Here is a 144179-nt window from a genome sequence, read left to right on the forward strand (position 1 = left end):
CCCTTTTTTCCCGATCATGACAAGGAGCACACGGTGGATGTGTCTGGTCGGCAGGGGATGCTCACTACTACATGACTCCTGATCCCACCTCTGATGTTTTTGAGGTCCGTGTTTGTCTTGCTCCTATTTTATTTTGATTTATGGACTTTTGATACTGAATACTGTTCGATATCTCCATATGTTTCATTACATTTAAAAACGTGGCAACAACATTAGCTGGGATATGCAGAAGATTAAAATGAAATAACCAGGCATTCTTTAAAGAGAATATGTATAAAGTAATAGACAAGGCATTCTATTTCCCTTCTTCAAGAACAAGAAAACATTATTTCGGAAAATAATGGAAAATTGAGACAATCTGCACCAGCTCCATAGATCTATCACTGTACATTCAGGCCAGGTATGTATGCGCATGTATGTACAATATGTAGACATGCTTTTGTTAACAACAAAGAAAAACATGAATGTGTGCATGTTCATTAAGATGTGTTTTCACATTCGGTAAAAACTGTAATACAGTGCCTTGCATGTACACTCCCTTCCATCCGCATACAAAGTTGCACACTTTTTAGATTAAAACAAAAATTCAATTGCACTAAATATATACATATTTCTTGTCAATTAGTTCATTTTCTTTGAGACAATAAATATAGTAATGGAGATCAGCAGAAATACAAATTTAAACTAAATTAGATTTATTGTTTTCATTGTTCTAGTCAATGATTCACTAAACATGTAATGATATTGTCTTTTGGCACACAAACATACTACGCAATATAAAATTTTTATCTGTATCATGATGTTGAAAATATAGAACCTTCTGACAAAATATTTATTTCTTGTCCAGTCCTTTCTTGTCCAGTCAAGGACAGATCATTATTTTCAACATTTTTGAGGACAAACTATTTATTTCCAAGATCTGTCTATCCTCAGAATAAAATGGTCGCCCCCTTATTAAATACAGTACTATACTCCCATCCTTTCCATTTAGTTCCTTAAACTGTAACTTGTTTTAAATCCCTTAACAGTAGAAGGCTTGATTTAAAAAATGGTAGAATCTCGTATGCGAGAAATTAAAAAAAATTTAATTACACAAGTGTTTGTGAGAGACGGGTATAGCTATCTAATTAATTATTGATTGAGGTTATGGATTGAATATCAATAATGATTGAATATTTCCATTTTGATAAACCATCGGCGTTTTACATGATAAATCCTGCGACAAACGGTAGACCTACATGTGTGTATGCACATCCTTCAGGAAAGCGATGGACATACTCTTCAAGATCACATAAAGCTATAATACTAAAGTGTCTTACCTATAAATATAGAATGGTTAAACATTAAATGTTTCGTATTCCGTGATTGTTTATAGAAGATGACGCCTTAACTTAATTGGGTATTGTGAATTTTTATTTTACTTTTCGGGTTTCTCATACTAAAATATGGACACTGCCGTTCTTTAAAGGATACCAATCTGCAAATCCAATGACTAAAATCTAATACTTTTACAGATTCTTTATAACATTGTGCATCTTTCATTTATTTGAATTGATCTGACACTTATTTCGGCCCTACTAGAGTATAAAATAAACTTTAACTAAACTTTACCATTACAACCAAATAGAAAGCAGGTGTATCATTAAGTGAGGTCAGTGCTCACGGTACCTCTATTTTTAAAGTTGATTTAAAAAAAAACTATAGTTATTACACTAGATTATCAAAACTTCCTCCTATCTCTGACGGAAGAGTTCTATAAAAACTATATTACCCTATATTAAGTTGATAGACCTTAGGAATGGCTGTAAGCATGGGTCGAAAACTGTTTCCGTAATCTATTCAAACAAAATGAATTTACAAGTACAAGGAAGATGTGAAAAACAAAGCTTAATATTGTGAAACTTTTATTTATTTTAATGTTCACGTCCCTAAAAAAATGATAAGTAAAGTAATAGTATTTCATCTGTTGTTGGAGACATTTCTTGTAATAATTCACATGTGCTTTGGCGTTCCAATGTGTGAAAGGTAAGTCGCTTTACACAATACTATTAATGTAACAAAAAAATTGTTAGTGAACAATGAATTCATATTACTCTTCCATTTTTTTTTTATTATGTACATGGTTCTCCATCATTTTGCATAACCATGATAACTATGGCACAAGACTTGCGCAAAGTAAAAATATTTATTCGTAACCAAATTTGCGAAGGAATCCCGAAATAAATTTTAAAAAAAACACACAACCACGCGGCATCGATAGTTTTAAACACAAATGACTTTTATAAATTGGCATAATTAAGAAATGAATTTAATTTTTGAAGATTCATGAGGTACTGAACTACGACGCTTTACGCCAGCATATTTCATGATAAATATGCCGGCGTGAAGCGTTGTAGTTCATATACCTCATGAATCTTCAAAACATTTAATTCATTTCTTATATTTACATAATTTCTCGGTTAACTTGCCTTAAATTTACGCCGTACAACTGTCATTTTTAAAACAAAAGCACTATCTTTTTGGACGTCAAGAGCGGTTTTATGACTTAACAATGGAGATATTCATGCTCATTTGTGATACATACCTAATGTAGTTCATGAGAAAATATACAGCATTTTATTTCGTAAAGAATCATACGGGAAATTTATTGGAAATGTAAATATTAATTGATGAATTTCATAATTAAACCTGTTTATCAATATCGAATAAACATAGTGTAAAACTAGATGAGGGTGTTTCCAACATATGTTCATACCTTGAACAAGACCCATCCCCGTCCTCCGGAATAAATTACAAACGAACTTCTGAATAAACAAATATTATGGATCTCATAAGGTCTGCAAATTAAAGTACCCGTGGCAACAAGATTTAAGCATTTAAACCCATTTACAAAATCGATTTGTTTACAAAATGTGCTCATTAAAAGTTTCAAGGGAACATTGTTTTTGTCTTGTCAGTCTATTTGTCCTGTCTGTTTGTCCGAAAAAAAAAAAACATTTAACCTTGCTCATAACTATTGAGTGGGTGGGACAATTATTTTCATATTTCAGAGGTGTATTTCTTGGGACAAACCATTCTTTGAGTACCACTATACTGGTATTTGACTTCTAGAACTTGGATTTTGACCTACTTTTACAAATATCTCACATTTTAACCACGGACATACCTTTTGAACTGTTAAAGCTAGGGATTGCATACTTCACTAGGCCTTGATAAAACCTTTCAGCGGACATTTTTGACCTTTTAATTTTTACTTTTGAGTAGGGTGAGTTCACCATGCATCGGACACATACCTTGCTTCGGACAACTTTAGGCAATAACCTCTCTTTCAACTGAAGAGTTTCGTGTATTTATTTGTTTCTGTCATAAAGACGAAGATTTAAATTTTTTAATGATACCGATTGTGTTTATCATGTTGTGATAAAAATACCCCGCAAATGGCCTTGAAGTTACGTCATATTTTACATCATCAAAGGGGAATAACCCGAAATTTATGATTTTGCAATTTTTAGAGTTATCGTTCCTTTAAATTCGGCTTCCACGGAACGAGTCGGACTTTGGTGAATTTTGTCAGGGATTGGTAATTTTACATAAATTATAATTAAATTTCACTTCAATGTTTGTTTAATTCTTATTAGAGCTGGTTTTTACTAGTATGCTATTTTCACCGTACATCGGACACAAATTAACCATGCATCGGACACTTCTCGATGCAAAGGTAAGCACTACCATTTTCATACAGAACCCAGCTGACAGCTGTTTTTTGCGGAAAAAGAAAAAAAAACCTCTATATTTTCAGTCAAAATACAAGTTATCGATATATGACGTCTGGAATTTTAATCAATTTATTTCTACAAACCAGAGTATGATAAACCATGAGAAAAAGGCGCAAATTACGGCATTATAAGCATTTTAAAGCATTTCTAAGGCAGAGTGAGGTCTCGAGAATCGTTCTACATTTGTGCAATAATATCGTCGATTAAATTAAAGTTGAGGGTTATTTCTTAGATAAAAGATGAAAATATATCCATATTAAGGATTTTAAAGCACTGTATAAAGGTATGATATTTTCCCGGTCTCCATACCGTCTGTCCGATGCATGGTGAACAATGTCCGATCCATGGTGAATTTTCAGTTTTTTCTAAAAACTCGATTTTTGGGGATATTTTCTCAATAAACGGCATATAATTGTGTCCAAAATTGTTATTTTAATCACAAACTAAATGATAAACTCCATTTTGATAATTTTCCGTCGGTAGCGATATCGCTAGAACTTGTTGAAGTACAAGGGTATCCGATGCATGGTGAATTCACCCTATGACCATCTTTTTGAAGACTGAACAGTTTTGCTTGTTGGAACCAAAAAATGAACCTTTATAAGCATAATACATTGTAAGACTAAATTAATTGTTTATCATTAGAAACTGATAAAAACGGACATAATTTGGAAGTTTATTTGCGTATGGTTTATATAATTACATACAATTAACCGTATTAATCTTACTGATGATAAAATGCTTACTGAGGCGCTAGTATTTTAGTTGTGGCAGATCTATGGCGCTGTTTTGTTTTCAAAATGTTAAAGAGCCCAACAAGAGCCCTGATGCCAATGTAGTTTACTTGATATTTATATTTTTTATACGAAACTTAATATCAGTCATAAAAAATTGAATTTAAAATACCTTTATTATCCTTAGGCATAGCAACGTAAGATTCTATTGTTGTAAATTTCTACATCAATGTTATATATATTTTTGAACTTAAATCTACCTTGTACGTTCTTTGAAAATACATGTAGTATTTGTTACATACGTTTGTAATTTTTTTTTTAATTAAGTACATATTTTGTCATTTTCAAAAGCAATTTGTTTCAATTTATTTCCAGGGGATACAAAGGATGTTGTTCAGGATACGTTTGGGACGAAAAGTCAAAAACATGCAAAGGTTGTATCATGTACATACGGAAAAACGAAATTGCAAATATGGAATAAACGCACCAAACAAATTTTTACAATGGTTTATCTTCATTTCTAATATAGTAGGCAATCATTAAAATCTACTTATTGTAACTACTTTGACTTCTCAAACCCTCTGCTCAAAAGGTCTAACGATCAGCAAATAATGAATATGGACAGGAAACATTAAAGAGATTATCCGAATAAATGTTCCAAAAATATTTAAGATAAACGTGAATGTTAAGATTCAGTTGTTTACAAAATGTACGGTTGAATCTTTTTTAACATTTAGGAAATTCCCATGGCTTATACAATTATCGCACAAAACATGCATTAGAAAATGTTGCAAAATAATACGTTTCCGTTCGGACTTTGTGCGTTTATTTGACATTAAAAAAAATGTTCAAAGAGAACAAGTACAAACACTTAAAAAATTTAGTTTTCCTTTATTTTAAGATTTCGTTTTTTCTTTACTTATTTTTGGTTTGCACAAGTGGCTTCCGCAGTTTTGAAATGTGGAGTGGTGTTTTCTTTTCAGCGATATTGCTGAGTACTAAAACCACTGTGTCATTGATAATATCTGATTTCGGCATTTGGTTCGGTTTGCAAGTATCGAAAATCAGTTCCTGTTAGAGAGGGCCGAATTTCCAATTTTCGTAATGCCGGGACGTAAAATATTGAAATAATTGAAAAAAAGCCAGGAAAATTACGAATATTTCGGACTTTGAACATTACTTATATTTAGGGGTGAAACGATACGCATCCTTCGCGATTCGATACGTATCGTAAAATTTGGTCTCGGTTTGGTTACATTTTGATAGAAGAAAACAAATTCAACTCTTGTTTTATGCTTCATTTTACTTAATCTAGTCAAATGATTTATGTGCAAAATGAATAAAATAAATCAATTCAATTGATTTGACTGTTAAATATTATTTTACAAACTTCAAGTCCACAAAAATTTACGTTTTTGAACCAATTATACAGAGGAGAATGTTAAGACCTTATGCCAAACCCGACTGAATGACGATCCGGACAGAAAAAACCAACCGAACCAAAAGTAGATATTTTGTACCATGTATCGAACCGTGAAAAAATACCGCGGTGAACCGTTTCACTTCTTTAATAATATTGTTGATTTACAAAGTAGATACAGAACTAAAACTACCAGTATATATTAATTCTACTTCTTTCGCTCTTCCTTTTAGTAAATCTTGCAAATCTTGCAAACTTTAACCGAATCAGAATGTCAATTGGCTTTACATGCTGAAATCTTGTATGCAGACACACTTAACACAAATATATGATTTCAACATACACTACGAGGGCCGTTCAAAAAATACGCCGACTCTGCTATTATTTACTCTTACAGACGTCATGTAGTTATGAAAATTCACAGAAATATGTATATATCTTAAAGATTCCAATAAATTTTGGGCAAAATTTCTGTATTTTAAAAAAAATTACGAAAATTGTCGGAATGTTGATAGAGCTGATGGAGAGGTACGGAGCACGACAAAAAATCTGAAACAAAAGCATAGAGAATCCGAAATTTAACTTATTCATTTTCTATATTTCGCGATATTTATCGACAATTTTCTCAAATGTATCTTTAAATTGTTCTGTTATTATGTATTTAGATTTCTGACATGATATTTGAAGTACTAACAGAAATATAAAGTTTTTCTCCGATGCGATTCCCGTGAAAACGACTGTGAAATTGACGTTTCCTGAATTGACGGCGCACCACACTTTTGTTAAATTATGTGTTGTGCTCGATACAACGCCAATATATATCCAAAATATGCATAATAAAACACGTAATGAACTGGGGTATTTGAGACATTCGTCCACAAATAGCAAATTGAAATTTTAGACAATTAGACCTCTATATAAAGACTATACGATTATCGACGAAAACTTTATCCGGACTGTAAAGAACGTGATTGAAAATCCCCAATATCACACAATATCTCATAAATACCTTCACGTTTTGGTTTACAACGAAAAAAAGAATATTCTTTACCTGTTTAATAGATTTTAAGCTTGACAAGAAATGGTGTTTGGATGTTTGGATGAGTTGATAAGGTAACTCAAACTGTACAGAAACTCTTGGGAAAATGTTGAGAAAATGAAAGCTCAATCATATATTTTTTTTATTATGCCTGTGACGTCGAAGATTTTGCTGCTCCGTGACTTGAAGATATGTCCTGATAAATCACTCAAAATTGATACCAACTTACAACATTTTAATATAAAATTTTGAAGACCATATAAGTAAAGATTCTTTTATATTATGTGTGACATTTTACCCGATTATGTCGTTAAATATTTTTTCTGTGCAAGAAGTCCGCGTTAATGTTGCAACCACTATTGAAATAACGACCACTATAGAAATAATTATATCAATAGTGGTTGAGAGTGCATTTCAATAGCAAACATAGTTAGTTACCACTATTTATATAATTTTTTCAATAGTGGTAGTATTTCAATAGTGGTAACTAACTATGTTTGCTATTGCAATGCACTCTCAACCACTATTGATATAATTATTTCAATAGTGGTTGTATATCAATAGTGGTAACTAACTATGTTTGCTATTGAAATGCCCTCTCAACCACTATTGATATAATTATTTCAATAGTGGTTGTATATCAATAGTGGTAACTAACTGTTTGCTATTGAAATGCACTCTCAACCACTATTGATATAATTATTTCAATAGTGGTCGTTATTTCAATAGTGGTTGCAACAACGCGTAATTTTTGAACGGCCCTCGTAGATGCACTTACCGGTATTTTTACAATCCAATTCTTTAAACTCAGATCTAACTTTCATGAGGTTTTCTCAATGAATGGCTTCACTTTGATTTTGTTCTCATCTCTTCTTGATAATTTTGAAAGGGGGAGAGGGAGGCAGGATTTGAATGTCTTTCATCTTACATCTCTGCATTATACTTTAGTTCAATTTCTCTATTCATTCTTTATAATATGAAAACTAGACATGTACAGCAATTTCTGGTCTGGATATATTTCATCATCACACTCTGTACAATATTTAGGATATCGTTCTCATAATGAAAGAAGTTTACAACAAATTTTTGTTGCAAATTTTACTTCATTTTGGAGCAGCTGAAATTATGACTTCCCTGATTATAACACCAGTTACTTCAGGGTATATATTAGTTTTTACTTTGCAATATCATAATTTTAGATCAATAGTGTTAGTGTTTTGGTATTTAGATATCATGCTCGATATTCAGATTACACCCTTTTAGACGTGTGACATATATTGTGAAACACTCTATAATGTAAACAAGGCTTGTGCCTTATATATAGAAAAAAAAATTATATTTACATGTATGACAAAACGAGATAACACATATCACAAGAAACTGTCTAAGCGTATATGGAATAACTTCTTTATTAAAAATTAATCTTCTTTGAACGAACATGTATTACTATATTTGATCTACGTTAACAAATACACAGCCTTTGTCTACATATCGAATGTTTGAAGCTATAAATCTGTCTTTAGAAACTCAACAACTGAATTCAATTTTTTAATGATCATCAGATGTACCCTAGTTGAGTATTTGTAAATTTAAAAAATGCCACCTGACGGAATTTAGTATTTACAAAGCTACCTGAAGAAAGATTTACATGATGAATTATAATAGGCAACATGTCACAGCCTTTGGTTACAACAGAGAGAGGAAGTGTAAGATTAAGCAGTTTTTTTTTCTCTTTTAAACCACGAGTGCATGTTTGTCTTTGAATTTTTTAATAAAAAAACTACTGTCTACTATTTCAAATATTTAACTTGTGTTTAATGAAAAACAATAGAAAAACATGCACTTACTAATGTATAAAGTTAGTAAAGAAGTAGGCGACCTCATTATCGTACGGAGATTGAAGAAAATTGTGATGACCCTCGTCCTAGAAAACAGAATTGTAGATAAATACATACTTTTATGTATTGTAATTACGCAGAGTTGTAAAAGAGATGTCGATCATTAAGTGCAGCCATTCTTTCCTATTTTATTTATTTCACAATGATTGACACATGGCACATTCGCATTGTCGGAATCTTTGGGAAACATAAGAAGATCGGAAAAACGCATTTTCTAACATACAGCCTTGATTTTTTTTTATTTGAACATCCATTTCCCGCTCTCAACTATTCCGCTCACAAATTTAAATATCAACTGACTTTGTATTTTTCTTCAGTGATTTATGACCATTTTCCAATATCAAATCCCACGTTGTTTCAAGCGAGTTTCTGTTGTTGCTTCATGAAGTTACACGTTACTGGAATAATTCCTTCGCAATCTGCGCACAATATTAAAAATATAAAAAGTTAGAAACGCATGCATAATATGCACAATCAAAATGTGGCAATGCGGCTAAATAGGTCAAAGTTAATGTTTATACTTAAGGAATCACTGCCTAGTTTTGAGATTATGCCAGGGCATCAACAATAGTGGGAAACATGGGATAATTTGCATAACGGGCGATTATGCTAAAATTATCCCATGTTTCCCACTATTGTTGATGTCCCTGGCATACTCTCAAAAATAGACAGTGATTCCTTATATTTCCATTCCATTGTGAAATAGAATTGTAGATTTAGACTTTAAAAATGTAGACATAGCCTTAAATCACACGAGGACTTCCATGCCAATTTCAATAGTCCTCGCCCACTGACGTCAAACACATAGGCAGCCGCACGAGATTTACATGCAGATTTGGCCTCCTTAGCGTCAGACACAGAGACAGATGCGCACGAGATTTGCATGCGTATTAGACCTTCTTAGCTCCTGACCTATCGACCTGCCTAATTTACATTCCGGCAGAATTATCAAGAAATAAACTCCGACAACTTTTAAAGAGTTATCACAGAGAAAAAAAATTAGAAATGGAAATATTTAACAATATGAAACATTGCTCGTTGATTTCTTCTAATGAAAAGGTAAACAAGAGGCCCATGGGCCACATCGCTCACCTGAGCACTAAGGGTGAAAATGTAGAAAATGGATTTTTAATGTAAAGTTTAAATCCAAAAGTAGTCCCATGACCAATCATGGATTTGCTATTTTTTAAAAAAAGATTTTTAAAGAATTTTCCTATATATTTCTATGTTAAACTTTGGTCGGCCATTTTGGCCCCGCCCTACCCCCGGGGGTCATGATTTGAACAAACTTGAATCTACACTACCTGAGCATGCTTCCATATAAATAGGATGAGTTATGGCTTTGTCATTCTTGAGAAGAAGATTTTTAAAGAATTTTCCTATATATTTCTATGTTAAACTTTGGTCGGCCATTTTGGCCCCGCCCTACCCCGGGGGTCATGATTTGAACAAACTTGAATCTACACTACCTGAACATGCTTCCATATAAATAGGATGAATTATGACTTTGTCATTCTTGAGAAGAAGATTTTTAAAGAATTTTCCTATAATATTTCTATGCTAAACTTTGGTCGGCCATTTTGGCCCCGCCCTACCCCCGGGGGTCATGATTTGAACAAACTTGAATCTACACTACCTGAGCATGCTTCCATATAAATAGGATGAGTTATGGCTTTGTCATTCTTGAGAAGAAGATTTTTAAAGAATTTTCCTCTATATTTCTATGTTAAATTTTGGTCGGCCATTTTGGCCCCGCCCTACCCCCGGGGTTCATGATTTGAACAAACTTGAATCTACACTACCTGAGCATGCTTCCATATAAATAGGATGAGTTATGGCTTTGTCATTCTTGAGAAGAAGATTTTTAAAGAATTTTCCTATATATTTCTTTGTTAAACTTTGGTCGGCCATTTTGGCCCCGCCCTACCCCCGGGGGTCATGATTTGAACAAACTTGAATCTACACTACCTGAGCATGCTTCCATATAAATAGGATGAATTATGGCTTTGTCATTCTTGAGAAGAAGATTTTTAAAGAATTTTCCTATATTTTTCTATGTCAAAGTTTGGTCGGCCATTTTGGCCCCGCCCTACCCCCGGGGGTCATGATTTGAACAAATTTGAATCTACACTACCTGAGCATGCTTCCATATAAATAGGATGAATTATGGCTTTGTCATTCTTGAGAAGAAGATTTTTAAAGAATTTTCCTATATATTTCTATGTTAAACTTTGGTCGGCCATTTTGGCCCCGCCCTACCCCCGGGGGTCATGATTTGAACAAATTTGAATATACACTACCTGAGCATGCTTCCATATAAATAGGATGAGTTATGGCTTTGTCATTCTTGAGAAGAAGATTTTTAAAGAATTTTCCTATATATTTCTATGTTAAACTTTGGTCGGCCATTTTGGCCCCGCCCTACCCCCGGGGGTCATGATTTGAACAAACTTGAATCTACACTACCTGAGCATGCTTCCATATAAATAGGATGAATTATGGCTTTGTCATTCTTGAGAAGAAGATTTTTAAAGAATTTTCCTACATATTTCTATGTAAAACTTTGGTCGGCCATTTTGGCCCCGCCCTACCCCCGGGGGTCATGATTTGAACAAACTTGAATCTACACTACCTGAGGATATTTCCCCATAAGTTTCATCTTTCCTGGCACAGTGGTTCTTTAGAAGAAGATTTTTTAAATATGCCACCAAATTTTCATTAATTCCCAATTATCTCCCCTTGAATTAGGGCGTGGCCCTTCATTTGAACAAACCTGAATCCCCTTCACCCAAGGATACTTTGTTGCAAGTTTGGTTGAAATTGGCCCAGCGGTTCTTGAGAAGAAGTCGAAAATGTGAAAAGTTTACAGACAGACGGACAGACAGACGGACGCCGGACAAAATGTGATCAGAAAAGCTCACTTGAGCTTTCAGCTCAGGTGAGCTAAAAAGCAAACTAGTTATCTTCTGCCAAACTTCATCCAGAGTGCAAGCTTGGTAAATATAATATCTGACATAATGAGAGTTTTCGGCTTATTACCATTATATACAAATGAATTTGATAATTATAGATCCCATAAGACAATTTCAGAAAAGAGTGCGTTTATCAAATATTATAACAATTGCTAAATAATTATAAGATATTTTGACTTCTTTTTTACAGAATGTATTAAGGGATTTACTGGTGAAAATTGTAGTTTTACTTGTCCATATCCTTTGTACGGAAGGAAGTGTAAGGAAATCTGTCAATGTGATAATAGCATGTGTACTCCAACATCAGGATGTACAGAAAACGGTAATAAAACTTATCTTTACATAAGCTCATTTAACTTTCCTAAATTCAATGAAGTTAGCTACATAGCTGTGTTTTCTTTAAATTTATTTCTTCCCTTTGTAGATAAAAAAATTGAATGTTTTCTTACGTAGATGGTTGTTAAACATTGCACCTTATACTAAATCTGTAGTATCGGCATCAACAAACGCAACTTTTTGAAAAAAAAATTATCGAAGGTTAAAGTTTCTCAAAAGGACATTAAGGTCAAAGTACAAAGTCAAAAAACTCGAAATGCCTTACCGTATAAGCAGAACTTTTAGTGAGGATTTAATTTTGGCATTATAGGCGATGGTGCCACGATCGCTAAAATTTAATATCGCTAAAAATAAATAGCGCTTTATTTGTAATAGCTTCTTCAGTGAGCTTTTTAAAATCGCTAAAATTACGTCTCGCTAAAAATAAAACACCAATTTTTAAGGACAAATCGCTAAATTTGCGTCTTGCTAAAATTTCCACTTATACGGTATTTGACCAAATTAAAGTTATAAAGCATCATTAAAGGAATTCATTTCTTAAGTTTTAAATATCTGCAGGCATATTTAACTAAATTTTTAAAGGAACATTAACCTTGAAAATGACTTTAAAACAATTTGTACTAGGGCTTTCATATGTCACAGGTATATTCCATGCATCATGTTCCAAGTCTCTCTTTCGGATACAAACAAATTTGGCCTTGGAGTATGACTAGCATTTGCGAAATCTTCGCTATATGCTGCCATACGATGCATCAGTTGCACTTTCACCTTTTGTTTTAAAAGTTAAAATATGTTCAAGTTTCATAAATGTCCATCTCTTGAGTTGCTACTCTTTAAAAAGTGCACTTCATGCAAAAAAATGTTTTTGTCGAATGGTTCCCAACGCTTGTATAGGTACCGGACCTTACCTCGTCCCGGCACGCATTTTTAGATAAGTGTACAATACGTTCCTAGCAAATTCTATCAATTGTTTGGAAAGGAATTATTTCTTTCAAACAACTATATTCCTTACCTTTGACAAAGTGTGCAACAATATTGCTTTATAATTTTTACATTTGCGAATAGTGGAAGAGTGCATTCAGAGGTCATGTTACTAGTATTTTAAAATGCGTTTTCACACTAACGATGTAGTACATGATCTTATTGATATATAGAAACATAAAATCATAAAGAATATAATACCCGGGTATATTTTGATAAAACAAAGCATACATGCTATATTTCAGATCTAACACAGTCAACAGTACATCCTGGATTTGAAACGTCGACATACACATACCAAATTACAACCAAATCTACAAAGTTCTCAAAAGAAATCAAAATCAATAATATACTGAAGATTTTAAGTGCTATTGTTGGATCAATTACTGCCATAGTGTTCTTTGCATACCTTGTCGTTACTAAGAAGACAAAATCACTAGACTCTGTACTCACAACAAATGGAACAGGAGATGAGGACTTTTTGCACAATGGAAATCATTATGAGAATATTGATGTGGATAGAAACAGAAGACAGTCAATCAACTCTACGGAAAATGTTGAAATCATCATAATACAATAACATATTCTCATCGATATTTGTTTTCACCACTGCTTTTTTTTTCAGTGTATAATTCCATTTTCATTATTAAAAATTAATTATTATTTAAATTTATTCAATTTTTCAGTTTTTAAGCACGCGAATTTCAAAAATGGAAAGCTTAATTCTCATGAATCTTTAAGAATTGATAAAGCATAAAAAATCTTCTTTTTTTTCAAATTAAAAAAAAAAATTCGTTGTTGTTTAATGCGAATAAAAGCACCGGCTACGGTATTTCTTACTGACAAGCGACGAAAAAAATATTTTATATCCAGACTACGTATACATGTAAAGGTATTCAGGTATTTAGAAAAAAAGCATATTAAGCGCACTTACATGTAATTACATGTAATTTAAAGATACAAATACATGTTCCAACTTTTTACAGTTTTATTTAAGATGCATAAAATGGAAAAACTGTTGCAAGAAAATATTTTTGATTCGGAGTCGGCATGCAGCTCTCCCCTACCCATGGTTGTTTGATCAAAGAAGAAGAGTCGTTATGGTTTATAATCGGCCCTGTGATTGAATCTGATGAGGGATTTTTCAAAAGGTGTCTTTAATGCATATTTTCCAAAACAGTTTAAATTTCTCCAATACCACTTTTAGTTTTTAGTCAGGAGCCTCTTAAAAATGGCATGATATTCTGCAAAAGTCGTGCTTGACGGCATGACGTCGCAATGTAAACATAACGTTATCAATTTTTATCGCCAACTTTCAAAATTTAAATGTTTCAAAATATATATTGTAAATTTTCAAATATGTTAAATTTTTTTCTATATTTCTTTTCTTGTATGTGTTAACTCAATAACCCAATCTTTTATTTAGTTCCTGTATTTTTAAAATAGCGATTTTGATTTTTTTTTTTTTACGATACACAAGTCTTTGCTAAATCGTTAACTGCATAAAGCGTTTTGGAGATAATACCTGTGAAGAGTTTATTTTCTTGAATTATATTAATATATTTATGAATTAAAATTCTGTAACAGTAACAAACACAAAAAATATATTCTTAATATACATGTGCGGTATTAGTTAACGCTAAATAATTTTATCTTTAACAAATTATAATCATTTCAATAAGATAACAATTTCACGCAAAAAAGGTACACAGATATTCGTAAACAATACCATAAACAATACCAGTAAAGCAAAAACAATCACATCTTCTCAAGTCTCCTCAGAAGGCTCGGGCACATACTTGTATAACTCTTTTATTGAATATTACATGTACATACTCGTAGTTAGATTCATATCTTTCAAATATATCCAAGATATAAGATTTGAAAGAATTTGTAATGAACGCATTAAGCAAAATGAAATTAAGGCGATAGAATAATGATTTGTACATATAATATACATTGTATGAATTCTGTCAGTGATATCAATCTTAGAATATCTACTATGACAGTATGGTCTCATTGTCGTTAAGTTAGACCCGAGAAGTTACCATGTGCATGTAGTATGGGTATTCAAATTTTATTGTAAATATTTTTGAACAATTAAGAATCTCCGGAATCATTATTTTTAGTGACGTCGCTGTCGTTTACAACCACAGAGATTTCCCAGTTCTGTACCTGTCCGAGGAACAGTCTCGTGGCACAAAAATGCCGAAAACCAAACCATACTCGTGTCATGCGCACACATACCCACTACCCTGCTGCCGTTTATAAGATGAAGTAAACTAAGAACCATTCGGGCGTCAAAATATTCCTAGGAGAATTCAACAGAGACCCTCCCCCTGTCCCCGGAAGCCCTGTTGCAACCGCTACAAATATCATTTAGCATTGTAATGAAACGCTTTATGTCACAAATCATTGCAATTATAAAGTGTACATGCTAATCCGCTCAATATTATATAAAATCTTTCATTAATCTGCGATTTAGCATTTGCGATTTCTACAGACCCCTCCATCTCAAAGCACCCCCCACAATATATATTAAACTTATAAATCTTTGAACTATATCTATATCACTCAAAAGTATTCAACTGCAGGCACGTAACATCAGGGTAAGTTAAGGGAGGGGGTCCCCAACCTTTCCCAGACAGTAGTATGTGTGAGTAAAAAAAAATTACCGAAGAATATAGACACCCCCCAAACGAAAAGAATTTTTTCGAGTTTGAACATTTTCTCTTTTTTGACTTTTCAAGATTATTGAGGTGAGTTGATTTTTTTTCTCTGACCGCCCCTCCCCCTTTCAGAAACGATTCTACATGTACTTCCTTGAATGAAAAGTAATTTTAAATAGAACATAAATAACGAATCAATCTAATAATCTCAAACATGTCTGTTATGGGCTCTAAATTAGAAATAAAATGTATTGTTCTGTAACAATAGGTGAAAGATATCTTGTTTTTTTTTATTGAAATGATTCGTATCTACCTGGACCTATATATGTTACGTAAGTGCAAACTGCACAACTTTCAGTGACCGTGCGAACAAACGATTTTACTAAAGATAAATAAGACCTCAACTAAGAGAGTAAACATCAAAACAAAGGATTTATTGTTTACAAAATTTAATACTTTTATGTATATTTCCACATTTCTTGTATTTCTTCAATCGAAAGAAGTTCGTTTGAAAGATTAGCAAGCAATAAAGGCACTTAGGGCCATCGAGCAGTGAGGGATCTTTTTCGTGCCAGCAGTGCACCTACTGCGGCATGAGACCCCTCATCATACTTGATCTTTGGACATCGTTTTTAAAAATTGTATGATTTCAATGGTAGGATATTTTAATGAGAGTCACTTTAATTAATACACTGTGGGACGTGGAGACCGGTCCTTCGGATGAGACCTATAAATCGATGTCCTGTGTTTTAGTAGGTGCACTGCTGGCACGAAAAAGGTCTCGCATTGCTCAATGGCCCTAAGTGCCGAGTGATTAAAGGACAGAATTTGCAGCTCTCTATCGGCAAGTGTAGGCGTTTCAATATATCACTGAAAAATTCTCGAGGGGAATTTTAAACAATAGTCTACACAATCAATCTTTAATTGATAACTCAGATGCACCATAGGAATTAATTTTACGATGAATTCATAATTGTCCGGAACCTTCTGTACTATGCAATTGTGAACACTTTTAAAAAACGAAAAATAAAATTAGGTAATAAAACAAATTTTTAATGCCTGATCAGTCAATAGACCAGAAAAAGGCATTGAATAATCTTATTTTATAAAATCTCTAATAAAATAACAGAATTCATTTGAATAAGCAGTAATATTTAATCAATCATATATTTGGCCTTACGATGCTCAATTGTACTGCGTGTGTGTGAATATTTCCAAAAAATATTATATGCATATGAGATACTATAGTATTCCTTCTTGACTATTATAATACATCTATAACAGAGTAGAATGCATAGATGAAAATACCACAGTCTTACAACATGTTCATATATATTTATTTCTTATCCAGGAATAAAATCACAGATCAAGAATCATTTTTCGGCATAAACATGCTCTCTCTCTCTCTCGACTAATCGACCAAAAAGACTGTTCAAACAAATCTTTTCTCTTCTGTTTACACCCATCAATTTACTTTTTTATATGAACAATTTTAGTCATTGTAGTATTTTCTTGAAGAAAATAGTCATTAGATATTTGTGAAATAAGCATGATGATGAAAAACGTCAATATTGTCATGATTTATCTTTATCTGCGAAAAAAATTTATTAAATTTTTTCTTGTCCGCATCTTTGTAAGGTCAAAATTAAATGTTAAAATAAATGATTATGATATGATTTTGCAATCGACAAAGTTTGGAATACATACTCGAATGCGGACACATTAAAAATTGCGTTTATATACCTTGAATATGCCAAAAAATGTAGATTTCCGGAATACTTTCCCGGTTTCGACTTTCACTGTTACCAATCGCGCGCGCTTTTTCCCAAACTAATACTTAAATCTTAAAGTTAATGCCCTAAACATATGTTATTGACCATAAATTTAAAAATTGTTCCACTTTATTTTTTCATATCTTTACAGGGCCAATTATGATAAATAACGACTTGTCGTAATATTAAATATTTACCCCTCTTTGTTGTGGTGTGATGTTCAGCCAATGACAATATTTGTTTCCATCACATTTGAAATTAGTATTGACATCATCAGTAAATTTAAAAAAAATATTTCGTTAAGTGTGATTGGCTCTTGAAAGGTCGCGACAAAGTTCACCTTCTGACTATGCTTTACTCGCATTGGTCCATATTCTAATAAAGTACAAAACATTCTCCTCTTTATCAAAAAAGGCCTGAGGGGGAGAGGACCGTCAAAGGCAGTGGTTTGTAACGATGAATTTTTACTAGCTTGACTTGAATTGCATCTAAGGGGGAGGGGGGATCAAAATGATAGTTTTAGGTGAAAATGAATACATATTTTCTGTTTAACATTCTTTTATATTCAGCCTTCTGGCAAATTTATTTAATTGTTCGTTGTTTTTAAATGTATATATACAATTATAAAGCATATCTCTAATGATGTGCGTTGACACGTTGATATATCATGTAGGGAGAGGGCGAGGTTTATAGAAACTGTACACAATTCATTGTATATATATATATATATATATATATATATATATATATATATATATATATATATATATATATATATATATATATATATATATATATATTGCAATAAAATGATTTTAAAAAGAAATTTCGTTTGGTTCTTTGAAAAACATCCATACCCATTTCTTAAAAAAGGCATTAATTTTTCATTTCTAAAAGTTCATGAATTTTGTTATGCACAAGACTGAAAGCATTGATCACTACATAACGGAGAATACCTGTCCTTAATGTGTGTCAGTATACAGTTAAAGTATATCATTGAAGGAGTAAAGGAAAGTATTGCAAGGGTCCGTGAAAAATTCCGCCCAATGAATTTTTCTCAATTTTACATATTATGTGCCTTATATCAATGATACCATCATATCAAAGTATCACCTATGATTATCAGGGTGATAAGGAAGTTTTTGTTGCCATGGTAACAACCATTGTTTTTTTAATTTTTTGATATTTATGAGGTGAATGTTTTATTATGCCATAAACGCAACAAAATTGATTTAAATTAAATAATTTCCTGCAGATATTTAATAATAAGCTATTGAAAATAAAAATTGTTTCGGAAACTATTGATAGATGTACAGTGAAGTAATGCCATTGTTTTCTGGGGAAGTATTAATTGTAAATTTGCAGTAATATTTTCACCCAATAGCAGTTTTTAAAGTCTAGACAAAAAATTACCAAATTTATTTTTCCAAAATTAATATGTGCTGTACTAGTCATTTTAAGTGACTTATGTTTAAAATATGAAGCAAGGTAATCAGATTCATTTTAAAGCTACACGCATTTCAGTACCCCCCCCCCCTCCTAGAATATTAAAAGATTTTACAGATTTTCATATGATGGTTTGTTGTTGGACCTTATATATGCATAATCTATTTAAAGACAATAAAGGCCATATGTATAGATAAAAAAATACTTTTTCCCGGAAAATCTTGCAGCTGATGCTCATGTTATATGTGAAGCATAATGATTTACTTATCACCAACAGTGGTCACGAAAATAACTTTCATTTTGATTTTCAGACTCAGTTCCTCATCTCCGAAACATTCATTTTGTTACTATATTATCAGTATAAAGACATAATATATTCTAAACCAGTGCACAGCCCTCAAAGGTTGAATCCCTCATGCTTTGAACACTCAGCGATGTGTCTTCTTAGTGTCCTGGGGCCCATTTCACAAAAGAACTTACGACTAAGACCAAAAACTTCAGACGATTGTAAAATTCTGCAAAATTAATGATCCTGTTTAAAACTGCTAGTGTAAATATGTCTTAATACATTCCTTTTAGAAAGATTGAAATCATTTTCAATATATTGTTAGTTAGAAAGTTATATAACACAACGACTTTGGATACGGTTATATATATATTTATTATGTCACTGTTGCACAATATATAGACGTTCATGCATATAAAGTTAGAACAATATTGTCAGCACTGGTACAGTTAAAATATTATCAGAGTTAGTATTTTGAATATCCACTGGAAGCCAAACTAGTAACTAGTACAGGGGGGCACAAAGTTCGTATAGTGGTACGTGTGAAACGTTTGTCTCAAGTTCTTGTTCTCTCTAGATCTCTCTTCCGCCTGTCCAGTATTAGAATATATATATCATCCTAATATTAATTATTGATTGTGGTCAGTTAATATTATTAAGCCATTTCCGATTCAATTAACTATTAAATATCAATAATGGATACTGACCACGTAAATGTACAGATATTGATCTTTGATTTAATTATGATAATTCATCAACGCTGACCAATAATAATTAACATTAATATTTACAACAATATTAACTACATCAAACACATAATTAGTAAATGATAAATAAAGTGCAAATAAGTGCGTAAGAACCTAAATGGCTCTCAAGGACATATAAGGTTTATTATGCCTTATACACATATGTCCTTATTAAACAAATATACGAAACACAATATATATATTAAAAAGTTAATATGTAATTTATTTATATGTACGGTATGGTCCAATTGTGTTACAGTTAGATCAAGAACTAAATTTGGACTAAAGTCGTAAGTTCTTTTGTAAAACAAGCCCCTGAATCGGAGGGTTGGGGGAGGGGAGTAAGGGGGAGTCAGACATTTGTTCACGTTGAATGAAAAGAAGTTATTTAACAGAACTTGTATCTGCATTATATTTTTTGAAACAAATATCTTCATCCATGAATAATCTTAATTGGCATGTTATAGTAATTAACTTTAGATATTTACATTTACAAATATTTTCCTTCCGATTCTTTGCAAGTGAAAAATAAACACTTCATTTTCTCCTGTACACGGATGAGCGCTTTCTCCATTGTGACATCATAATGATACACTTGACGTCAAAACTACAGATCTAGTACTGTTTTGATTAAAAAATTAACGTTGACTGAAATAACTTTTGCGTCGCTTCATGATATATGCCTGAGTGAAACATCTACATGTATGTTCATGTCCTTCTGATTTTTCAAAAATTAAATTGCATTTTGTTCAAATATTCCCATTAGCATGATGAGTTCAAATGTTTTTATATCAACATATCTTCCCTCTCTGGAAGGGTGTTGTGTTTCAATATACAATGCATATTTTCATTTTACAATAATCATTTACGCTATATATGCGACGATGATTTAATGATTAAATGGTCGATGTCTCTGCTGAAAATGCTCCGAAAAAAGATCTAATAAAACAAAATTCTATGCAGTATTTTTTTTTTTTTAATTTGTCTTCGAGCTAGGCATAAGTGGTCTTCATCGTAATGCGTATATCAAAATCGCTTTCGTTCATCAATATTTATACATGAATCTAGTAAATCACGCCGTCTGAATATCTTGTTGGATATTATCTACACGTAGATTTAGCTCCTATTGTAAATACAATCTAACAAACAAAATTTTAATTTTAAAATGAAGACATAAACCTCAAGAAATAAATCAAATTTATTTTTCAATAAATAGGTTTCGATGTTTGAAGAGATACACAATAGCTAGACGTGTCACATCGTAAAACAAATTCACGTAGATAAACAAGAGGCCTACGGGCCTTTTAGGTCACCTGAGTATCATGTAACAACTTTCCAGCAATTGCATTTGGTTCGTGTTTTAAGCCAAAAGCCATGAAATTTACAAATTTTGAAAGAGGCACCATTGCTTATCAACGGGCAGATTTCAAAGCATTAATTTATTTTTAGTCAAAGTACCCCCCCTGGTACCCCTGACCCAGCGGCCCTGAAATTATCTATTTTGAAAGAGGCCCCTTTCTTCACTATAAGGCCAGCATTTTTGTTTCGGTTTAGTTATGAACATGAGAATAAAAAAGTCCCGAAAGAGAAGGACATAAAAAAAAATGATAAATCAATAATTAACATTTGTACATTTTTTTATGCTGTCCTAATAAGCTCCTTACCACTGGGCACATAATGCTTACAAATAGGAATATAGAACATTTATAGTAATTGCTTATTTCATCATCTGCCAGTTTGGGCCAGTTATATAACTTTTGTGATGTTGATCAAAATATATTTCAAAAAATCAATTCTTTAAAAGTATTTCAATATATCTTCATTTTTTTAATATGTGTTAGGTGAATGTGTAGACATTGTTCTAAAATTTACTTGATGCCTAAAATTATAATTCCTATCATAAAACAGACAGGGAGTATTGTGGAGAAGGGTGAACATTTTTTCAATTAAATGTAATAAATATTTTCTGGCTGATACAAATGATACTACATGCCTGTATATATTTGTATATTCTTGCCTTTTAATAGTTGAATTTTTTTTATTTCTTCAGGTTATTGTTTATTTCTTCCTCAAATGGACTTAACTTCTCCCATAGTTTTATTCATTACATCTGATGCATATGCAACCCTTTTCTAAAGAATGATGCTTAGACTGTAAGCTATAACAGAGACCTAAACAATGTCGCTGGCAATATGCAATAGCTACCACGGGCAGTTTAAAACCTGGGGGAGGAAAATAATTTACAGACAGTTACTTTTGAAACGAATACATGATTATCTCACCAGCATGTCAACAAAGTCGTCAGCATTTTATTTGTCCTTTGAACGGGTGAAACGTTTTGAATGGCACTCTTATCGATGAATTTTACACTAAACCAACCAACCAAATCTTCTTAGATCTAGCTTTATTTACCCGCCATTTCATCGATACACCGGAAGTGCGAGTTCGGAAATTTGAAATCTCGATCCCGACTCAAATTTGACATCAGAAAAAATTTTTTTAAATTTTTTTCTGAAAATTCAAAACCTTCAGTGGAGGGTTTGTAAAACTGAGAATAAAATAAATCCTGGTCTTAAATATGTAATTAGATCATTAGCATATTAACCAAGAGCAAAGGATAAGGTGTTCAAAGAATTCATGCATTTCACTATGTAATCATTAGAGCCCCACCCTAAAACAAGAACCCCTGACCCTGGGACCACAAAATTCAGAATTTTGGTAGAGGCACTCTTGCTCATCATAACTATGTACTTAGTTAGTTTATTTAATACCCAGGAGCAGAGAAAAAGATTTTCAAAGAATTCATGTATTTTCACTATATAATCAATAGAGCCCCGCCCTAACACCAGAACCCCTGACCCTGGGGCCATAAAATTCACAATTTTGGTAGAGGCACTCTTGCTCATCAGAACTATGTACTTAGTTGGTTTGTTTAATACCCAGGAGCAGAAAAGAAGATTTTCAAAGAAATAATGCATTTTCACTACCTACTTATTTAGCCCCGCCCTAGCACTAGAACCCCTGACCCCAGGGCCATGAATTTCACAATTTTGGCAGAGGACTCATTGCTGATTACAATCATGCAAACAGTTTGACTGCTTGATGTCCAGGAGTAAAGAAGAAGATTTTTAAGATTGCATTAATTTTAGTGGTTTTGGCCCCACCCCTCAGGCCCCAGGGGGGCAGGGATCATGAAATTCACAATTTTTGTTCCCCTTCACCCATAGATGCTTTGTGCCAAATTTGGTTGAAATTGGTTCAGTGGTTGCAGAGAAGAAGCTGAAAATGTTCAAATGTTAACGCACAACGCACGACGCCGGACGAAAACAGATAGCAATAGGTCACCTGAGTTTACTCAGGTGACCTAAAAATATGGTCAACGCTAAACACCACTCTCAGTTTCTCTTATTCTTTCTTTACTTTAGAAAATCAAATCCCTTTTGTCATGAGCGCAAATATATCACGCTCCTCATTCCGGAAATAGTTACAGCAAACATTCTTTTTTTAATCACCACATGACGTGATCCCGTGACGCCGTGCAATCGCGTCTTTAAGGTCAAGATCTAGTAAATGAAAGGTGCCTACAGATTTATCAAACTTGAGAAATAAATTCCTTTATTGATGCATGCTTTACAACTTTAGCTTGTTCAAATAAGGTGTTTCGGGGCATAACTTGTAGGTAAACAAGATGAAAAAATCTTGTATTATTAATTTGATATTGATTTAAAGAAGAGGCAATGAACACACTAATTACCGTTTTCTGAGAGACTGTAGGCAATCTGGATACATTTCCTTTGTCGATTATAAAAAAAACATATTCATGACTGGTTTCTTAATTTTTCATAGAAAGTGACAGTATAAAATACAGTTTTTCATCTTGTTTACCTAAAAATCATGTCCCGAAACACCTTTAAGTTATTTGACCAAGCTAAAGTTGTAAAGCATAAAGGAATTCATTTCTCAACTTTGATAAATCTGTAGGCACTTTTCATTTACTAGATCTTGACCTTAACAAGATTCCAGTTCCCCTCGACCAGGACTATTTCCCGAGGCGCAGCACTGAGGGAGTTAGCAAGTTCTAGTTCCCCAAGATCACGACAATTTCCCGAGGCGCAAAGCGCCGAATGATATAGTCCTTGTCCAGGGGAACTGGAAACTTGCTTACTCCCTCAATGATATACTACAACTGCTTTATTATACCGATTCAAACTTAAATTTTAAAGATCACCTCAAAAAAATATTCATTTACAGATTAACTAATCATTATTCATCGCGAATACCAAATTAGAGGACAGTTATTCCCTAATTCTAATGCAATCATTGCATCCCGTTTGTTGTTTACGTCTTATTTTGTTGAGTTTGATTATAATATGAAATACGTCACGAAGCGTTGTGTTTTTTTCATCGTTCTATTATGACGTCCCAATGAAAAGGTATAACCACGATTTAGCATGACAAGCTTTCGACCGAGGTATTAGCTCAAAAAACTAACGCACCACGATTAGCAGATTCATAACTTAATTTCTAGGGAATTGTTCAGATATAATCACTTAATTTAATAAAGGGAAAATCAGTAGAGATATAATATGATTTAAATAAACAATTTCCTTGCAGGGTCTTTTTAAAAGAAAAGGTCAATTTTCAAATGGGTCTAAAGCTCATTTTTGAAGACAGGAAATTAAAATTTACAATTACTTTAACCGTCATTTCAACGTTAATGAAGAATGGAGTGGAAGCTCTAATAAACCCATTTTCCACAGAATGAGCTAAACTGTTAACTTTAAATACAGGTTATCAATTTAATAGGGTCGTTCAATAAAATAAAGGTGTTAACTGTGTTAAAGATGACATATGTGAAAACATAATTGTAGTTGAATACAACTTTCTCGTGAAGATTGAAAAATACATTGTCTCAGAGTGGAGTTTATCCTTGTATCTCTTTCTTACATAACATTGCACCTTTCAGTTACAGGCCAAACTTAGTCATATTTCTTTTTTAAAAAAGACAAACAACACTTGTTCGCTAATACTATTTAATCAAGGAAAGGGTAAAACAAAAAAAAATATCAAAAATATAGTGTAACGTAAAGCATTAGCCATACAGTAAATTAAGGTCCAGTGTCTCTTGACTGAAGATAGACATTCGTGTATAATACCAATTTAATTCCATTTTATAATGCATAGTCAGGATTGATTAGGGACAAGATCTGAATATTCTTTGATTTGATTTGAACATATTTTATTGTAATATAATTACAAAGGGATTGAACACAAGTACTGAATACTTATAACGCCCTCTCCCTATACATGTAAATTACACATTTATACTGTCACAGTTAAAATCTTCTTTCTTCAACGTGCTATATCTTCTTTTTTAAAGGATGACAAACTTATTTGAATTTGGCACTAAGGGGGGCCGGCTGTGGTTTTCATTGTGCAATATTTCGCGCATCATAGTAAAATGAAACTTATTTACTGTTTTTATGCACCTTTTTCAAACTTAACAAAATTTAGATATAACGGGTCGAAAAATTTTAATATAATTTTAAATAACTGATTTTTAAAATGATTCTTAAACTGACAGATAGAATGGCGTTGTAATAGTGTGTTTTTGACGTTAAATAACGCGGCACTCATAAAGATGGGGTAATAAAAAATGGTATAAAAGAAAAAGTAATGAACATATTCTCTTGAAATTTGAAAACTCTCCGTCATATTTTTAATTTTCTGTATAAATCCTTTGTATGCGTCATCTTTTGTAGTACTATATAAAACAGAAACAAAAAATTCTTTATTTTTGGGCATTTTGAGATGCCCCCCCCCCCCTTTGAAACAAGGCAGTAGAATTTTGTAGCTCTTACATATAATTTACAGTATAATATAACTCATCATATATTATAGTTTGAGCAAAAAATCTATTGTAGTATTTGTATAATTTGCTTTAAAGTGCGAAAAATTGGCACTTTCCCATATAATCCAAAAGTAAATGTACCTGTATTTTGAGACGGTCTCTTAAAAATACCTGGGCGGCAGATTTTCCCCAAACTTTGCATGTACACTACAGTTAATGTAATTTATGTATGGTATAAAAATGAATAGTTTCCCTATTGTAGTTTTCACACAATAAAACCTCAGTCGGCCCCCCTTAAGAGGAAAAAATAATTAAAACAAGAGGCCCATAGCCACACTGTCACCTGAGTAGCCTTGACCATGCCGTTCTCTACCATGCAGATAACCCCTTTATAATACCTATTGTGACCCCCTTCGTCCCAACAGGTCAATGACCTCTGGCCCAATAGTTCCTTAGAAGGAGATTCATAAAAGAATTTTACTATATTTCTATATAAAACGTTCATTCCCTATTGTGGCTCCGCCCAACTCCATGGGGTCATGATTTGAACAATTTAGAATCTACACTACCCCAGGATGCTTCCACATAAGTTGTTTTTCTGGCTGAGTGGTTCTTGAGAAGATTTTTTAAAAGTATTTTCCTTATATTTCTTATAAAACTTTGATTTCCTATTGTGGCTCCGCCCAACTCCCCCGGGGTCTTGCTTTGAACTATTTAGAATCTACACTACCCCAGGATGCTTCCACGTAAGCTTCAGCTTTTCTGGCCGAGTGGTTCTTGAGAAGATTTTTTAAAAGAATTTTCCCTATATTTCTATATAAAACTTTGATTCCCTATTGTAGCTCCGCCCAACCCCCCAGGTTTATAATTTGAACAATTTAGAATATACACTCCCTCATAATGCTTTCACATACATGTAAGTTCCAGCTTTTCTGGCCAAGTGGTTCTTGAGGAGATTTTTCCGATATATTTCTATGTAAAACTTAGATTCCTTTTTGTGTTCCCGCCCAACCCCTGGGATTATGATTTGAACAATTTAGAATCTACTTGACCCCAGGATACTTTAAGATAAGTTTCAGCTTTTCTGGCAAAGTGTTTCTTGAGAAGATGTTTTTAAAGACCTCACCCTATTTTTGTCTTTTCTTAATTATCTCCCCCTGTGACATGACTTGTGGCCCTTCATTTTTACAATTTAAATTATTCTTCACCCAAGAATGCTTTGTATCAAGTATGGTTAAATTGGTCCAGTGGTTCTTGAGAAGAAATCTAAAATGTGAAAGGTTTACAGACGGACGAACAAAATGTCCTCACAGAAGCTCACTTGAGCTTTCAGGTCAGGTGAGCTAAAATAGTGATAAGTAAGTTTATTGTCAGAAGCAATACCTACAATTAAAACCGAACTCAAGGTCTATAATCGGAAAACTATATTTACAGGTGCTATTGCTGTTCTGTGCAGAATTTCGAGAGAATATTTTCTTATACAGTCCAAAGTAAAAATTTCGCTCTAGGTAATAACCACATCCTACTTTGAAAGACAATTTTAAAAAATGAAAATCCAATGTACTTATATATCAGAAATATTTCTACGAATTTCTCTTTTTACATGTTCAGTGATTTTTAAGATTTTATTCATTCTAATGTAAAACTCTGATTCTTAAACCTACCCGTGAGGTCATAGTTTAATTAATTTAGAATCTTCACCATTTTTTTTGGAACAGTTGCCCTTGAGAAGTCTGTTTAATTAACCTTCTATATTTTTGCATTTCTTGATCATCTCCCCTTTGAAAAGGTCAAGCCTTCTTTGAAAAATATTAATTTGTCTGAAGAATTCTCTGTGCCAAATGTTGTAAGAACTAGTCAAAATTGAGCTTACTAGAAAACTGACCAGTCAGCAAGGGCCCCGCTGAGGGGTAGAAATATAAAGATGCAGCTCATTGAATGAGAATTTTACTTGATTACATTTCTTTTTAAATATTTACATTTGCAAATGTTTTCCTTTATATAACACTACTGAAAGCAAGCGTTTTTATAACTGTATAAATACAGGTACGGGGTCAAGAGGTCATAGATGTTCGTATGGATTAACGTTCGACGTATTATCTCATTGACGTCATAAAGGGTCGACGCGCAGATTACATACATGCCATTGGGTTTGAAAAATAATGTATTTCACACGTTAAAAGTCACAATCAGGCAAATTTAAAGTATGAATAAGTCACAAATGTAAATATAAGTAATAAGGTATCATTTTTTGAGTTTTATTGGGATGTTAAACGGGTTGGCACATGATCAAATCAAAATGACCAACCCGTTTTACATCCCAATAAAACTAAAAAAAAATGATGCCTTATTTCTCTAATATATGAAGATTATAAGTAAAACTGTATTTTTAAATATTCAAGAAAATTTCTGAATGTCCAAAAAACCTGTAAATAGTTACCTTGTGTTTAAATAAAACAGGGAAAACCTCATGTCTTATTAAAAAAACTAAGTTAATGTGTATTTAAAAAGATATAAGCAGGTGTTTTAAAAAATGCAAGCCTTCAGTGAATGCAAATATCACCCAACTTCAAATCAAACATCAGTTGCAGACAAAGGTGTTCATTAATCTTCATGTGACAGATAAAGTTAATTCTCTAAATTTTCTGCAGCAGGCTAGATAATTAATCCCAAGGGATTAAATGTACTGCTCTCTCGTCCTAAATTAACCATAAGAACTTATTTTTAACTCTGACAGAATGGGGTTATAATCTGATTACCGGTTAAAACTAGAAAACTGACCAGACAGCAAGGGCCCCGCTGAGGGGCAGAAATATAAGGGTCCAGCTCATTGAATGAGTTTTACTTGCTTACATTTTGATAAATAATATATGGAGATTATAAGTAACAACTGTATTTTTAAATTTCCAAGATAATTCCTGAATGTCCAAAAAACCTGTAAATAGTAACCTTGTTTTTACATAAAACAGTAAAAACCTCATGTCTTGTTAAAAAAAACTAAATTAAATGTGTATTTTAAAAAAAATTAAGCAGGTGTTTTACAAAAAGCAAGCCTTCAGTGAATACAAATATCTCCAAGGGTTGACCTCAACATCAAAACAAACATCAGTTGCAGACAAAGGTGTTCATTAATCTTCATGTGACAGATAAAGATAAGCCTAAAAATAAATTTTATGAAGCAGGCTAGATAATTAATCCCAAGGGATTAAATGTACTGCTCTCTCATCCTTTTCTTCTAAATTTACAACAAGAACTTTTTTTAGCTCTGACAGAATGGTTTTATTATCTCATTACCTGTTAGAATTAACAACATTAAGGCAGCAAAAAAAATTTTAAGAATGATATATATATTTCTTGGAATTCAATAAAATTATTATAAATCATTGTGTACAGTATTTTAACCAAAATAAAGTACGAACATTATTTTAAATCTAAATACCAGAGACTGTATACATCATTCAAAATTGACCTTAACTTCAAAACAACGTTCATTTGCAGACAGAGGCGGTACAGTTGTAAATCTCAATGTGACAGATAAAGATAGTGCTTAGGATTTTCTTCATGTGGAGGGTTAATTAATCCCAAAGGACAAATTGCACAGCCTTCCCAGTTTACAATGGTAACATTCTTAGCAGTTATCTCTCTTTGTCCATCCATTCTTATGCATAGTAAGGAACTACCCCACCATCCCAGCTCCAAACCAAAAGACATAGAGAACCAAATTACTTAGCATCAAAATATGTATTTCTGCCTACTGAACTACCATACCAAATTTGAACTTGATTGGGCAATCATAAAAAAGTTATTAGAAAAAAAACATAAAATTTGTGGACGGAAGAATGACAGACGGACAGACAGACAGACAGACGGACGGACAGACCGAGTGATTACTGTAGGGCACCCACAAATCCTTGCGGAGCCCTAATTAGAAATAAAATCCAGAGTGAAAAAATAAAACAGAAAAAATGTAAATATTGATAAGCAATATACAAACTCTGAGCCGTAAAGTCAAAACAAATTTAAGCTGATGTGAAATTAAGATCTTGATTGCACTTGAAAATATAGCACAACATCATTCTGTAACTTTTATATAACATGAACATTATTTACAATATTTACGATTTAAAAACAATTTGTTGCAAAGTTGCATGAAAAAATATTGTTACATGGTATAGCTTTATAAGTGAATACATTATTTGAAATAAATGCAATACAAAGAAAATACGCAATTAAATTGAATTTCATTTTCATTCAAGTTTTGTAAAGACAAACACTGTTTGTATTTCTAATTTTTTCCAATGACACAATATTTCTCAAACTAAAATAAAAATGTATTAGAATTTCTCATTTTTTTTTTACATTCTTTAATATGTTCAGTTTGACTGCGTAAATAGTGTTTACCTACATATCACATTAAAATAACCTTAAAAACCACATGTATTTAGAAACATTTATCCATTCATCTAGTTGATCAACCATTTGAGAATCTTGCTTCTTTGCAACTTTGCCAAATAATTTAATAAATTCTGCTTTCACTTAATTTGGTAACTGCATTCAAGTCTCTTCAACAAAATATCTCCTTTTTAAGAAGGAAAAAACCTTGGAACCCTATGTACATTGCAACCCCTTTATAATTGCTAAGACAGAGAAAGGGTGTCAGTAATATACAGGGTTCGAAATTGATTCATCATGAAAGAAGACTTATTATCCCGCTTCAGACAAATTTGTCGATTACTGATTGAATAAAAGCTAATCACATGACGCCCTGAAATTTTCCGTATTACGTCTCCGTTTCTATATTACGTCTCCGTCGAGCCGTAATATGAAAATCGGGCACGCGATTCCGTTCGCAGCGTTGTTATTGTAAATAAAAATGGCGGCTAAGAAACGGTTTACGTAGGTAGTTTAGTTAAATTTTTTGTTACCGTAACGATATTTTATGTTGATTGTTATAAGATTAAAACTGAATATTTTCATAATATGCATAAATATTCTGTTAATATTATATTAAAGGTCTTCAGCGGGATAAATTCGTAACACAGTCAGTTAGTGACCTAATACGAATTCATACAGGGTGTGAAATGGAAATCCGTATTGGGCGAGGCGAATATAAATGGAATTCAGCAAACTGTGCAGTTGTATTAAGGGGCGTAGCCATGTTGTGTATAAAGAAGTTTTAGTTCAATTGTGGTTTACATTATAAAGTCAATGTTAGATCAGACGTCGCTTGCCCAATGTAAATGTATGATATTATACACTTTCGAATGTACCGAGAAAGAGAATCAACATCCAAGTAATAAAGTGACAATGAACGGCATCATGCAGACATTTCCAGTAGCAGAAATTAATGCGCTAAAATATGACACTATAAAAGGACTGGACTGTACATTGCCCCCCCCCCTTTTTTTATTAAATATCTCATATGGGTTTAATGTGTTTTGATTTATGTTTTCCTTTGTCAAAATAATTCTTAACCGTTACCACTTCTTGAATACAGCTCTGAATTAATGGAATATGCTCATCAGAAACTTCAAAAGTGTTGTAAATGTCCTGTACATTTTGGGAAAGATCCCAGGCATCAGCATCACAAAGATGACTTGAGGCAACAGATTGGTCTTCAGTTGTCTTGGCTTCCATAAGCTTTATTACATTTTCATCCAAATATTCCAGTAAATCTTTGTAATTCTTAGTAAGTAAAGACAAAAATATTATCTGAAGAAGTTCTGATTTATGTATACAAGAAATATAGACAGTTTTGAAGATTTTTGGTGCAAAATAATTGCAAAAAATAAGACAGAAAAGGCTTGTATAATAACTTGTTAAAGGTGCATAAACACAGATTGGAGATTCATATTTTCTGTATAACATTACGACGTGTATGTTTTAATAGCATTTTACACAAAAACAAATTAAAAATCTTATTTCATGTAAAAGTTATTAACACTTTTGGAATTTTTGAATGGGTTTGATTTTCACATCCTTGCACTCTCACAAAATTTACTTTTATTCTTAATATTGAGGAAAAGTGGCGATTTTGAGAGTAGAAATGTTAGAAGGCAAAGCTCATTTACAAGTATCGTCATTCCCCGGTAAGTGTTGTGTACAGAATTTAGCAAATTGATCACACCCGTGTTTTTGTAAACAGGGCATGAGCTCTATTATAGTTGATGTTTACGATTCACTGAGTGCGTTCAATCGTTAAAGTCTGCTCACCACGACTGCATGGGCTAACAATATATTGCATGTGTGTTTGACTTTCGAACACATCTACTCTGATTTTTCTGGATAATAGTTTTAATGTTTTTCATTTATACACAACAAAATTGCCTTTTTCTGAGGTATTACGAATAAAATTAAAATTTGTGAAAGTGCAAGGATGTGTCAATCAAACCTGTCTAAATAAAGTTTTAAAAACTTTAAGATGAAATAAGATTTTTAATTTATTTTTGTGTAAAATGTTATGACAATATATATGTGATAATATAATACAGAAAATATTAAGTTAAAATCTGTGTCCATGCACCTTTAAATAGTAAATGGATTACCTTTGATTGTGTATCATGAAGAAGCACTGTAAATAAACGATGGATAAAATAAATGAATTTAGTCTGACAGACGTTTACAACTAAAATTAATAAGAAAATCACAAGGTATATTAATCTTTAGTGAATAGTTTTATTTAATTCATATGTGAATTCAGTACCCAGCAAGATTCCTTCATTTTTTTTAACAGATACAAAATGAAGTACATGTTATTTATAAATGAATGTTGATTGTTTTAAAGAACTAGGCACGCTAACTGGAGATTCGGCTTACATTTTGCACATATTTACTTTAAAAATAACTGCGATTTAGTCTTAAAATCTTTGTGTACTACAAAGAACAATTCAATGCTAATAAATAAATGATTTTGATACCAAAGCTCAACAATAAATATTATCCCGTATTCTATCTCTTGAAATAAGGGGAGGGGGGGGGGGGGGGGGGGGGGGGGGGGTAAACGATATTTACCATGAGCATCGGACTTTCAAGCATCACCTTATTTTGAAATGGTCTTGAATGTGATTTTATGTTTCTTATTTTTTTTTCTTGTGTTTTATGCAAATAAATTTTATATATAAATATATAAAGAAATACAATTCATAAGTTGTAAATTGTTTTGAAAAATAAGCATTATTATCAGTTTTTGTATAAAAACATATCCCCCCCCCCCCCCCTTGGAACACAAAAAAATTTTATATGAATTTGTAAAATGACAGTCCATATTATCAATAAAAGTAGTTTCTCCTCACATTGGGAAAGATGTTTTGAAAATTTTTTTTCTTCTTTCTATTGACTTAAGCGAAAAAACACGAGTTTTAACAAAATTTTAAAGTTATCTCTCGTTATTTTCAAAAGAAGTAATGTTTTATGAAAATCCATATAAATATCAATATAATTATTAAAAAATCATTTTAATATCTATCTTAAATTTTGAAAATTGGCTTGGAAGTAGGAGGGTGATCACATGTAATGATATCGTTTACAGTTCTTTGAATTGAAGTTCTTTGAGTTCATTTTTTAATGAAGCAAAACCTCAGCTTCTATTTCATTTCCAACCCCCTCTTCCCCCTCCAAAAATTCCTTTATTAAATATGAATGATTAAATGAATGATAATTTTTCAGGTACAAAATTTTTTGTAAGAATTTGCATTCAACACTGAATGTTCAAAAAATAAAACTCATGCATTCGCCAGTCCAATATTAAACTTTCAATCTAGATGACAAAATTAAGAAATTTTGATCTGAAGGGATTTATATTTACATGGTAATATGGACTTATTCAAAATCTTCATTCACCAAGAACATGTAATTCAAGTCCAGCATCTTAAGCAAGTTTAAGAGTGTTATAATCTTGATGCATTCTTAAAATTTTGGTTAAGATGAAATATATGGAAATAACGAAATGTTTTCAAGCTAAAAAGCTCATGAAATGATACAAAATAGGAGCAGAGCAAACAAAAACATGTAAGGAATGAAACTTTTTTATGTATCTACTTATATTATACGATATATAACATATCTTGCGGCAGTTTGCACATCATACGTCACAAAGGTTTGAAAAAAGCGTAAACTGCCCCAGGTTATGTTATATTGTATAACATATGTTGAAATAAGCTAAATTCCCTGTACCTTAATTTCAGTGTAGACAATGACTCATTTTTTCCTCCAATAAATGGCTTTAAATTGATCATAATTTCAAAGTAACGTCTTGCGGACTTACGTTTTGACGCAACTCATTGTGACATAGGCAACATGTGTGATACGAAATGGATTAAATCCTTTATTTAATCAAGTTACAACTAAAATTAAATTAACAGAGGTGGGATCAGGTGCCATGAAGGAATGTGCATCTCCTGCCAGCCGGTCACACCCACCATGTGCTCTTTATCATGATCGGGAAATAATAAAAAAAAATGTCAATTCAGTGTGTAATTAAAATGACTAAACAATTAGTATGGGGAATCATCAGTTAGCATTTGACTCAATGATAAATTGTTCTTGCTGAAAAGGTCATTGAATGGACCATAGAACTTTTAAAATGATGACTTTAAATGAGACTGCTGAAATTTTTGTTTCATCAACTTGTTAGTCAATAATTAACCTCATTTAAGATTGTAAATATTTAGATAAGACTTGTGGCTTTTTAGTAGTGAACCGATAACTTTTACTTGGTTCATTTTCTGAAAAATGTAATTCGGATCCAGCATATAAACAAGTCATTTAAAGTGCATCCTTAGATGTATAATTAATGCAAGATTGTTCAACATAGGGCATATGCCAACTTAAGAATAAACCTGCTCAAAAAACTTTAACCTGTTCACTCATCTCATCTGGAAAATGTGAATCAGCATGCAAAGCAAGCACAATAGTGTGCGTCCTTACATGTACCATCTCTGCAAGTTTGGTGAACATATTCCTTATAGTTAAGCAAGAAATGGGTGTCAACTGAAATTCCGCACTCAAAACATGCCTGGTAGTATGTATCCATAGATCTGTCATCCATGCAGGTTTGGACAACAAAGTGCTTATAGTTACATGTACCTAATAATGAAACTTGCATGGAACACATAAATCTAATCTGATCACTAATCTGTAAAAAAGTAAGTTGGATCCAGCCTACAAAGTAAGCCTTCTACACATGTGGTGTGCATCTTTAGATACCGTCTATTTAAGTTTAGTCACCATAGGTTTCATAGTAACTTGGAAATGAAGCCTGCACCAAAGCATTAAACTGTTAACTCATCTAAAGAATATAGGTGAGATTCAACAGCTGATGCAAGCCTGGTAGCGTACATCCCTAAATGCCTCATACATAAAGTTAGGGCTTATAGTTACTAAGAAACACAACATGCATAAATAACTTTAACCGGCACTAAAAACGTAAATCTGCTCTCAAATTGTCATTTTGACTAGCCAAGGAATTCTGACACCACCGTGTATAGGGGCACACGTTGGGGTTCGGTTTAGTAACATATGGGGTTTCAACTCCGAAGCGGTGATTTTTTGAATTTGGAAAATATATTTGTAAAAGTCCTTTGCTAATGAATTCTTTGCGTCCAAATGACATGCGCACGGGATGTAAGAATGTATTGCCTTCCAATTTAGTGCAATAGGCTAATTGAAAGCCTTACGGATTTTGCAAACACTTCTGGACAGGTCAGTCGACTGGGAAAAGTTGTGGTGTCGCTGACATTCTCTGCTTTATAATTTTCAAAAGCAGTCCTTTAAAGCTTAATTTAGGGATGATATGTAAAGATTAATATATATACCATCCATGAAAACTTTTTTCACCTTATTGCACTAAATTGGAAGGTAATACATTCTTACAACTTGTGCGCATGTCATTTGGCCGCAAAGAATTTATTAGCGAAGGATTTTTACAAATACATATTCCAAATGCAAAAAAAATCACCGCTTTGTAACCCCATATGTTACTTAACCGAAACCCCATGTGTGCCCCTATACACGGCGGATACGCTCTTCTCTTCATGAACCCAAAAGACGGGATTGTTTTCGTCATGTGATCTCGAATCAATCAGGTACGCGCATATTATCATCAACAGTAATAAAGACGCGTGATTAAAAAGATAAACCAAAGTTTTTTTTCAAGAATATTTAAAAAGCAATAATTGAGTTATGTTTATTTATTATTAATAGAACAAATCGGAAGCTTTAATATAGATTCTTAATCGCATTATTATGACAAATGCTGACTGACGTTTTTCATACCAATTGTTAGTCCATTATTTATACACTGAATTGACGATGATTTTTTTCCGTTATTTTCTGATCATGACAACGAGCACACGGCTGGTGTGACCCGTTGGCAGGGGATGCTCACCCCTCCATGGCACCTGATCCCACCTCTGATGTTTCGGAGGTCCGTGTTTGCTCTGCTCTGATTTTGTATATTGTTTAATTGACCTTGAGATTGAATACTGATCGTTATCTCCATATCCTTCTTAGAATATATTGGATGATATAGAATCGTTTGTTATCTTACGGATAGTTGTTTACTTGCGTTTTTCAATTCCAATAAAGAGTCAAGAAGTATTCCGAACGCAAATATCGTCATTTGAAAGAAACAATTGCTGATTGGTCGACCGATCGAGAAAAAAACCCAACTTTATAAACACGTATGCCAAGGGTTCTTGAGGAGAGTAGCGTATCAGAAACCCTTGGCTAGCAAAGATGTCAAATTGTTAACCTGGTCATTCTTTTGTTTGCTGAAATAAGAGTATCTGGAACCTTGCCTGTTACAATAAAGCACACTAGAACCATCCTCCTTACATGTTTTATTAAGGTAGTGCATACATGTAGAAGTACTTAAAAAGAAAATTACACCAAAATCCTTAACCTGGGATGCCGATGTCAAGGTATCACACAAGTTCCTCCTACTTTGTAGAGGTGAGCTAAAAATGTTGGTTAGCGCTCTCCTGACCAACTCCTTAAAATAAGCCTACGCAAAACTTTTTTTTCAGAGGAAAGGAATTTTTTTTATTACTTTTTCGCCCCAAACCTTAAAATTTTTACGTTAAAAAATTCTAAATGAGTAAATAGATAGCCTCATATCCATTATTTTGATGCATCTGACAAATCTAAATGCTAAAGCTCGATAATTTTTACATCAACTACATGGCACTGTTTACCAACATGTACTACATGTAAACTATAAACTCTACATAATACAAAATTCCTCAGTTCATATGAATTTTTTTACCTTGAGTCTCCCCTGCTTCATGCTCTTGTACATGTATCTCTATGAAAAGAAATTGACAAACACATTGTTATATTGCATGTACATGATTATTTAATCATTATTACATATGTTATGACATTACATACAAATGTATGCATATTTTTTTAAATGATTAGGAATAATTCTACAAAGATCTCATTTTCATATAAGCATTAAGACATTACCTTTCAAAGGGTTTGTATCTGTGCGTTATGAGATGAAAAGAGGGAGATTGTAGTCCAATTATTTTTTTTTTAAAATATTTGATATCTGATCAGTTACATTAACAAATATTAATGCCTGGGATTTAAAATTAAAGCTCTTTTCTAGATAAATCATAAACAAACCTTTAGTATGATTCATAAGATGTCCTCCAGATGGATACAAGGATGATTCATTTCCATCTGCAAGGAAAAATTAGTTAAATATTTCAAAACCACTTGTATCACTTGTGCCTGATAAGTGTGAAAGAACTTCGTTTAGTTTTATTGGCATTCTGATATTATTATCTGAACCTAGTGTACAAATGAAAGCATGTGTCCACTGTGATTTGCAACCAATATTAAAGCAATATAAAACTAGAACTGTCCAATATGGACAAATACCCACGCTGTGTTTTTCTGAGTAAGTGCCATTTCACAAATATTTTATGGATCTATTAAGAGGTGTTCACCATTGTCTTAAAACAAATCGGGTGAAATATAATTGCATGCTCAATAATTTTTTTCAATTTATGAATCTAAGGTGCAACCAAATAAAACATCAATACTAATACACTGTAACAGTTTTTGTTCTTTTTTTTCCATTAAAAAAAGAAATTGCAATTATTTGTCATGCTACTCTGCAAATTAATTGTTGAAAAAAGAAATATAACACAGAATCAAATTAATCTTTATAACTTTATATCAAATTCATTTTAAAAATAATAAAGTGTCCGACCACAGCATGATACTCCCGTCAAATATTGTTCATTCAATTAATATAAACAATTTAAAGTGCGAGGATATCATGGCAACCTTTAAAAGGATTTCCATAATTTTTTCCACTTTTTATATTTGTTTAAACATCTCCTGTGGTATAAGGATTAATCATACCAAATAATCATCAAATGGTTGCATTATAGCTTGACAAATGCCCCTCACCCACAAACACACATATATGCATGAATCTTTCATGTGGGACATGGTGCTTTAAAATATATAGCTTGACATTTTAATTTTTTTTAAATATATCAATTTACCTAATTAGTATTAAAAACTAAATCTATACCAAATTGATTTTAGAAATTAAAGGCTGGCTATCAAATAACATATATGCTATTTAAACTGACCAGCAGTTCTTCTGTCTAATTCCCAAAGGACCTATCACAGATAACAGCTAACAGAAATGATAGAGACAGCTAGCTTTCCTACATTGATCTTAAACTAATAAATCTTTGACTGGTTGCATGTCCACTGATTAATGCCAAGGGATGCAATTTTCTGATTTCAAAATTCTTCTTGACCAGTGCTTGATAATTATACCCTTGGGAGAGGTAGATTATCTCTTATAAAATAACATTTGATATGGATTGCTGTAAAGTATATAATGAAAAAATATTATTTTCTTAATTTAACATTTTTTAAACAGGGATACAGAAACACTCTTACATTTTTGGGATTGTGTAATTCAATAGTAAAAGACACGTTTCTTTTTAAAGTTTCACTTATATTAAAGGTCACGGTGACCTTAAAATAGGTTGTAACACACCTTCTACCCAAGATGCATTAATTGTCCAAGTTTGATGATTGTCAGTCTTATAGATTTCTAGTTATGGGCCAAACTAAACCATAAAAGAAAAAAAAAGACACCTGTAAAATGCAGAAAAATCATCCAATCATGATGAAAATACCAGGTGCACACCTTCATATAGTGAATAATAAGTAAAATGCAGAAAAATCATCCAATCAAGATGAAAATACCAGGTGCACAACTTCATATAGTCTATAATAAGTGTACAAATTTTCAGACAAATCCATCCAATAGTTTCTGAGAAACGGTCCGTACAAAATCTTGTCTACAGACGGATGGACAGCTAGACAGACAGACAGACGGACATGTTGATTCCAATATACGCCCCTAAACTTCGTATGCGGGGGTATAATAATCCACCAAGTAATACCAATAGTATAATATTTATCATGAAAAATCAAATAAAATATACATTTAAGTCACCAATTTCAAAATTGATCAGAATACTGTAATGGAAAGTTTTAAAATTATCATTTTAGTTTTATTGATATATGTTTATCAAATTGATATCATTCCCATTATTTCAAATTGTTTGTTTTCTGACATTGTTTGTTTAATATATATATTCAAATATACAATATGTATTTTTAGTGAAGGAGAATGTACGATGACTGTTAAAAAAATAATTTCCTTGGTGCCCTAAAAGAAACAAAAAAGCTTTTCAATTAATGATTTAGTCTTAATTATTTCTGTTTAGCAATAATTGTTTTTAGAATTCGATTTTGAGTATTTTGAGTATGACCTTTCGTATACTGGATTATGCAAGATTTCTATGATTTCTTGGACTTGTTTCTGGCATATAAATCTGTCTTTGTGCTCACACTTTTGCTTTTTTAAGCAACATTTATTCTAATTTTTATTCTTAGCTTTCACTTCAAAAAAGATAATGCACAAGTTTGCCTTTCTGAGTTATTTATACATATAAAGATTCATCTAATTAGAACATAAAAATGAAAAAAAAAATCAGACATTGACAAAGTTTCTGGACCATCCTTTGACCTCTGTGTATCTCATATATTAGAACTGGATACTCTTTTGTAGCATGGGGTTACAACAATTTTTTTAAACAAAGATTTACTTTCATACATTCTAAAAGCATCCAAAACCAGGGGCCAAAAAGGGGCCGTAGTCTACCTTGTCAATTTAGTTTTTGTATAGGATCAGACAAGTGCTCATATTAAATGCGATTTGTATGCTATCAATTATCTCAAATCAACAAGAGGCCCATGGGCCTCATCGGTCAACTGAGCTCCTTAGCTTGGAAAAAGCAGAAATTAGTAATTGTTATTTTTAATTATAAAAATAAAAGTGGTGTATGGAATCGAAGGGAGTGGTCATTACATGTATTTAAACGTCACTTGAAACAACACCAGAGGATGTTCCATATCACCAATACCCATTGCTTATGTAAATTTAACCTTTATTTTTATCTGCTATTCTGTTGTAAAACTTTGAATGCTAATTATGATCCCAGCTATCCATTAATTGTGGTTAAAACATGAACAAATTAAAATCTACACTGACTGAGGAAACTTCAAAATAAGTATTAGTCACTAATCAATACTTTTAATTACTGATATTAAGAAGAAAGCTTTTAAAGACTTTTCCTTGTATATAACTTTGTTTCCCTACCATGGCCCACCCTTTACATTTTGTACAATTTAGTGTGTACCTAAGGCAAGGTCAACAAAAGTTTCACCTGTTCTGGCCTAATGGTTCTTGAGCCCACATTACCTTGTTATCACAGGTTTGAGAAATAGGAAGTGTCTAATCAATAAACAGCTGAGATAGAGAGAATGACAGAGAAAAACTATGTAAAGTGATCTTTAAATGATGCTTAGTCACACAGAAATATTTGTAATTTGATTACCTGTTACATTAAATGGTTTCACCATATGTTTAGAAGCCTTGCTCAAAAGATCATTTTCAAACATTTCTAGATCCAATTCACATTCTAAAAGAAAAAGCATAAATATCAGCATATTTTTTCGGGTTTGCTAAATTAACAAAACTCTATGTTATATTTTCCTTTTTATAAACATCTACCACACAGCACTTTGAACAGTTCTGTTTTCTGTTGCAGCACAGTTAAGGTTACATTAAGGAGGTGTTTACAGCATGTATGACATCACACACAATACATATAAGGTCTTCAAAATACCATAAAATGAAATCAATTGATATCTCAAACTGCTGGGTAGCTGTTGACTACATGAAAACTTGGTATTACATGCAGTTTTGTCGATTATTAAAACTCACTCAACAATATATAAACGATTCATCAAATGCAATGTACTTGTCAATGTGACGTCATCTCGCACAAATTGACGCAGTTTGTACTTAGTGAGAGACTGATCAAGTCACATTTTGTTCAATGCAAAATGTTTTTTTTTTTCTCAAACAAAATATTATTTGCAGTTATATTAAAAGGCCGTTAACTTGGATGCGATGTCTGTTTTACTATTTTATTGATATACAGTCTGTATATTCTCCAGATAAGTGATACTGTCATGTGTTTGTATAGATACTCCTTAAAAAAAATACGAAATCGCACAATGTATATGTCATATGTAGTAGAAGGACCCTAATCAATCCTTTTATTGCAAGGGCATAACCTCAATGCATCTTTCCAAGTTTTAACATGTAAAACCTAGAAGATATTTGAAAAGTGCTGCGAACCTCATGAATTTTGCAAATGAATTATTTATACTTTATTTAATGATTTATTTATTTGGAAAAATATTCTGTCTTTTCAAGCATCTATGACAACTCTGGTACCTTCCATCATTTAAAAACAAAATATGGGGTCAAAAGGAAATATTATACTTATACAAACACGTTTAAAACTTTATTATCATTATTTTTTTCAATAAACATCATTGATCATCTCAATCTTTGCATTTGAGAGAGGGTGTGGTCCTTCATTTGAACAAACTTGAATCCCTTTACTTAAGGATCATTTCTGGCAGGTTTGTTGAATTTGGTCTCGTGGTTCGGGAAAAGTCAAAAAATTAAAAAGCTGACAGAAGGATAACAGACTAAATGTGATTAGAAAAGCTCACTTGAGGTTAAGCTTAGGAAGCTAAAACATTAAAACACTTTATTATCAATAAAATCTTAGTAAGAAAAGTACGGAAGCCCATTTAGGACCTATCGAAAAATATTTTTGAATCCGATATAACGAGTTGTCGAATTTGTAATAACGAATTTAATTTGTTAAAACAATTTCTTTGAATTCGTTATAATAAACTTAATCTGTTATAACAAATTTGTAGATGAAATGATTATATGTCAATGAATATTTGATTGTTCGACATCAAATCATATACCTTTTGATGTGTCCCTTTCTCTTGGTTTATGCCTTCTGTTCCATATATATATCAAAGCAGCCACAATAAGAAGTATAATAAGTGCAATTATCACAGTAGCCCAAGCAGTAGTATCCTTATTATCTGATCTGCAAAAAAAATGTATTTTTATAGAATAAAACTGTCTTTAATAGAACTGATCAAAATGGACTAACACAACAACTTGGTTTTTCAGAGATTTAAAATGCAGCATTTAATGGATCTAAGAGATGTTTACATTTTGAGTAAAAAGTTAAATTTAATTGTATATTATATTTCTGATTAATTTAACTAAGTCATAAGACCTACTCTGATAAAAAAAAAACAGCATACAAATAATTACCTTGTGTTTTTTTATCACATTGACATTAAGAAAATAAATTGCAATTATCTGCCATAACTATGTAACATAACACTCTGCTAATGCATTGTTTAAAAACTTAACAAAAACAAGAGGCCCATGGACCACATCGCTCACCTGAGCACTGCGGCTAGGAAAAAGTAGAAATTGGTTAATTATTGAAAAGTTTAAATACAAAAGTAGTCTCATGACAAATCATGGCTTTGCTATTCTTGAGAAGATGACTTATAAAGAATTTTCCTACATATGACTATGTAAACTTTTGATCAGCCATTGTGGCCCCGTCCTGCCCCGGGGAGTCATGATTTGAACAAACTTTAATCTACACTACCTGAGGATGTTGCCATATAAGTTTCATCTTTCCTGGCACAGTGGTTCTTGATAAGGAGATTTTTAAAGAATTTTCCTTGTATACTTGTACGTCTATCCTGGTGTTACAGGAAAAATTGAATGAATGTTATCAATTAAATGCATGTACATACATGTATGTGCAATTAACTGATTGCAAACATTTGAATACCTGAAAGATGATTGATTGATTGTATACTGTTTAACGTCCCTCTCCAGAATATTTCACTGATATGGAGATGTCACCATTGCCGGTGAAGGGCTGCAAATTTAGGCCTATGCTCGGCACTAAAGGCCTTTGAGCAGGGAGGGATCTTTATCGTGCCACACCTGCTGTGACACGGGGCCTCGGTTTATACGGCCTCATCCGAAGGACCGCCCCGTTTAGTCGCCATTTACGACAAGCAAGGGTTACTGAGGACCTATTCTAACCCGGATCCCCACGGGGTTGAATACCTGAAAGAAAATTGAATCTATATATGTTGGAAATTACAAACAAATGGGCATAATTAAGCTAAAATATTATACAAATTGGCATTTGGGAATTTGTGATGGGCGTTGTGATGGACATTTTCACAGTGGCATATTGATATTGTTTCTATACACATTTTTATTGGCCCGGATCGATAGATCGGTGGCTTTGTTTTTGTCCTGTCTATCTGTAAACTTTAACCATGATCGAGAGATGGAGACTACATATATAATCTACAAAATAGATTCTACACAATCCAAATTGCTTTCACAAAAGTTTCATCTTTTCTAGTGGTCCATGGATTCTCGAGGATTGATTGATTGATTGTATATTGTTTAACGTCCCTCTTGAGAATTTTTCACGGTATGCCGGTGAAGGGCTTCAAATTAAGACCTTTACTCGTCACTCAGGGCCATTGAGCAGTGAGGGTTCTTTATCATGCCAACGCCTACCGTGACACGGGACCTACGTTTTTAAGGTCATATCCGAAAGACCCGTGATTTCACTTCTAGTGCCGAGCGCTTGGCGAAGGAACAGTCACTACCTTTGTTTACGTCTTAGGTATGACGCGGCGCCGCGATCGAGAATCGAACCCGGGCCTCCCGATCACGTGGATTCTCGAGGAAAAGATTTTTTTAAAAAATCACCTATATATTTCAATGTAAAACTTGCTTTCCGAAAAGTGGAGCTACCCTACCTATGGGGCCTGTTTCATCAAAGGTCATACGCCCAGTCGTAGCGCTACGCCGGTGTAAAGTCAGGACTAGCACGAAGAGTTGCTTTTCATTAAAGAGCGTATCATTACACCTGCCTAAATTTAGGCCAAACTTTTCAGTCTACTCATGGGTAGGCGTAAGTTCGGGCGTAAAGTTAAAATAAAGCAATTTTACTGATTTTAAAACATGTTAGCGAGTTCTAAAAAAAAAGTATGGTTCTAAGGAGTTTTTTAAATAAAAATAATGCATTATTTAATTATACATACTATGAAGAGGGGAAGGGGGGGGGTGCTACATTTGGGGGCGTATTTGAATGGAGTAATAATATACTTAATATTTTAATAATTTTTTTTCTGAGAAGAAAAGATTGTCTTATTAGAGATTTCTTCGACCACCATTTCTTACGTATTGGCAATGCATTCTTATGCATTTGATTGTTGTATTGCATGACGTATAAGGTATTGTAAATCGACTATTCATATACATTGTATTGCTATTTTGGTATATAGTAATCGGGATGTCCGTCCGTCCGTCTGTTACGCTCTAAGGTACCCATCTCTTATTCGCTTTTCCTCTCATACTTTTGAATAAAATTTAATGAGACTTTCACAGAATCATTATACATATTGCCATTGTGGCTTATTTTACTTTTAGAACCGACACATATTTTGAATTAATCTTCAACTTGATGAAGGAGGCCAGACAGAGGAAAAATTTCCCATTATTAGCAAAACATGGACACTGCCATTATATTCATGTGGGAGGTGGGGTGTATCATTTAGTAATGTCATTGCTCACAGTACCTCTAGTTAAATATTCTGTTTCATTCACTGAAATGAGACCCATTAAAATTGTCTATTTGAAAGACTAGAACTGTCCAATAGGGACAAATACCCCCCGCTGGGTTTTTCAGAGAATGTGCCAATTCAAAAATACTTTATGGATCTAGAGGTGTTCACTATTTACTTATAAAAATTTACAGTAAAATATAAGTGCTCATTATGTTTCTTAATGAGTGAAACAAAAGTGCAACCAAATGAAACATCAATACTAATACATTGTAATTCAATCGTAACATTTTTTTATTTCTGCATTAAAGAAATATATTGCAACTAGTGCTAATTGTAACGGGGACCGTTACAGATGTTCCCCAAACGCTCCCCAACTTCCTTTTGGTGCCACATTCCCTGTAAGCTTCATTAAATAAGACAAACTCTATGCATTTGAGGCTTTAACAACATTTACCCAGGAGAAAGTACCAAGTTCATTCAAATTTTAGAGTTCCACGCGTGCGCTTGTGAATGCATGTGCGTAATGACCATATCATCTTGTCTATACAATCTTTATATTTGAATATACTAAATATTAAAGTAATTAATCCAAAATTATTAAAAAAATACTCTCATTAAACTGTATTTTTGATTATACTCATTTCACGTGGAAGCACGTGCATACATGAGCATAATGACGATACCTTCTTGTAGAAGTCCATTACATTTATCTATGCTCTAAATCCCACCCCGTTTGGTTGAAAACCAAGGGAGTTATAGCTGTTTAAAGTTTCAGCCAATCAGATTGCAGTGCACGTACACGCACGTGTATGCATATGCATGATGACCATACCATCTTGTAGAAGTCTATTATATCTATCTATGTTCCAAATCCCATCCTGTTTGGTTGAAAACCAAGGGAGTTATAGCTATTTAAAGCATAAGCCAATCAGATTGCAACGCATGTGCATGCACGTGTTTTCATGATAATTGCTATATATTTTATTGTAGGATATCCTAATACATGCCTATGTTAAAAATTTCAAAGGATTTCGTCAAAAAACAAGAAAGATATTGAGACTTTAGTTTCAGCCAATCAGAGCAAAGCGAACGTGCATGCGCGTGAGATCTTGCTTTTTTGACCATGTCATCTTGTCTATGCTTCTAATATTTACTTTTAATATGAGTTTCAAAGCATTTCATCAATAATTTAAATAGTTACGTCTGTATCAATTATGTTGGACATTTCTCATGTTGCACATGCGAGCTCTTGCAAGCACACGTGCATGCACATGCTTTCATGACAAATCTTATATTACAGGCTGTAGATCTCCCTAATGTTAAACTATGTTCAAAATTTCAAATGATTTTATCAAAAAACAAGAAAGATATAGAGACTTTAGTTTCAGCCAATCAGAGCAAAGCGCACGTGCAAGCGCGTGCAATCTTGCTATTTTGACCATGTCATCTTGTGCATACTACTAATATATCCTTACATTATGAGTTTCAAAACATTTTGTTAAAAAATAGAAAAGTTACTGTTTTATCCATTATATATTGGTCATTTCATGTTTTGCACGTGCGCGCTCTTGCACGCACGTGCGCGCAAAATGACCTTCGTTCCGCAAATCTACATAACATGTCTACTGACCCTAAAAACATTTCACCTAAATCGGATGTGTTGTTTGCAAGATCATTCGCGGACAAAATTTTCCCGAGAAGAAAAATAATAATAATAATAATAATAAGAAACAGAGTAAAAACAATATGTTCCCCAACTTCGTTTGGGGAACATAATTATGTGTCATGACACTCTGCAAACTAATTGTTGAAAAAAAAATTATTATACAAAATCAAATTAATCTTGACATATCAAATTCATTTTGAAAATAAAAGCTGGTCATCCAGTAATGAAGTGCTTTGACAGACAATAAATTACAATTAAGAGAATAAGAGAAGAGAGATCTTTAATTCTTGTGCCTTATTCCCTGGAGATTTGATCACACACACACGCTTGATAAGAGATATGCCTTAACAACCCCCAACACCAAACTCATTAATTTTTCTTTGACTGGATGCGTGTCCAGTCATTATTCCCAAGAGACAAATGAATTTACATTATTTTCTATGTAATGTAAAAACTGTTTTAAACACTTGATGATGTCTCTTTTTTTTAGTTTTAATGAGTTGTTTTAAGCTGTACTAGTTCACATTTTTGTACAGATATTCTAGATTCTATCTCTCAAACCTTTAAATGAGCCCAAAATGAACAAGTCAATTTAAATAAAAAGTAAAACCTGTAAAATGCAGAAAAATAAACAAATAAAGTTGAAAATTCCAGATTCACACCTTCATATGGTGTATAATAAGTGTGCAAATTTTCAGATAAATCCTTGCAATAGTTTGTGAGAAACGGTCTGCACAAGACCACAAAATAAAAATGAAAAAACTCCTGTAAAATTCAAAATAATCATCCAATCAAGATGAAAATAGCAGGTGCACACCTTCATATGGTGAATAATATGTGTATAAATTAAATTTTCAGACAAATCCTTCCAATACTTTTTGAGAAATCGTCCGGACAAAATCTCGTCTACAGACAGACAGACAGACGGACAGACGGACATGGTGATTCCAATATACCCCCCCTAAACTTTGTTTGCGGGGGGTATAAAAAATTTCCAAAAATATATTTTTAAAAAATCGGTTTCAAAAGCACAGTAATCCTCTTTCTGGTTATTTTCTACATTTAAGGGGAAAAAACTCATCTTGAAACCAAATAATTTTTTTATCATGTTTTATGGGTCTATTTCTTATTTACTCCTCCACGTGCGTGAATCTACAGGGATTCGTAGAGAGGGTCCAAAACCTCCAAATTTGCAGATTAATGAAAATTAAATTACAGAGTGGGGAGCGAAGGTATTTACATGTATTTGTTCTAGGTATTTGGGACAAGTGAAGTCCCCAGGGAATCAAGACGGAACCCGGGGAGGGGGGTCTCATAGACAATAAAGATTTTTTATGGGGAAAATATCAATTTTATTACTTTTTTATTACATCGATGAAAGACGGAGATATTTACGCACTAAATTCAAAAAATGATTTACATGTATTTCTATAAATATTTTTTTCCTGCAGTTCTAAGACATCTTTATTTTTCATGATTTCGTCCAAAAGAGGAGTATTAGATAATCTGAGCCCATATAAAGCATATATAAGATAAAAATACAGATGTTTTTGATTTCCCGCATAACTTAAATTTTTTTATGAAACACAAAATAAAGAGTGACTATAACTTTATTTTTTTAAAGACAGAGAACACACAAGCAGATAATTTCTTTAAGAATATCGTTGTATCAATTTTTCCGAATCTTTCTCTCCCCTTACGTGTAAAACGGTAGATTAATTTTTTTTTTCTATGACAGCATGTAAAGAGTCTAGTATTTCTAAATTATTTTATGAACCTTTGTGCCATTTTTATTAACAATAACAACTAATACTATAATGAATCATTTGATTGAATTGACAAATATTTAATAGACTTAGAGAGGATTGTACCTTGTACCATGATTTGTACCTTTAGTTAGTAGTAAACATGTAAAAATTATTTCTTGATTAAAATGTAAACATATGTAAACCGTTTGCATTTTTATATAATATTTTTGATTTCAAGTATTTACAAGTTTTTAAATCTTATTCTTTCTCAAACTTAATTATTAGTATTTATCAGTAAAATCAGTATGTATCGAATCATGAAATTGATTATCAAAGGCGAAGTCAATAACCTGTATCAATTTCGGGAAGAGAGGGGGAGGCTCCAAAATAAATAGTTTAGCTTAATTCTGAAAAAACATGTATGGTCCCTTTCGTCCTTTCGATAAATAAGACTTTTATTAACTAGAACTGTCCAAACAGGACAAAATACCCCCGCTGGGTTTTTCAGAAGTACGTTTTTCCATAATAAAGATATGTATCAAACACGAATTATGAAATTTTAATTCCAGTGACCTTGATCTTCCCCAAATAACCTTGGGTCAAGGTCATGACACACCCTTGGGTCATGGGCAATCTTTGTGTGAAAAGAGAACCTACCAAGTTTATCCATAAGAAAGATATGGACCGGACTTGAATTATGAAATTTTTCTTCCAGTAACCTTGAACTTCCCCAAATGACCTTGGGTCAAGGTCATGACACACCCTTTGGTCATGGGCAATCTTTGTGTGAAATGAGAACCTACCAAGTTTATCCATAAGAAAGATATGGACCGGACTTGAATTATGACATTTTTCTTCCAGTGACCTTGAACTTCCCCAAATGACCTTAGGTTAAGGTCATGACACACCCTTGGGTCATGGGCAATCTTTGTGTGAAATGAGAACCTACCAAGTTTATCCATAAGAAAGATATGGACCGGACTTGAATAATGACATTTTTCTTCCAGTGACCTTGAACTTCCCCAAATGACCTTGGGTCAAGATCATGACACACCCTTGGGTCATGGGCAATCTTTGTGTGAAATGAGAACCTACCAAGTGTATCCATAAGAAAGATATGGACCAGACACAAATTATGATATTTTTCTTCCAGTGACCTTGAACTTTCCCAAATGACCTTGGGTCAAGGTCATGACACACCCTTGGATCATGGGCAATCTTTGTGTGAAATAAAAACCTACCAAGTTAATCCATAAGAAAGATATGGACCGGACAGAATTATGAAAATTTTCTTCTAGTGACCTTGAACGTTCCCAAATGACCTTGGGTCAAGGTCATGACACATCCAATCTTTGTGTGAAATGAGAACCTACCAAGTCCATAAAATATATGTATCAAACATGATTTTTGAAAATTTTCTTCCAGTGACCTTGAACATAATGACATTTTTCTTCCAGTGACCTTGAACTTTCCCAAATGACCTTGGTTCAAGGTCATGACACACCCTTGGGTCATGGGCAATCTTTGTGTGAAATGAGAACCTACCAAGTTTATCCATAAGAAAGATATGGACCAGACAAGAATTATGAAATTTTTTACAGTGACCTTGAACTTCCCCAAATGACCTTGGGTCAAGGTCATGACACACCCTTAGGTCATGAGCAATCTTAGTGTGGAGTAGTAGATTCTAATGTCCCTCTTTAAGAAAGATATGGACCGGACACGATTGCACAGACAGACGGACAGACAGACGGATGTACAGACGGACAGAAATACCGATTACTATATACCCTCCCGCTTTTCAAGCCGGGGGTATAAATATATTTAAAATTTTATTTTATATTAAACTTATTGAAATTTCAAATTTTTGAATGGATTTTTTGACATGTCTTTGCACTCTCACAAAATTTCCTTTTTTAAATACTTAGAAAAAGTGAAAATCTTGTTATGTATTAATGAAAAATATTAAAACTTTAATCCAGAAAAAAAATTCGGAAAAAAATGTTAGAAAGCAAAACTCCTTCAAAAGTATCATCACACCACGCTAAATGTTGCGTACAGAGTTTGGCAAATTGATCACATCCATGAAAGGTACAGTTTTTGTAAACAGGGCACCAGCTTTGTTATTGTTGCAAGATGTTTATGATTCACCGGGTGTGTTCAGTTGTTATTTCCTGCTCACCATAACTGTATGAACTGACTTTATACTGTGTGAATGTTCTGCTTTCGAACTTTTCTACTGTGAATTTTCTGGATTATAGTTTTAATATTTTTCATTTATACACAATAAGACCTTCACTTTTCCTAAGTACAGGGTGATCCAAAATATCTGATACTAGTTTGACTTTCAATAGCTTTAATTGTCAATAATCATTCTACATATTTCATTTATACATCATTTTAAATTGCTTGTCCTATCATTTTAATAAATATAAAAAAAAACGGAAAAAAGTTGACGTTGCCATGATGTTATGACGTCATAAATCTGTTATTGTTTATTTTACATGTACATGTATATGTCAAATCAGAGAGCTAGCGCTGCAGAAATTGTCCAATTATATTTTGAGACACATTCATCCGAAACAGTGATTCGTATCATGAGAAAAAGTTATCCACTGGGCACTAAGCTTACAAAAATGCAGGTTAATAGGTTAGTGAAGAAATTTCAAAAGACTGGTTTACGAGAAGATGCTCATTTGAAAGACATTTGAAGGCCCAGTACAATGAAAACTGTTGAATCAGTTGCAGTTGTTAAAGACCTGATAACGGAAACACCACAAAAATCAGTGAGAAGTGTTATGAAAAATTCAGGAAACAGGCCCAGTTATGGAAGTGTGTACATAACTTTACTGTATTACATAAAACTTTTATCCTTGTACAGTGCCTATGATTTATTGCCTACAAGATGTAGGAACCCCGGACACATCATCAGAAAAGTTCCTGTGGTTGCAAAAAATCATTCAGTAACCAACTGATTTCGTTCAGGACCGACTGTGTTTGGCAACCACATTCTTCTGATTTAAGTCCATAGAATATTTTTCTGTGGGGATTTTCAAAGGACAAGGTGTATACTTTAACTAGAAAAGCTGAAACTCGTGTTTCAACTCGCATCGTGGGCTATTGTAGAATCTAAATTATATTCAAATTATAAACTGCAGGGGACCCGTTTCATCAAAAGTCGTAGATTTGAACCTTAAAGCTGAACACTACTTGTAAATAGGCATAGTCCGCCATATTTCCCGTTCTTCAATGCTCTCCCTACAACTCGTATATAAGGAGCAGATCGCTAGTCAGTTCAATGTATTTTACAATAGAGATCCGACGAGTGCAGACGTACATCTAACAAAGCGTGCTACTCAATATCGATGAAATTATCAAATTTTACGTATTTTTTTCAAAACACGACAAAAGTATCATGGAAAATACAGGTCAATACATTATTTACAAACAGAAAATACACATGAAAACAAGAAATAAACGCAAAAAATCTAAGACCACGATAGGAGTACTACATGTCGGCCACAAGTTTCGAGTGTGCAATCGGGTGTAACGAAAGCGAAGGGTTTATATACCCATTTGACAGTGCCTATTTATGAGAAGTGTTCAGCTTTAACTTAGGCGTACTTCCGGGGCTTACGCCAAAATTTAGTCGGGCGTAATTTGCGTTTCACCAAGTGACATAAGTCTAGTCGTAAATGATACGCTTAGTCGCAGGACTAAGTCCTTTACAACGTTGCATTGCGCAGGCGCAAAAACATAAACATTGTCCAGTGTGTACTGTAAACATGTATAAATTGTAGCACGTCAAAGTACAGTATAACACAATTTACAGATAAATTAATACTTGCACTGATTGAAACATGCGTGGATTTATAGGATCATGTAGGAGACATGTATCTTATAAGAAATCGGTTTTATTTTTTTTAATCATTTTTTTTTACATTTCATTACACCCCCCGCAAACGAAGTTTGGGGGGGTATATAGGAATCACCTTGTCCATCTGTCCGTCTGTCCGTCCGTCCGTCTGTCTGTCCGTCCATCCGTATGTTACGCTTTGGGGTACCCATCTCTTATCTGCAACCATTTTAATGAAACTTTCACAGAATCTTTATTACATATTGCCATTGTGCACCTCCTATTTTACTTTTTGATCTGACATATTTTTTCGATTTTCCAGAGCAAAACATGGATACTGCCCATATATTCATATGGGAAGCGGGGGGTATCATTTAGTGAGGTCATTGCTCACAATACCTCTAGTTTTGTGTGAAATGCTGTTAAAATATACAAGTCGTGTTATAACTTCAAATCTGTGTCCATGCACCTTTAATTAGATTTTTTAATGACCCATCCTATTTTTGCCTGTTCTCAATTAAATCCCATTGTAAAAAGTCTTTTGTTTTAACAATTTAAACGCCATTTCGTCCAGGGATACATTCTGCCTTATCTGTTTGAAATTGCTTAAGTGGTCCTCGCGAAGAAGTAGAAAATGTAAAAATTTACAGACGGATGGCAGCGGGAAATGGAGAATGAGAACAAGAAGCCTATGGGCCACATCGCTCTAACCTGAGAAACTTTAGATATGTTGTTTTTTTTTTTTTTTAACTAGGTGTTCCCTCTCGTAGTATCTATTGTGAAACCAACCTGCTCAAACAGGTCATGATTTAAATAATTCAAAATCAAAACGACCCCATGATGCTTCAACACAAGTTTCAGCTTTATTGGTTATTTAGTTTTTGCTTGAGAGGAAGATTTTATAAATAAAAAAGATTGTTCCTACGTATTTAAGTGTAAAACTTGCATTCCATATTTTGGCCAACCTGTTCCCTAGGGCCATGATGTAAAAAATTAAGAATCTACCCTAATCCAGGATGCTTCCACTTAAGTGTCAGCTTTTTGGGCCCAGCGGTTCTTAAGAATATTTTTTAATTGACCTTCCCTATTTTTGTCTTTTCTTGATTATATCCATTTGCAAGGTGATTTGGCCCTTCATTTTCACAATTTAAACTTTCCTTCATTCAAGGATGCTATATTATTAAGTTTGGTAAAACTTTGTCCATTTGTTCTTGAGAGGAAGTTGAAAATGTGAAAAGTTTACGTACAGATGCTCAACGGGTGATCAGAAGAGCTTACTTGAGTTTTCAGCTAAGATGGGTTATACAGCAAACTTATTTGAGCTTTCAGTTCTGGTAAGCTAAAAGGTCCCCCAACTTTATTGAGTTTATGAAGGTTTATGTTTGTTTCAAGCACTTCTCTTGCATCACCACATACCTTTCTGGAATGAATTCTGAAATGGTAAAATTTTCAGGCATTATTGAGCTCACTGTCAATTTGTTATTGACTGTTGTTGAATGGACTTGGAGCTTAGTTGTGGGTTGGCTTGTTATTGGTCTAGGAACTAATTTGTAACAATCTTGATCTACAGAGAGAAAAATATACAATTTTTTATCTTACTGTTAAAAACAATAATAATTAGAGGACTTATCAAGATTTTTTTGAAATGTTTTCTTTATGAAATACTGTAAATGTTTTACGTTTAGCATGTATGATAAATTATATATTAGGTGGGAATTGACTTAAGAACAAGTAAGCATAAATTTGAATCAGTGCAGTTCCTAATGTTCTTTTTTATGCTTATGCAAGACATTTAGCATTGTATTGGAATTAGTGGAATTTTTTCTGCCAAGAGGACTTAATAAAAACAAAAGACCCAATGACTTTTACAGTCATTTGAATATAATACGACAGAAACATTTAACGAGGTTGGCTCCTGATGTTTCAAATCTTTAACTCTTTGTCAAGTATATTATTTGTAACTTTCTACACACATAGCTTATTAAAAAATCAAATCAAAATATGGGGGGTCAATATGCTTCTTTTGGTGCTACAGTTCTTTAAATATGACATTTTTGCACTGAAGTCTGTGTCTTAATCAAAATTATATATTCAAAGTCCCCAACCCTCAATATGTTTATCCAAATAAAGCGTGGAACAGAATAAAACTATAAATCTATTTAAAAAAAAGACACTTTAAAATTGTGACTTAGAAAAGGTTTCAAATTGCGTCGCATAATAAATTATTTGACCTTTCTGCACTAACAAAAAGCTATTTTTCCGAAATTGAAAATTTAATAAGCACGAAAATAATTTTAAATTCTTAAACTTTTGCAAAATTTAATTTCATAGGTCAAAGTTATCTTCAATATTCAGAAAAGAACGTCAAAATTGGGGATATACTAGTTAATATTAATTTTTATATATATCTAAAAATGTGTCAATTTTGTGTTAAAACTGGCTCAATTTTTTTCATTTTCAGGATATATTTACTGTATTTGTCATAATTCGTCGAAAGAATTCAAAAGAAATAATTCAATAGATATTCCAAAACAAACATAAAACATTTCGCTGCAATAAACAGCTTTGTGTGCAACCAGCGTTGAAAAAATGGGAATGTAAAATTAACAGTACTGTGTATAGTTCAAAAGGGAAAGATTGAAAAATTTCTTCGAAAAAACCTTCGCCATAAAATATAGTTTCTAGCTTAATCCTACTTGGATGAAATTAAATTGCGGTTTTTGCAATGGATGCCGTTTAATTTGCATCGTAGAATCTAATTCTATGTTAAAAGATAAAGGTCCAGACCAATATCGACTCCAAAGCACAGAGATTCCACCTATAGGAGATAAAACTTATTCTTGTTTGAAATCAAAAAAAACATACTAAATTTGTCCAAAGAGTTCGTGGAAGATGGCGTTTTTTTCGTTTTTTTTTTTTTTTTTTTTTTTTTGTCAAAATGAATGAATATAATTAATGTATACCAAAATATTAGATATGAAATCCAGGTCAGAATATTTGGTCTTTTGTCCAAAGAGTTCGTGAACGATGGCGGTTTTTTTTTTTGTCAAATGAATGTATATAATATAATTAATGTATACCAAAATATGAGATATGAAATCCAGGTCAGAATATTTTGGTTTTATTGTTTAAACTTATTATTTTTGTAAAAGTTGCGGTCATTGAAGGCGCCGATAGTGCGCAAAGACAAGGATTAAAATGTCATAAACCTTTAAATGAAGTGTTGCAATTAAAATAATTATTTCTTCATAAAACGGGTCAGAGCTTAATAAAATTGAAATGTATCGCAAATATAACAGTATCTTCATTTTCTGATACTTTTAGTAAAAGCACAAATGCTCATGGGGGATTGCATTCTGTTAAATTTGTTGAAAACAAGAGTAACAATAAGTTATATTATGACAATACATTGAATAAGTTTACTTTCAAAACAACGACATAAAAATCCCACAAAACTACTTTAAACGACAAATTAACAAAACATTATCCCCACAAAAAGTTGCTTCTACAGTATGTACACCACCAGATAATTCAGTTGAAAGTAAACATTGCCTCGATTGCTTATAGATCTGTTAATAATATGGCCCTATCGAAACATCATGGAAAATCTGAAAAATTGTTGGTACACCCTGTCTCCAAACTGCATACAGTAGATTTTAATAGACGGGCTCTACAATATATTTGATCACGATCCGATGTCATATCCCAATGATACTCTAATATCTATACAGGGTTCTCCATGAGCTGTTTTACTGTGTTGCTCCCGACACAGTAAAATTTTCTCCGACACAGTAACGATTCAAATTTTATGCATGCAACACAGTAAAAATTTTGCCGACACAGTAATATCTGTGATAATTAGAAAATCTAAACACACTCCCTAACTGAGACTTTAATTAAACAATTATATCGTATTTCAATTATAAAAGTTAGAACACTTAAACACTAGGGCTTCACCTTGCATAATTATAATTATCTCCTAGACCCTCACCGGACTTTACGCATGACGGAACAAAGACAAATAATTTGTTTTCACACTTCCATGTAAGGGTTAATTGGTAGTTGCAATAAGATACATTGTATAAGTTAAAAAAAAAATTAAATATGTCTTTTGACTCTTTTCTATATAGAGCCATGGCTCTAGAATTATTTTAGCACTGTAAGTCAGACATAACATCGTATCGAAGTCATTTAATTGATGTAAATAAATTGCTTAAAATTTGAACATGTTCAAGGAACTATTAAAATATTTTACTGTTCTGAAGTTTCTTTTTTTTGTAATGTGATAACTCGATCAAGAAAGCTGATAAATAATCACGGCAAATTTACTTTCAAAAATGTTTAGTAGTATGACTGTATCGGTCAGAATTTCCTCTGCTTTTCAGAACGTGCTTTTACTTTTATCAATATGTACATGTGCGACCATACCATTTGTGTAATTAATTAGCGATCTTTAAGCTTAAATAAGTGTGTGCATGTATTCTTTTGTAATTTTCATAAAAAAGTGATTAAGTTGTGAATTTGATCGCGAAAATACCGCGAAATTTTAGTTCTTCGCGTTAACTCTGCAACACAGTAACATTTCAAATGATGGAGAACCCTGCTATATATTCCCTTTTTATTCGTGTTAAAACTTAAAAGGGACACTAGAAAACATTTAAACTTTGTTATGGAAATGCAAAATAATGCATCTTTGACTTCAAGCGACAATCATGTTCACACTCTGAACTTTTCAAATGGCTCCTGCTGTTTGCTTTCCATATCCAAGAAAGTCAGATCATGTGACCAACTGCATGTCATTAAAAATTGAATTTCAGTTTAATTAGTATTATTATATAAGGAAAGACATCGGCAAACGTAAAAAGCTTATGAATGAAGTCAAAACGTTTTCGGTCAATTCTCACTTGCCTATACAAGTTTAAAATTAACTTTGAAAGTGTGCAAGATAAGAACTTACATTTATATGCCTCAGTGGAGTGATAAATAACAGGACAAGGATTTGGAAATGTTCTACAGTTCATACCACTCTCCTGGATCAGATTTCCTGAAATGCTGTACTCAGTACATCTCCCTTAATTAAAATTGAAATGAATTATTTGTAATCATTAACACTTTACAGATAGATTGTATATTGTATAATGTCCCTATCGAGAATTCGTTTCACTCATATGGTCAAACACCACCACTTGCAGGTGGAGAGCTTCTTTATACTCGGCTCTCAGGGCCATTGAACAGTGAGGGATCTTTTTCGTGACAGCACCTAATGCAACACAGGACCTCAGTTTATATGATCTCATCCAGAGGACTGGTTTCCACTTCCAACTGTGAGATTTGAACCAGTGAGGCTGTGATGCTCTAACCACTGTGCCACATGGGCCATGAAATGAAATGACAATAATGAATAATAAAAAATTTTAGCAATCTATTTAAAATTAGAACTTTCATCTTGCTCTTCGTTTTTGATATGTCGCTTCGTGAAAGGACATATCAAAAATGAAGAGCGAGATGAAAGGTCTAATTTTAATTAGATTGCAATTTTAGATACGATATCAATGGATTTCAGTCTCACCAGTGACTGATTATCCTAAACAATTATAACTAGAACTTTCCAATAGGGACAAAAACCCCCAGCTGGGGTTTTCAGAGAGGGTGCCGATTCACAAATATTTTTTTGGATCTAAAGATATTCACAATTTACTCACAAAAATTTGCCGAGAAGTATACTTACTCATTGTGTTTTTTAATGAATGAAACATTTTTAGGAACAACCAAATGAAACATCAATACTTACACATTGCAATTACATTGCAACTTTTTTTTCTGTATTAAAAAAATTTATTGCAACTAGAACTGTCCAATAGGGACAAATACCCCCAGTTGGGTTTTTTAGGAGAAGGTGCCAATACGCAAGTTTCGAGATTATCTTCCTTGGTGCGCTCTTTCGTTGAGGAGGGAAGTTTGGTTGCCGCGTAAACAAACAGGTGGGACAAATATTTATTATTGAATATATCGCATCATCGATATACTGGTTTATCGTAACTTTATAATTGTAAGGATGCACTGTTCAACTCGAGAACAACCAAATTAAAGTAAACGTGTCATTTTTTAAAGCAAAAAAAAAAAAATAAAAAAAAAAATAACAAGATGTGTTTGTGAAACACTATGCGCCCGGCGGCAACAAAGTTCAAAAAATCTATTTTCAGCATAATGGTCACAGGCAAGGTCACAAGGTCATTGACCTTGGTGTCGTTTGAAAGAACTTAATCGGTGGAGTATGCATACCAAATATGAATTTCCTATCTCCTATGGTTCAAAAGTTATGGTAAAAAGTGTAAAAAGCTATTTTTAGTATATAGGTCACAGTCAAGGTAACAAGGTCATTGACCTTGATGTCATTTGAAAGGACTTTATTAACGGAGTAAGTATACCAAATATGAAGTCCCTATCTCCTATGGTTCAAAAGTTATGACAAACAGTGGAAAAAACTATTTAAGCATATAGGTCACAGTCAATGTTATAAGGTCATTGACCTTGATGTCATTTTAAAGGACTTTATTAATGGAGTAAGTATACCAAATATGAAGTCCCTATCTCCTATGGTTCAAAAGTTATAACAAACAGTGGAAAAAAATATTTTTTGCATATAGGTCACAGTCAAGGTCACAAGGTCATTGACCTTGATGTCATTGGAAAGGACTTTATTAGTGGAGTATGCGTGCCAAATATGAAGTCTTTATCTCTTATGGTTCAAAAGTTATGGCGAAGGTTAAAGTTGACAACAGACAGAAAGACAAACAGACAAACAGATAAACAGACAAACAGATAAACAGACAAACAGACAGGACAAAAACAATATACGCCCGGGATCTATCGATCCGGGCGCATAAAAATAGGGACAGAAAAGAATATTCAGTGGATGTGAGACTTTTCTGACAAGGGAAGAGATATATATGGACCTCTAATAAATACAGTAAACATGAATCTGATCATTACATGTTGGCAAACTAAATGACACATTGATTTTTCCCCTTATTATAACTTTAAAAAAACCTACTAACTTTTTAGAGAATGTTTATACAATCAAGAAAATCTCCCTTTTTTTATAAAGACCACGACGTTTATTTCGTTTTCAAGTACAATTTAATTGAATTGCGGAATTGTTTTCTTTCAAATTTCGTTTGAATGTAATGATTATAATCGTGTACACTATAAATGGCTGTTTTTGTGGTAGTAAGGTGCCGATTTAAGAGACGGCAGGACGAATAACCCGCTCGTAACATGGCTCTGTTTCGCGTTAACGTCATCGTCACGGTTGATTGAAAACCATTCCAGACCCTCTCTGAAAACGGGTAACAAGTTTTATAAGGGGAAATTTACAAGAAACTGATTTGTAAACCATTGTTGCCTTTAAATTTTCATTAATTGGGCAATTCGAAAACAAGACCCCACTGGACTTCTGTAAACTGTGCGAAGATTGCAAGAAATTCATAATGTCTCTTGATATTGAAAAACGATGTGCATACCTCATATGCATCAAATAATGCAACAAGATTTGTCGCCAAACTCGTCGTTATCATATTGCACGTGTTTTGTGCTTTTTAGCGTTTTCCCTACTTGACGTCATGAATTTTACGGTTGAGTAATTCTGAATACAGATTTTGGTGCACAGTACATACATATACATGTATATAGGTTTATCCTAACCTTAATAAGACTTTGTCACCATGAAACATTGTTAACAAAAAAAAAAAACACGGTATTACAAAAATGCTTGTAAATTCTTATCTGAATTAAAAAGGAAAATATAAAATTTACTAGCAAGTGATCTATGATTTGAAACATTGTTTTTAAATTAAATATCTTCACACAGAACTGCTCTGAACTTATCAATAACATTTCCACTTTAGGTTTACCATTTACTGCGTATCATATTAGAATTAATATCGAAATTTCACTTGAAAAAAAAAAATTATGTACTAAAGATCAATTAAAAATTTTAAAATATTTGCATATTATATTATAATCCTTTCATATACTAAAGGTATTTTAATTCATATTTTATCATTATGAAGATTTTCATAGATTTACAGTTTCTGTATACCATGTTTAGTAAACATCAAAGGGTCAAAAGATAATAAGAAGGTCACCACGTTTCACAAGCAAGGTGTACAGGGTATACACAGGGACCAGTAAGTAAATATCAATCAAGTTCCAGCATCCAATGATGGACCCTCACGCACTTGATTGACAGGGCTACCCAGACCAGGTATTTTTTTAAGCCTGTGCTTAAAATCTCTGCATTTAAGAGAATAAGAGAAGAGAGGTCTTCAATTCTCGTGCCATATTCCCAGGAGATTATAGATAAAATTTGGTTGATAAGAGATGCCTTAACAACTTCCCATACCATACTCATTTATTTATCTTTAACTGGATACATGTCCAGTCATTATTCCCAAGAGACAAATGAATTTACCTTATCTTCTGTGTGATGTAAAAACTGTTTTTAACACTTGATGATGTTTCTTTTTTTTTAGTTTTAAAGAGTACCAGGTAGTTTTAAGCTGTAGTTTACATTTTTGTACAGATATTCTAGATTCTATGTTTCAAACCTTAAACATGAGCATAAAATGAACAAGTCAATTAAAATAAAAAATACAAGAGGTCCAGGGGCCACATTGCTCACATGAGCAATTGGCTAGATAAAAGCAGATATCAGATCAGAACTGAAAGTTTACTGAGGTGGGGGGAATTAAATTTTAAGCTCCCATGGGGTCATGATTTGAACAAACTAGAATCTACACTACCTGAGGGTGATTCCCTGTAAATATCACTCAGCATGGCTTTTAAGTACTTGAAAAGAAGATTTTAAAAGGTTTCCCTATAGATTCCTATGTAAAACTTTATCGGCCATTTGGCCCCACACTTCGCCAAGGGATCATGATTTGAACAAACTTGAATCTACACTACCTGAGGATGATTCCCTATAAATATCACTAAGCATGGCTTTGAAGTATCTGAAAAGAAGATTTTAAATGGTTTCTCTATATACTCCTATTTAAAACTTTTATCGGCCATTTGGCCCCACCCTACCCCCAGGGGTCACGATTTGAACAACCTCGAATCTACACTACCTGAGGATGATTCCACAGGACTTTCATCTTTCCTGCCCGAGTGGTTCTTTTCTATATATATTCCTATTTAAAACTTTTATCGGCCATTTTGACCCCACCCTAGCCCCGGGAGTCAAGATTTGAACTAATTTGTATCTACACTATCTGAAGATGATTCCACATGAGTTTCATCTTTCCTGCCCAAGTGAGTCTTGAGAAGAAGATTTTTCAAATATATTCCTATGTAAAAATTTATTCGGCCATATTGGCCCCACCCTAGCCGCAGGAGTCATGATTTGAACAAATTTGTATCTATACTACCTGAAGATGATTCCATTTGAGTTTCATCTTTCCTGGGCCAGTGGTTCTTGAGAAGAAGATTTTTAAAGATTTTTCCTATATTTTCTATGTAAAACTTTGATCGGCCATTTTGGCCCCACCCTACATCTGGTGGTCATGATTAGAACAAACTTAAACTTACACTACCTGAGGACGATTCCATGAGTTTCATCTTTCCTGGCCCAGTGGTTCTTGAGAAGATTTTTTAAAAATGCCATTTATTTTTCTCTAATTTATAATTATTTCCCCTTGGAAAAGGGCATGGCCCTTCATTTGAACAAACTTGAATCCCCTTCACCCAAGAATGCTTCGTGGCAAGTTTGGTTGAAATTGGTCCTGTGGTTCTTGAGAAGAAGAAGATGAAAATGTAAAAAGTTTACAATGACAACAACGACTATGACGACGACAACAACAACAACAATGACAGACAACGGACAAATTTTGATCAGAAAAGCTCACTTGAGCCTTCGGCTGAGGTGAATTAACAAGAGGCCCATGGGCCACATCGCTCACCTGAGAGGCTTTGACAATTCTGTCCTTTACTAGATTTACACCTTGTAATACATATTGTGACCCCACCCTACCCCACTGATCATAATTTAGACAATTTGAAATCTACACTACCCCAGGATGCTTCCATATAAGTTTCACCTTTTCTGGCCCAGTTGTTATTAAGAAGAAGATTTTCAAAGATTTTTCCTATATAATTCTATGTAAAACTTTGATTCCCCATTGTGGCCCCGCCCAATCCCCAGGGGTCATGATTTGAACAATTTAGAATCTACACTACCCCAGGATGCTTCCACATAAGTTTCAGCTTTTCTGGCCCAGTGGTTCTTGAGAAGAAGATTTTCAAAGATGTTTCCTATACATTTCTATGTAAAACTTTGATTCCCCATTGTGGCCCCGCCCAATCCCCAGGGGTCATGATTTGAACAATTTAGAATCTACACTATCCCAGGATGCTTCCACATACGTTTCAGCTTTTCTGGCCAAGTGGTTCTTGAGAAGAAGATTTTCAAAGATGTTTCCTATATATTTCTATGTAAAACTTTGATTCCCCATTGTGGCCCCGCCCAATCCCCGGGGGTTATGATTTGAACAATTTAGAATCTACACTACCCAAGGATGCTTCCACATAAGTTTCAGCTTTTCTGGCCCAGTGGTTCTTGAGAAGAAGATTTTCAAAGATGTTTCCTATATATTTCTATGTAAAACTTTGATTCCCCATTGTGGCCCCGCCCTACCCCTGGGGGTTATGATTTGAACAATTTAGAATCTACACTATCCCAGGATGCTTCCACATAAGTTTCAGCTTTTCTGGCACAGTGGTTCTTGAGAAGAAGATTTTCAAAGATGTTTCCTATATATTTCTATGTAAAACTTTGATTCCCCATTGTGGCCCCACCCAACTCCCGGGGGTTATGATTTGAACAATTTAGAATCTACACTATCCCAGGATGCTTCCACATAAGTTTCAGCTTTTCTGGCACAGTGGTTCTTGAGAAGAAGATTTTCAAAGATTTTTCCTATATATTTCTATGTAAAACTTTGATTCCCCATTGTGGCCCCGCCCAATCCCCGGGGGTTATAATTTGAACAATTTAGAATCTACACTACCCCAGGATGCTTCCACATAAGTTTCAGCTTTTCTGGCCCAGTGGTTCTTGAGAAGAAGATTTTTTAATGACCCAACCCTTTTTTTGTCTTTTCTTGATTATCTCCCCTTGCGAGGGGATATGTCCCTTCATTTTAACAATTTAAATTCCCCTTCACCCAAGGATGCTTTGTACCAAGTTTGGTCAAAATTGGCCCAGTGGTTCTTGAGAAGAAGTCGAAAATGTGAAAAGTTTACGGACGGACAGACGGACAGACGGACGGACGGACGGACGACGGACACAATGTGATCAGAAAAGCTCACTTGAGCCTTCGGCTCAGGTGAGCTAAAAACCTGTGAAATGCAGAAAAATGAACAAATAAAGTTGAAAATTCTAGGTGCACACCTTCATATGGTGAATAATAAGTACAGATTTTCAGATAAATCCTTGCAATAGTTTCTGAGAAATGGTCAGCACAAAACCACAAAATAAAAATGAAATAAAAACACCTGTAAAATTCAAAATAATTCATCCAATCAACATGAAAATACATTCATATGGTGAATAACATGTGTACAAATTTTAAGACAAATTCTTGTACTTTTACTTTAATTTACTTTTGAGTAATGGTCCGGACTTAATCTCGTCTACAGACAGACGGACAGCTAGAGGGACGGACAGACGGATATGGTGATTCCAATATATCCCCTAGACTTCGTTTGCCGGGGGGGGGGGGGGTATAATAAACTTAAACTTTGCAGCACAAACCTAAAAGAATATTTCTCCCAATGACACAGACTTCTAAGGTTTCATTTACAAAGGGGTTTAAGACACAGTGGTAGACAATTCTTTCTGGTTCTGAGCATGATTCAGCAAGTGATGTACAGTTCTTTCTTTTGGCTGCTTCCATCCACTCAATTTCATTCTCTGGACATTTATTGACGCTGACTACAGTTCTTCGCGAAGCATCACATAAATCTGCAGCATTACACTAAATAACAAAAGGACTAACTTCAAATTTGTGATTTTCTGTTAAACTGGCATGTTAGTAGAATTTTAAGTCTCCTGTAACTGTTACTTAATTTACATCTTTTTACTTCATATATCATTTTAATGCATTGTTGTTTTTTTTTTAAATGATGGATAAGGCTGGCTGAAATTAATTCTACATTCTTCTTTCAATGACATCACCTAAACCTGTATATTCATGTAATAAACTTTAAACTTTAAGAATTTTATAAACTTTGAAGATAAAACTTTGCAAAGTAAATGCTCTAAATCTTGAGTACACAGATGAACTATCAGTTGACTTTTCCTAGCACACACAATTGCTGCCTGAGCAAGATTTCAATTGAACATGTTCAATATTTTTATAAACTTTGAAATTTTTAAACATGCTTTTTTTAAATACAGTTATACATCAGATTCATATAAATATCATTTCACAAGAGAAGAAATTTCTTTTATCACGTTAATTGTGTACTATCAAAGGTTACTTAAATAATACACCAAACAGAATATGGTGGGAAGGTTTCACTGCCTATGGCCATACAGAGTGTGAGAGAACTTGGTTGGTAGAAAAAGTACCTGACCAGTGCACTGGCCAAGGGCCTAGGTTCAAATCCTTGCCTGGAACATCACATTTTCATGTGTTTATCCTGGCAGTTACAAAATCTAAAAATAAGTCAAAATCTTTCACTAATAATCAAAGTCCTTAAACCTTAAGAATTCCAAACTGATGTGATTTTGTTGAGCAATCATTTAACACATGACCACATCAGACTCTAGCAAAATTACTGTTATCCCTCACTTTTTTAAAAATAAATTTGTTCTATTTACATATGTATTAATTTTAGTATCAGGGGATGGCAAATACCATTGTCAGATGCCTGGGGCTAGTGAATTTTAGGGATGGGAAAGTGAAATTTTATCAACGGTTATCAAATAAAATAAATTCAATATGTAACCCTAGATTTGAAGCTTGGCATAGGTGTTGAAGAAATACGCACGCTAACTCTCGATTCCCGCCTACATTTTGGAATCATTTAATTCAATATAAATAGCAATTTGGCCATGAAATCTTAGTTTAATACAAAGAACAGTTCAATGGTAATTGAATAATTGTCTTAATACCAGCGCTAAACAGTAAATTATCCATAATTCCAGCTCTTGAAAAAAGGGGGGTAGACAATATTTTCCACTTAAATCGGAGTTTCAAGCATCACCATATTTTGAAATAGTCTTGGAAATGATTAAATTTTCCTTATATCTTTTCTAATGTTTAAGACCAATAAATAAAACATAAATATATCAATAGCATAGACAGAACGCCTAATTCAAGACTGTTATGTTTCAGATGTAAATCGCTTTGAAATTGGTGGAAAATAAGCAATTTTATCTTTTTTTGTCAATAAACATATGTCCCCCCCCCCCCCCCCCCCCGCATCACAAAAAAAAAACCTTTGTGAAATTTGTGAAATAACACTCCAAATTACCTGTAAAAAGGAATTTTTGTGACACGGGGGCCCGGAAAGATGTTTTAAAAATATTTTATGTTTTCCGTTGATTTCTATAGTGAAAAACACAAGTTTTACCAAAATTTTAGAGTTATCTCTCTTTGTTTTCCCAAATAAGTAATGTTTTATGAAAATCCATATAATTATCTATAAAAAAAATATTAAAAATTAATCGAATATGTTAACTTTTGAAAATTGACTTGGATGTACGCGGGAGAACAATACTATCATGCGCAGTTTTTTATCCACTCAGTATTTGGTTTCCTCTTCTTTTAACATGTTTAACATTTATAAAGTATATTATAGTCTATGGTAGGGCAAGCAAATAACTAAGGTAGGAAAAGTGGATGTTGACCTTGTACTTGCCCTTGGACAAGTGCCATAAAATCTGTTAACCCCTGAATATGAAAATGTTAAGGCTGGTTTCCCACCATTTTAAGCCTATACTCAAATCTCTTCAAAGTTCTCTCTTCTAATAATTAGTAATATTAAAATTCTTCAGCTAGAAATGATGGGACACAGTGTAAATATGCATGATCCATGAATAAAAAAATAGAAGTGACCCATGGACCACATCGCTCACCTGAGTAACTTGGGTGATGCAGTTCTTTACCAGGTTTCCCCTCTTGCTATAACAATTGTGCCCCCTATCCCCTTCCTTTTTGACATGATTTAAATAGTTTAAAATCTACACTACCCCATGCAGGATGTCTCCACATAAGAGTTTCAGCTTTCCTGGCCAAGTGGTTCTTTAGAAAAAGATTCTTAAATGATTGGTTCTATACATTTCTATGTAAAACTTGAAATTCCCTAATGTGGCCCTGCCCTACCCCAGGGGGTCACAATTTTAACAACTTAATATCTACACTACCCAAGGATGCTTCCAAATAAGTTTCAGCTTTCCTAGCCCAGTCATGAGAAGTTCTTGTCAATGAGAAGAAGATTTTTTAAGATTTGTTCTATACATTTCTATGTAAAACTTGGATTCCCTACTGTGGCCTTGTCCTACCCCAGGGGTTCATGATTTTAATAATTTAATATCTACACTACCCAAGAATGCTTCCACATAAGTTTCAGCTTTCCTGTTCAAGTGGTTCTTGAGATTTTTAAAGATTTGTTCTATAAATTTCTTTGTAAAACTTTGATTCCCTATTATGGCCTCGCCCTACCACCGGGGGTCATGATTTTAACAATTTATTATCTACACTTCCAAAGGATGTTTCCACATTAGTTTCAGCTTTCCTGGCCCAGTGATTCTTGATAAGAAGATTTTTGAATATTTGTTCAATATATTTCTATTTAAAACCTCGATTCCCTATTGTGGCCCCACCCTACCTCTGGGGACATGATTTTAACAATTTAATATCTACACTTCTCCAGGATGTTTCCACATATTAAGTTTCAGCTTTCATGTCCCAGTGGTTCTTGAGAAGAAGATTTTTAAAGATTTGTTCTGTATACATTTCTATGTAAAACTTGAAATTCCTTAATGTGGCCCCGTCCTACACCCGGGGGTCATAATTTTAACAATTTAATATCGACACTACCCAAGGATGCTTCCAAATAAGTTTCAGCTTTCCTGGCCCAGTGGTTCTTTAGAAGAAGATTTTTAAAGTTTGTTCCTATATATTTCTATGTAAAACTTCGATTCCCTGTTGCAGCCCTGTCCTAACCACAGGGGGTCATGATTTTAACAATTTAATATCTACACTACCCAAGGATGCTTCCACATAAGTTTCAGCTTTCCTGGCCCAGTGGTTCTTTAGAAGAAGATTTTTAAAGTTTGTTCCTATATATTTCTATGTAAAACTTCGATTCCCTGTTGCAGCCCTGTCCTAACCACAGGGGGTCATGATTTTAACAATTTAATATCTACACTGCCCAAGGATGCTTCCACATAAGTTTCAGCTTTCCTGGCCCAGTGGTTCTTTAGAAGAAGATTTTTAAAGATATTTCTGATATATTACAATGTAAAACTTGGATTCCCCTATTGTGGCCCTGTTCTACCCCAGGGGGTCATGATTTCAACAATTTAATATCTACACTATCCAAGGATGTTTCCACATAAGTATCAAGTTTCCTGGCCCAGTGGTTCTTGAGAAGAAGATTTTTAAAGATTTGTCATATACATTTCTATGTAAAAATTGGATTCCCTATTGTGGCCCTGCCCAACCCCCAGGGGTCATGATTGTAACAATTTTAATATCTACACTACCCATGGATGCTTAAGAAATAAAGTCCGCGTTTTCGTGAATGTTGCAGAATAACCTCCGAGGTCGAGAAATGTTGTTTGAAAGATAAAAGCTAAGGCGCTAGCCGAGGCTTTTATATTTCAAACAACATTTCGAGACCGAGGAGGTTATTCTGTAGCATTCATGACAACAAGGACTTTATTTCTATTCTTCCACGTATGGTACAAATGCTAAATTAAGGATAATCGTTTCCTCTATAGAGAAACGAATTAGGTCACCATGTCTCGATTACGCTGTTTCATTTAACACCAGAGGTAAAATTTGTCTGCTTACCTGTGTATAGAATGCAGACGATTTGAGCTTTCGCTACATTAAAAATAGCCTTTTTACAAATTACAAATATGTTCATAATATGTATTGATAAGGTAAAATAATTATACAATAACAAAATCATGTTCCTGTTTTACTGCTAAAATCACGCTGTTTAATGTGTAGGGAGGTCCGTGGAATAGCCCTGCTTAGCTATAACCAGAAGTCTCTGTCGAGACTGTAGCTCTACTGGTTTATACTTAAAACAAAGGAAGAGAAAAGTAGCAGTTGGGACTTGAAACTTTAAAACAGCAATAAATAGAAAAATGATCCTTGCCACTCATCAAAATAAAAACCAATGCACAGAATTATGTATCTTAGTATAGTCTACTTGTGTGCCAAATTATATTGTAATTGGACCAAAACTGTAGGAGAAGCATTTTAAAAGAATTTCTCAGAAACTTGTATTTTTAGTTACCATGGCAACACCGTTCATTGAAATAAAAAATCGATGCACAGAATTATGTATCTTAGTGTAGTCAACTTGTGTGCCAAGTTATATTGAAATCGAATTAAAACTGTAGGAGGAGTAGCATTTCGAAAGAATTTCACAGAAATTTCTATTTTTAGTAGCCAAGGCAACATCATTCATCGAAATCAAAAACCGATGCACAGAATTATGTATCTTAGTGTAGTCGACTTGTGTACCAAGTTATATTGAATTCGGATCAAAACTGTAGGAGGAGTAGCATTTCGAAAAGAATTTCACAGAAATTTCTATTTTTAGTAACCACGGCAACACCATTCATCGAAATCAAAAACCGATGCACAGAATTATGTATCTTAGTGTAGTCGACTTGTGTGCCAAGTCATATTGAAATCGGATCAAAACTGTAGGAGAAGTAGCATTTCGAAAGGAATTTCACTGAAATTTCTATTTTTAGTAACCACGGCAACACCGTTCATCGAAATCAAAAACCGATGCACAGAATTATGTATCTTAGTGTAGTCTACTTGTGTGCCAAGTTATATTGAAATCAGACCAAAACTGTAGGAGGAGTAGCATTTTGAAAGAATTTCACAGAAATTTCTATTTTTAGTAACCACGGCAACACCGTTCATCGAAATCAAAAACCGATGCACAGAATTATGTATCTTAGTGTAGTCTACATGTGTGCCAAGTTATATTGAAATTGGACCAAAACTGTAGGAGGAGTAGCATTTTGAAAAATTGTTTACAGACAGACAGACAGACGGACGGACGACAGACGCATTACTATCGCATAAGCTCTTCTGGTCTCTGACCAGTAGAGCTAAAAACCGACATTCATCAGAAACTTGATGCAATTTACAGTGTTTATAATGCAAAAGACGACACATCGATGCAGTCTAAACATGTATTTCATTCTACAGCCAAACATGCATTTGAATTGTTCAGATTTGATACGTGTTTCTGATCTGATAATTTTTTGATGACGTTTGTGATTTATTGGAGAATAATGTCCGGCGGTTTCCTTTGAAGTTTTGAATAATCGTGGTAGAATTCCACATAATTTTCAGCTTTCCTGGCCCAGTGGTTCTTGAGAAGATTTTTTAATGACATACCCCACCCTATTTTTCTTTTATTGATTATTTCCCCTTGTAAGGAGACTTGGCCCTTCATTTTAACAATTTAAACTCCTCTTCACCCAAGGATGCTTTGTTCTAAGTTTGGTTAAAATTTGCCCATTGGTTCTTGAGAAGAAGTTGAAAATGTGAAAAGTTTACAGACGGACGGACAGCTAGACAGCTAGACGGACAGACAGAAAGACGGACCACGTACAAAATGTGATCAGAAAAGCTCACTTGAGCCTTCGGCTTAGGGGAGCTAATAAAAATGGAACTAATTCCCTGCCTGGGATGTCTCAGAAGCAAACAAAAATAATTGGTAATGATTCAATATATTTAGTATCTTACCAGTGATGCCAATCTATACAAAATAAGGATAATGATAAAAGATTCCATATTATACAACTTTTTTGAGTGCCTTCCTTTTTTGGGGGAATGTTCAGTCCACCTGAAATAATTAATCAAATTGAAAATACAGTCATATAGATGTATCATCTTAATATAATCATGATAATAATTAAGGAAGCTCTAAACACTAACAGAAAGTGTTTTTTGGAATCAGAGAAAAAATATATCATAATTATAGAGATATGCATATCAATACTTTTTTAATTCATTTAGAATATAGCGTATATTTTCAGCATTTATTTATACTGTAACTTCATAAAACTTCCAAAAAATAGCTAGAGCTCTTTAGAATGCAGTGTTTAGAGCCTCCTTAATTAAAACTGACTAACACACAACATTTGCGCCAGTACCAGTGCACAATACACACACACACTCGCCGACTCGGAGCTCCACGAGTGACTCGCACACTACACGGGCACTGGAAGTTAATGTATACACATACTATATATTTACATTAACTTCCAGTGCCCGTGGCACACTATAACAAGATTAAGATTGCAAAGCACTTGACACTCGCTTAGATTTGTGTAGTTTCTCATGTTAATATATGTAAAAAGTACAATTACAACATCATAAACAGGTATTTCATTAATGTTTTTTTCTTTTTACACATGTTAAATGTAATACATGTTATATGCAACTTTTTGACCGATTAGACTTGACTTTCCAAGCACTGGGTACAAAAGGACCACCGGCCGCATACCACCACCGGCGCCAGTCTAGCTCTAACATAATAATGGGTGGTATATATTTTTTCTCGCCCTGTTATCAGTTAATAAATTTCCAATGCTATTAACCATGTTAACCATTAGAACATGTAGAAATAAAATTTCCAACTTACAAGAACATGTCGACTTTTCAAAGATTGCGCCTTCTGAGCGATAACGGGTGGGTTCCCCCCGATTTCGTGTTTGCGTCGAGTGGTTTGGCGCTCAATAATTTCGAACAAAGAGGTTTTTCTATTTACACATCAGTAATCAGTTAATAAAATAACATTCAATTGATAGCCTATAAAGTTTTAGCACTTAAAATGAAATTCATTACAACTTCAAAGCTAATCCATCATGAAATTTTACATCTTTAATACTTTATTATTTTCCTTTTTTATTTCTATATAATGTATATAAATGTAAATTTTTTTCCCCTATCTGTAGACAAATAAATAGGGCCTACATAAATCTTTTTTTTTTATTAAGCTGCTCATCATTACTCTACTGATCAAGCGGACATTATATTGTAGGCCGACCCATCACCGCGACCATGTTTACATGGTCTAGGGCAAAACCACTCAGAGCGGACGAGGAACTGGGGCGAAACCACTCGCATTCAAAGGGGTGCGTCGATTTACCCAAAAGGACCCAAATGAACCCAAAAGGACCCAAAAGGAACCCAAAAGGACACCAAATGACTCAAATGAATAAATTATGATACCTTGAAAATTAATAATTTGAATTACGAATATCATATTACAAGTTTACATAAAAGTTGGCAAAAGCCAAAAACATATGTAACAGGAAAGGAGAAAATGTATGGCTGGACCGGGAATCGAACCCGGGACCCCTGTATCTCTCGTCAGGTGCTCTACCAACTGAGCTATCCAGGCCGATATCCACGGCCCAAACCATTACATTCCTCCCTCTTTAAATTGTCTTCGCCCTCGAAGACCAACCCAAGTTCTTATTGCCCCTGGCAGGACTTTCACCTGCAATTCCACAGGTGGTCAACGGCACCAAATCTGTAACAGGAAAGGAGAAAATGTATGGCTGGACCCGGAATCGAACCCGAAACCCCTGTATCTCTAGTCAGGTGCTCTACCAACTGAGCTATCCAGGCCGATATCCACGGCCCAAACCATTACACATACATTTATCTTGTTGCAACTTTTCTTAAAGAATTTGAAATAACACAAGACTTTCATAGCATATCAAACACTAAATATGGTCAGATATGCTTTAATTTCTTTAAGTTGAAATTAACAAAGTACTGTATTATCTTATTTCTCTTCTGTTTTACCACATCTTACTATATCATATTTAATAAGTGAAAAAAAGTTTTATTTTATGACACGTTCTAGAGATAGGCATATGATATCGGGGGTGGATAGGGTGGATAGGGTGGGGGTCGGTGGGGGACCTTCCACCCCAACACCAAACAGACACTTTCGCCTCAAAAAACTAGTTTTAGTTTTAATAAAATATGAAAGTATTTATTTAATATCCATTTATTTTCTTTATTTCAAGTCCTTTTGGGTTGTTCTTTTTCCTTTTGGGTCCTTTTGGGTAAATCGACGCACCACAATAAAGCAATTAAAATACAACAGTAACAAAATTTACATTGCCACCATTATAACAATATATCACTTTATTATTTCTTTCAATGTGTTTGAATTTGTTTTATCCATCATCACTTAAAAAGCTTTTTCATAGGCGTCGGAAGCAAATTGAAAAGGGGGGGGGGGGGCTTAGCCACCAAAAAAGGTATACCCCAATTTTAAATGCCTATATCATGTACATATTTTAAAGAAAACAAGGGGGAGTAAGCCCCCCCCCCCCCCCGGTTCCGACCGACGCCTATGAAAATATATGAAAATATGTTTTTAAAGGTTTCACCAATACAGGTCCTATTCTAATATTGTGTCGTTTTAGGTAAATATTAGGTGTATCTGAGTGTGACTAAACAAACTCCATAGGCCTATGTCACTGTGTCAATTCTCTGGGATTACTTTCGTTCCCTACGAATTACCGGGCCGAGAATTGTGAAATCGAAATCAGGGTTTTTTGGAAATATATAAATGAAAAACTATTCAATAATTTGTCATGAAACTTACAGATGTATTCAAATTCAACGCCAAATTTTAAAACTGTTTGGAAATTAGAAAGCCCCCCCCCCCCCCCCCCCCCCACGAAATAGCATTGTCGTGTTTGGGATATTTTCCCCTTTTAAATTTTTTTTATTTTTTTTTGCTTTAAGTTTTTTTTATTTGATGGTGTATTTTTTTTTAATTACTTAGCCCCCCACTTTCAATTTGCTTCCGACGCCAATGAATTTGTTTTTTGAACTTGATTTTTATTAAATATCCTTCAGCCTAACAAGAAAAATATTCAAAACTTATTTTAATACACTTTCAATATACACAAGAACAACATAAAGAAAGTTTGAATATTTGGTAGTATATTAAGATTTAAACATGTACATAAAAGATGTTTACAGGTATGATATGTATCCTTATCAACATTCAAGAAAGTATTCACTTTTGTTTTTCTTGTGGATGCTCACTTCTATCTGATGTTTTCAAGCTTCTTGTGAAAAGTGTTCTTAAAATGGCATCTGCATTCAATGACATATACAATGCCAGTGGACCAGTGACTTGCATCAACTGCTTTTGAAACTGTTAACTGGCATAGAATTTCCTTTGGGACACCCAAATTGTTTCAAACATTTTACACCTGCAAGTTGCCAGATGAAATACAAAAGGATTGATACAAAAGTCATTTGAAATTTTCAATTCTCCACTCGTAGTGATGAGTGCACTGAAAGTTTTTAAGGTTGTCCTGTCTGATATCATGGGTACATCTTGTCACAGTCCTCTGAGAGTCTGTAGATTGAAGTTATGCTTTACTGTTTTCTTTAGCTTTATAACCTGGAATGATCTCTGATGTAGTTATAGAGAGCCATGCCATGTTCTGAATTTAACTTCTTCCCACTGTCACAAAGTACTGAAATAAAAATGGTTTAATTAAATATACCATATATTTTTGGGGTTTTATATGTTATGTCATGACAGTTGAGGCAAATGACTGAATACATTCTTAAACAAAACCATCCAGTGTTGTTCTAAGATTGCCAGATGTGCAGACCCATACCTGTAATTAAGCAAGATTCTGTAACATGCACAGAAGTACATGTATGATAATAAATTAGGTACAGGTCCGACAAATAATGAGTTAATATAAATCTGGCAAATAGCTATGTTTTCATTATAAAACTTAACCTTCATCATTATATTTATGTTCCCCAAACGGAGTTTGGGAACATATTGTTTTTACTTTTTTTCTGAATTTTCTTCTCCGGTACTTTTTTTGTCCGCGAGTGTTCTCGTAAACTACTCATCCGATCTAGGTGAAACCTTTTTAGGGTCACTAGGTATGTAATGTAGATGTGCGGAACGAAGGTCATTTTGCGCGCACGTGCGTGCATGTGCGCACTCGTGTAATGCATGAAATGACCAATATGATAGATATAGCCGTAACCTTTTAAATTTTTGATGAAATGCTTTGAAACTCATAATATAAGGATATAATAGTAGTATAGACATGTTGACATGGTCAAAATAGCAAGATCTCACGCACATGCATGTGCGCTTCGTTCCGATTGGCTGAAACTAAAGTCTTTATATCTTTTTTATTTTCTGACAAAATCCTTTGAAATTTTGAACATAGTCATACATTATGAAGATCTACAGCATGATATATTAAAATAATCATGAACGCACGGACATGCACGTGTGCTGCAATCTGATTGGCTAAAAGTTTAAATGCCTAAAACTTTCTTAGTTCTCAATAATACAGGGTGAAATTTCGAATATGAATAGATATAATGAATGCCTACATTATTCTACCATCAAAAGTAAATGTGAGGACGTCATGCACATGCGCGCACACACAATGCGTTAAACGACAGTATACTTAAGTCTTTTGATGTTCATGCAGAATTAAGAACTTCTAAATGTAAAGACATGTAACATACTGAAGCAGATCTTTTTACCCCTTGACCTTGATACTTAGGTCAAGGTCACTAGTAACCTGAATAAAATGTTGATATTAGCTATTTACCAAAATAACCTTGACCTATGAACTTGAAATCGACCTTAACCTTTGACCTTAACGTAGCTACGGATAGCGATCACGTGACATTGCATGTGAATTCTAAATTAAGAATTTTTCGGTTGGCTTATTCCGGAAATGCGCATAGTTCAATATGGCGGACTGCAAGTTGTAAACAACGTCATGAACGTGCTCCGAGAAAAGTACACGGGAAAGGTTATAGGAACGCTCACCCGTAAAGGTAGATCAAGTAAATTAGAGCGAATGAGAGAATACAACATCTTAAGAAACAGAAAACTATAAAACCTTTTTTATGAACTAAACTGTCTGTGTATCGCAAACGACCGACTAGCACCCCCTATTCCTAAGCAGACGACGCTGCTGGTTTGAATCTCAATCATGATATGACATGGATGAAATCGAAAGAGGGACGAAGATTTGTTGAGATGAGGAACTTGACAAATCAGTTTATATGCTCTCAGTCACAGTGATATCGTTTGTGTCTTTTCCCAAAACTTTGAAAGCGATGGTGACTCGGTACTTTATTGTATCAAATTCAATACATTAGGCCTACATGTAAATGGGTCTGATAGTACTGTATTTTTTATGGATATATCGACACTTTCCACGGGAAATCCCGGCCCCGAAAGGAATACGATGGAGAGGCCTATGATCACTGTTGGTATCAACTCAAAAGTAGCTCTTCGTAAGTCTATCTATAGATATTTACATGACATACTTTCATGATAATAGGCCTACTTTAATTCAGCATTAAACTTCACCCTTATGAGTATTAGTAAATTCAGAGAATGTATTAAAGGGGCAGTCATTCATTTGATGGGGATGGGTGGGAGGGGCAAATTTTATGGGTGTCAGATTATGTATTTACAGTGAAGGACAGATAATTTATTTTTATTTTCAAGATCACTGGGGGCCTAATTTTTGTCAGATATTTTTCTATTCAAAAAATTCCACATTTTATAACCATTTAGGGTAGGTATTTCGATTCACCTTTACAGTATTTACATTTTGACTTACAAAAATAATTTTAAGGATAAAACATGTTTGAAAAGTAAATTAATTTATCAATAATCAGATTAATTTTGTGTAAATTATAATTATTTTTGTTGCTCTTAGTGAGTGTTTCAGTTTGGTAAAATTTACAGTAGCCCTGCAGGGCAAGTTTAAAGGCATGTTTAGTAGTCCAAACTCAATATTCAGTTGTCGCGGGCCAGAGGACTACCCTTAGTGCCGAACCTTAGTGCCGAACCCTGGACAGATTATTTTTGTTTTTCTTCACTGGTAAAAACTGTGTCAGTGTGGTAAACATTGAAACTGTTTACATGTTGTTTGCTGGTCTGATGAAATTGACAAATCTTTGTATTACTGCTGCTGTATAGTTAGAATATTGACCAGGCAGTAGGGCATTTTAATTTAATGTTAGATTTACTGGTTAAAAAGTTATTTGCCAATCAACTAATATAATTAAATATTGGTTTTGCTGGTATACATGTATATTTATTTGATCTATTTTTTTTTCAGCCATCAAGATGGAACTTTCTAGTATAGAACCACCAACCCATAGCAGTCCAGGGGATCTTGATGTCAGCATAATAGTCATAATGGTTAAGTCATCATTTAAATTTTGCTATGCCAAATTTAATAAGTGTAGAAAATTGGCAATTTACATGTATGAGGTGTAAATTTTTGCAAGTTATATATACTTGTATGTAATATGTAATGGTTTGGGCCATGGATATATATTCGTCCAGGGTAGCTCAGTCTGTATGGCACCTGACTAGTGATGCAGGGGTCTCAGGTTTGATTCCCGGTCCATCCATACATTTTCTCTTTTCCTGTTACATATACATGTTTTTTTTTTACCAAAATTCTATATACAAGATAAAGACATCGTGGGAAATATATTTTGACGTTGACTGCATAATATATTGTATTTGTTAAATTTTATAAATTACAGATAGATTCATCAGTACAGAGTACAAGGTATATGAATATGAAGTTTAGACCATTCATGCTGATGATGATTCAACTACTGCAGCTCGACGGAAGAATGATTTTCCACCCCTACCAAAAAAGAGCAGGACAAGAATCATTTGTTGAAAATAAACTAACATAGTCAATAGACTGCTTTTCTTTGTCAGCTTTATATTACCGAGTACATGTATCTCTTGATTGAGTGTTACATTTAAAGTGGAAACTAATCACTCCACATATGGATGTCTTTCCATTTTTCATATTTAATCTACCCTGTTTTTATGTCTGGTGTGGTAATAGATCACTCAACATGCAGCCTTTCATGTTTAATGTACTATGTTATGTTTTGTATATGTCAGTTGCAGTATTACACTGCTGTAGAGTGTAGATTATTCTTTAAAAAAAAAAATGTATGCATAATTTAATGTCGACTTGTGATGTCGGATTCAGTAATAGGCCAATCAACAGATATTCTCTATTATGCATAATCTACACTGTGAGTGTTTTTCAGGCTTTTTAATTAGCTGCTCCAAATATTCATGTAGAATCTTTTTTTTTTAACTTTTTATATAAAATATCCTGCATCAAGTGTTATGTCCCAGTGCAGCAATGTCATTTTAATTTTAATTTTTAGGTATAGTTTATGTAATTTCATTTCTCAGGTCAAGGACGGTTTTAGACTAAGCCCATTTTAAGTTTTATTTTTCTCTGTTTAGCGTCCAACCTTCAATCAAAAGCCTACCTACATGACTACATGTACCTATTTGTAAAAAAAAAAATAAACTAAAAATTAAAACACAGAATGTACGTGTATCATGTCTATAGTTATAATAATAGTGTAAATCTGAGGATTTTATTTCATCAATCTGCTTTTCTGGTAGAAATATCTATTCTTCAGCAAAATCAAAATAATAAATGCCTAAAGTAAACAACCTATGACATATTTATTGTACATATTTGAGAAATTGACAGAACTCAAAGATGTCAACAAAAATATTCAAGTGTAGGGGTTGTGATTTTGTTTGATTGTCTGATACATGTAGGTGTCAAAAACCAAGGTGCGTTTGGATGCCAAGCAGAAAAAAGACTTGGAATGGCCTATTAAATGTTATTATCCTACCTGCTCATGGAATAAAATGACTTTTGATCAATTTGAAAGAGTACTGATAATATTTTTTTCAATGATATTCTTATTATTCTATGAAATAGAAATTTGTGAATTTTGCAGTGCTATGTCAGATGGATTTCTTTATTCTGTATGACCAAAATCTATTTTCGGACAAATTAAGTAGAATAGATTTGACATGTTAATAATTAGGGGGATTTTTGACAATGCAATGAACAATATCAGATGCATAAAAGGAGGGGGTGTATTTGACCATTATGTAACTTAATACATAGAGAATAATACATACCCTTTTCCATATCACATCCTGTATCAGCCCGAGACACCAATATCAGCCAGAGGGCCGAAGGCCCGAGGGCTGATATTGGTCGAGGGCTGATACAGGATGTGATGTGGAAAAGGGTATGTTTTATTATATTTATTACATACTTAGTAATAAAATACAGAACACATTAAGTTGAGAAGAAAATAAATAAATAATCATCTTAAAATGTACACAGTCTATTGTCTCATAAAGTTTAGGTTTGTTTCTGTACTTCTATTTCAAGTGTCCCCAATCCTTAAATTGAAAATAATCTATTGTATTTGTAAATTAAAATTAACCTTATTTTCAAAAAGTTAAAATAAATAGAATATGAACCAACCAAAAATTTTGTATGATCACAAGTACTGTTTTTGTTGTTTAATTTACTAAGGGTGTGATAGTGATCCGTATCAGCACTGCAGGGCCTATAACCTATATCAGCCCTGCAAATCCATATCAGCCCTGCAGGGCTGATACGGCTTTTGTGAAGTCAGCCATATCGCATATGCAAAAAACCTGTATTTATTACTAAGTATGTAATAAATGTAGTTAATTACCTCTTAATGTTGCCAAGATTTCTGAGTGAGAAATAGTACTGGACATTTTTGTCATACAATATATTTTTTTTGAAATCTATAAGAAAACATAGAATTTGTTTGCATTAAAGTAATCAAAAGAGATCATGTTTAAGAATTTTTAAATGTGTTTTTTTTTTAAATTACATTTTTGTTCAAGTATCTATTGTTGAAATATAAATTCATTTTTTAATTTTGTTGAGGAACTTTTTATGGATAATTTCAATATTGGTTTAATTACATGTTTTATTGCGAGGGGAGAGGGGAGGTAACTCTTCCAAGTTATTACTCTACATGTACTATTATTTCATAAAAATATTTTCTTTAGTCATTTATTAGCAATTGATTTTTACTTCTGATGTATTTCTTCAGTTGTTTTTCCCTAATTTGCTATGCATTTTTTTGATTAGTCACTTTAATCATTATTCTTACCTTTACGACGGGACACCAAAAGAGGGGGGGGGGGGGGGTAGTTGTGGACCATCTGGTACCTTTATTAGCTCTCAATGTGACCAAGATTTTTTGAGTGAAGAATAGTATTAGACAGATCTTTCATATAATGATAAAAAATAAAAATTCTATTGGACATATTTTTTTTTAGAATTAAAAAAGTGTCAAATTTGTGTGCATGAAAATGGCCAAATTAGTCGAATTTCAAATTTTCTACATGGATTATTCTCTTAATTTATATATGTTCAAACAATCTATTGTTAAAATAAGTTAATAGTATCAATATTGTTTAAAAATAATTTTTAATATTGAATGCATATTGCACAATAAATTTTTTATGGGTAATAATTATCTTGTATTATGATTTTTGGAGTGACTGGAAAGGGGAGGTAACTCATTACCCACTGGTTCCGTAATTTACCCACAATGCCATGTTCATATTTCGACTAAATGTTCATTACACATCCCTTTACACCTTGTGAAAATTTCAACAAAATCTATTGACAGGTTTTTTGGGGGGTCAGGTGTCCTTAGCTACCTTAACCCAAGGGTAGAAAGACCCCCCCCCACACACACACACAAAGTAGAGAATCGCTTTAAAGCTCAAATTACACCTCGGACCCACATAACATCTCAAGGAAACTGCAGAAAAGAGCTCGAGGAAAGAGTATTAAAATATTTGATGTGAGTTTCCAAAGTATATAGAAATTATTAATTTAATTAATTACAAATCCTGTCGTGTTTGAAATTAAAGTACAGATGAACAAAGTTGGTATATAAGCCTTCTATGTTTACATGTATTTATTCGGATGTCGTTAATAGCATTCAATTCTACCGATTTGAAACAATATTTTAATGCCAAGCATCCTTTGTTTATTTAACCTTTGAAATTTAATTGATTTTTTTTAGAATTACGCAATCCCCAGAAACTCAAAATCAATATACATGTACGCTCCTTCGTAAAAAAAAATATCAGGTATTTGCATTCATGAAAAATATATTAATAAGAAGGTCTTACAGAATATTGGTCACATTAGCTGATACGAATGTCTTTATAAATATCTATTGTAAACCCCAGAAAGTAGCCTCCTATGTATTGGAAAAAATAAATAGTTCCGGTCAAAAACCTTTACATGTATATATTTATTTACATAGTATATAAAATTTACTAGGCACAGGTACCAGAGTTGTCAAAATGACCAGAGAGGAGATATAGAAAAAAAAATCTGAACAGATTAAAGGAAAATCCCTTTTCTATGCATGGAACTAAAATTGACTTAGTTTATTTTGATTGGTTAGCCATCGGCGTGATATCTTTAGTCGACTTTAACACTGCCTTGTCGTCGGAATAAAACCAACTTTGAGCCCAAGGTTAAAATCAGTAGAGAATTTAAATGTGAATAGGTATTTCAAAAAATGATATATACTTGAAATGTGGTAACTTTATATCTGTATTTTTTCTATTATTCGCGGGATAGAAAGATGTGTTAATCGCTTAACCAACATGCCACGATCATCTTGCATATGCATGTACATGTGCGTGTGCGCCCATGCAAACGTTAAACGATATATAGTTGATATCATTGTAACTTTTATATCTTTCAATGAAATCCTTAAAGACTTAGTATATTTATAAAAGGTCTTACAGGAAAAGCTATGGCACGAAAAGGGATATGGGAAGCGTTTGGGGAACATCTGTAACGGTCCCCGTTACAATTAGCCCTAGTTATCAATAATTTGATATGAAAATCAGAATTTATTATTATAAAAAAAACATTGAAACTGTGTACAAGGGTACTTCTCCAATTAAATAGTATGATGACGTGACATGTCTTGATAATTAAAATTGGTAAAACCTTAAAGGGGGTGTAAAAGATCACTTAAATGATTGACAGTCTGATATTTTTGGATATATTGCATACCTTTATATCACTTGTTTTAATTCATTGAATGAAATGAAAAGTAAAACAAGAGGCCCATGGGCCACATCACTCAACTATGCACATGGGCTAGTAAGGTAAAAACACAAATCAGCCGAATTGAAAAGTTTACTTGGGGAGGCAAAATCAATTTATATTACTTGAGCATGTTGAGAATGCTACCATATCAATAAAGCTTAAATTATACATGCATAACTAATTCACTTTGTTGTTCTTGAAAAGATTATGAAAGATTTTTTCCTACAAATTACTATGTAAATCATTGTTCTTCCATTCTGGACCCTTCAAACCCCCACCACCACCTCCACTCTCTCATGCTGTCATGATTTGGATAAAGTTGCATCAACACTACCTTACACTGCTTCCATATATTATAAATCATAGCTTTGCTGTTCCTGAAAAGAGGATTTTGTTTAAAACTTTGATTGCTCATTATGGCGCCACCCTACCCCTGATAGTGGTTGTGGTTGTGGGGGAGGGGGCAGGGGGGTTGAGGGCAGAGTCATAATTAGTGCTGGGTATCGTGACTGAAAAATCGTATCGCGATATATTGCAATTTTATATTTTGTATTGCAATATATCACGATATAAATATTTAATAATTTTTTGCTTTTCGTCAAGGTTAAATGAAAACACAGAGTCAAATTACATGTATTCTCGAGTTGATATTCCAGTTGCCTGAACGCGTTATGTCAGTGCAAGTGGCAAGATAAGTTTTTTTGTGGCACAACTTGCTGAATTCAATTAACAGTCTAGTCGAACCCTCAAACGGGGGTAAACGGATGTTGGAAATCCATACCCTCAAACGGCGGTACGGCGCATGCGCAGACACTCAAAAAAGTGCCATTTTCACGGAAAAACGTGTGGTCCGTGATGGATTATTTCGTAGCTCTGTATGTACTCAAATTTGATAGATTAAAGATGTTTAAAGAGATTGTATTACAAAAAAGTATATGTTTATTGTAAAAATCGAGACTTTTTCTCTCCCAAAGTGAGCGTATTCTGTGCCTTGACCTCCATGTTTGATACAACTAGATTTTTTATGCATAATCTAATAAAACGGATGAATAAACAAACAATGTTTAGTTTTAAGTTAAACTACATATAATTCTGTTCCCCGGTAGTACAAATTTTGTGTAATGAGCATGTTATTTATTATTTTTCGATACTTTCTTCTGTGCCTGTCCGAATTTCCTCTGTCTTGTAAACAAACTTTTGTGTTTCAGAAATGAGGTAAAAAAAAACGAAAGTTAATTTATTATTTTTTTTAAAGTGAAAACAAAGTGTAGACGATTCATTATTGCAAGCTTGTTATTTTTTTTTTTTTAAATATTTTTTAAAAAAGAATTATCTTTCTTGCACTTCCGCTTTCTCGCGTTGCATTAAGGGAAGGAAAACCCTAGTTTGGGGGTATATCCCCGTTAGAGGGTTCGACTAGACTGACTAACTTGTAATACTCAGATTCAGCTTTAACATGAAGGGGTTTCATATAACAGTTGTTGTCGTTTCGTTTTTGAAAGGGACATGTCTCTGGTTTCTGATCACACTTCACGTCGCTTGCCGCCATATTTTACCTTGAAAAGGGCAAATAACTCTTTTTGTATCAATTTATAGCATATCGAACCCGAACCGGTATATTCACAAAAAAATACTGTGATACGTATTGTGAAGAACAAAATCGGGATACACCGGTTAACCGGTAATATCGCACAGCACTAGTCATAATATAATCAAATTAGCTTAAATACACTACCTGAATCTGCTTTCATATTTATGACAGATATGAAGAAATTGAACAGAACTCAAAATGAAAGTCCATCAAATAATACAAAATAGGAGTGGAGCAATTACGAACCTCCAAAACATCAGAGGTGGGACCAGGTGCCATTGAGGAGTGAGCATCCCCTGTTGACCGGCCAACAATCATGGTTTTGTTGTTCTTAACAATCTTGGGAAGAAGATTGTTTGAAGAAAATTCCCATGTATGCATTTTACTATAAAACTTCAATTGTGGACCTCCTACCTTACTCAAGGGGGTCATAATTTGATCAAACTTGAATCTTTTGACACCTGTCAGAGGATGATTTCACATAAGTTTCATCTTGAAAAGATCTTTATGAAGGTTTTTATATTATGTATTCCTTTGTAAAACTTTGATTATGGCCCAAACATACATCCCCCCTTCACACACACAGGGGGATCAAGGGTTCCCCTTAATTTCTCATGTAGCAGGAGATTCAAAAGAAAGTAGGAGGCAACAGATGCTAGTGCCAAAGACGCAAGCCTTCAAGGCAGTCAGGAGACATGCTCTCCTGGGAAAATTTTGAAAATAAGAAGCCATTCGGACCTATTTCCCCCATTTCAGACAGAAAAATTGCCCAGCAGTGGAGAGAGGATGAAAATGTGAAAAGTTTACGATGACAACCAGACAAAAAGGACAATGAAGACAACAACTGAAAATTAATGGACAAATTTTGATCAGAAAAGCTCACTTGAGCTTTCAATTGGTGACAATGACAATCAGAGACCAACCTAGACCAAAATTTAGGGAGACTTCTCTTCTTCCTCTGTGAAATTAAGGGAGAAATTTTAAAATCTGAATTAAAATTTGAAGTCTTGGGGCGCATATGTGGCGCATGTTGAATGATCATTTTGCATGTATAAAACTTTTTGAAAATCAAATAATTTTATTATTTATATCTTAAATATAATTCAACAATTTTTCTGTTTTTATTACATCTGATTAAAATTGAATAAAAAAAAAAAATAATCTTTAAAATGTCCCCCCTTTTAGAAGTAAATAAATACCTAAACTAGCCAAAAAAAAAAAAAAATAAAAATAAAACAATGACAATGTTCAACATGTAAAAGTTTCTTGTTGATAAACTTGTTTATCAAACTTTTTTTAAAAAATTAATTTCTTGCATTGTATGCATAATCAACTTTTAAATTCTGTTTCTACATTTTAGATTTTCAGTCTCCTGGCATAGTCATAATTTTGTTGTATTCTTTCAAAATTTGTTAAATTCTTTTTCTAATTGATGCACTTATGATTGAACCACTTACAGAATAATGTTTACCACCCTTACCAAAGTAAAATTATTGCAGCAATATTGCCGCTATATTGCGGCAACATTGCAGCAACACATTTTTGTCACCAGAAAAAAGCTTTTTGGGTTAGTGAAATATCACCGCTAGCGGCAACAACTTCTGGTGACATTCTGGCAATACTGCCAGAAAAAAATGAAATATCACCGCTAGCTGCAACAACTTCCGGTGACATTCTGGCAATACTGCCAGAAAAAAACTTTCTGGCAACATCTAGGATTACCCATGAACCATTTGTTGAGCATGCTCAGTCATTTACTTCCTCTTTTTAAATAAAGTGGAGGGAATTCAAAGGCAAGCATGTTTTGCTTCATTACTGACTTGTATTAAGTTAATTAGAGTTGTTAATTGTGTACAGTGGGATTAGTCAAGATGAGTGGTAAGACTGCATAGTGTGGAATGACTAGAAAAAAGAATTCAAGCAGAATTATAGGAATGTGTACTCTGTCTCCATATCATCAGACTTGGTGAGTCAAAACCAATATTCTTTTTGAGATGAATGATTCAATGGAGATAAAATTGGAAAAATTATATGTGTTTCAATTAGTGCTTGTGCATGCATACTAGACTTGTTTGTCTATATATCCTAGAGTAGCAGGAAAAGATGAATTAAAGCATGTAAATATTTGAAAATTAATGCAGAGTTACTGGAAATTTTCACAGTGGCATATTAATATTGTTTCTATAAACATTTTTTATGTGCCCGTCTCGATAGATCGGGGGTACATATTGTTTTTGTCCTGTCTGTTTGTTTGTAAACTTTAACCTTAACCATTACTTTTGAACCAATGAGAGGTAAAGATTTCATATTTGGTATGTCTACTCCACTAATTAAGTTCTTTCAAATGACATCAAGGTCTATGACCTTGTAAACGTGACTGTGACCTATATGCTAAAAATAGATTTTTTGAATATTCATCATAACTTAAAATTAATGAAAGATAGAGACTTTATATTTAGTATGCATAATTCACTAATAAAGCTTTTTCAAAAGACACCTAAAGGTCAATGACCTTGAGACCTTGGCTGTGACCCATATCCTTAAAATAGATTTTTTGAACCTTGGACATAAATCTTGAGCCATAAAAGTTAGAGAACTTGTATTAAGTATGCACCCTTCATTAATTAAGCTCTTTCAAATAACACCAAGGTCAATAACCTTGGGACCTTGACTGTGACCATATACTTAAAATAGATTTTTTTAAACTTCAACGTAACTTTTGAGTCATAAAAGATGGAGAATTCATATTTGGAATGCACCCTTCACTAATTAAACTCTTTCAAGTAACACCATGGTCAATGACAATTTGACCTTTACTGTGACCCATATGCTAAAAATAGCCATTTTGATCCTTTGCCATAAATTTTGAACTATAAGAGATAGAGACTTCATATTTAGTATGCATACTCCACTAATTAAGTTCTTTCAAATGACACCAAGATCAATGACCTTGTGACCTTGACTGTGACCCATATGCTATAAATAGCTTTTTCAAACTTTATTGCCACCAGGCGCATAGTGTTTCACAAACATATTTTGATTTTCATTCTGATGATCAACATAATTTTCTATCTGTTCTAAGAAAAGCAGAAGTAGCTATTTTTTATTGACCCTGTGGCTTGCTATTGTTTGTTATATTCCTCAGCACAGTTTGTTAATTGTTAGATTGATAGATCATTATTTCTATTAAATACCAATTTATATCTAACTTTCATATGAAAAAACGATATAATAATGCCGGAAGATGTTGCCAGAAGAAAAATATTTTGGTCATGATTTGCAGCAATATTGCCGCAACCCCTTTCTGGCAATATTGCCGCAAAACTAATTAACATACGAAAAACGATATAGCCGCAATATTGCGGCAATAATGCCGGAAGATGTTGCCAGAAGATCAATATTTTGGTCATGATTTGCAGCAATATTGCCGCAACCCCTTTCTGGCAATATTGCTGCAAAACTAATTTACATACGAAAAACGATATAGCCGCAATATTGCGGCAATGTATTGCCAGAATGTTGCTGCAATATTGCGGCAATAAAGCCAGAAGATGTTGCCAGAAGGTCAATATTTTGGTAAGGGCAGATGTGTAATTTCTTAGACAATTAATAACTCCACAATTTAACAGTAAAAATATGTCTGTATTCACAACATGAATGAATTATTTGACAACAAAAAGATCTAAAATCATCTTTGGCATGACATCATAGCTGTCCAGCTGTTTTGCATCTTGTTAAGTATAACTTGTAGTTAGGTGATTTTAAAATTACAGCGAAGTTTGGAGGTTAGGACCTAAAGCAATTATTTTGCCTCAGTTTTCCCCTGGGTTGGTCCATGGAGAACAGACAATGGACAAATTTTAATCAGAAAAGCTCACTTGAGCCATTGGCTCATGTGAGCTAAAAATCTACGACTGGATGACTGAGCTGTCATCTGCTGTACCTGTACTCCTTCTATATGCTAATGGGATGTGAGAACAAATTCTATATATGTCCTAGAACTTACTTTATAACATTAATTTCATACATGAAGATGAGTTTCCTTTCTGGGGATACTGATCCTTCAAACTCATTGTTACTGTTAGTCTTTGGTGCTGGAGACTTTTGATGTTTCAGCCTGCATCTATTCATCTGTCTCAAGTCACTGCTTCACTTGTACTTCTGCTATCTGTTTTATCAATAATTAATTTAATACAATTGTGTTATAAGATCTAAGATTAAGAATAAGCCTATATATGTGTCAAACAGACAGAAACTTTAACCAAAATCTTTACATGTACATGTATATCATTTTCTATAAACAGGTACAGTAAAACTTGTTTAGTATGAACACAGATATAGTAAATTCACAGATATAGCCAGGTTTTTGGGGGTCCCTGGCATTATACTGACTTTACAATTCTTTCTAATATTTTACAGTTATAACAAACTCTGATATTAATTAACAGATTTACAGATATCCCTAAGTGATTTTGAGTTCCATAGAGGTAAAATGCAATGAAATTTACATCTTTAAAAATCTGAAAATTTTATACACTGAACTAATTTTTTTTATCAAGTATTTGTAAAATGATTTAATTTAAAATAAAACCTGATTTATCCAACATGTCCAAGTTATGCTTTGTATCAATTGCTTCCCTAACATGTTTGGTTGTTAAAATACATGTACTTGGAGGAAAATGTGCATATAGCGAATTCACTATATAATTATATACGTACATGTAGTTATACAAATTTATGATACGTATGTAACAATATATAAATGGTGCCTGTTTTGTAGGGTAACTTTTGAAATTGACACCCCAAGGAAAACCATTGTCAACCGACGCGTCAGCAAGTTTTACCATAACAGTTCACTCTTCAGTGAGTAATCAGCCTATGGTTATCTTATTACAGAGATATAAATTTTGTTACAAAATTTATATCTCTGTTATAAGTTGCCATTTCTCTGCACTCAACATATACAATGTATAACGTTGAGTGCAGAGAAATGGCAAAATATATTATTGATCAACATCCTATCCTTGAGAAATATAAATGCTTTTTAGCACACCTCAGGTTTTCAGATCACCCTTCATCTTTATCTAGCTGTCTGTCTGTCTGTCCTTCTAGGCCTAAAATAAAATATTAATTTTTGCAGTTGCCTACTTACCCACTGAAAATGCACCCGACCCAAACTTTTTTTTTACCCATTTTGTAGTTTGTTTTTTTTTTCAAATATTTAAGGATACTGAAAGAGTTTCATTGTCAATTTTTTTCTTTATAAGTAGTTTATACCAAGAGTGAAGCTGATTCATGTATAATAGTAGGCCTTAATAAAACTTTATTTTGTGTTATCTAACAGAAATCTTACATTTTTTTCAAAAAAAAAAGAATGCCTTCCTACAAGTCCTACCTACCTACCAAGTCTAAAAATTATAGGTTGGCAACTGCAAACAAAGAAGCTCGGCCCAATCTCACTCAGTATCTTACAGTCCATCCGTAAACTTTCGACATTTTCAACTTCTTCACAACAACCACTGGGCCAATTTTAACCATACTTAGTCAGGTTAATACAAAGCATCCCTCAGTGAAGGTGAGTTCAAATTTTTCAATGAAGGGAAAAAACAAAAATAGGGCAGGGTCATTAAAAAAAATCTTAAGAGCCACTGGCCCAGAAAAGCTGATACTCATTTGGAAGTATCTTGGGGTAGTTTTAAGATACTGAATTGTTCAAACCATGACCCGCTGGGGGTTAGGGTGAACCTGGTGGAGCTATAATAAGGAATCTTAGTTTTAAAAAGTTAGTATTTCTTCCATTGGGCCAGATAAACCATACAGGCCAACTTTTAAAACAAGAGCCCCATCGCTCACATGAGTAACTTTGGTGATGCAGTTCTTTACCGGATTTCCCCTCTTCTTATATCTAGTGTGGCCCTATCCCCACCCCCAGTCATGATTATGATTTTAATAATTTAGAATCTACACTACCACAGTGTCTAACCGACATACTAAACAAACCGGAAGTTCCTGCGTTTCTTCGTTGACAACATGATGCAGTCATATAGTTATAAAAATAAACCGGCAATTAATCAAAGACATGTTAAGTATTTAAATGTGTTGTCTATTAAAACACATAGATATATGATGAAAGGTTCCCCAGGAAACACAATTTTGCAAACATGTAGCTTTGTTTTTAAACAGAGTGCAAAACGCAGTGCAGTGTAGTTGGGTGAAGACTTGAAAAGATATATTATGGCGTTAACGTTCATCCTATATTCGGTAATACTTATATTAAATAATGAGAAATAAAAGTATTGGGGTATTCAAACGTAATTTTTTCCTAATTATGATTGGATTATCCTTAATTTTACTGATTTAATCAAAATGCGACTGTATCCGTCGTTCAATATTTACTGTATGTGTCGTTGTGCGGGACAGTATTTTCGTTGTATGAGTCGTTAGTAAATAATGTGCGTTCTTAATTGAAAAGTTCTAGCATAAATTTATTCTATTTTTTTCTTTCCTTCATGACTCCAAATTGAAATATCATTGTCTCTTGTCTTTAGGCTGTTTTCTCTTGTGGAAATGTGATAAAATTATGGACGTTTTGCGATTAGACCATTTTTTTTTCAATATAGAAGCTCTTAAAAGAAAAGTGAATAAAAAATCATTTACATAATTAAACTTCCTATTTACAGAGACTAAAGTAAAAATCTTTTTTCAACCAATTTCCTATAAAAGACTGATAAAATCTTGTCGCTAAGAAAGCATTAAACGTTACAAGAACTTATCCTCCGATAAAAATTAAGGTAAAAAACGTTAAATTATAAATTATAGTTTCAAATTTATTATTACTGTTATAGGTATTTAAGGATACCATTCTTTTACTGTACATGGTCGTTATGCGTTTATCAATCCTATTCTTTCAACTTTCAACAGATTCATAATTTACAAACGTTCCTATTTTCTATGTGCAAACAATATTTTTTTCTAACACTACAGGGTGCTGTTTTACAAAAGAGCTACGACTAAGACCAACATTTAGTTTTGCTTGTAACTTTCTAATTTACATAAAATGACAATGGTTCAATTTTTTAAAAAATAGGAATACATAGAACGATGTTTTAAAGCTATCAATTTTGAAGAGACTAATTAATTTGGTATTTTCTACAATCATTTGAAGTTTTTGGTCTTAGTCGTACGTTCTTTTGTAAAACGGGCCCCTGTCATATAAATGAGGCATCAGTTCCAAAAATGATTGCAAAACAAAGTTTACAATTTCATGTCCTACTTAACGGACTAAGTTCAATCAGCGTTAAACCTTGTTGCCAGTGCATGTAAATTTTCCAACATTGATCGCAGAAAGCCATATATATTTATATTTTGCACTTTACCAGAACAAATAACAGTAGTTTGTGATTTTACATCATTCATGGAGCGTTTATGCCTTTTGAGGCCTTGTCTTCTTATAGCATGACTGTAAGAACCGGAAAGGAGGGGTTGCCCCAATAATTTTGCGATAAATGGAATACTATAGCAAACATAGCTACATGCACTATTAATAATGCTACTATATGCTCCCTCAGTATAAAAACCGTATGATGACGTTTTTTGCTTGTCAAGGAAATTTTCAGAGTTGATATTGCTGCCACCCCCTACCCCCTCCCCTACATTGAATATAGTGCTTCCTAGGGTAAGCACAAAAACAATGTTGCATCATTTTACTTTTGATGTCTTTTAAACTGTCTCTAATATACAGTCCTTCATCCTTAAGAAATTTTTAAAAAAGGGAAAGTAATCATTATTGCGCATTTGTTTTATAAAAAACATTGTTAATGCAACATTTTAAAAATAAATGTAAGTCTCGTGAGTTACCCATTTGACCTTTTCTGTTTTTGTTCCCGTTTGTCGATATATGTCGTGTGTTCATAGTTTTATTTATTGTTTTATACCCCCGCTTGAAAAGCGGGAGGGTATATAGTCCGTGTTACGCTTTGGGGTGCCCATCTCTTATCCGCAACCAATCTCATACCACTAAATGTAATTTAACATAGAATCTTTATTACATATTGCCATTGTGCACCTCCTTTTTTACTCTTTGATCCGACACATATTTTGGGTTTCCCATGGCAAAACATAGACATTGTCATTATATTCATATGAGAGGCGGGGGTATCATTTACTGAGCTCATTGCTCAAAGTACCTCTTTGGGGGTGGGGGGGTGGGGATTTGCTTTTCTTTTCTTTTTTTTTAATTTGTTGTTGGTTTTTTTTTTGTTATATTTATTTATTTGTGTGTGTGTTTTGTTTTAATCTTTTATTGACAAATATTAATAATGTCGTTAATTCTTCTCAAATTTTAGACGCCAAAATTAGGTTTAAATGAAAGCATGAAAATCTCTGACCGTGAGTTTAAATGTATGTATTACATGTGGTACTCAGGTGACCGTCAAGACTTGTGGATCTCTTGTTTGTTCAATTACATGCCAGTACAACTTGCGTTTTTTTTTAGGAACGAACAATACAATTCGAACAATCTCGTTTGAAACGACGCATACAGTGATTAAAATGACAAGAGTGTTTTAAATTGTGTGACTTCATAACTTAACATTTAAATATAAAACTCCGAAGCATGCATGTCATTTTTTTGTACTATAATTTGCAATATTTGCCATTTCGGGAAATAATCATATCTCTTGTGGACTAGAAACAACGTACAAACAATCCATGCATGTGAAAATATGTGAGCAAACGATTGCGTTTTTAAATTTTCTACCTACATATTCATTTAATTTTAATACAAACAACTGAAACTTATTCAGCGGGATATGACGAATGATATTTACGTTAATTCAGCATGTTTGTTTGTCAATAATGATGCTAAATTTGCATTTTAACGGGTACTTGTTCTTCTCTAGGCCTGTTTACACGCTTCGATACGCAAGAACTTCCGGTTTGTTTAGTATGTGGGTTAGACACTGTGACTACCCCAGGATGCTTCCACCTAAGTTTTAGCTTTTCTGGCCCACTGATCAAGCATGACCCCCGGGGATAGGATAGGGCCACACTAAGGAATCCAAGTTTCACATAGAAATAATTATAGGATTTAAAATCTACCATTAGATAAATATTTTGCCATATTTCCATAACTTGAAAACCTTTTATAAACGGTTTATAAAGTGTGAATTCCGACGTCAAGTTTGTCAGTTTCTAACCTGTCTATGTATTTCTAAAATTTCAACATCTGGCATAATTGTCTAGGTCAGCGGTAGCAATTAAAACCATTATAATGACTGTTAGCACAGTTGACATCTGTTATCAGTGGCAATAGACAAAGTATATCCTACTAAACATTTAAAAAAGCCATGTTTTCTGTACACAGCAATACTGTATTATTCAAAGCGAATCAGTAAAAAATCTTGATTTTGGAAAAATCAGTAAAAATTGGGGAATTATATTCATAGACAAGCGGTATAGACATGTTTCAAAATCAGTAGACTCTCGAAAAAATGGGAAAAGTTGGCATGTATGAAAAACTGAAATTTATGTGGAGGCATCCTGGGATAGTGTTGAATCTGATTTGTTAAGGTCATGACCGCTAAGGGTAGGATGGTGCCACAAAAGGGAGACCAAGTTTTATATTGAAATATATAGGAAAAATCTTCAAACTTTTTCTTCTAAAGAACTATGGCCCAGAAAAGCTGAAACTTATGTGGAAACATCCCAGATTAGTGTAGATTCTAAATTGTTTAAATTCTAATCATGATTGGGGGATGGAGGAGGGAACAATTAGCTCCTTCACAATAACTGAGGTACTACTCTTTTGCTGGGCAAATTTGTAAAAATTGGCAAGGTTTTTGTTGATAAATAATTAAAATGACGTATACAAGACAACTACATTTACTTTTAAGTCATATTTTGCCAAAATATGTCATTTTGCCCTGCAAAAGATTAGTACCGCAGTTATCGTGAAAGAGTCTATAGGCATTACAAGGGGGATATTGGATAGATAGCGATTTCATCAAAGTAACTCAGGTGAGGGATGTGGCGCATGGGCCTCTTGTCAAGTTTCAGCTTTTGACAGCTGAGAAAGTATATCCATTGAGACATAACAGGTAAAACTTCACTGGGAATGTATTTTTAATGCATTACATACCTTAACAAAAGGGATGCGGTCACAACATGATGTTTCGAACCCATGTTTGTACCCATCACTGCATCAGACACAGACAAATCTGACCTCCTCTAGGCCCCTATAATCAGATGATAACAACATCGTCCTTCTCGATTGCAAGAAAAATCTATTGACAGATTAATGAGAATTATGATTACCAAACCTATTTCATTTATGTGTAAAATAAAACAACTCATTTTCTCTCAAAATACTCAAGAAACATGATATGATTTACTGACTAGTGGCTTGTTTAGTGTTTATATATAGCTCTTACCTCCGATCGAAATGGTCCTGACTCCTGGCCTGGTGGACACTCGCATTCAAGATTTTATATGACACACGATTCATCCGTCGTAAGTTGGAGAACACCTTCTGCATTGAACGACTACTTTACTTTTCCCTGAAAGCTCTAAATTAACCACCAAACACCCGTTACACCGTGAAGACGAGCGACAACAGTCCAGCTCCATTTTACATCGCAAGTCACGTGACGGAATACAAGTTTTATATAGACCTTGTCATGTGACGCAAAGCGGCCAATGGGGTTAAACTGCGGTGCGTTCTGTATACAGATAATGTAGTAAACTCAAAACCGGAAAACACCGAGAATCATCTAGCTATCTTTTAAGATAATTATTCTATTTTGCTTGTTTGCATTGTTTATTTACATGTCAAACGCATACAAATAAAATTTTTGACTGAATCAAACACAAATCTAGTTTTAATATAAAGGCTTAAGATTTTATCAATAAGACCAAAAAAATATAATATATATTTTTAAAAAAGAATTGAACGACAATGTTTAAAATGACTGCTAAAGATAAAGCGATATCATCAACATTATTATAATATTTTTAATCTAACACTGTCTAAGAGATCGATCAAATATAGCCTGTTTAAATAACTGAGTAATATACATGTATACAGTGTACATGAATAGTGCGTGCGAATCCTTCAAATTAAGTTTAAATGCCACCGGTGGAGATCACGGGTGCATTAAGTTATGCAACATCATCATGTATACTACTGTCATAATGTTGCTACATGTAACCTGTAATAAATCTATCAATGTATGCCATGTCATGGCGTTGTGTCGTACATATATGTCAGATGTATATATTTCCCCGTGTCAGTAATTTTAAGGGCTTTAATTTATAACTACACAAGTTGCTGTCCTTTAAAAAAGGACTGCAATACGTGGACCATATGCATGTGTTTCTAACCGAAATTCAATAAAAAAAAATCTAGGTGCAGTGAATATTCATGTAGGTTTGTTCACATTTTCTACAATGATCTGCCAACTTATGACTGATTGTAGTCTCAAAACAAAATCGTTTAATTTTATCTCTGGTTAACCTTTAGTTTTGTCAATAAAAAAATAGGCTATTGTAATACATGTAACCCATAATGGCTGTGACTTTACACCTGTTCTGGATTGAAATCTATCCTGAGAAAAATAGACAAGATGGTACACGTGTAGCACAACTCTGTAAAAGTCAGATATTTTGTCAGAGCTCCCCCCCTCCCACATTAATAAAACCGTTGCTACAGATCTCTATTTGACAGTTTTTGGATTGCTGAAATATCAAATTATTTTGCGAGTCTTGATGCACAAAACTAATGCCGGTGAAAACTTGTTTATCTTTTAACAGCTTTAACTAGTCGTTGAATGACGTTTTTCAATGCAAGTTGCTAAGTTACATGAATTGTTCCTATATAATGCAAGTTCTTCATAGTTTTTGAAATGCTTGTGCCATTGAACATGTAGAATCAATGTTTAGTGTGTATATAAAAGTATATGGATAAGAGAGAAATTCGGATTTGCCAATGAATATATAAATGTCATATGCGCGATTTGTTAACAAATGGCATATTCTAATTTGAATAGGGCGAATTATTCGACGGGCAAGTTGCCTAAGGTGCGAACTCTCTAGCATCCTTGCGCATGCGTAGCCTGTTGTTTGCCCATGGCATCCGGTTTAACTTCGCTTATATACTGCGTGGACCTCAGGGTCCACGCAATAAATGTGTATTTTTTTTTTACAAGATGTCCAACCTTGGTCTTGACGGTCACCTTAGTATTAATTTCCTATCATCATCGGAAGCCGGGGGGTCTCTCCGTTACACTATACAGTGAAACGGAGAGAAAACCCGTGGGTTCCGATGATGAGGACCCATAAATTATAAAATAAGTTCTGACAGATTAAGGTTTGTTGCCAAAAAGCAAGAGATGAATCTAATATTTAGTATCCACTCATAAATGAAGTTCTTATTTTCCCTCTATTTATCACTATCGATCACCACTTTTACTATTATATGTAAGAGGCATAGACGTCGGAACCGGGGTTGGGGAGAGGGGGGGGGGGGGGGCAAGGGAGGCTTTTATTTCTCCCAAAAAAAGGACCTTAAATATATACATGTACATGTGGGCATTGAAAATTGGGATTTGCACGAACCTTTTTTTCAATTTGCTTCCGACGCACATAAGAGGGTTATAGGGGTCGTGATCATTTTTAGACTATTTTGATTTCATTTAGAGGAAGAGCTCTAAATGAAGATATACAAAAATTACGAAATTTGAAAACTAGAAATGAAGTTATTTCTGATGGTTAATATCTAGAAATCCAGCCTCCTTAACAAACTACAGCACGTACATTGTACACTGTATAAGTGCTCGATCCTGTACTATTTTACACCCTATTATGTAAATAAACGGTATTATTCTCGCACATTGGCCATTCTTGGTCTTTGACGAACATTTTTTAATAGTAATATTTTTGTCTAATTTTTATTTATCTATTATTTACAAGTCTATCTGATCATTAAATCTTTCAAAGTAATTTTTGTACATGTATTATTATAAATAAAATTTCTTGCATAATTCTATTATTATGTTCCCCAAACGAAGTTGGGGAACATATTGTTTTTACTCTGTTTCTTATTATTATTATTATTTTTCTTCTTCTTCTTCTTCTTCCTGGAACTTTTTTGTCCGGGAATGATCTTGTAAACTGTTTGTCCGATGTAGGTAAAACCTTTTAAGGGTTAGTAGACATGTTATGTAGATTTGCGGAATCAAGGTCATTTTGTGCGCACGTGCTTGCAAGAGCGTGCACGTGCAACACGTGAAATGACCAATATAATAGATATAGCCACAACTGTTCTATTTTTAGATGAAATGCTTTCAAACTCATAATGTGAGGATATATTAGTAGTATAGACATGACGACATGGTGAAAATAGCAAGATCTCACGCTCATGCACGTGCACTTCGCTCTGATTGGCTGCAACTAAAGTCTCAATATCTTTCTTGTTTTTTGACGAAATCCTTTGAAATTTTGAACATAGCCATGCATTAGGATATCCTACAACATGAAATAAAGCAATTATCATAAAAACACGTGCATGCACGTACGCTGCAATCTGATTGGCTGAAACTTTAAACAGCTATAACTCCCTTGGTTTTCAACCAAACAGGATGGGATTTGGAACATAGATAGATATAATGGACTTCTACAAGTAGGTATGGTCACCATGCACATGCATACACGTGCGTGTACATGTGCTGCAATCTGATTGGCTGAAACTTTAAACAGCTATAACTCCCTTAGTTTTCACCCAAACGGGGTGGAATTTAGAACATAGACAGATGTAATGGTCTTCTACAAGAAGGTATGGTCAACATGCTCATGTATGCACGTGCGTGCACCTGAAATGAGTAAAATCAAACATACACTTGAATGAGCGTATTTTTTAAATAATTTTGTATTAAATACTTTAATATTCAGTGTATTAAAAATAAAGATTGTGTAGATAAGATGATATGGTTAGGACGCAAATGCATTCACATGTGCACGCGTACAATGCTAAAGTTTAAATGATTTGTGTACACTTCTTTGTAAATGTTGTTAAAATCGCAGATGCATAGAGTTTGTCTTATTTAATGAAGCTTACAGGGAATATGGCACCAAAAGGGAGTTGGGGAGCGTTTGGGGAACATCTGTAATGGTCCCCATTACAATTAGCACTAGTTCTATTTATTTTTAAATGCATTATATAATTTATACAGTGGTTAACTATCAAAAAGTGAATTGCAAACTAAGGGGGATAAATTCATACAGAAGAATACAAATCTATAGAGCCAGGACCAGAAGACTTGACCAAATGGTCCAGATATTTAAATTTCTGGTTAAAAATCCTTGATTATTAAAACATTTACCCTTTTCGTTTTATATATTACACTGTAATAACAAGGAGGATATATTCATTTTTCAATGAAATAATAATTTTTTACTACAAATTCAACACAGCCCTACACTTTCACCAAAACCATGACAAAGGGTCATGAATTTCACAGATTTGGAAGAGGAATCCTTTTCATCATATAATTATGCACTTAGTAGAAAATAAAAAAAACTATATTAATCAATAGACCCCCCCCCCGCCGCCAATTAGAAAGAACAGCTCCTCATGCACTCTTCATCAACATCTGCAATCAGAGGCGGATCCAGCCACTTTTGAAATAGGGGGGGGGGGGGTCCAGGCTTGTTTCCCTCTAACCCCCCCCCCTCATACACACGCTCAAGCAAAGATTCACACTGCACATGTATGGGAGGATCTAAGGTTGTGGTAAATAATAAGTTTGTTTACGTCCCTTTTTTTTTCTTTGAAAAGGTACCCCCAGTCCGAATAAAAAAAAACACGTTTCAAAAACTACAGTACTGAAGCCTTGAAATTGAATGGATTTGCACCATTTCCGAAGAGTACAAAGAATTCTCGATTAGAATTTGAAAAAATTTAGGGGTGGGGTGCGGGTGGGGTTTAAATCAAAGCATTACAGGTAAGTTCCTTCAAAAGATATGATTAAAAAACGGTACTAATATAGCCAACACAGCCAAAAATAGCGAAAATATCAAATTAAATCTCACATGTTACTTATCGTATATGAGATATATAAAAATAGGTAGACTATTTTCTACCATTCTCTCATAAAAAAGTAATAGTGAAGGAATAGTAGAGGAAACTAATGTGTGAGAATCTATCTATTCAATACATAAGTAAGACGAACAAATATTTATTCTCGGCAAACTTTTATTCTCTCTTTCTCTCTCTCTCTCTCTCACCACTTGGCAAAAAATAAAGGGGGAGGGTTCCGACCCCCGGAACCCCCCTCTGGATCCGCCAATGGCAATTCCACAACATTTTACAATTATTTAATGCCTGAGCAGTCAATAGACCAGAATATTTTTCCCGAGGTACAGGGAACAGCTTAGTGTGTTCTATTGCCCGAGGCCAGCGGCCCACTATTTTTGGAGGATTTAGCCCTACCCCTCAGGCTCCAGAGGTTCAGGGACCCTAAATTCACAATTTTAATCCCTTTTATCCTTAGATACTACATATGTATATGTCAAAATTGGTTTAAATTTGTTATAGTAAGCGTTTTTAGAGTTGAAAATGTTCAAATTTTAACGCATGACAAACGACTCATAGGTCATCTGAGTGACTCTGGTGACCTAAAACACATATATGAAATATGAAATGAAAATTTAATGCTTGAAAAGAGGCATTCTTTTACCCGATTTTCGAAATGTAATTTTACATGCATTTCAGTCACATATTTTATTAGTATTACGATTCGGCAATTTACAATTTCAATGCTCATAATTACAAACATTTGATGTATTGTATACATGTAATTTCATTGCTTTATTAGTCAATTAAAAATGGTTCTCCATGTTTTCCTGAGTATAAGTGAATACAAATCTTATGTGCATTGCTTGGTACAAAACGTTAAATGCCGAGGTTACTTTTCTATTTAGTCGCTCTCTTGGAGCAGTGGTTTGAGCGTCTGCTCTAGAATCGCGAAGTAAGGGGCTGAACTTAATACGTCGCGGGTTCGAATCTCTCTGTGGGACTTGGAGACCGGTCCTTTGGATGGGGTTGATAAACCGAGGTCCCAAGTCGCAGGAGGCCTTGGTGTTGGCACAAAAAGATCCTTCACTGCTCAATGACCCTAAATCGTGAGTATAAGGTAAGATTTGTAGCTCTCCACCAGCAAGTTGTGCCATCTCCATAAGTGAAAAATTCTCGAGAGGGAGTTAAACAACATAAAATCCATCATTAAAGAACGGAGGTGTACAAGGGACAACCCCGCTCCGAGAAAATACAGTTCTCAATTCCAAAGCTTAATTCATGAAAGCTATATGTTTCACAATTATATGGTTTATATCATCTTTTACGCATTTAATTCTTTATTCCATTGTTTTAATATAATTAATTTTTCAGTCAAGTTTTAAAGATACGTGAAAACAAAAAATATAAATGCTTCACGTATGATTCGAACTCTCTCCATATCGAATGGTTTGGTGCAAGACCGACCGTGTTACATATATGTAGCCACTACGTTACGAAATGAGTTATCGACGTCTCTCAGTATGATTTAAACGAATGGGTCTGTTGAAGCCTACATTTTTTTCTTTAGAAATGTTCGATTTTCTTATAGAATGGGTTCAGATTCCATTTTTTTAAATGACCCATTCATGTTAAAAATTCATTTTTTGATGGCTCTAGTAAACCCATTTTCCACTAAATATGCTTAAAGGTATGTCAATATTGAAAAAAAAAAGATTGTCAAGTGATAAGTCGGTGAGTAAAATAAAATAATACAAGATGTGTTTGTGAAACACTGGTGCCCCCGTATGGCAACAAAGCAAAGATTAATCTTTTCTTAAATGCAAATTTCTTTAATTGGTTCCAAAAGTAGGGTATTCTCACTGGAAAATAATCGTGAAATTTGAAAGTAGGCCAATTTCTAAATTTTTTATATAAGTAAAAAAATCTCCAAGGTCAAAAGGTCAAGGTAATTGGTATCCAATGAAAGGTCTTGCCACATAGAATACTTATGTAGAGTGTGAAAGCCCTAGCCCTAACCGTTCAAAATTATGGTCTGACAAGGTTAATTTTTTTTAAAAGTAGGTCAAACTCCAAGGTCAAGGACTCAAGGTCAAAGGGTCAAACATTCTTGTTGTCAAATGAAAGACCTTGTCTCAAGAATTAAATACGTGAAGTTTGAAAGCGCTAGTCCTAACCCCTTAAAAGTAATGGGCAGGGTTTGCTTTTTTAAAGTAGGTTAAACTCAAAGGTCAAGGTCAAAGGGTCAAAGTACTTGGAATCCAATTAAGGGTCTCTTCATAAGGATCACATATATGAAGTATGAAAGCCCTATCCCTTACCGTTCAAAAGTTAAGGCCAAGGTTAAAGTTTTTTCGCAGGTACAAAAAATCTACAAGGTCACGGTCAAACGGTCAAGGTTGTTGGTATCCGATGAAAGGTCTTGCAACAAATAGTATATATTTTAGTATAAGTGTCCAGGTACCTACTGTTCAAAAGATATGGCCATATTAAAAGTTGAAAATTTCCATGTAAAAGTGGGCCAAACTCCAAGGTGAAGGTCAAAATGTCAAATTTGGCGGTACCCAAAGAAAGGCGTTGTCAAAAAGAATACACAAGTGAAATATGAAAGTCATGGCTCCACTAAATCAAAAGTTATGGGCAAGGTTGAAGTTTTTTGCGGACAAACAGACAAACAGCTAGACAGACAGACAGCTAGACAGAGAGACAGACAGACGGATGGACACGAAAACAAGAGGCCCATGGGCCACATCGCTCATCTGAGAAGCTTTGGCCATTCTGTTCTTTACCAGATTTCCCCCTTGTAATACATATTGTGACCCCATCTTACCCCATTGATCATAATTTAGACAATTTGAAATCTACACTACCCCAGGATGCTTCCACATAAGTTTAAGCTTTTCTGGCCCAGTGGTTCTTGAGAAGAAGATTTTCAAAGATTTTTCCTATATATTTCTATGAAAAACTTTGATTCCCCATTGTGGCCCCGCCCTACCCCGGGGGTCATGATTTGAACAAATTAGAATCTACACTACCCTAGGAGGCTTCCACATAAGTTTCAGCTTAACTGGCCCAGTGGTTCTTTAGAAGAAGATTTTTCCTATATATTTCTATGTAAAACTTTGATTCCCCATTGTTGCCCCGCCCAACCCCCGGGGGTCATGATTTGAACAAATTAGAATCTACACTACCTGAACATGCTTCCATATAAATATTATGAATTATTGCTTTTTTATTCTCGAGAGTAAGATTTTTAAAGAATTTTCTTGGATATTTCTATGTAAAACTTTGGTCGGCCATTTTGGCCCCACCCTACCCCGGGGTTTCATGATTTGAACAAACTTGAATCTACACTAACCTGAACATGCTTCCATATAAATATGATGAATTATGGCTTTGTCATTCTTGGGAAGAAGATTTTTAAAGAATTTTTCTATATATTTCTATGTTAAACTTTGGTCGGCCATTTTGGCCCCGCCCTACCCCCGGGGGTCATGATTTGAACAAACTTGAATCTACATTACCTGAGCATGCTTCCATATAATTATGATGAATTATGGCTTTGTCATTCTTGAGAAGAAGATTTTTAAAGAATTTTCCTGAATATTTCTCTATAAATATATTGTTCTCTATAAGCTACTTTCTTTAAGAATTATTGTTACCAATTGTACACTCTATCAGTGATTTAGTCCTTCATCAAAATTCTTTGAACAGTACTATAAGACAAAGTAAAAAGTTTCTCATAGTTATAATGTATCACTCATATATACCGCGTACATGTAACACGAATCTCTTCTTTTGACAACGTTGACGCCATTGAACGTTTCCACCCGACCTCGTATCTTTCGGTCTTTTTGTCCTCAGCTGATCAGTTCATTACCCACAACCCGCCCAAAATGTTTGAAACCATAACAAGTCTCGTTTTCACTTTATTTCCTCTGCAAGTGTGTTTCTACATTTCCTTTCTTCAATACATCAGATATAAACAACAATGTTTATGATAAAAATAAAAAATAAAAATGTCGCCATTTTATTGTAAAATATAGACGAGAAATTGTCGTCAATTTTGTCTTTTTTTTTAATATTTGGCAATTAGACGTTTAAATGTTTTTTAAATGCCTTTGTCTTTTTTATTCTAACAATAAACACTTTAAAACGTGACGTTTAGTTTGACGCGGTGACACCCAATATGCTGAATGTTTTAAACGTCTAAAAATGAATTCAATTAAACATTATTAAATGAAATTTTCAATTTTGATTAGATTTCTTTTTCTGCATCTTTTGGTGTATTATATTTGATAATGCGACGCCAAATATTAAAGATAAGGACACAGTGACATTACTTTTGGATCAACCCTCGTATATTTGCCATTTGCATTGTATAATTTTTCATTTGCAATGTATATTTTCCATTTGCATTATAGGTACATGTTGTATCCGAGGGATTTTTTATTTTGGTCTTTTACGAAGGATTTCATTGGTTGCAACGGGCGAGCGTGATCCGATTGCAAATTTCCATGACACAGAGCTATTTTTAGTTTCTTCCTTATTTATCTTCATGATCAATATTTATTTTATCAAAATCAAACACTCTAGTTGGGAGGACTTTATTGTTGATCTTATGAAAAACTTAAATTTGACACTGTTGTATACCGTACGATTTTTCATGTTTAGTAGGTATGACTTAACAGCATACGTAAAAATCCTTGTAAACTCTTCCCTCCAATATGTCAGATGAATGTTTGTAAACAAACTTCAGTGCACTTGATTACCTGAATTTAGTACACATGCATCACACATTTAGTATTCGGTAATTTAAGCACAAAAAATTATAGCAAAGGATACCGCAAGCCAATATCTATATTTATACTTTACAAACAAGATACATATATACATGTATTTATATTATTTACCTTTCGATTCAACATGTTCAATATGGATCCTGGGCCCGAAAGTACGTTTTAAGTTAAGGGTTGGTTTGATTCGCTGAAACAAGAAACCCATTAGATTTTAAAAAGGGTTTTATTCTACAATTTCTAGTTTACTTTTAGTATTGTCAATCACCCCAAGGCAATTCCGATGATCAGAGAAAAATTGACATTACATTGTTTATTATCAAATATCAACATAAAGACTTACTTTCATATTCCTGTTAAATACATATTATCTATTTAAAAAAAATGTAAGTATAATTTCTCTCTCAATAAATAGTACTAGTATGTGTACAATGTTGTGTCCACGATGTACATATACAACTGTATATGGAGTCTGCTGTACCTGGTTTGTAAACCCCTATTTTCCCTGATAGTATCATTGTTCGAAATATCATGAAATTGATTTACTGGACGAATTTGATAACGTCAACGCTTGTTTTACAAGATTCTTTAAAAAATTGAAAAAAAAAGATTAAATCTTGTATTAATACTTGTTAATTTTTAATCATATTTCTTATCAGACTACATTATTTATTTAAATTTATTACACCTTAAAAGTATTTTTTAATTAAGATTTTAATATTTACTCCGCAAAAAAGGTCCCTGAAAACTTTGAAAATCAGTCGTTTTGAGGGATTATAGATTTCAAATAAAATCGATAATTACGAGGGGTTATCAAAAAGTTCGTGGATTAGCGCCATAAAATTAAAACCGCTCAAGGTACATCAATGAATTTTTCAATAAATAGTAAGCATCATCTTTTCTATCCAAAGAATAAACCACAACTCATGAATTGTATTTTTTAATAAATTAGTAATGTTTTTGTAAGCAATGGTATGTCCAAGCCGCGCAACCTCGAAAACGACATTTTTTTAACTATGTGTAACTGAGAAAAACTCATTTGATATAATTATTTGACATCCAAAAATCCCGTTAATTCAGGTATGTGTCGGGACACGATTGCTGTACTAAATATAAAATTTTGACTTCATTCTGGAAGTTCTATATGAAATGTTATCGTAAATTTTACACGGAATGTCTAAACAAATGCGGCCTTGAAAATGACGTCAAAAGGGGGGAGGGGTTTCCGTTTCCAACATTATATAGTTTTGCCCCTGAAAAAAAATAGTATAGACCTAAAATGTGTTGAAACTGGCTACATAGAAATAATATGCATCCAGAGTACTTGTCTTTTAATGTCAAAATAGATTCAGAGAATAAAGGGATGCACAGTTAATGTCGATTTGCAAGTCAAGGTGTGAAAAATCAATCCCGTCAAAAATGACGTTGATCATGTGATGTAGAAATTGAACTCCCAAAAGTAAAATATGCCGGCACAATCAAGAACGGATCTTTCCCAATGTTAATCCATCAGGAATATTATATTCATTGAGGTCCACTGTTAATGACATTGTAAAGTCATAAAAAACAAGGCGGGTTTAAGACCTTACTCAGCTCTAGGGAATCTCATCAAAAAAGTGTATGAGGTAGAAGAAGATGACATTGAAAAAAAAAAAACAATGACGTTATCGGACGTCATTAAAATAAACGACGACAGCGCCGGGTAATCATATAATGTCGTTTTTATTTTAAAATAATTCGTCAAATAATGAACGTATCAGGCTAAAATTTTCAACATTTCTCTATTTTGTGTTGTTTTATGTTCCATATAAATTTTAAAAGCACGGACTACATAGTACTAATTTTATAGCCTCAGTCCACGAACTTTTTGATAACCCCTCGTACAATAATAAATTACTATTTCAACTTCAAATTTCCACCGCTTAAAATTTGTACAAGAATTTGTACAAGAATCTTGTACAACGAGCGTTGACAGAGGTGTGTGTGGGAGCTTAGCGGGAATGACAACTCTGGATAGAGAATGGGAACGACAAAACTTGAACAAATGGATGGCGCATGTTGCCAAGTTAATTTTCATCTAGATACAAAGGTTTTCTAAAGGTGTCACTTGTAAGTAGAAATTTGGGCGTCAGGATTAATGCGCTCAGGACAACAAATACCCGTGGAGCTTAAATAGTACATTTCATGATCTGCACCCAAAAAGGCATTCGTTTTGCTTCATATTTTTCATAATGTTAAAAGAATTGCATCTTCTGCATGTTCATATCCAACATTAACAAAACTGTTATTTATCAGAATTCGGGAATTTACATGTATAATGTACTTTTGCGAAGACACTGATTTTTACAATGGACATTTAGACCTGAGTCATGTACGGAGATACGGAATGGAAAGTGCATAAGAAAACATTCATTGAGGTGAACGTTATTCTATTTGGGGCTTTGAAATAATTTATCAGAAAAAATATAATTGGGGGTAGAATAAAATTTATTTAGATACTTTATGTTACGACACCCTGATGAGCTACAGTCTCGATAGAGGCTACTAGTTTGTGATAGCAACCGTTTAGGTCATAGTTCTTAAGTGCTTTCAATCATTCTATTTTGCTTTGTTGAACGACGTACATAGAGGATATTCAATGGTTTGTAGTTGAATATGAAATTTATTTCACGAGTGGGACAGGATTTTCGAGTGAAAATATCAAAAAATCCTGTCTCACGAGTGAAATAAATTCCATATTCATCTACAAAACATTGAATTTTCTGTTTATTACATTTTTAAATAAAATCCTTTGATTTTTCTTTTGCCTCTGTCTTTTTGTAATACAGTCACAGGCTCGTGACGTTATAGTTGAGCGGTTGAGACGTCATAGCTATGTGAAGTGAAAACACTGTAACCATTGATTTAGCAACATAATGTTGGTAATTTAGACAGTTTTATTCGCTGTCAGAATGGTTTATTTATTTCCATCTATCTTATATTAGGTCAAGGAAGATATTTTTATAGTAATATTCGTTATTGAAAGGGAAATCGAGAGTTTTCCCGCACTTCTGATATTCGTCACACTGTGACGGGATTTCATTTTGATATCCTTTCACACTGTGACAGGATATCATTTTTATTCAATGAATAAATTACAGTATTTCACGGGTAAAAATGTAATAAAGAGTATTATTTTAATTAAGGAATCACTGTCCAGATTGTTGGATATAACAGGGCATCAACGATAGTTTGAAACGTGGGATAATTTGCATCACAAGAGAATGATCCCGCATTTCCATATTTCATAAATGTCCTGGTATACCCGACAAACTAGACTGGTGTTTGGCCGTTATGAAATTATCCGAAGTTCCCAACTACATTGAATAGTTGATGTTCATGAGATACCTAAAATACTGAGATTTACTTAACTCTAAGATTCTTCAGAATAAGAGTTTTTCTCTCTAATCTTTGCCACTAAATGAATGTTTCCTCGAACGCAAGCTTATCTTTTGACTTGTTTTTCTCAAATCTGACATTTTTATATGTTGATGGCCCTGAAGCCTGAAAAGAGGAGATAGGACAGCTTCCTAAATGATCATAAAGTAAAAATTCATATGCATAATTTTATAATTCATTTATATTTTCCCAACAACCGGGCATCTATCAGGCACACCAGTTTAATATTACATGTAATATTCTATTGTTCTAGCTTTCAATGAAAGTAGGGATAATAATATTGGTCTCCGTCTGTCAGGCTGTATTTGTATTGTTCTGTCTATAACACTCGATCTCGTGGGGTTTTTTTTGCCAGTAGCTTTCAACTGTTGAAATTGATGAATTTTACAGATCGCCATGGCCTTAGAAAGACGTGTTTTTTTTAGTTCAAAGTTCAATCAAGTTTTCAAATTTATAAAAAAAAAATTCCAACACTTTCGTTTTCTCGTGTTTTCTAAAGAACCCTTTGAACTTTTACAATAAAACTACGTATTTCATCACTGCCTTAAAGACTCCTGTTAATTTTGAGGTCAAAAGTCAAGGTCGAAATTCATTCATCTGTGTGTGTAAGATTTTAATTTTCATGCAATATCTAATGAATTCCATACCATAACTCGGTTACTATAGTTAAAAATTCCCCCATCAACCTTCCTTTGTCCTTAAACGGAAAACACAGCTTCTCTGAATTAGTTAATTATTCATATGTTAAATCAATCGTTCTTAATCAATTAAATTCTAAGATTCGGATTGTTCGGGTAGATTTTTGATTTCCAGAATTCGCCATACTGACCTAATTTAATGATAAAATGCAACATCCTTGGCATATCTGTGTTCCACTGATGCTGGAAACCCTAAGAGTTTTTTTTCTGTATGCTGATAATTTTATTAAAATATTTTTTTTTACATAATCGTCATTTAAGGACAGATGATACAAACAAATCTTTTCTTTGAAAAAGATTTAATATTGTAGCCAGGTGTTGGATGTGGGATCCACCTATTGGTATTTGTGGCTAGTTCATTGTTTGTCTGTAATGGCCCACTTCAATGCTAAAAACTCTAACTTGTGAGCAGGATAGTTTCGCTCAGCTGGTCTTAACCCTCTGCTTGCATAGGCGATTACCTTATCTACCCCATCTTGTCTCTGATACAACACCGCACCAAGTCCATGACTGCTGGAATCTGTGTGTACAATAAATGGCTTGGTGTAGTCTGCGTATGCTAACACTGGTGGCTGGGTAAGTAAATCTTTGATCATCTCAAATGCTGTTTGATGGATAGTTTCCCATTTCCATGCTGGTTCTTCATGTTTCTTTCTGAATTTTCTTACTGTGCTGTGCCCCTGTAACAAAGAATTTAGAGGTTGGACTATCTGCGAATAATTCTTAATAAACCTACGATAATACCCTGAGAATCCTAAAAACTGCCTCAGCTCTTTGATATTCTGTGGTGTTTTCCATTCTTTAACTGCTGATAACCTTTCTGGGTCTGCGGAAATTCCGTGTTCTCCAACGACATGGCCTAAATAGGTGACTGATGATCTGAAAAATTCGCATTTAGAAGGTTTAAGTTTTAAATTATGTTCTGAAAGTTTTCCAAAGACTGATTCTAATCTACTGATGTGGTCTTCAAATGTTTTCGAAAAAATCAAAATGTCGTCCAAGAAAATAAGGCATTCTTTCAATAACATGTCTCCCATACATTTCTCCATCAGTCGCTGGAATGTGGCGGGTGCGTTGGTAAGACCAAAACTCATGCGGTTACATTCGTAAAACCCTAAATTTCCAACGGAGAATGCTGTCTTTGGCTTGTCTTCTTCAGCTACGGCCACTTGCCAGTATCCAGATCGCAAGTCAAGTTTGGAAAAGAATTTGGATCCTGATAAGGTATCGACTACATCATCAAATCTGGGAAGCATATATGCGTCTTTTCTGTTCCTGGATGTCCTACTTCTTTGTGGATTCCAATGAAAACTAAATCTTTAAAATGGTCTGGTAAACAAAGTTGAATAATTTTCTCTCCATCTAAAAAGGAATTTCTGTACAAAGTATCATCAATAATCTGAAGTTTCTTTCTCTCTCTTAAATATTTCTGAACCGTTGTTGTTTCTTTCCTACCCTTCTCTCCCTGCTTTAAAATTTCTATGACTCTGGCTATGGTTTTATCTTCTCTTTGTTCTTTCCTCCAGTCTATGTCTGACATATCTGTTGCTGTAATTTCATCTGATGGAAAATTCTGTGATAATGTTTCTGCAGCTGAAATATCTAAAGAAACTGAATTACAAATGGCCTTTACTGAATCTGAAAATAAATAAGATTTTCTGGAAAGAGCGTCTGCATCCGAGTTGAATTTTCCGGGACGGTAAGAAATACTAAAGTTGTAATTGGCAAGAGCAGAAACCCATCTATGACTGGTCGCATCTAACTTTGCTTTGGATAGTACATAAGTCAATGGATTGCTCAGTGGTTAGAGCACCTGACTAGTAATACAGGGGTCCCGGGTTCGATTCCCGGTCCAGCCATATGTTTTCTTCGTGCATTTCTCCTTTCCTACTACATTTGGTGGCCAGTGTGGGGGGCTTTGTTCAGGTTACAGTGTATGTGTAAATTAGTAATTCCTGGCAGGGCCCTAGAACTTGTGTTTTCGAGGTCGAAGACTGTTTAAGGAGGGAGGAATGTAGAAGTTGGGGCTTTACGGACCGTGGATATCGGCCTGGATAGCTCAGTGGTTAGAGCACCTGACTAGTAATACAGGGGTCCCGGGTTCGATTCCCGGTCCAGCCATATGTTTTCTTCGTGCATTTCTCCTTTCCTACTACATTTGCTTCCAGCATATCCTTGATGTGTTGGCGTATTTCATCATACATTCCAGGTGCTCTACCAAGTCTGTTTTGCCTAAGTCGTTCGCATTCCTGGAAAACACATGACTCCATTTGCATAAAATTTCTGAAAAAATCTCATTCTGTTTAGTGGTCAAGTTTTTCTTGTCAATATGTACATCAGGTAAATTGGACAAATTGTGCTCACTATGTACAGTGCTATTAGAAAACTTCTGAGATACTAAGTTGTCCACTACCTTAACTTGACTGAGCTGACACACACCAGACTTTGGTCTTATAGTAATACACTTAGCAGTAATATTGCAGATTTTTACTTGAATTCTACTGCTGTTTGTCTTAGTATCTAGTTCAACCACTCTTGGACAAACAATGTAGTTTGACTCATTGTCAAAACATTCAGTAATATACTGTGCATTTTCACCCTGAACTCCTCTAACCAAACCTTGAACTACATATGATTGGTATGGCTCAACCACAATGGGCTTTTTACTCATTGAACGCACACAGTAAGATCCTCCCATGCTGTTGACTGCTAACTTCCATGCTTGTGGAACATCTTCAACATCTGAAACAAAATCTTTGTAAAATCTAATTACATTCGTTCCCAGTATGACAGGACATTGTGTATTGAACTCATTGTCTGGCACAACTAAAATAGGTACATACAACTCTTGTTCACACAGTAAAGGAATGTTTACACAACACTCTACATAGCCGAGGTATGGTAACGCAGAACCATCAGCTACAGACACTTCAAGAGAATTAATATCTCGTAACTCAGGTTTGTCAATAAGAGTTTTGTAACCTGACAGTGAAATGGTACTGACCATAGACCCACTGTCTATAAGTGCTAACATTGCCTGATCTTGAATCATGACAACACTTTTGTTACTTTCACCGACTAACTGACAACTTTGTTGGCCATTAGATTCACCAACCTTTGATTGGCCATCAGCAAAGGCGGTTAATCTTTTGACTGATTCTGGCTCGTGAATTTATTACCTGAATATCTCTAGTCAGGTGCTCTACCAACTGAGCTATCCAGGCCGATATCCACGGCCCTAACCATTACATTCCTCCCTCCTTAAAGGTCTTTGGCCCTCCAAACGTCCCAAATGTCCCAACGTGGGCGCCATTGTAACCCGTCGGTAGAGATCAGTAACAGTAGTCTTGGGTTTTTGATATTTATATGGATAATAAAACCAGTCTACATCACCCTATATGCTATACATTATTTGCGTGCTGCTACCTTGACGGTGTGCATGGGTATGGGCGGACAGGTAGTAAAAACAGGTTTTGTTAGTGAATACAACTCACTCTCTCTCTCATACACCCCTTTCTCTCTATCCTACTAGATCACGTGACACTGACAACGAATGACAATAAAGACAGACAAACAATGAACTAGCCACAAATACCAATAGGTGGATCCCACATCCAACACCTGGCTACAATATCATGTCACAAGTTTAGAAAAGTGGATGGTTCTTAGAATTTTTTCTCCGAAGAACTGGAAAATAAAATAGACTTAGAAAATATTAGTAATATTTCAATAAAAAAAACAAATATAGACATATCACATTCAGTAAAGGTTTACAGGTGAAAACAGATTTCAGAATGTGTTACCTTGGTGCGAAAAGTGTAATATAAACTTTAGAAAAATATACCAAGCCAGGTGAATTTTAAGAGGAAGATCAAAATGACAAAAAATAGCAATATCACATAGGCTGATTTTTACCATTTAGCTTTTCTTAATAAACTTCACCTGCTTGGTATATTTTCTTACAGTGGCTGGAACTCGTACAACGTTGTAAAGTTATCCCAGGGGTGGGCGACCATGATGCAGTCTTAATTGACTCCTTATTGCAGCCACTTAGAAGTAAACCGGCCCGTAGGGAAATATACTTATGGGATAAGGCCGATATGTCATCTTTACGAAGTGACATCAACACCTTTGTACAAGACTTCATCACCAGACCCTTCACTTCTGTTGATACTCACTGGGACCTCTTCAGAGACACCACACTTAGCATCATTAACCGACATGTTCCTCACAAGCTCACACGATCCAGGACATCTAATCCTTGGATCAACACAGCTAGCAGGCGCTTAGCACGCAGGAAATTACGTGCATTCCACAAGGCCAAGCAGACAAAGAAGCAGCGTGACCAACAAAGGTACCTGTCTCTGAAGTCAGAGTGCCAGCGTACTATTCGCCTTGCCTACCAACAGTACTTGAACGACATTATCAACCCCAGTGCCTCAGAAAACCCCAAGAAGTTCTGGTCATTTATTAAGAGCAAAAAACAAGAAGCCTCTGGCGTAGCACCATTACGGAATACAGATGGACTCATAACCAGTGACCCACAAGCCAAGGCGAATAGCTAAAATGAACAGTTTAAATCTGTATTTACAACAGAGGATACTAGCCAAGTTCCAGACAAGGGTCCAAGCCCATTTCCTACAATGGGAGGCATAACCATCAATTCACGTGGTGTACTCAAGCTTTTAAGTAACCTTCAACCACACAAGGCTACCGGACCAGATGCCATATCAGCACGTTTTCTGAAAGAACTGGCAGTGGAGATCACACCGGCTTTAAATTTCCTTTTCCAAATGTCTCTGAATAATGGATGTGTGCCAGATGACTGGAAGATGGCCCATGTCGTCCCGATTTTTAAGAAAGGCGACAAGAGTTCAGCGGCTAATTACCGTCCTGTATCTCTAACGGCAATCTGCTCTAAGATCATGGAACACATTTTCCATTCCAACATCATGGACCACTTTGAAAGGAACTCTATCCTAACACCAGCTCAGCACGGATTTCGTAGTAAGCGATCTTGTGAGACTCAACTTATAGCCACAGTACAAGACCTGGCTAGTAGCCTATCGAACGGCAACCAGATTGATGATCTTACTGGATTTTGCCAAGGCATTCGATAAGGTTCCACACCAACGCCTTCTCCACAAATTGAATTACTATGGGATTCGTGGTTGCACCCTACAATGGATAGAAAGTTTCTTATCAGACAGAAAGCAGCGCGTATTGGTTGAGGGAATGTCCTCCAACATGGCAGACGTGAACTCTGGAGTACCTCAAGGCACAGTAATGGGTCCCCTATTATTTCTTGCCTACATCAATGACCTCCCAGAAGTAGTAACATCAAATGTCAAATTGTTTGCAGATGACTGCCTTATCTACAGGACAATTCAATCAATCAATGACACAGTCCAACTTCAACGGGACTTATGCGCATTAGAGAAATGGGAAAGGGACTGGCAGATGGATTTTCATCCTCAGAAATGTACTACCATCCACATTTCTAAGAAACGACATCCGATTAAAGAATCATACCATCTGCACAACCATACCCCGGAAGACGTCCCAAGTGGTAAATACCTGGGAATCACAATTAGTCAAGATCTGTCATGGCGTGAGCATATTAACTTAACATCTGCCAAGGCCACAAGAACAATTGGTTTTCTAAGAAGGAACCTGAGAAGCTGCCCACAGGATATCAGAAGCAGGGCATACACCACACTTGTACGTCCAGTATTGGAATACGCATCAGTGGTTTGGGATCCTCACCAACATCACTTAATACAACACCTGGAAAATGCTCAGCGCCGGGCAGCAAGGTTTGCCACTGGCGACTACTTGTCAAGGGACCCAGGAAGCATGACCACCATGCTACATCAACTCGGCTGGGAACCACTAGAACATCGGAGGGCCCGGAACCGTGTGATCATGTTCTACAAAATCTACCATCATATTGTGGAAGTTCCGGTACATCATGTGCTGCATATCACCAACAGCAGAACTCGTGGTTCTATGGCAAACAACATCCGCCAAATCAGCACCAGGGTTGATGTTTACAAATATTCCTTCATTCCAGCAACTATTATAGCATGGAATAAAATACCAACCACAATCAGGAGTTCGCCATCAGTGGACAATTTCAGACACGCTTTACAGACCATCAGCGTGTCTGAGATCCTACACCATTAGACTGTCCACTTTTAACTTTTTACCTCTTTTAATATGAGTGTACATAGGTTTTTAACTGTTCACCACAGAATCACTGGAGTTTCAACACTCAATTTGAGTTTACTCCTAAAAGGGAAGAAGAAGAAGAAGAAGAAGAAGAACGTTATTGTTGACAAACCAATCGTGTAGGATCGTTCGTATATCGTGAGCGATCGTTTGTGTAACGTGAAAGATCGTTCGTGTATCAGACTCAATCGTGTGCGTTTTTAATCGTGCGAGATCGTGTGTTTAGAATCGTGTAAATTTCGTTTTGTAAGTTTTTATCGGAATGTTACAGGTAAAATGAGCATTTCCCTTGTTTGTTTTTCTTAATTTATTAATTAAAATCCAAAAATGAAAAAGCGCAATTTACATAATAGAATGCAGAACGAACTAATTATCGCCCGTAAACAAGCAATATAGTAAGTCGTACAATATTAAGTTCTCGTCAAATAGCGCGATCAATATTGTGATAAACCGTACTTCGATCTTAATCGCCTTCATGAAAAATCTTATTTTAATTATTATTTGCTTCTTATTACGGTCAGGATAATCTTGAAATCAATTCATTGAAAATAAATAATTTTTTTTACAAAGAAATAAACATTTCTCAATGCCTACATAACTAGTTAGTCGACAAATATACATGGACACGGCATGATTTTCGGAAGTTTTCATTATCGGTGTTTATCTCTTGAGCCTATTTGTAATTAATTAATTTTGAATTTCTGCAAATGAAAAAGTTGAATAATTGGCAAGTTTATCAGACATTGTATCAATGGAAACATTAGGATAAAATTTGAAATTATAATTTAAGTCATTCCATGCTGACATTTTTGTTCAATCGTATCCCCCTTTCTGCATATCATGATATCCAATTCAATCAAATTATACCACCCACATACATGTACATTGTCTAATAGAACGAACAAAATCCGTTTTTTTTTTATCGGAGAATTACCTTAGAAATAATTATTTTTAATCTAAAATATTAAGGCTTGCATATATTTAGTTACAGAAACATCATTTTCCGTTTTTTTCTACAACGTCTATGAAATAATATTGATAATTCTTTGAAATCTTAAATAAGTCATAAGCCGTATTTCGTTTTGAAAATATTGATTCCTAAATAATTTGTACTATTTTGAGTGAAGAATCGTGCGTTTGCGTTAACAATCGTGTAAGATCGTGTAACGTGTAGAATCGTGAACGTTAAAGATCGTTCGTGTAACAGGTTTAATCGTGCGGAATCGTTCGTGTAACGTGATCGTTCGTGTAAGTTGTCAACAATAACGTTCTAGCCACTGTAAGTTTATATTACTCTTTAAGCACCGTGGTAGGATATTCAGATATTTGTTTTCACCTGTAAACCTTTACTGAATGTGATTTGTCTATATTTGTTTTTTCAATGGAATATTACTAAAATTTTCCAAGATTTTTTCATATACCAGTTCTTAGGGGGAAAAATTCTAAGAACCATCCACTTTTCTAAACTTGTGACATGATATTAAATCTTTTTCAAAGAAAAGATTTGCTTGTATCATCTGTCCTTAGCAGATAGATTAGAACTGGATGTTGGTTAGCATAATAATTAGAATTAATTTGTCTAACAGCATGAAAATATACATTTGGAATATTTTATTGTGGATAGATAAACAATACTGTCATACAGAAAAAAAGAGTCATTAAAAGTAGGGAAAAATATTGGTAAAGAAATATCACTTAGATTTTAAAGAGAGCTAAAGTAAACGTCATATATTATTTGTTTCAGATATCATCTGGTCATCATCTTCAATTTCCTCATCATGAACCCTCACATTTTTTGATCTATCTAAAAAATAAAAAATTCTTTATTTACATTTGTGACCATCGAATATTTTAAATTTAATACCGTTAATCACTTTTTATTCGCGAGAACTTTATTTTCGCGTAATTACGCGAGACAATGTGCTTGTGAAAATTTACTCCTCGCGTAAAATAGTATTCCTTAAGAAAATAAAGAACAAGAACCACAATTCGTGAAAATTATGTCTCGCTTATAAAAATAAGTTGTCGCAAAAAATTAGTGATTTACAGTAATGTTTGTAAAATATTTCTATAAAATACATGTAGTAACTGGCATCAAAACAATTTGTCATCGATAAGTGGAACAATGAAAGCAATTGCAGCTTTTGAATAAATACATACCACGTTGTCTTCTGTAAAATATCACCGCAAGAGCTGGTAACAGAACAGCAATAATGCATATTATGGACACAATTATGATGGTTTCTGTTCCATTGTTTGGTACATCATTCCTGATGCTCAACAGGAAAACAATAACAGTACAGAATTACGCAAATATTGTCATTAAAGATTCTTAAACACACTACATGTATATATCGTTAGTGGTAATTGTTTTCACTGTCTTCGATAGTATAATTTTTTATTTTAAGGTTGTCAATTTCAACCTGGAATCGAAATGAATGTAATCTTTTTATTTGCGTTTTAGTTACTCCTCTTAGGCATCATTTACACATTCCTTAAATACCAGTAAACAAATAAGTGTAACTAACAAAGCAAATGCGATGTAGAAAATGGACATAAGAAAATAATATTTGAAGAATAGTAGAAAGTCATGAGAAACAAAGAGAGGAAAAACGATGTATAGGACAATAAATTAAAAATATCATACCCACTATCTTCTGTAGTAACAACGAAAACCGATTTCTTCTTTTGAATCTCTACTAATCTGTAACATTCTTGGTCTGAAAGTTACCAGGTATTGTAAGACAAATAAAATATACTAAACGTATTATAAAATTCCTGAAATTAATATATCTATATACGTATATATCTATTTTGGGACGTGATAAAAAAAAAACCATGAATGATGATTCCCCCTCACTTGAAGAATATACAAAATTGTCTGTAAATATAAAACGTTTAAGGACTGTTTTCATTTCATTTCATAAATAAGTGAAGGGAATGCATTCATGTATATAGCATTTAACAATGGTAGGAATGATTTCTTGACAAAAAACCCATTAATCTTTAACAAATTTTTTTGAACAGAACAAAATGCCAATAGCCCCAATTTTATTATCATTATAAGCACATTTTATGCATTAAAACTATAAGAAAGTTATGCTAGTCTGTTCTGGGTAATAACAAGATGTGTTTGTGAAACACTATGCACCCGGTGGCAACAAAGTTCGAAAAAGTTATCTTAGGATAAAGGTCACAGTCAAGGTCACGAAGTCACTAACCATAGTGTCGTTTGAAAGGGTTTTACTAGTAGGTATGCATACCAAATATGAAATTTCTATCTCGCACGGTTCAAAAGTTATGGCGAAGGTTAAAATTTACAACAAACAGATAAATAGACAAACAGACGAACAGACATACAGGACAAAAACAATTTACGCACTCGATCTATCGACCAGGGCGCATAAACACATATGTCCAATAGCTTACATAGATATGCATCAGAAGAGAGATATCTTGGAGGGCATGGTTTGGAGAATGTTGTACACGGTGCTCTGAAATTGTCCTGAATTCGTTCTCCTTGTAGGTTGTATTCTGCACAAAATCCTGTCCAAAAACCAAACTTATATAATATAAATAGAATATAAATAATTAAATTCATTGTAATTCCCCTTAAAATGAAATATTTTAGTACGTTATTGTAAATATATGAGGTCGTACCTATACAAAACCAAATGGGTGCACAAACTTCCATTGTCGCATTCATGAGCGAATTAATCACACAATGGTATTGGAAGTTTTCTGGTTTGACGCAATCTTGAGTAATGCTTGAGCAATTCTTTCTCACTGCTGCATCCATCCACTCATTCCGTGTTCCTGGACAACGTTTTACGTATTGGACCGTCATTTTTGACTGTGGGCAATTTCTGCTACTTTCACCCTATAAAACATATAAGAGTCATAACTGTTTCAGGCTAAGTGACCGTTTTATAAAGAACCTATGACTAAAACCACAAAATATATATATATATATTTTTGCGATTTATATTCTTCCATAAACAAATTTGAAAAGATATGTATTCTAATTTTATATGATTTTGGAGGAAGTTATTTTAATGAAAAAAATATTATGAATAAAGGAATGAATAAGAATTAATTCTAGATCTTTACTTTGAATTTGAAAATGAAATGCTCTTATTTCAATTTGAAAGTATATTCTTTTTATAAATTTGATTTAGTGTAGAATAAAAAAGTCGTGCTTTATTAACACAAATTAGATAATAAAAAAGAAAGAAAAAACCTTCCTTACACGTAGTAATGATACAATTTTAAAGGAATTGTTCAAATTGAAATCTTTGTACTCCTGAAACAATTAAAATTAATATCGGTATTGCGAAATTGATGAAAAAGGAACCTACAAGGAGATAAATAACATAAACACACGTGTGTAAACAAAATATACCATATAAGAAAGGAAACACAGCAGTAAAACAGCTAAAACAAGACAATTTTCTTGCTGTCTCCTTTGGCCTCTGGCAATCATATGATGAATCCCTTAAAATGAGAAAGAGCAATTTCATCAGTTAAAAAAATGACATATCTAATGTACACCAAAAAAGCAAATATGCCCTGTAAATTCAACTAGATACATATATACATGTATGCAAAATTATAAAAACTTCTAATGTTCAAAATTTTGAAACAGTTGCCAAGAAAGTCAGAAAGTTACAGGGCGTTAAAGCATTTGTGATCTGGATATAGTAGAATGATCCTCACAAAACGCAGAATTTTATTTCAGTTTAATTTTCGTCACATACAATTTTATTGTAACTATAGAAAAATGATTGGGAATGACAATTTGATAAGAATTCAATAGACAGAGTGATAAATATTTAAAAACTTATTAATTACTAACAATTTCATTAATCTGGTATTCAAATATCAGTCAGATTTTCTAATTAAAGTCGGCGACCATAGGTCGTCTATCCTTTCTCATTTATAAACTTTTCACATTGTATGCCTCTTCTCAAGAAACTCTTTGGCCAATTTCATCAAAAATGCCACAGGAATGAAGGGAATTAAGTTAGCTTAAATGAAGTACAACGAATAAGAAATTCTTGAAAATTTGGTGGCCCCTTTAAACATATTCGTGTCAAGACGGATTGGGCAAGAAAATATGAAAGCTTTATTACGTGTACATACTTTTGATTAAAGTGTGTTCATATAAAAAAAAAACCCGAGGTAGGGTGCGGCCAAAACAGAGGTAGAGGTTTTTCACGTGAATATATAGGTTATGTCTTGAAAAATATTGCCTATAGGTTATGTCGAGAACAGCAAAGCCATGATAAGTCATATTATATCAGTGTATATTACTATTATCAGGTAGTGTAGATTTTAAATTTGTATCAATAATGACCCCTGAAGGTAAGGAAGGGCCACAAACGGTGGTTAAAAATCATCATAGAAATACATGGGGCTTTCTTTAATTTAAAGAACATATAAGCCGTTATTAGTCATATAAATACAGAATTTTCTTCAGGTAGATCTATAGATACATTTTTGGGGTTTTTCAAATACTGACCTCTTGGGTAAGGGTCCATAACAGTCGGTCAAATTCTGACTTAAGAGATACATGTACAAATGTAGCTGTGATAGTTAAGGGACAATTGCATGAAGCACATTGAATATTTCAAAAATGGAATGAACTGACAACACTTATAATAGGTGCAATGTAACGCAATGGGATTCAAGGCAGAAATATCTTCTTATTCTTATCCAATATTAAGAACCTCTAGGGGAAATATGTTGCAAGCAGTACATTACCTAGTTTTTTTTATAAGAGAACAAAATATAAAGTAACTGTGAGATTTATCCTCAGACAGAACAGTCTTGATAATAATTCCATTCATTAACATTAACTAAGTCAGAGTAAAAGGTAGCCTACCGATATATAATCCTTTGTAAGAACCTAATTTAGGAACTATGTTAAAAGAAAATTTTATTCTAAAGAATAACTAAACAATTATTTGTCTCTTTTTATGTAGTATAAATTTAAATTTGTTTCAAGTTCTTGGTGGGTAGGGTTTGGCCACAATATGCGATACATACATTATATAGGAATCAATCATAAGGAAACACAAAATTTTGAAATTCTTTTGCCTAAGAATAGCTGTTCAATAATTAGCAATATTGGTATGGAAACACACTGATGTAGTATTATCATTTAAATTAAGTTCTTCTTTTTCATTATCAAAGGACTTAGGTGATCGATGTGGCCCATGGACCTCTTGGTCTTATAGGTCTTCTAGAGAATTGACAAAAGAACAAAGGAAATTGAAATAAAAACCATTTTTAGTAGGAATTTTCTAATAAGTTATCAAAGGAAAAACAATGTCAGAAAAAAATTAAAATCCTAAACATGTAATTATCAGAATGATTCTAAAATGATTTTACTATCAATACTTCTTACCAACCTTCTGTACACGTGTACATATGCCGGTACTAAATAATGTACTTAATGTTATAGGTCAATAATTACATGCACATTTGGTACAACAACGTACGATATTGGTGACATTACCGAAGTTTCGAAATTTTTTTTTAAATATAAAATTAAAACAGTTTTTATAATATTCCTCTTTGGGTCAAATTAAGCTCAATTATCTTATTTATTATTTAAAAAAAAAATGTTTGTTACAATTGATATGCTTGAATGGACATTTTAAATCTTTGCTATCACAATAAGCCTAATTTTTGTTTTACAAATAAAAGATTAAAAATGTGATACATTGAGCAATGACGAGGTTTTAGAAATTGATTATTTGCACAATTGAGAATAAACTTACGAAGAGCACGGCATCTTTGTTATTTTATGGCACCATCCAAAACTAAAACGAAAGTAAATTTTGAGCAATATAAACAAGATGAATGATTTGCTTTGTTGATTGCTACGTCACAAACATGAAATGCTTGAGTAAACTTTGTTCGAAGGTAGTTCAGACAATCTAACATCTGCCGCCATACCGGGTCAAAATACGTGTTTCCCTTTCTGTTTCTGTATATATATATATATTTAACATTGAATATGTTCAGGACAATTTCTGTTAGAACAATAAATACTGTACTTAAAAAAACACTAACACATTAATAAAACCACGCACTGAAATTAAAGGACCTAATATATGGATGTGACCTACTTCAGTATAATTCCTTGCGAATTGCAAGAAAGATAACTTTATCATACATCCAAGTCAAGTCTACCATTCTAACTTTTCTTGAGGAACAGACCAATAATTTTGATTGTCATTCTACTGAAATCAACATCAACTTATCTATACATCTAGAGATGTAAATGTTTTCCTTCATTAAGAGGCTTTTTTCTAATAAAAGGAATCAATACAATTTTTAGCTGTATTTTATTTGCTGAAATTGATAAATGCAGCCATTTATATATTTTGAAATTAAATTTGAAAGTTCCAAGTACAATATTGAAGGACCTCTTGGAATTTTATGATGCCTGATAAAATTGTACATGTATAATTCCTCATCTTTTTCAAATTTTGGAAATGTGACCTTAATTCTATATTTATGTTCATTAAAAAAAATCATGGCATTGTCATCATTTTATACCTCTTCTGCTAATGTGTGTTGATGCTTTGTGTATGATCATCGTATAGTTTTAAATATGGATTTAAAATTGCGAACATCTGAGGCAATTATCAGTGAGAAAGGTACATTGAGGAATTTGTGTACATGTATGAAGCATATGTCCTTAAGTTGACTTCAGTATGATGCATTAATTGCTATGAAGCATATCGAAAACATGCATGCAATATATATTTGCATGTGAATAAACCATTTTATTTCCTATCTATTTCCGTTCCAGTTATTTACTTTAGACTAAATGAGTCGTTTCCGTTCTAAACGTATATCTTTAAATTTCCCCAAATAATAAAATTCTATATGATCCATATACCCAACGTAAGTCATGTTTTTTTTTTTTAAAAAAATGATAAAATTAGAACAGATAAAACAAACGATTTTTTTTCTTATAGGAGGAGACTTAATATTTTCTCACGGGTGTAGAAAGGTAGATAATTCTTTGAATATTTTCTCCCCTGTTTTGGAAAATGATATAGATTTAAATAAGAAAATATGCCAAGCCAGATGAATTTTATGTACGCGAGTTTGTAAAGGCATCACATGGATCAGAATATCAGGAAAGTCATAGTTAAAACTTTTGCTATCATTACATGGATGCATTCTACATGTACATGATAAAACCTCAATAGGACTTAAACTACATGAATCTCTATACCACGACGTCACCATGTGACATCTATAATTAGAAAATAGCCTTAATGAATATATGAAAAGTTCATCAATACCCCGGCGAGATAATTATTTTTGCTTTGTAATAGTAGTTATGTAAATAAAAAAAATATCTGTACCATGAAAAGTGCTCTCCTATCACAAAAATAATCATTCAATACTTTCGGACGAAAACTTCCGATTTTTGTTTACTTTTTGTTCATAAGATAAAAAAAATATGCATAAATTCTCTTTAACCATACGATTCTAGAAGCAATTTCCAAAAACATTAGAATAAGAATTTTAGATAGAAACAAAAATTAAGTTTCAAAGTATGCGGCATAGTGTTGAACTTTTGCAATTTTTTTTGTTACGAACGACAGGGGAAAGGCTGATTGACAAGTAAAGACATTTTCTGCCTTTATTGTACGAAGATATTGTAGAATAATATTAGCATATTTTTTTCATAAGCTTTTTTCCCACATGAATCACACATGATATTCATTCTAAGTGCTTTTAAACTCTTGTTTCTTGTGTTTCTTTACATGCATTCTCGTTACATTTCACTTTCACTCTGCTATATTTGTAATACTGATCAACAATTATGACATCAAGGGTCTGGTATTTAACCCCTGTAATAAATACATAGACCCAGAAACGACAAGATTCTATTTATACTATGCCTCTGCATATTTTGATTAATTTTTACGATCTCAAAAAGTTCAAGTCACATAGCTTACTATGAAGTCATATGATATAGGCAAGTAGAATATGTGGTTGTAACCTTAACATACATGCGTAAAGGTAATGCAAAATTGTAAAAAGAAAAAGTCTATTAAATTTTCGCCATTTTGCGTTTCCTTATAAAATTTACCTGGCTTGGTATATTTTCATTAAGTGTTTAATACACTTTTAGCCCTAACCTAAAATATTCTGTATTCTCCCCACGTTCAAAACAGTTTGAATCATTTGTCCCCAAAACCACCTAGATGTCTCATTGACTAACGTCACATGAGGAAATAGATTCCAGAATATCATAATTTGCGTCCAGTGATTACATGTACTTAACTAGGGCTAATTGTAACGGGGACCGATACAGATGTTCCCCAAACGCTCCCCATGTCCCTTTTCCTGTAACACCTTTTATGAATATACTAAGTATTTAAGGATTTCATTTAAAGATATTAAAGTTACAATGATATCAACTATATATCGTTTAAAGTTTTGCATTGGCGCACACGTACATGTACATGCATATGCAAGATGATCATGGCATGTTGGTTAAGCGATCTTTACATCCCGCGAATAATAGAAAAAATACAGATATAAAGTTACCACATTTCAAGTATATATCATTTTTTGAAATACCTTCTCTACTGATTTTAACCTCGGGCTCAAAGTTGGTTTTATTCCTACGACAAGGCAGTGTTAAAGTCCACTGAGGATATCACGCCGATGGCTAACCAATCAAAACAAACTTAGTCAATTTTAGTTCCATACATAGAAAAGGGATTTTCCTTTAATCTGTTCAGATTTTTTAAAATATATTTCCTCTCTGGTCATTCTGACAGCTCTGGTACCTGTGCCTAGTAAATTTTATATACTATGTAAATAAATATATACCTGTAAAGGTGTTTGACCGGAACTATTCATTTTTTCCAATGCATAGGAGGCTACTTTCTGGGGTTTACAATAGATATTTATAAAGAGATTCGTATCAGCTAATGTGACCAATATTCTTTAAGACCTTCTTATTAATATGTTTTTCATGAATGCAAATACCTGATATTTTTTTTTACGAAGGAGCGTACATGTATATTGATTTTGAATTTCTGGGGATTGCGTAATTCTAAAAAAAAAATCAATTAAATTTCAAAGGTTAAATAAACAAAGGATGCTTGGTATTAAAATATTGTTTCAAATCAGTAGAATTGAATGCTATTAACGACATCCGAATAAATACATGTAAACATAGAAGGCTTATATACCAACTTTGTTCATCTGTACTTTAATTCCAAACACGACAGGATTTGTAATTAATTAAATTAATAATTTCTATATACTTTGAAAACTCACATCAAGTATTTTAATACTCTATCCTCGAGCTCTTTTCTGCAGTTTCCTTGAAATGTTATGTGGGTCCGAGGTGTAATTTGAGCTTTACAGCGATTCTCTACTTTGTGTGAGGGGGGGGGGTTCTTTCTAACCTTGGGTTAAGGTCAAAGGTTAAGGTCGATTTTAAAGTTCATAGGTCAAGGTCATTTTAGTAAATAGCTAATATCAACAGGTTACTAGTGACCTTGACCTAAGTATCAAGGTCAAGGGTAAAAAGATCTGCTTCAGTATGTTACATGTCTTTACATTTATAAGTTCTTAATTCTGCATGAACATCAAAAGACTTAAGTATACTGTCGTTTAACGCATTGTGTGTGCGCGCATGTGCATGACGTCCTTGCATTTACTTTTGATGGTAGAATAATGTAGGCATTCATTATATCTATTCATATTCGAAATTTCACCCTGTATTATTGAGAACTAAGAAAGTTTAAGGCATTTAAACTTTTAGCCAATCAGATTGCAGCTAACGTGCATGTGCGTGCGTTCATGATTATTCTGATATATCATGCTGTAGATCTTCATAATGTATGACTATGTTGAAAATTTCAAAGGATTTTGTCAGAAAACAAAAAAGATATAAAGACTTTTGTTTCAACCAATCGGAACGAAGCGCACGTGCATGGGCGTGAGATCTTGCTATTTTGACCATGTCATCATGTCTTTACTACTATTATATCCTTATATTATGAGTTTCAAAGCATTTCATAAAAAAATTAAAAGGTTACGGCTATATATATCATATTGGTCATTTCACGCGTTACACCTGTGCGTACATGCACGCACGTGCGCGCAAAATGACCTTCGTTCCGCACATCTACATAACACACCTAGTGACCCTAAAAAGGTTTCACCTAGATCGGATGAGTAGTTTACGAGAACACTCGCGGACAAAAAAAAGTACCGGAGAAGAAAATTCAGAAAAAAAGTAAAAACAATATGTTCCCAAACTCCGTTTGGGGAACATAATTAGAGCGTAGCTTAGATTGGTATTTTGTGTCTTTAAAATATATCATGTACTAACAAATTCTACTAGATCACCTTTACTTGATCTACAATTATTTACCATACAAAACTCTTTGAAATACTTCCATCACTCGGAAAACATTAAATTTTGATATTATCTTAATAAAAAAGTACAACATTTTTTTTTTCCTACATGAGAGTTGATCAAACTGATAAAAAGAGTCAATTAGCAAATGAAGTATCAATTTGCTAGTCATAAATACCTGTTATGGATCTTTCATGCACATTCAAAAATTAAGATGCGCGGATTTAGAGGGGGGTCGAGGACCACCACCCCCCACCCCTCCGGCCACTTTGAATTTGCAGAGTTATTTAATGTATATACTAGTCCAACAAAAACATTCCTTGGGCTTCCTTTGAAAACGCAGATTTTTGATACATTTCCAAAAATTATAGAAATGAAGATGATTTAGAATTCAACAACAACTAAAACAGTATTATACAAACTCAAAAATCCTTTTTGTGGGATTTGGAGTGTGATGTTGAAAGGAGAGTTAGTGATGATGGTAGGGTTTAATCATCTTCGCAATTTTTCACGACCAAACCTTCATTTTCAAACGTCCTTTTGTCCCCTTATTCGACTTTGTAGCAACAAAAATGTTGAAAATGTTGAAAGTGTTTGTTAGGAGGGGGACTTTTAATAATCATATACTATAGTAAACATTTATGTCAGAAAAAGGGGATCTGGCTCTCCTAATACTACGCCCCTGCCAAAATAAGCATAACAACGAATAAAATCCATTTTAATCCTGTAGTCATTTTTTGTCAAGAAAGACTAAAAGTACGGATTTAAAGAAATACGCACATCTAGCTGGATACATTACAGAATCAAAACTACACTGACTAAATTATTAGAAATAAAACATGCTTAAATGACTGTGAATGTTTATATATACTTTGAGCTAAGAAGGAAATAATCGATTGCAGTCACGCGATCAGAATATACGTTTGACATTCAAATTTAATTATTTACATACTGAATGCTTTTCAATTCTGTTAATTGTTGCCATTAATTACGTTGTCAGTATTTGCAAGCAAGCCAATGAGAAGATGGAATGCTTCTTCACTTATGTTTGCTTTTTATTTGCCTTGCTTAACAAGCTTTGTGTAAGTAGAATTCAAAATAATGTTTTGAAACATAATGGTGTTCAATGCCTACATCGTACGTTTTCCATCTTTCAGGTTTCCTCCATCATGTTTATTCGGGGAAATGTATGATATTGCAACCAATTCTTGTGTAGGTAAGTCACACATAGTAGACATTACTCCAACAGTTTTAGCCTTTTTAAATAATCAAAACACAATTATATGATTTATTTTAAAGATTCCATATGAAAAAAGGGAAAAAAATCTATCTAAAGCAAATGCACTTTAAAGAAAGCATCAAATAATGAGACCTCAAAATAAAATACTTACTGGAATTTCCTACAATACCGTCAGGTTATTTTAAAAATAACACAACTTCTAAAATATGACCTAAATTCAAATACATGTAATTGAATACTAAAGCCAACAACACCACTAATACTTAAACACTGTAAAAGTATGTAATGTTAACAAGAAAGAGGAAAGGCAACTACTTCTTCTTGTATATGTTAGATTGTGTGGAAGGATATTCTGGACCAAATTGTTCTATACGTTGCCCGTTCCCTGGATATGGTAAAGCTTGTCAGCTCACTTGTAGCTGTGCTGAAGAGGAATGTGATGCTGCTACCGGATGCATATACAGTATAACAGGGAAAAGTACGATTGTTTTTGTTCAATTTTTTTTATGATAATGACAGTTCAGTTTCTTTGTATGGTATTTTTGGCTTTTTTTGTGGATTTTTAATGTTTTCGGATTTGCAGTCAGCTTAAGATTATATTTCTTATTTTTTAAATCTTTCAAGAATTTTTAACTTAATGAGGAATCGTGACAAACATCTATAACTTCTCCAGGTATTAAGATATTTTGTCTGGGTTTATTTTTCTTTAGGACGAAGAAACGAAACTGAGACGAAAATGTTTGTAATAAGGGATCATATTGGTGTGGATGTTCTTTCAACTCTTCATCCATCACAACTAAATAGCTTTCAAAGCACTGATTTATTAACAAATGGTAATCAAGAAAACGAACATAGAAATATATCTAGGCAAACAGGAATCGGGATTTTATCAAGTGTACTGGTTATTCTTGGTATTTTGTTTGGTGTGTTCTTTTATTCAAAAAGAAAGTATTGTCAGAAAAACCATGAGAAAAGGTATGAAACTCATTATGAAGACATAAATGAACTTTAATTTGTATGTATATGTAATATGTATATAATATAATTAAGGTAACATGCACAGCGAGTTTCAAGTACTTTTCAGAAAAGTTTGAATAAAAGCTAAACATCATTTGATTTTGCTTATGAAGTGCATATTCCTGATTTTTGGAGAGTTTTTGGATTTTTTTTTTCATTCTAATAAGTTACATAACAAGTATACCTTTTTAAAAAGGGATTGTGTTTTCTTAATTAATAATCGGAATTAGCTGCATAATACATACATGTTGTATAATCTTGAGCACTGACGAATTATCCATAGCGCTTGTTCAAAAATCGTTATTTAATAAATTATTTTGAAAAGGGGACGTGTGAATGTAATATTATGACTGCACTGGAGATGTGCCCAATTTAGATTAAAATTAAAGTTTCTTTAAAATTTCATCTAATTCATCAAACAATTATGTCTGGAAACCCCTTATTTCACCAAGCTACATTTGTAAATAAGCATTAAAAACACGTTTCTTAATGTTGAAAAAATATGAATGCACCATTCTTTTACCAGATTTATCTTAATTCTGATAACTTTTAAAATATTTTTGCAGATGTATAGTTTAGTATTTAAATAACATAACAGTGTTATTCGAAAACGATGACAAAATACATTCATAACATTTAATTTAACGTCAAATCATAACCATATTTGACAGAAGTGGTTAACAAATCGTTCACAAGTGCATATGAAAAAAAGTCGCGATGGATTTCATATTTTCAGATTCTTTTTTAATTGGAAGACGGATCAAAAAGCAGACGACATTTTTCTAATTCAATATCATTAATGATGATAAAGACTATTGACATATCCTTCGTAAAATGGCACAGAAACAAGAGACATTCAATTAAAAAAAATTTTTAATTCCATATTCCATTTCATTACCTAATAATTTTCTTCCTTGAAAAAAAAATTAATTGAAATGGGATCGGTTTTTATTGCAACAGAAAATAAAGACGTCATAGAACGTCAAAAATCATTTGTAAACCTTAAATGATTATTATTTGTCCATATTTGCTTTTTTGTTGAAGTATTAATGAATATTTTTTTCAAATCTATTTCATTTTTCAAGACTAACTTAAGAAGAAAAACTTCAAAGAATAATCCACCTTTTTAATCCTAAAAGGTTTTATAAAGTCTCCTAAAATGTTTGTGTTATCTGTCCTTAAATCGTCTTATATGTCTCAATGATTAACGTCATATGAGAAAATAAACTCCAGAGTCTCATACTGCGTCAAGTGATGTACTTAACTGGAGGGTATTGGAGACTGGTATTTTTAGTTGATTAAAAATCATATTATGTAAAAACAAATTGTTCTAGACAATCTTATATTGACCTACAATTATTTACCATACAAAACTCTTTGAAATACTTCCGTAAATAGGAAAAACATTTGAAATTATCTCAATAAAAAACGTATGGTATTTCCGATATGAAGGTTTATCAAAATAATGAGGAAGAATCAATGAGCAGATGAAGTATCAATTTCGCTAGTCAAAAATACCTGTCATGGATCTTTCATGCATTTTCAAAATTTAAGATGCGCGGATCTAGAGGGGGGTCGAGACCCCAACAACGCTTTGAATTTGCAGTGTTGTTAAATGCATATACTATACTAATCCAACTAAAAGTTACTTTGGATTCCCCTTGAAAACGCAGATCTTTGATACGTTTGTCTGAAAAGTCATAGGTATGAAGATGATTAGAAGTGAATTACCAGAATAATATTATACAAACTTGAAATTTATTTTCGTGGGATTTGGAGGGTGGTCTTTGAAGGAGAGATTAGTTGCTATGGAGGGATTACATTTTCGGATTTTTTTCACGACCAAAACTTCTTTCTCCAACGCACTTCCCTTATTTAACAATTTTGCGACAAAAAGTGTGTGTAGGGGGGGGGGAGGGTGTTCAATAAATATTTCCTATAGTAAATGGCCTGGCTCCCCTGTTACTAAGCTCCTACCAAAATATGCACACGGATAATCCCATTTAAATGTTGCAGTCAATTTTTGTGAAGTATAACCTTCGTTCTTAAACAAGAATGATATTTCTTCAAAAAGATACGCTTATTTGTGACTTTTCCTCAATTAGGAACTATTAATGGTATGGTTTCAAAAAAAGATGCACACCTAGAAGGATACTTACGTATAATGTCCAAAATTATTACTACGAAGTTTACGGTGACTTAAAAATTAAAAACAAAACATGCTTAAACAGCTTTAATTGTTTCTATATTTTTAAGCTTAGAAGGAAATAATAGATTACAGCCAAGTGATCAGAATATACGTTTGATACTCAAATGAAATCACAATAACATACTGCAGGTTTTATGAATTATTGTCTGTGATAATTAATTACGTTGTCAGTATTTGCAAGCCAGATGATGAGAAGGTGGAACGCTTCATCATTTATTTTTATCGTTTATTTGCCTTGCTTAACAAGCTTTGTGTAAGTAGAATTCAAAATAATACTTTGATACATAATGATGTTTAATGCCTACATCGTACGTTTTCAATCTTTCAGATTTCCTCCATGTTTATTGGGTGAAATGTATGATATTGCAACCAATTCTTGTGTAGGTGAGACACACATATGAAACATTTCTCCAACAATTTTAGCTTTTTTAAATAATCTAAACACAATTATATCAGTTCTTTTAAAGATATCGTATGAAAAAGAAAATGTCTTTCTTAAGTAAATACATATTAAAGAGAGCCCCGAATGATGAAATCTGAAAATAAAACTCATTGGAATTTCCTACAATACTTTAACATTTTAAAATCATACAACTTCTCAAATATGACCTATAATCAAATACATGTAATTGATTACTAAGCCGGCAACACCAATAATACTTAAACATCTTAAAACATGTAATGTTAGGAAGAAAGAGCAAAAGCAAGATTTTTAATGATTAATACGTTTAGGTACTTTTTCTTGTAAATGTAAGATTGTGTGGAAGGATATTCTGGACCAAATTGTTCTCTACGTTGCCCGTTCCCTGGATATGGTAAAGCTTGTCAGCTCACTTGTGGCTGTGCTGAAGAGGAATGTGATGCTGCTACCGGATGCATATACAGTACAATGGGTATAAGTAAGATTGGTTTTGTTCATTTTTTTAATGTGAAATGAAAATTCAGTTACATTGTGTGGTACTCTAGACAGTTTATTTTTAGATTTTCAATGTTTTTCCGGAATTTCAATCAGTTTTAGAGTACTTTTCTTGTTTATTTAAATCTATCAAGAATTGCTAATTTAATGGGGACTTACGACAAATATGTATTATGACTCCAAGTTGTAAGATTTTGTGTCTGGGCCTATCTATTCTTTTGGACGAAGAACCGAAACTGAGACAGCAATATTTGTAAAGACGGGTCATATAGGTTTGGATGTTCTTTCAACTCTTCATCCAGTACAACTAATTATCTCTCGAAGGACTGATTTACTAACAAACGGTTATTATGAAAACAACACAAGAATATATCTAGGAAAACAGATATAGGGTTTTATCAGGTGTCGAGGTTATTCTTTTTTATTCCTTTTTTTCAATTTTGTTCACTTATTAAAAAAAAAGTATTACCAGATGAGTCTTATCAAAAAGGGTATGGAAATCATTATTAAGACATAAAGGAACTTTAGTCAGAGCGTTCATTAGAGTGTACGTTTTCTCTTCTGATTTCTGTAAGACAAACCCTGACGGGACATACATTTAAGCATGAGTGTTTACAAAGAGTAATTAAATGTGATACATACTAGTATACTCTATTCAGTATTGATACATGGGTAGAAATTCCATAACTTTGACAGCCATGTATAAAATTCGCAAGCAAATTAAATAACTTCCATAAAACAAATATAATTATATTTTAAAGTAGTCCTCTCTCATTTTAATGCATATCTGTCATCGCTCTACCCATGCGCGATTCACGTGATCAAGGCGGTCACGTGACAATCACTGAAGCATTCTGTTTATAGAAGCTAAAATATTTTGCCGAGTCTTATATTTCTTACCATGCAAGATATATTTATAACAAGAAAAGTATATTTGTCAGAAATGAATAAATTTCGTATACAAGTATGGTTGGATAGGGACATCCTTTCCCACAAAGAAGATGGTGACCATCATAACCCGATCATCTGTCTTCGGAATGTCGTTTATTCAATATAGATATATAGTTGTATTTGCTTTCTTTTTTATCATTATGATACTTAATATTTTAGAAGTCTAATTTAAACAATATGATAGGGATTTAATGATAATATCCTTGTAAAGATATTCCACCATTTTTCTAGCTGTAAGTGCGCAATCTTTCAAGATAAATTGCCTATCAAAGGACACATCTCTACCCCGACTTGCTTTTGCTGGGCTACAAAACAAACGTAATTTTTAACCATCCCCTTCCCTCAGTAAAACAAGCAATCCAATCGATGATTGAACGCCTAGAAAGTCTATTGTCTTCAAAAACCTGGTACAAATTATTAAAAGATACTTCAAAAGAATTTCTAAGTTATACGTAAAACTTTACATCAATGCGTTTCTTGCTTAAGATTGTGACAACCATTTTTAGTAGCAAGTCACCTACATATTGACGTCATTTTCATATTGTGACGCCACAAAGCACATCTCCAAAGTACATTTAAGTACAACACAATAGAAAATAACGATTAAAAGAGACCAACAGGCAATTAATTATAAAATTGAGAAAACCAAATGAAAGGATAGAAGGTTTTAAGCTGCAACAGACATACACTTAGATAAATGTTCATCAATATTATGTAAAAAAAAATACATGGCTCGTGCTTTTAGTTCTTGAATGGATTAAATTTCTGTTCAAGGAAGAATGAAATGAATGTATGTGAAAATAAAGGACTATTTACGAGCTTATTAAACATTACAAAATAAGAGCAGAGCAAACACATACCTCTGAAACACGAGAGGTGGGGTCAGGTGTCATATGTATGGAGGATAAAGAATCCTTGTATGATTTGGAAATAATTGTTAACTCAATGTTTTAATAATCGTCTAAAAGTACGTATGAAAATGGGATGTCAGTATTTGACTTATTATACAATTGTATTCGCTGACAGGGTCCTTGTATCGACAATGGAACTTACAATTTGATGACTTTAAACGAGACTGTTGATTTTCTTCTTTCATCAATTTGTTAGTCAATAATATACTTCGTTTAGAAATTGTCAATACGTAGACCATGCTCTTGCGTATCGTATCAACTGAAAAATATAAACCCCGTACGCAGATGAAAAAGGTAATATTCCTGCAAAAAATTAGGGAAGTTGACGACTGAAAAATTAGATTAATCACGTTGTTAGTTTAGACGCCTTTTTCTTATAAAATAGTCTCAATATTAAACATATTCGTCAGGCCCTGTAATGTTTTTTATCTTTAGCTTGCCGGTATATATCGTGTTGACATAAGAATGAAAGTAACCATTGTTAATTGACATTATCACATCTCGAGATGAAGGTTACAGGAAATAATGTTTTCTTTTCTTCATGTAAATCATTTAAAACATGTTCTACATGAATACAAAAATAGGCCCGTTAATACAATGTTCATAACACCATGTAAAATATTGGAGGGAAACATTTTCAGATATGAAAATTTTTAACATGTATTTATCTGGATGAATGGAAAATATGTTATGAGTTCAGCCAAAACAACGTCATTTGCATCAACGAAATAATCATCGAATGACAGAATTACAATTTGAAAATATTTATACAGGTACAAAAAGTGTCTAAGGGGTATAAGATTCCTTTTTGGCTATCAAATGTATTCTTTTTTCTTCAAAACAAACATGAAGAAAAGTGAATAAATGCAAAATTCAAACTTGATCTGTAACTCACCAAGATGCACTCACTTTCCAATATTCAGCTCAATATCTGCAAGCGTTTATAAAAAAGTGCGCAAAACCAAGTGGGACAGACTGGCAGACAGACGACGCAGAGGAAACCTATTGTCCCCTTCAGTTTCGCCGGTTGGGGACTTATAAAGAACTCCATATCACAACAAATTCAGAGGTTTTTCAAGTAAGCTTCACAAAGAAATTCATTCAATAGTAAGCATAATCACCATACTAAGAAGAAAACTGTTTATAAATGATCTCTGCCAAGAGGAGGGTATTTTTAAACTGGCCATTTTACAGACGTCTACTGAAAACTAATATTTCAAATAAAAAAAATTATTTGGAAAAAAAATATTTAAGGCCATATAGATTCCAGATGGATTCAATAATTCAAACGGGAACAAAATGGGTGTTCAAGTTCAATGGTCAATCTAGTCTATTGAATACTGTGGGAACACCAAAATATCGATGTTGTGTGCAAAACTTACACTTACACATTGTTAAGACACTAAATACTTCATCATCATAGCATTAAAAAAAAATGAAATCTGAAAAATGTGTCCCATTTTCTTCCAAATTCCACAGCGAAACTCGACCTCAATATTAAAAAAAAAACAATAAAAGACTTAAAAAAAAAACAAACTTGCATGATGGATTACAAAACATATGTGCACTCTTTATACATGTTATAACCGAGAATGACATCAATAATAAAATTATTGAATCAAAGGAAACTATGCCACTTTATTATGGTTTTGAGAAGCAAGGACTCTAAACATGTTTAATTAGGTCTTATGTCCTTATTTCTTGTTTTTGTTTGTATTTTATTCCTACAATCTATTGATTTACAAACAAAAAATCTACAACATACATGTACAATTAAAAATATTGCCTTGCAAAAATAAGTTAGTCGTTATATTGAATTTATGCTGTACTGGCAATTTCTTTAACCTCGACATTTATCTAGTATATTATTTAGCCAAAGGGGAGGGGAGTCAAAAGGGAGAGCAAATGATATGATTGGTATATTTACAATTCTAACAATATTTTAATGACATTTATTTAAAAAAATATGGGTGGAACTGCAGTAAACTTATCTGATGACAGAGAAAATTATTATTTCATCCATTTATTTTAGATATACACAGTATTTACAATTAAAAAAAATTGAATTCTTGTCCTACTGTATAGAGTCTTGTATCTAGAGCCAAGAGGTCAATGGTCCTTATACGTCACCTGAGCACCATGCAACAACTTTTCACTGATTGACTTTTGTTCATGTTTGATAAACTAGAAATCAAAGCATTCAAAATTTTTAAAGAAGCGCCATTAATGATCATAACTATACATTTAGCATATTAAGTTTGGTTAATTAAAAAGAAGATTTTTAGGAAATAATTTATAATTATTTTCACTATATACTATAAAGCACCTGCCTTGGACCAGAACCCTTGACCCTGGGTCCATAAAAATTCACAATTTTGGAAGAGGCATTCTTGCTCATCATATAGCTATATACTTAATAGTTAGTTAATTTAATACTCAGGAGCAGAAAAGAATATTTTCAAACAATTAATGTATTTTCACTGTATAAGCAAAAGAGCCCCCCCCCAACACCAGAACCCCTGACCCAGGGGCAATAAAATTACAATTTTGGAAGAAGCATTCTTCCTCATCATAACGTTGTACTTAGTTAGTTTATTGAATACCCACCAGCAGAGAAAAAGATTGTCAAACAAATTCTGCATTTTCTCAATGTAATCAAAAGAGCCCCCCCTAACACTAACCTGACACTGGGGCCATAAAATTAAAAATATTGCAAAAGACATTCTTCCTCATCATAACTATGTACTTAGTTTATTTAATACCCAGGAGCAGAGGAGAAGAGTTTTAAAGAAATAATGTATTTTCACTATATAATCAATAGAGCCCCGCCCTAGCACTAGAACCCCTGATCCTAGGGCCATGAATTTCACAATTTCAGTAGGGGACTCAATGGCCATTACTTTCATGCTAACAGTTTGACTGCTTGATATCTAGGAGTAAAGAAGATTTTAAAGATTGCACTAATTTAAGGGGTTTTGATCCGACCCCTGACGTCCCAAATAGTCATGGACCATGAAATTCATAATTTTTATTCCCCTTTACCCGTAGATGCTTTATGTAAAATTTGGTTGAAATTGGTTGGGTGGTTGCAGAAAAGAAGCTGAAAATGTTCAAATGTTAACATATGACGCACGACGAGGGACGACAACGGATAGCAATAGGTCACCCGAGTTTACGCAGGTTACCTAAAAAGAGGAGAACAGTTGTAAATGTCTAAGCTCGGAGGTATATACATATATTAGAGAATACAGCTAAAATAAAAACGTCATATATTTTGCTTTCCAGGCATCATTGTTACATCATCTCTGATTTCCTCATCATCCATCCTAAGAGCTTCAGAACTTTTCTCTGGAAATTTAAGGTTTCATTTTGATTTGTACCTGATGCATACTTTATTAAACATTTCATTTAAACCTCTAAGCAATTGTCATTTAATTTTGATAAAGAGAATATATTGATGACAAAGTTAGGGTAATTCTTACAGCATTTAAATACATACCCTGTTTTCTGTTGAAAATTATCACTGCAAATGTTGATAGTAGAACAGCACTGTAGCAAATAATTGTCACAGTTAAAACAGTCTCCCCATCATTGCTTGGTACGTCATAACTGATGTTAGAGAGAGAAACAAAAAAGAACATTTCAAGTTTTGTAATGCTAGGTTATGTAAGGATCTATAATATAAGTCATTGGTATTTACTTTTGCTGAAAATAAATCATTCAGCTTGATTAGTTGACATATAATTGAAATGGCTGTACTCAATTGAACTTGAATATTTCAATACACAGAACATTAGGAACACTTCCTCGAATAAACACCATTAAACATGAATTGACATACGTGCAACGTAGGGCAATTACACGAAAGAGGCATAAAAACATTGTTCCGTAATTGCTATAACTGGAAAATTAGGGAAGTTAAATAATGTAAAAAAAAAATAACATACGTCTTATTTTGTAGAAACGATTCTTTCTTCTGAAGCTCCACTAACTTGTAACATTCCTGGTCTGATATTTTCCCGGTAATGGAATACATGTGAAATTAAATTACAAATTAATCTAAACGAGAAAAAAATCTTCAATTTTATTTATAGGAACTTATTAACGTTCTTCAGAAATTTGACAAGAAGCGAGATATATCTGCATAAGTTAGGTAAAACACATAGTCATTGAAAATTCAAACTTATATGTGTTTAATCTCATTTTGTTTTATTAATATTAAATTTGTCGTATTTCAGTTTATTTGGAAGCATTTTAGAATTGTAAGTTTTGTATAAAGAAATGACATTCAGTTCAGTTCGTAATAATGAAGACAACTGCATGCTTGTAACTTTTAAATAGAAAAAAATGCTTTCAATTTTACATACATGTAATAATAACATTTTATTTATCAAAATATCATGTAAAATTCTGGTAGTTCATTCTGAGTATTAAAATCATCCGTCCAATAACTTACATAGGTATGCTTCAGAAGATAAATATCTTGGCGGACAAGGGTTGGAGAAGTTTTTACACGGTGCATTGAAATTGTCCTGGATTCTTTCTCCTTGTAGGTTGTATTCTGCACAAAACCCTGTTAAGAAACCACCATTGTATAGAATCAAAATGAATTCTTTGTTAATCCTTAAAATCAAAATATGACTGTTTATTTTAATTCATTATTGTAAATAAATGAATTCGTACCTATACAAAACCAAGTCGGTGCACATACTTCTATAATTGAATTCATTTGTGAATTGATGACACAATGGTATTGAAATTTTTCCGACTTTACACAGTCTTGCTTGACGCCCGAGCAATTCTTTCTTGCTGCAGCATTTATCCAATCCTCTCGTGTTCTTGGACAACTTTTCACGTATTGGAATGTCATGTTGGACTGTGGACAATTTCGGCTGCTTTCAACCTTTGTACAAAATAAATAAAATATACTAATATTGTTGGCAGGAATCTTTAAGAAAATGAGAAAAAATGAAAAAAAAATCATCGTAAGATTACTATTTAACTGTTGTTGTAATGGACGGGGTCAAGTCTGGTAAGACTTTTTATCTATTGATATGGATGTACTCAATTGTACTTGAATATTTCATTACACGGAACATCAGGGTTGCATTCTCGAATAAACATCATTAAACATGAATTAAAATAAGTGCAACTAAAGGCAAAGAAATGACCAAATCTCTGATATAGGATGGGTGAATAAGGATATCCTTTTGCAGAAAAAAACATAATGACCAGCACAACCTGAGTCCTCTGTCTTAGGAATGTCATTTAGCCTATATACAAATATAGTATGGAAGCCTTAGTTTTATCATCTTTCATATTTTCATATTTTATATAAGTCTAAAGTAAGTTTTTTATTATTCACACAATACCCACAATAATAGCCATTTGAAAACAAAAATTAGTACATGTATGAGGGAAAAAAAATAAGATTATGAATTAAAATTAAACAAGCATTTTTCTTAACTTTTTTATTGTACATGTTTAAGTAAAATTGTATTCATAAGAAAGAAGGATTTGTCATAATGTGAAGTTATTTCAGATACAGTGTATATAAAAAATATATCCTTATATTGAAGACACTGATCTGTGTATTGAGATGCAGCTCAATTGAAGAAAGCTCCAAATATCTGTCACATGGTAGAGCCAATCAAAATTTAAATTAACATGTTTAAGATATAAAAGACTATATGCTACTCATTTACCATTCTCAAGGAAAATACTACATACTATTTTAAGAGAAATGTGGTATATCCCATAGATGAATGGTTTACAGGTAATCTGAATTGTGTTTCCTGATGTAAGTGCGTACATTTGCTTTGAATTACATTACATTCGATTTTCATTATTCAATCAATTTATGATCTTGTGCTACGCTTGTTTCAAAATATTCCCATTTGATTATAATATCAAACAAAATGTAGAAATTGAATGTATGTCTCTTATATAGCAGTATTTATTTTTTATTCAAATTGCATGATAAATGTGCAATCATTGTGATGCTGGTATCCCACAACAGTACAAGACGATTTGAAAAAAATAGCCCATATAAATAAAAAAAATGTATACCATGAGGAAATACAGCAGAAGAGAAAAACCAAGAAGATTTTCTTGATATCTCCTTTGGCTCCCTGGACTCATATGATGAATTCCTTTAAAAAAAAGAATAAAGGTGTTACAGTGACGAGTTATACATATATATGTTATTAGGAAGCAAATTCTCTCTGCATGTAAAATGCTCTCATCTTAACACTTATTTGTAAACATTTTCAATTGAAAATTGATATTGTTCAAAATATTTTGAACGATTGAAAAAAACATCTTACAAAAGTGGATTTTGAATATTGATTATATTGGAACAAAAGAACAAAGGGTTTCTAAGCGCAGAAGTTTTTGTAACTGAATAATAATAAAATAAGATGATAAAATAATAAGTTAACTTACTTTTTAAAGAAAAATACCAAGGAAAAAAATTGTCATTCATTCAATCCTTCAAAACTGCCATTAAATGTTGTACATGTGAAACTGATTCATCATTTTTTTTCTTAAAATATGTCTTACCAATCCCTTTTGTTTACATGTCAACAGGAATATGTCACGTGACCAAAAAAATATATGTATTTTAAAAAATTATATTTTTGACAAATTTAATCTCTGTGGAAGTGTTTATTTTACAATTTCAATTTAATTTTTTTTTCGTTTCAACTCATCTTAAATTAAATCAAAAGTATTAAAAAATATTCATGAATATGCATAGTAATTATTTGATTATATCACCCATGCTAGAACACCTAATGTTTTGAAAATTAATAAGATTCAAAGTAAGAATTGCGAAATTGCATGAATTAAATTAGATAGTAATTGATTGTAAGCAGAATCAGGTACTTACGAAGAATCCATATTTCTTATATTAAAACGAAAGTACTTGAACGGGCATGGTCCTGTCAAGGAAACCATCCAATCGGAAATGAATATATCGATCCCGATATAAATTAAAACTGAATACATGTGACCCTATTGAGAGTTATTAGGAAAGAAAAGATCTAATCATATCATCGATGGAATATGTTTTTTTACAAGATGAAGATTATTTCGGTTCAGATACATATCTTTCAGATCCTTACCGTGTGCAGCAGTAATTAATATAAATTTCAACTCAGTAATGATTGATTTATCATTATTATTATTTATGAAGATAAAAAAAACCGAAATTTCATTGGCCGAGAAGAATACTACATGAAACGATATCATGATGTCTACCAACCTCAAATTGCTAATGTGCCCTTTCCACGTGACCTACCCACCACACAGCAAATCAATATGCCACCCCAGCCTCCACCACGTACCATACTGCACAGATCATAGTCAATACGTTGTTTTCATTTTAACATGCAAAATGCCTAATAACTGAGGTCATATAAACATTTAAGGAGGTCACAATGTAAACAATTGTTACAGAACAATTTGCTAACTCAGACCAAATATATATGACCTCCTTCAACGATAACGAATTCATACCACAAAAGATAACTCTGTTACACATATATTTTAAAACTCCACCTCTCTTACGCTTCTTATTCTCATCGATGCAAACCGGAATGATATAAGAAATCTGGTTATCTTGAATATTTTACTTTTCTAAAATTGCATTATGAATATAAATTATAACTCTGCGCATTAAGGGTTTGTTTAATTGTGTTTTTTTTTTCATCTTATATTTTTTTTGTAAAAAATAAAACATAATAAACATTATGAATTAAAATTATAGATTTTATATTATTATAGTAAACTTTGATTTAAAACATTACAATTTGCAGAATTTGCAGGTACTGCATTTGTAGAGAAATTCTTGGAAATACACACCTTGATTTTTTTTCTTTTTAAATTTCGTTGGGTTATTGAAAAAAGAGTTTCGATATTTATAAATTTTACTATAGTTCATAGGTCTGAATAATTTTGAAAGAAGGAAAAGGAAAAGATAGAACTGGCTTTAAATGTACCAATGTGCGTCTTTATATTAAAATTCCGCTTGTAAATGTTCTAAAGGTTGTCATTATCCTGGATATTACTTTATTTCCTCGCAAGGCACGGATCCTAAGTCAACACATTAACGATAGATCCCAGTCATGTTTTATTCAATATCAGTGGGTTGAACTAAGCGACATCTTTCGAAAAAATTGCAAATTTTGATTGTTTTTTTTCACATCTCTCAACCAATCATAAACAATTTGTAACACATTCATATGAGATTGTACCTGAATCCTTATCTGACTATTTTTGACAACTTTAATTTGATTGGTGATTTTCAATGAGAGAAGCAAGCCCACAAATATTGAATGGAATTTTCCAGGGGTCTTACCTTAGCGTTTTGACTCAGGACACCTGGCTTGCGAAGACGAAATATGACATACTCATCCAGTATTTTCTAACAGCTGCAATTGGTTTAATGACAAAAAGAAAATGAAAATCATAACATTTCGTATATACAATCTACAAACAAAAAGATATTAAACAAAATGTACCCAAGTAAGTTATATTATTTTTTGTAAATATAATCAATACAATTGTTCTTAAGGTACTGTTATTTTATTTAATGTTTTTCTCGTTATTTCCAAATTAACCTATTTCCGCATAGAAAAAAAGATAAAACAAAATGTTTTTTGCGTCAGGAAGGAAATGTTCAATATGCCCTGTGAACAATAAGTATCTGCATGTTTTATGTGTTTAATTTTAGTTGCTTTATTTTTTTTTTATGTTTTGTCTGCGTTGTGTCCATTTATTGAACATAACATACTTGCAAGAGACGACATGAGAATGTTGAACATTTTATCGATAATCTGTTTGCTTAGTTTGTCCTGATTCAGAGTAAATAACGAAATAAATCTATTATTGTTTATTTTAAATTAATTATATGTGACCAAATGAGGCATATTTCTCTATATAATTTATATATATATAATTTCAGCGCTAACAAATGTCACGCCGGGGAAATGTATGATCTTGAATCCAGCTCTTGTGTAGGTAAGAGTCATTTGTGAAAACAAATCGACATTACCTTGTTTAATCGGATTCATATAATGAACAGCGCAAATATGTTATAGACCCTTTTCCTATTACATATTTTGCCACGGAGTTATTCCACTTAGCCGCCATCTTGTAGGGCTTAGTAGTGATATTACCTGTTTGAGCAATCAATTTTAAACATGCATGCAAGGAATATATGGTGGGAAATATTAACAATATTATAATAATGAATTATTAGAGGCTTTTACAAACGTAAAAACGTGTAAGTTGAAATAAGTGTTATTTTAATCTCAGTAACCGGTATAATAAATTCAACTTGGTTGAAAAATGAAGGGATCTGGGAATGTTACCAGACAATATGGCGGCTAAGGGGAATAACCCCGGGGCAAAATATGTCATAGGAAGGGTCTTTAGTCACTGCTCAGTAAATATAATATAGTTGATTCTGATATAAAAATATAAATTAATTTCCGGAACGTGTTTCTACATTCATCGTATATGCTTAACTGAGCAGAAATTTATTACTTAATATGTCATGATTAAATTTTCAAATTATAAGTTATCATAAAAGTATATGATACTAAAAAAATAATGAAATCGGGGGGAAAGCCAGAGAATCAATTTCATAATTTTAAATCAATTTCAGTTTCTTCTTTAGATTGTGAGAAGGGATATTCTGGACCGAATTGCACTATAAGCTGTCCCTACCCTGGATATGGCAGAGCTTGTCAGCAAACCTGCTTCTGTAATGAAGACGAATGCGATGCTGCTACTGGGTGTATATACAGTGCAGCAGGGGACGGTATGGCTTGCTTTTAATAATTTCTCATATTTTGATAAATATTGTTTTGTTAATGTTACTTTTATCTCAATTCCTATATATATGAATTTCAAAATTTTTTAAATGTTTTAAATAGAGCGTTATATGATTCAAGATTTTGGCTTTATTACATTTTTTTCATATTCCTTTTTTTAGGAGATCTTTGATAATTTAACTCTTTGTAAGGGACTTACAACATGCATCTATTACAATATATATATTACAATTTCATAAAACAAATTGAATGGCTTTTCCTTTTCGTAGGAGAAAAGACAAAAATAATTTCGAGTGCAAATTATATTGATGTGGATCTTCTTAATACTGCTCATCCAAAACTACTGAATAGCTTTCAAAGTACTGGTGTACTAACATATGGTAATCATGAAAACAGTCAATATCAAAGACTAAATAGACAAAGCGGAGTATGGGTTTTATCGATGACATTGGTTATTCTTTGTTTATTGTTTGCCGGTTTTATTTATTCAAAAAGAAAGTATTGCTATATGAGCCAAGAGGAAGGGTATGAAACTCATTATGAAGACATAAAGGAACTTTAATCATACATGTAACATCCATACATATTCTATGAGTTCTATTCACCGACGCCAAAAAAATTGTGATATTAGTTCTTTAAAGCCTTATTGAATAGTTTATGTAGTATGCAGATTCTAATCAGTATATTCGCTTGGCTAGATTGGTGGTCACTGATGGAATGTTTTTACTATATTAAAAAAATTTACAGGTTTACAATAATGTAAAAACTGTGAAAACTAAAACTAAAAACAGCATCAAAATTTAATAGAAAATAACAGATTGAACGAAAACAACAGATTGTATAAATTGGGAATATCAAATAATGCTGAGCAAAAGATTATAAAGATTATAATACAGGTGGGGGCGTTAACAAGCCATCCAACATGCCACCCCAGGGTTTTTTCCCAGCATATGTTGAATATCTTGTTGAGGGGGGATAGCGCCCCCTAGGGGTATTTATCACAGGTACTAGTTGTGATATGACTATATATTTTTTACTCATCTATGTCTAGTCAGCGTATGATATGCTAGTCACATAAGCTGGTGATGTACAGTAATGCATTTTTGCCTTTTGATGATGTACAGTTACATTTTCTATACAGATGTAAGCAATGGAACTTAAGTAGTCTTGACATTATATGTTTTTTGTACATATGTTTTTCTGATAATTTTAGTAAAAACTTCCTTTTACATTTTCATGTACTCTATTTTGCAGTTGTACTTGTAATTGTCTTTGACAGGGAATGTTAATTTTGAATGTGTTTTTTTTCCTCTGTCTTTTATTTTCAGCCGCATGTTTTGTGCAATATTTTACAGGAAAATAAATGACATTCAACTCTCTGATTATCTTATTTTCCATTGGCTTTAGGCAGACATACATAAAGATTACAGTACAGCAATATTGTAAATAACATTGCAAAGATTTATATCAGAGGATATAAATTGAATGTTTGTGTATAAGGCAAATTCAATCCAAGATGCAAGATTCATGTTATACTTTTTTGATAACATCTATTATCTTATTACTTAGATAATTTTGCTTGTATAGTTTGATTTTAATTTGTAGTGTTTTTTCAAATGTCCTTTTGCATAATTAAGTTCTACTGAATGTCAAATTTATTAGATATATATTTAATATCCGAGCACTGAATTGAAATGTATTTGCAAGATTTATAGATAAGGCTTTGAACCAATAGTAAATGGATGGATAAATTTAGGATATACATAAGAAATACACTTATAAACACTCCATTGAAATACTTATTTATGTAAATTTTGGACATATATGAGTTTGGATGAATGAAAATAAAAACATTTGGAATTAGGTTTAGTCAATGCCAAATTTTAAGAAACAGCTAATTTTCCTGACACACGTTTAAAATGAGATAAGATATCTCTCTGCTATCAAAAGATTTGTAAGAAAAAAGTTGAACAATATACAAATACTTTTTTGATTATAAAATTGAAAATGTATTTTTTAAGAATATGAGAAAATTGTAATCTGGCTATGCATAGTTACCGATAAACAGTCGATACACACTGAAATAAATATTTTAAAAAAAGTAAGAGAATGTGCGTAGTCACCTCCCAACACATTGTAAACTGTTATGAGTAACAGCAAAACTTGAATTTTTTTTTTATCTTTAGCGAAGCAGATATTCTTGAACCTCGTAGATTTTCAGGGAAGTCAGTCATTCTAGAAATTT

The 144179-nt window shown here is 33.2% G+C and overlaps 5 protein-coding genes and 1 long non-coding RNA gene across 7 annotated transcripts; 1 reads left to right on the top strand and 5 right to left on the bottom strand.

Annotated features, from left to right (window-relative positions):
- Window positions 1-31296: 31296 nt before the first annotated feature.
- Window positions 31297-40948, bottom strand: LOC134248664 (uncharacterized). The gene is made up of 5 exons (XM_062731062.1): window positions 40869-40948; window positions 37555-37611; window positions 37190-37228; window positions 32472-32497; window positions 31297-31611 (listed from the first exon to the last, which is right to left on the bottom strand). Exons 1-5 carry the CDS (start codon window positions 40930-40932, stop codon window positions 31345-31347), a joined length of 453 nt encoding a protein of 150 aa, XP_062587046.1. The 5' UTR covers window positions 40933-40948; the 3' UTR covers window positions 31297-31344.
- Window positions 40949-42072: 1124 nt separating this feature from the next.
- LOC134248677 (uncharacterized) lies at window positions 42073-103208 on the bottom strand. The gene is made up of 7 exons (XM_062731073.1): window positions 103186-103208; window positions 70324-70423; window positions 64119-64341; window positions 57261-57374; window positions 53720-53867; window positions 42328-42455; window positions 42073-42080 (listed from the first exon to the last, which is right to left on the bottom strand). The coding sequence occupies exons 2-7, from the start codon at window positions 70369-70371 to the stop codon at window positions 42073-42075; spliced, it is 669 nt and encodes a 222-aa protein (XP_062587057.1). The 5' UTR covers window positions 70372-70423; window positions 103186-103208.
- LOC134248665 (uncharacterized) lies at window positions 73404-93824 on the bottom strand. The gene is made up of 3 exons (XR_009988097.1): window positions 93344-93824; window positions 87212-87373; window positions 73404-74099 (listed from the first exon to the last, which is right to left on the bottom strand). It is a non-coding gene; the product is annotated as an uncharacterized LOC134248665 (long non-coding RNA).
- A 12334-nt stretch (window positions 103209-115542) lies between the features above and the next one.
- LOC134248666 (uncharacterized) lies at window positions 115543-120288 on the bottom strand. The gene is made up of 6 exons (XM_062731063.1): window positions 120221-120288; window positions 117838-117929; window positions 117096-117315; window positions 116865-116981; window positions 116083-116155; window positions 115543-115705 (listed from the first exon to the last, which is right to left on the bottom strand). The coding sequence occupies exons 2-6, from the start codon at window positions 117916-117918 to the stop codon at window positions 115543-115545; spliced, it is 654 nt and encodes a 217-aa protein (XP_062587047.1). The 5' UTR covers window positions 117919-117929; window positions 120221-120288.
- Window positions 120289-125857: 5569 nt separating this feature from the next.
- LOC134248667 (uncharacterized) lies at window positions 125858-127185 on the top strand. The gene is made up of 4 exons (XM_062731064.1): window positions 125858-125933; window positions 126009-126067; window positions 126426-126569; window positions 126802-127185. The coding sequence occupies exons 1-4, from the start codon at window positions 125869-125871 to the stop codon at window positions 127101-127103; spliced, it is 570 nt and encodes a 189-aa protein (XP_062587048.1). The 5' UTR covers window positions 125858-125868; the 3' UTR covers window positions 127104-127185.
- A 5901-nt stretch (window positions 127186-133086) lies between these two features.
- On the bottom strand, window positions 133087-139139 carry LOC134248695 (uncharacterized). 2 transcript variants are annotated; one of them, XM_062731096.1, is made up of 7 exons: window positions 138985-139139; window positions 138165-138247; window positions 136779-136998; window positions 136552-136668; window positions 136043-136103; window positions 135595-135704; window positions 133087-135443 (listed from the first exon to the last, which is right to left on the bottom strand). In XM_062731096.1, the coding sequence occupies exons 2-7, from the start codon at window positions 138234-138236 to the stop codon at window positions 135361-135363; spliced, it is 663 nt and encodes a 220-aa protein (XP_062587080.1). In that variant the 5' UTR covers window positions 138237-138247; window positions 138985-139139; the 3' UTR covers window positions 133087-135360. The 2 variants fall into 2 exon arrangements, with proteins under 2 accessions (XP_062587080.1, XP_062587079.1); XM_062731095.1 differs by lacking the exon at window positions 138985-139139 and adding an exon at window positions 138540-138668.
- Between the last annotated feature and the right edge of the window lie 5040 nt (window positions 139140-144179).

Source organism: Saccostrea cucullata, unplaced genomic scaffold (assembly GCF_032062105.1).
Source record: "Saccostrea cucullata isolate Sc308-1 unplaced genomic scaffold, CSIRO_AGI_Scuc_v1 ctg164, whole genome shotgun sequence".
NCBI lineage: Eukaryota > Metazoa > Mollusca > Bivalvia > Ostreida > Ostreidae > Saccostrea > Saccostrea cuccullata.

Excerpts from the sequence above, each read along its gene's own strand:
- LOC134248667 (XM_062731064.1), top strand. The coding sequence starts at position 125,869 with ATGAGAAGATGGAATGCTTCTTCACTTATGTTTGCTTTTTATTTGCCT. Across the intron at positions 125,934-126,008 it reads CCTTGCTTAACAAGCTTTGT|GTTTCCTCCATCATGTTTAT; the intron begins GTAAGTAGAATT and ends TCCATCTTTCAG. Across the intron at positions 126,570-126,801 it reads ATACAGTATAACAGGGAAAA|GACGAAGAAACGAAACTGAG; the intron begins GTACGATTGTTT and ends ATTTTTCTTTAG.
- LOC134248677 (XM_062731073.1), bottom strand. The coding sequence starts at position 70,371 with ATGGAATCTTTTATCATTATCCTTATTTTGTATAGATTGGCATCACTG. Across the intron at positions 57,375-64,118 it reads TGGGAGAAATATTCTTTTAG|GGAGATGTACTGAGTACAGC; the intron begins GTTTGTGCTGCA and ends ATTTTAATTAAG. Across the intron at positions 42,456-53,719 it reads TCAGAATTCATTCCAGAAAG|ATCAGATAATAAGGATACTA; the intron begins GTATGTGGTGAT and ends TTTTTTTTGCAG.
- LOC134248666 (XM_062731063.1), bottom strand. The coding sequence starts at position 117,918 with ATGATTGCCAGAGGCCAAAGGAGACAGCAAGAAAATTGTCTTGTTTTA. Across the intron at positions 117,316-117,837 it reads TGTGTTTCCTTTCTTATATG|GGTGAAAGTAGCAGAAATTG; the intron begins GTATATTTTGTT and ends TATGTTTTATAG. Across the intron at positions 116,156-116,864 it reads CTCTTCTGATGCATATCTAT|ACCAAGAATGTTACAGATTA; the intron begins GTAAGCTATTGG and ends GGTAACTTTCAG.
- LOC134248695 (XM_062731095.1), bottom strand. The coding sequence starts at position 138,579 with ATGAATGACAATTTTTTTCCTTGGTATTTTTCTTTAAAAA. Across the intron at positions 138,248-138,539 it reads TTGGTATTTTTCTTTAAAAA|GAATTCATCATATGAGTCCA; the intron begins GTAAGTTAACTT and ends TTTTTTTTAAAG. Across the intron at positions 135,444-135,594 it reads AATTTTCAACAGAAAACAGG|AGAAAAGTTCTGAAGCTCTT; the intron begins GTATGTATTTAA and ends TTAAATTTCCAG.
- LOC134248664 (XM_062731062.1), bottom strand. The coding sequence starts at position 40,932 with ATGTTTGAAAATGATCTTTTGAGCAAGGCTTCTAAACATATGGTGAAA. Across the intron at positions 32,498-37,189 it reads TGAAGCAGGGGAGACTCAAG|TGCTTCTTCATGATACACAA; the intron begins GTAAAAAAATTC and ends GTTTATTTACAG. Across the intron at positions 31,612-32,471 it reads TTCATGATACACAATCAAAG|AATTACAAAGATTTACTGGA; the intron begins GTAATCCATTTA and ends TTACTTACTAAG.